At 42.4% G+C, this 144,179-nt stretch overlaps 1 protein-coding gene across 2 annotated transcripts; it reads right to left on the reverse strand.

The window, feature by feature from the left end:
- Window positions 1-6,976: 6,976 nt before the first annotated feature.
- Window positions 6,977-65,403, reverse strand: ADGRF5 (adhesion G protein-coupled receptor F5; the record flags this gene model as incomplete). Of its 2 annotated transcripts, XM_079713621.1 has the most annotated exons (21): window positions 6,977-7,056; window positions 8,896-8,980; window positions 9,592-9,651; window positions 9,738-9,779; window positions 11,039-12,424; window positions 13,991-14,170; window positions 16,436-16,644; window positions 18,412-18,564; window positions 20,316-20,528; window positions 24,181-24,390; window positions 24,543-24,662; window positions 26,499-26,669; window positions 31,957-32,160; window positions 33,148-33,369; window positions 37,130-37,272; window positions 38,131-38,189; window positions 40,272-40,381; window positions 40,513-40,689; window positions 43,236-43,406; window positions 53,334-53,388; window positions 65,290-65,403. In XM_079713621.1, 21 exons carry the CDS (start codon window positions 65,389-65,391, stop codon window positions 6,977-6,979), a joined length of 4,152 nt encoding a protein of 1,383 aa, XP_079569747.1. The 2 variants fall into 2 exon arrangements, with proteins under 2 accessions (XP_079569747.1, XP_079569746.1); XM_079713620.1 differs by lacking the exon at window positions 24,543-24,662 and having other exon boundaries at window positions 40,272-40,378; window positions 65,290-65,391.
- Between the last annotated feature and the right edge of the window lie 78,776 nt (window positions 65,404-144,179).

Genomic DNA, 144,179 nt, shown 5'->3' on the forward strand with positions numbered 1-144,179 from the left:
GCTTTCAGGCCAGCTTGGAGGGGCAGGAGTTATATGGAAGAGAAGTATTTGGGGCCTTACGAATTTATGCCCCTTCCACCTCCCAAATGTGTAAGCATCTCTGCAAAGACCATCCCGGATGATGTGGTACAGGCCTGTTTTAAATTCATTTTCCTACCCTGCTGTTCATATAGAGAAAGGAAGCAGAATAGCAGAACGCATTTATCTCTGATCTATGCTTTAAATATGTGTTTCCCGGTGTAGTAGCTTCTAGATACATGTGGCTCCTTAGCCCTGGAAATGTGCTGGGCACTTGTGGTGTAAAACACACACTAGATTGTGAACACTTAGAATTAAAAAAAAAAAAGGAATGTAAAATATCTCATTAAGAAGTTTACATAAACTACATCTTGAAATGCTAAGATTTTAGATCTGTTGGGTTAAGTCAAATGTATTACTGCAATTCATTTTATCAACTTACTTTTTGTAAAGTGGCTCCTAAAAAATGTAAAGTACACATGACTTATCGTTCTACCATACTGTGCAGCGCTCCCAGCGTTCCTGAATAGTTCAAAGACGGCTGCATTCCTTTTCACATAACGTATTCATAGGAAGCATGCTTTTCTTCCTGTTTATATGAATAGACTTCATAAAGCCAGGGGGAAAGGTCTTCAAAATACAAAACTAAACATCTTCCTTTCTGAATGATGTATACATTATCATACAAAGAAAAACATCAGGGCAGGGAATTCCCTGGCGGTCCAGTGGTTATGGCTGGACCCTAACATGTTTCCAGTGCAGGGGGCACGGGTTCCATCCCTTGTCAGGGAACTAAGATCCTGCGTGCCGTATGGTGCAGGCAAAAAATAAATGTAAAAATATCCACACACACACACACAAAGAAAAGAAAAACATCAGGGCAAAAGAGCAAAAAATTCCAGACAAAGTCCTGTGACCCATGCAAGCACGTGCTGGCAGGTTAACCCCATGAGAGAGGGATGCGTCTCCTGAGGTATGAAAACTTTTCCAGTTCCAGGCACGGGCTGCAGGTGGCAGCACTTCATTGGGGGTGGGGGGAACTTTAAGGATGAGAAGTGCCCAGCATAGGAGGAGCATTTTGACTTGGTTTTTAAGGAGTGGGAGGTCAGATGAACAAAAGCTTAGAGAACAGGCCAGCACCTGTGTGCTCAGGTCTCTGCCCTGTTGGCCTAAATGTCAAACGTACATTAGACTGAGTACATTAGAGCTCCTGGGCTCACCCTACCTGCCACACCAGACGCACACCGCGTGGGGAAGGTTGTCTGCTACGGAGTTGTGTGCCTCTTTTCATCTGGACAAATCAAGCTTTCCCACACGGCACTTTCCCTGAATTCCCACACAGCTGGAAGCCATCCCCTTGGGAAGGGTGCCTTCTGTCACATTTGCATATTCAGCAGACAGAATAACATTGACATATTTGCAGCACACAAGCCTTATCACTGATACTGCCGGAGAGACCCTTCTCAGTGTGATTACCCTTATGGACAAAGGAAAGTTTGCAGGTCACATATCTGCAGCTTAGACCTCATACAGATTCCACAGAGCAGTGCTGGGTCCTTAACCTTTTTTAAATTAGTTAATTTATTTTTGGCTGTGTTGGGTCTTCGTTGCTGTGCTTGGGCTTTCCCTAGTTGTGGCTAGCGGGGGTTACTCTTTGTTGCGGTGCGCAGGCTTCTCACTGCGGTGGCTTCTCTTGGTGTGGAGCATGGACTCTAGGCACGTGGGCTTCAGTAGTTGTGGCACACGGGCTCAGTAGTTGTGGCTCACGGGCTCTAGAGCACAGGCTCAGTAGTTGTGGCGCACAGCTTTAGTTGCTCCGTGGCATGTGGGACCTTCCCGGACCAGGGCTCGAACCCATGTCGCCTGCATTGGCAGGCGGATTCTTAACCGCTGTGCCACCAGGGAAATCCCTAAATTTGTTTTTTTTTTTTTTTGCGGTACGCGGGCCTCTCACTGTTGTGGTCTCTTCCGTTGCGGAGCACAGGCTCCGGATGCTCAGGCTCAGCGGCCATGGCTCACGGGCCCAGCCGCTCCGTGGCATATGGGATCCTCCCAGACCGGGGCACGAACCCGTATCCCCTGCATCGGCAGGCGGACTCTCAACCACTGCGCCACCAGGGAGGCCCCCTAACTTTGTTTTTTTAAACAATCTGAAGAAATAGCTTGTATCATCTTCTCCCATGCACTGTGAGCCGGACCTGTGACTCTGATGAGATGTCACTCTAATGAGTAGAGTACATCACAGGTCAAAGGTGAAGGAATTCTGCGGATATAATTAAGGTCCCTAATCACCTGGCTTTGAGTTAATCTCAAGGGAGATTATCATGGGTGGGCCAGACCTAATCAGGTGAGTCCTTTAAAAGAGGGTCTGGAGATCAGAGACTGAAGAAGTCACAGAGATTCAAAGCAGCATAGAAGCTCTTCCGTTGACTTTGAAGAAGCAAACTGCCTTATTGGGAGAAGACAACATGGCAGGGGATGGTAGGCTGCCTCCAGGAGCTAAGGACCTCAGTCCTATTAACTACAAAGAATAAAATTCTGCCAAGCAATCACTGAGCTCGGAGGAGGACCCCAGCTTTCAGCCAGGCCAACAACTTGAGTTCAGCCTGATGAGCCCCTGAGCAGAGGACCCGGTTAAGCCATGCCCAGAAACTGCGTGATAACAAATAGGTGTGGTTTTCAGCTTCTAAGTTTGCAGTAATATGTTACAAAGCAGTAGAAAACTAATAAAGGAAATACAGGACCGTGTTGCAGAAATATCTGTTGCTAACAGAACCCATGGGGCTCTGTTTTTGGCTGTCCATGAAAATTCCAACCAAGCCACATCCAAATGTCAGAACAGACATTTGTTTATTTGTTTCCCAGACAGTCAGGTCCTGAAAGCATTACTTCCAGGTCCCCTGTTTAAAGCCTCTTAAGCTTCTGGACTCCACATGCTGAGTGGGAGTGTGGATGGTGTGAGGAAAGACATCAGTTCTGTAGCCAACTGAGCTCAGCTGTGAACGTCTGACACCCCTCACCCTCGCCCCCATACCTGGAGAATAGATGTGACCATTCACTGGAGAAGATGGAATTAAATTCTGGTGGACGTGGGGAAGCCTGAAACAACAGCAGTAGCCTATTCCAAGAGCACAGACAATTTATATAAAGAAAACTTCACTCGATCTTGTTAGATTTTTATTGTTATAAGCGCAGAAAAGACACAGAGCTGTATGCTGGCATGCTATTAAGACATGGCTGAAAATCCCAAGTCATAATTTAGAAACCTGTAGCATCTCATTTCAAAGCTAACATCTTTGAAATGATGAGACACTATTTTCACTGGCATTCAAAAAACACGTGAGAGAGACAGATCCACTGAAAGCCCCTCCTTTATTTTGGACACTCAGGGAATCGGAGTTCTGTTGGCCTGGGTTATTGACTTTCTCTTAGGGATGCAGAGCCCATTTGACATCACCTTCATCTGCCACAGATGAAATGCATTCCACCTACATGGCATTTCTATGACCACACTTGTTTCCTTTTGTCTTCTCAAATGGTTGTGACTTTCTGTTCCACTTGTCTCAGAATAACTCCTTCCCCCACCTCTGTTCTTGCTGGTTGCTATAATCTTTCTGATCTCCATGCAACTTTTTTTTTCAGTCTTCCAACCTCTCTGAAGGTCCCTAGATAAAACCACAAAGGGCTATGACTTCCCACAGTGTTTCTTAATTTCTGGCCTTAGCAACCTACATCCTGAAATCCCCATGGACCTGTATTTACCTCTTTCTCCAAGTAAACAGTAAGGCACAGGGAGGAGGATGGCAGATACATGACTCATTCAAGAGATGATGTGTTACACTGGACTTAGAATATTATACTGGGCTTAGAATATTTCTGTAGTGTATATTCATTGCTCATTGGTGAATGCTCCAACCTCACAACCTCTGAAGCATTAGCACAGATCCCTTTGCAAGAAACTGACTTAATAGAACATCCCTTAATGCAAGAAGGTTTTGGTCCATGGAACCGACTTTATACACTGAGAGATTTCAGGGACGTGGGGAAGTATTGCCCTCTTTCCAAGTGAAGTTGACCCCATATCTCACTTTGTATGAAAACCAGAGCCCATGTTCTCCCTTCCCTCGGAAATCTGCTGTGAAAAGCCTTGGAATCCTTGCTGATTGAGAACTGGTGACCTTGGCGCCAAGCACAGCTCCTGCTTTCATGGAATTTACAGCTTCACGGACCACTCTTTTTTACAATTTTGAATTCTGTTGCTTATTTTAGGATCTTCTTGGCAAAGAGCAGTGGCTGAACTATGTGTCTTGCAGTTGAGCAGAAAACCAGCATTTATTGTATTTCTCCAATGTTTTGTTTGTATAGCTTTCCTGGGATTTGGATCTGGCGCTGTGACTTGAAAGGTGGGAGGTACATGCACACCTCTGTGTGTGTGTGTTGCGGGTAAGTGAACGTGCCCACCCCCCATGTTAATGAACTTGGGAAGAGAGCCAGATCCACATCCTGGGGAGCCCTGCTGAAGGTTCCTGTCATTACAGAGGTCCCCTCCACAAAGTCAAACACAATGATTCTCAAAGGATCCCTACAGAAGTGGGTGGAAGGTCAGTGTTTCTTGTCACTTTGTGGTTTTGAACATGAGACCCACAGCCTCCAGTGTGCTGTGCTTTCCTTGGCCGATCACATCAAGGTGGCCGTGCTAACATACTGTCTAACCCTGTCTCAGTCCCCGCTGATAGAACCCCAGAGACCACAGCAGCAACGCTGTTCTTGCCCTAACAGCTAAATCTAATTCAGTTCATCCTCCAACCTAACCTCTGGGTCTGTCTTCCAAGTACCAAACTCTGCCCAAAGTTGATCATTCCCTGAAAAATGTTAAGCCTGACAATCATTTCCTTTAGGGACTTTAAATAATGAACTATTCAGCTGGGATAATGACGTGACAATTTGCAGGCAAATGTGGGCGTAGATGTCTGCGTCATTTGTGAATAGGTATGAAAAAAGAGTTCATTTCCTTGAAACATTAGGACCTCTGCCTCACCTCCCCCTCTCCATAAAGAAAAGAGAGATGAAAATAGAATTTAAAATTTAAAATAAACGGGAGAGGTTTTAAAGAGTTAAAACATTTGCAGAATACTCTTTCGAAACTCAATAAATAAATGGTTGCTGAATCTCGGACTCTTTTGGCCTTTCTTCCTGGTGGTTGGACCCGTTTAAATTTGTCCTTATGAAGACCACACAACCCACATTTTCAGAGAAGCCCCACATTTTTATTCTGTTTCACTGTCTCCCTGGGATCCGACTTTGATTTGGAATGTATGGTTGTTGTGGCTACAGTACGTGGTTAACATTTTTTTAAATTAATTAATTTATTTTGGCTGCATTGGGTCTTTGTCGCTGTGTACGGGCTTTCTCTAGTTGTGGCGAGCGGGGGCTACTCTTCGTTGCGGTGCACGGGCTTCTCACTGCGGTGGCTCCTCTTGTTGTGGAGCATGGGCTCTAGGCACGCGGGCTTCAGTAGTTGTGGCACGTGGGCTCAGTAGTTGTGGCATGCGGGCTTAGTTGCTCCAAGGCATTACATGGTTAACTTTGATAAGGATGCTATTTTAATCTTTGTATTTTTATGAAATGCACACACACAAGCCAAATACACACATGCACATAATTCACAAACAATCTTCACCATCTGTTCATCAAGGTAAAGTGTCATCAGGAGCACAGACTAGACGGTTGTAAAATTTCTTTCTAAAAGATTTCCAGGTGGTTGGAATAAACACAAATTAGACAGTAGAAAACTCTTAATGTATATTGGTCTAGGAACTTAGGAACTGAAAGAATTAATACATAGAGAGCTATACAACACACCCAGGGCCCCTAAATCCACAGTAAGTACAACAATAATAATATACAATGCTGTAAGGTCATTAAAATCTATTCTATCATGCACACAAAAGTACCTGGTTAAAGCTGTTAAATATATGACAGTTGAGGGGGGTTCTGTATTTCAGTGCAATATATCACATCTGGAAATGAATGGATATAAAATATATATTTTTTGCTTTCAAAAAGTGGAACAAAGCAAAACATAAGACTTTTCTGCTAAACTATAAAAGTGTAATCAGCAGTTGGTCTACTGTGATCTAATAAGGCATGGTCATCACATTTTCTCTGTCTATTCATTCCACTTAGCTCCAACCTTAACATACAGTAGCATATATGTATGTGTTTAGCATCAGGATCATGTCTTCTTCCATGAATTTCTTGTAAATATTATCATCCACTTGAAAGCATCTTTGATATAATTTCCTCCTTAATTTTTTCATTGCTTTTGTTTTTTTTGGTCCCTCTTAACTAAGGAAATACCAGGAAGATATTGAAGTTTCTCCACGGCTAAATTTCAATTTCCATTTTGGAGTCATTTTTGAATTTTCAGTGTTGCAGCACCTGAGAAGCGATTGTATTAGGCTATTAACATGGAAATCTTAAAATGTGGTCCTTATGTTGTTCTTCTCTATTTTTTTCTTTTCCTTCTAGTTTCCTCCATCCCTCCCTTCTTTCTTCCTTCCTTCCTTCCTAGAATTCACTGAAGTATTTCCTAGGTCCTAGCCTTTTACTTATTATTTTAATCAAAGCTTATCTTTGGGCCCAGGGTGTGAAAAGTAAAAATGTCTCTGAAATTCTATTGTACAATATAGACAGAGAAGTTGGCTTGAGTTTCACTTAAATACTATACACATTCAGTATCACACAAGGGGTGGGGGTAGGGCTGCAACATAAATGTAACAATTCCTTTTAGTCTGTATTTACAAAAGAAAGCCCCTTCCCTAATGAAAAAGTCTCTTCAGTATCTGCTCCCTGAAGCCTGTGGAGAAAACATTTTATCCATGGCTTGTAAAGGATCTCTTTTTCAGAGAACGTCCACTGTTCCCCAAGAGGTTCCATGGGCTGGATTTTCCTGTTCTTAGTTGAGCAATGAATAAGCACTGGATGTGTTTTCCAGGGATGAGCTGGTTATTTCCGGGGTGGAAACATTGTATGTTCCTGAAAAACAGAACAGCAGCTCAGCTCAAGGCCAAGTCTTCATGATCACTGGGGTGTGAACCTCTGCTAATGGACCAGGGGGCGCTCTACTCCAGGAGCCAGGGAAGCTCAGGCCATGCCTGGATAGGAACACATGCCTGCCCTCCTCCCCAGACCCAGAAGTCCTGGAGAACAAACAAAGCTGTTCTCAAGCACGCGTGGCAGCCGACAAGACAAGCACTAACTATTTCACATCATACCAGCAGCCAGATTTCTACAAAAGACAGGGAGGTCGCGGCAGGGGCAGCCCTCTGCATGCCACCACATGCATTGGCCTGGGGGCATCCGTGGGAGGGAATATCCCTGGTCCCTTTGGGTTGGTGTGACTTTGGGAAGCTCTTGGGAGGGGCCTGGGGGCTGAGCTGGGGAAAGGGAGAAAAGGAAAGAAAAGAGAAAATTACAGGAGAAGAAAAGGCAGGACCGAAAAAGCAGCAGGAGTCAGAGAATGCCAACAAAAGTGCTGAGGATGAGTGTAGCAGGGCAGGTGGCCCGCGAGCTACTGCACAGGCTAGTGTCAGCAGGGGGGTGGGGACTGAACACGGGGACAGTAGGGGCTGTGTGTTGGGCAGGGGAAGCGACACAGTGCCCACCCTACCATCAGATGGGCGGACTGCCACGGCTAACAGGGTTTCCATCATTGCCTGGGGGGCCCTTTGTTGCTGCTGACAACACAAACCAAAGTTACAGTGATTATGGAACCCTCAAATAGGCCAACCTGGATCTGCATTAATGACCCCGAAAAGCTGAGTGGCAATGGCCGGGGCTCTCAGGCACCGGGACCTCGGGAACAGGACCCCAACCCTTGATCTGACTGGTTCAGAAACAATGAACACATTTTATTGACCTTACATATTGCATAATTCTGATTCTGTGGAATCGTTTCATAGAGTTTTCACTGTTCTTGCTTTAATGCAAATAGTAAACATGATCCAGGGACAGCGCTGGCCAAAGGGAATAGTTCTAACATACCCTGGAGATTTGATCATTTCACAACAGGTCCAATCAAAAGTGAAGGTCCTCCAGTTTCATGAGTAATGAATCAAAATGAAGCTCAAAACACCAAGTTCTCCGGAGTTTCAATAATTAATAGGCATTCTCAAAATTTGCTTTATATGAAAAGCCTTAGTCAGGAAGGCTTTTGATACATTTGATACATTTCTTCATTTGTGAGATTTGTTCAGTTTTGAGGAGCTGAAAGGAAGTCTGGTGCCTATTTTCCTAAGGGGAGGAGGTGGTGGTGACATGGGACAGGAGTTTCAGCTTTCCAGAATAGCTGAGACCCACTGCCCAAAGTCATTAACATTTTTTATCTTATGTCTACAAGGAGGAAATGTTCACTGCACCATGCCCCTAACAGAACAGCTAACTTGGGTGATCCCTCATATGTATGCACAGTTTTATAAATGTCGATGTGCAAAAGAAGCACACTCTAAAAAAAGAAAAGGGAAAAAAAAGGGAACTGAAACTCACAGCATGGGATCCTATGGTAGGATTCTCTAAATATATTCTTCGCTGCCCTGTAACCCATAAACATGACCTACCTATTCTTATATAACAGGAATAGAAGAGAACTCCGTGTTTGACCACGCCAGCAATTTACAGTTCCCAGTTTTTTGGTGGATACAGTTTTTATGGAGAGCTCTCCACAGGTTGAAGGCAACTGCCCTCTGTACCAACCCCTTGGTTGTTTGGGAAAATATAAGCAAGTATTTAACCTCTGCCCCAAATAAGGCCATTATGGGCCTTATTATAGGTTGACCTATAGGTCAACCCAGGAAACATCTAGAGGTCAGCACGTACCTGTTTTACCAAACAAATTGTTAAATCTTCTTGATATTGGAGAACTCATAGAAAATACAGGAGTAGATGAACCTAGGGATGTTGACTAGAAAAGAAAAAAAGAATTACAAAGCAAACGTGTTAGACCAAGGCCCAGTTTTGATCTGTAGGATGATTCGTTTGCTGCCTGCTAGTGGTCACTGATTGCATCTTTCATCTCACTTTAAGGAGAGAGCCTGGATGAGCATGAATTTCTATTTCAGACAAATTAAGCAGGGGAGCCACCTTTTGAAACACTATAACATCACCACGGGTATTACGGAAATAGCTTCCAAATACATTTTTTACTGTTTGATAGGGCTTATTATCTTCTGACATATGAAAACAAATATATCTAAGTGCAATAGTTATTTTCCAAGATGAACTACAGAAAATTCTATTCATCATTATTCTTCAAATTTTGTTCTTTATGGCCTTGAGTTTCCCCAGAAGAGTGCTTCTCATTGAAATTTGGTTTTAGCCTCCAGTTGATATTATCTGTGCTGTTTGTAACCTCTATTAAAAGATGTGGGGACAGCATCTTAATGCTAGTTCTGTTCCATGACTATGTTTAATAGGCAGAATCAGGTAAGAAGAAAACACAGTGGAATAATCTATGTTATAATTGGTAGTGGAGAGAGAGGGGTTTGTGAAAGTCTCTACAAAGGAAGTATTTACCTTTGAGTGCTGTGAAGACCATCTCGACAGTGAAAACTTATTCAGCAAGGCTTCCTGTACCTGCATCATTTAAAAGAGGCCATTGTCAACTCAACATGTCACTGCAATTTAGACTTTTCTAGGATCATGACTGTCACTGTTCTTACCTTCTGATCCCAGAGGCATCCAAAGAGTAAAATGAATAATCCCTGAAAAAAGAATTGGGAAGAAGTGCATTTTAATCATATTAATTATATTAATCATATTCTAGTCTAGCAAAATAGGAAGTATTGTTCGCCTGCCATAGAATTTGCACTATCTCTTTCCACATCTGCATTTATGGTCCAGTAGATGACAATGATGTAGTAGGTCCACACCAAGGGAACTTTGATGTTATAATGTCATAAGGGTATTTTCAATTTCCCTATTTCCCCCCAGTTGTGCGCTGGAGATCGTGCTGGCTATGTTATTAAACATACCTCTTATGTCTACAGTAGCCCTCATGTAGTTGTGATGAGAACATAGGACATGAGGTGGAATAATCAGTCCCTTCTAGTCAAGGCATAGTATAAACATCATTAGACATGAGCCTTAAGGTTTGGAGCCATGGACCCAGTAGCAGAAGTTAGGATTTGCATGGTCTTGGCATTAGCATCTAGGGCAATGTCTCGGCATCACCTCCAGATGCCCTGGGTCCTCACCAGCTCATGGGGACCTAGGCCTACCAATGATCTACTGGTTGAAGCAGAATTAAGCATCCCCTTCCTTGTGCTCCAAAGGCTTGTTGTCTGTACCTCTGCTAAAGCTCACCTAACAACGTGGCTTGTATTATAGTTACGGGCTGCTGGAGAGCAAAGAGCATGTCTTTTTCGTTTTCACATAATGGAGCAAAATGTCTACCTTACATAGAGCATTCGTTCTTTCATCCTTCAGAAACATGCTTCCTGAGAACCCACTATGCGGTACAGAGCCTTCATTTCATTTGCCAAATGTTTACTGAGCACCTAGTCTGTGCCAAGGTCTTTGCAGGCACTAGGAATGTACTGATAAATAAGACAGATGCTGCCCCTGACCTCACCAAGGCAGAGCTCATTTAATGCTTGTGGAAATTAACTGGAGAGATTGTTTGGTTTAATGGTGGTATTTTCATTTAGGAGATAGTAAACGGCATCAAGATAATGTTAGATAAATAGCAAAATCCAGTGTAGGGAAGGGACTTTCCTCCTATTTGTATTATCAGGGCATTTAGAAGAGAGGTGCATATGCAACTAAATTATAATGCAGGTGATAAGAGCCATGCGGTTCCATGGGCACAGAGGAATGTGCCCTTTCTATTTCATTGAGTTCTTGTCATTCCGTTCTTTAGGGCTAGGGCCTCCTATGAACAAAAGTCCTTCCCCGTTCCTACCCCTGTTTGTGTTTCTATCATTATAGATCCTTCCCAAGAGCGCTGCCCTGCAGAACGTACCTGGAAGGCATTGAGGAGGGTAAATACAATATGGAACACAGCATTGCTCCCCTGGAACACAGTGGCGAGACCAAAACCCCAGGTGAGCCCCAAGAGTGGTGTGAGGACCCCAATGCTCTTGGTGATCTGGAACAGGCTGCTTTTTTCCTGCTTGCTTGGCTTGTCCCCGATGGAAGGTCTCAGGATCTTGGTGATGACCACGACTGTGATGGTCACGTTGACCACCACAATGAGCAGCGCTGGGATAATGAAGGCCAGCAGGGCCTTGGTATCCTCCCAGTTGAGCCAACAGGCATTTTTCCTTGTGTAGACCTCCCAGGGCTGGGTGGCCCCCACAGTGATGACGGAGATGACCAGAGGGCAACCGTAGCCGAGAGAAAATGCAATAGCCTTCTGAATGGACTTGCTCGTGTCATGCAGGATGAAAACCAAGCGGTAGAAGAGCATGAGGCCCAGAGTCAGCATCCAGAAGAAGACGCTGAGGTAGGAGAAGTGGACGAAGAAGGTGGCAGCCACACAGGCCGCCTGGTTGAGTGGGTAGCGGTAGTTGTGGATGGCGGCGGCCACGATGAACCAGACGTCAGCGACCAGAAGGGAGGCAGCAATGTTCACGATGCAGATGTGGCGCATGGAGGAAGTCCGGTTCTTGGTGACCGATTTCCACACCACGGCTTCCACAGCGAGGCAGGCTGTCAAGCTCAAGATGGAAAAGCACAGCCCAATGTAGGAAATGATATCCAGTAGTATTTTCAGGAGAGAATCAGGGTCTGGGGAATCAGGGGACATGAGGATGGAGAATGATGTGAGGTGGTCACAGCTGCAGGACACACTGTCCTCGGTGACTTCTTTAACATAACATCCACTGCTGTCCCAACCCCCTGTGTGGTTGGCGAGGTTGAAGTTCCAGAAGACACACCTCGGTACCCCGCCCGAAGGGTTGTTGTTTTTGAAAGTCATCGAAATCCTGAATGGCGTGGTTATATTGTGGCTGACAGTGGTTGTCATTACTAAGCTGTTTGCAAAAGTCTTTCCTGGAACATCCTGGGCGAGGATGGTTTTGAGAGTTGGGAAAGCCACGGTGACGATAAATGAATCTGGTTGCAGGTGTTCCAGCTGGCATTCATTAATGGTCACATTGCCCCAGAGGTCAGAGTCTAAGAAAACAAAGCTCTGTGTGTAGGATTTGGGGTGGCCAGATTTTATGACCATGCTCTTCATCTGAACATTAGGTTGAGAGATGGTGCTATCTTCTGACCGCAAGGCTCGGGAAAATCTTTCCACTGAATCCAGTAACTGTGAGCTCTGATTGGTCTTTTGCTGTCGTGACATCATCCAGGTATTCAAAACGGGTTTGCCGAGGATGACGTTGACCGTGGAGAGGACGTGCTGTAATTGACAAGGCATGGGATCAAGCCAACCGGATGTTTTCAATCATAAGAGAGAAAAAGAGAACATCTCCCTGGAAACTAGTTCAGTGGGTACAGGGAAGGAGAAAATAGAAGAGAAAAATGCAGCATCGCAGGCTGTGGAGGACTGTGATCCACCTTCTCATGGAGGGAATTAGCAGGGGATGGGTCCTCACAACTGCGAGACTTACTAAACATTTAGCAGTCGTGACGGTGAGAACTGCCCCCACCTCTCACTAAGGTCGACTCAGCAGGCTGCCAGAGATATTTATTAATTGTTTTATCTTATTTTAAAGCTCAAGCCTGTAAAGGCTTTTGGGTGGGTGGTATCTCACCAGCAAGGGTGAGGTAGTCTCAGAAGACCCTCTCAAATGCTGAGCATCAAATACGCCATGGGAGTGTTGTTAAAGACATCTTTCTTTTTAGCTCAACATTTTGATTCTCTCTCCCATAAACTTGGAGTTGTCATTTGTGGCTTCTCTCCATGGAGAGAAGTGGCTTTTTCTCTCTGCCCTTCTTTGCCTGGTTCTGTTCTCTGAAATGATGAACCCTGCAGTTAGTTGAATGGTGGCCCTTATTTGGAGAAAACCTTATTTGGAGAAAGCATCTTTGTAGACGTAATTAAGGATCTTGAGAGAAAAATCAACCTGGATTACCTAAATGGGCCCTAAATCCAAGTATCCTTATAAGAGACAGAAGAGGAGAAGGTAAATGGAGAAGAAAAGAAGGTCATGTGAAGACAAAGTCAGAGGTTAGAATGAGGCAATTTGTTACAGCAGCCCTAGGAAATCTGTATAAGCTCCTTAGACTCCTGGTACCCAAGATGCTTGCCAGTTACCTCTGGTTGGGTTTGGCCAATGAGAAGCATCGGCAGGAGATGAGAGGGTGAGAGAAGAAAGAAGCTGAGATATATTTTTCCTGCTACCCACTGCACCTTCATTTCACTCTCAGCACACCTTTGGTGGTAGTTACATACTTCCAATACTGTAGCTCCTGCTCAGTGATCCCTCCTCCAACACTATGGGTGCACTATTTCCTCTCCTTTCCACATTAATCCTCAGGGTAGTAAGGGCTTCTAAATGTAGCTGGTCTCTGGGTGCCTTACACCTTTTTTTTTTTTAATTCCTGGTTTTACCTCTGTAAGTATCCCTTCATTAAAGTCTCTTCATGTGAACTCTGGTGGGTGAATTCTCTTTCCTCTCAGAATGCTGATTGCTTCAAAGATCATGTTTTGTGAGAGACCATTGAGAATCCCACCTTGCACATATTCTGAAAACCTTTCATTCCTAGTTTTCTTAGAAAGCAAGTAAGAATTCATTCTCTTTTAATGAAGAAACTAAAACAGACTTTCTCTGAAGAAATCTTAAGATCCCAAAATGTACACTGAAAATATTCACTGATATGCTAAAAGCCAGAGCTGGCAAAGCGTTGCTCAGGAAAAGACAGAGAAGAAGTTGCGATGGAGAGAAGTTATGTTTCTTGACCCCAAGTCCTGAGGGATGAAAAGACAAGACCCCAAACTCCTGCAAGGCTTAAGCAAACTCACCATCATCATTTCTGAATTCACTTGGGTTGGAACTGTTGAGAGCAAATCAAGGATGTTAATAATGGCTCCCAGGCTCCCAGGAAATGAGCTGACTTCAAGTTTCACCTGGTTTGTGCTAATGGAAAGGTTCTTTAGGTATGAAGGGAGCTTCTGATCCTGAGAGGGGCTCTTCATCAAAGCCTAGTAAAACAAAAGCCAACACAGAAAAAAAACAAAAAATGTGCCCATCAGTCATCAAATACTGCTGATACATCCATGACAAAAATCTCTCACATCTGAGTTTCCTTTTTGATTCCTCCATTCTCATAAGTATATCCCATAAGGTAATGTACTTATCTCTTAAACTGTGCTTGCTCTTCAGAATGGAATATTACATGAGACCTCACACATAGAAGGGGAACAGTAAGGCATACGTCAACCTGAGGACTAGTTGAAAAGGAAAAGGAAGGGAAGTAGATATGATCGCTAGAGAACTAGATTAAAGTTGCATAAAATTGTCACTTGATTGTCTGTATGAAAGCACATTTGCCACTCTGCTTTTTCTCATCACTTACCTCGCTGACCATGAGAGTGGTTTCTATCCCAAATTTCCTGGGACAGTTCTGGTTTATATCTGATGTCCCAGTGTAATTATAAATAGTGCCCTCTTTTATTTTCAAAAATGATACAAATGAACTTATTTACAAAACAGACATAGACCCATATACATAGAAATCAAACTTAACGTTACCAAAGGGGAAAGTGGGGGAGGGAAAATTAGGACAAACAAGGACCTACTGTACAGCACAGGGAGCTATACTCAATATTTTGTAATAACCTATAAGGGAAAAGAATCTGAAATATTCTTTTTTAGATTCTTTTCCCTAACACATCATTGTAAATGAACTATACTTCAATAAAACAAACACACACATACACACAAACAAAAAAAACCAAAAAGCAAAAAGTATCCTGGTTTGGATGATAAATTATATGTCACCTTATCTATAATGATCACATTTGTGTTTTCTAACTATCTGACTCCTCACTATAATTAAAGAATGAACTAAAAGTTGGTCTTCTCCTTAAAGAACTTTGATGAGTGTTCTAACCCAGGGGAGTTTCCTCCTCTGAATGCAAAAGTATTTGTTTTACTTAACAGAATTTACATTTGTGACATCACTACCAATGTCATCCTGTGTTTTAATTTCAATGTCTCTCCCATTAAATGATAAGCTCCTTAACAATGGGAACCATGTGTTGCATTTCTTTATATCCTTCTCATATCCCATAACCCCTAACATAGTCATTTAACTTCGTATGTAGTAGGTATTCAATAACATATGTTGAATGGATAAATTAGACAGAGCATGATAGGTCAGCATGCCCCCTTTCCATTGAAAGGGTATGTAGTATCTCGAATTGGGACCAGGGCCCAATGTTGAGTTCAATTTATAATTTCTATCTTCCTCAGTTGGGATAGTTTATATTCCTGATGCTTTACCCATCAAGGTCTAACTCAGATGCCAAGTTTTTCAAGCAGAATTTCTTGATTATCCTAGTCCCAATTAATACATATATAACATCTATATTCCGTATCCAATCAGAGGTCAAGTTTTGATTTGGCCTCTTTACCCTGATAGCACCTATAATAATGCTTTATACATAGTCGGTATTTTAATGAATTTGATGTGAGACAAGAGATAATTAGATAAAATGCAAACCAATATCACCCTTTTTTCTCAGTCCTTCTTCCCAGGATGTGAGGATTTGGAGCTAACCAGATGTTAGCTCCAAATATAGCTCAGGGTCTGAAGATGTTACCATGAGCTATAACCCCACTAATTGCCTCATTTATTGTAACTCATGGAATTTTAGGAGTCCTGAACTTTCAGCAACTTAAGTATGAGAGGTAATTTATATTTATTTTGATGAAGTGAAACATGTTTTTCCTACCACATGTCAGTAACCTCTATTCTAGGTAAGAGAGGTCAGCTAGGCCCTTCTATAACTATAGGTTACCTCTAAGGATTAAGGAAATCTCAGACTTGTAATAGCGTAAAGCCCAGCTATTTTTTTTGACTGATGAAACTTACTTTTTGTGTTGCTCCCCTTTCTGAAAAGATTAGCGCTATTAGCTTGATATAAAAATTCTTCAAAGCAGAGCAGTTTTTTAGAGGGGATAACACAACTTCCATCTTGGAGGTAATGGACACAAGGTATTAAGAAGTCAAGGTGAAGCTGTACAGCTGGTCCTAGGGCAGAACACGTATTTCGCTGCCTCCATATTTGGATTCAAGTGAAATATTCAGCATTTCTAGGGTTGCATCTTCTTTGGAATTAAATAAGTATAGCTTTGAGAGCAACACAAAGCAGCTGAAAGCCCATTTTCCTAAGTGCTGAGAAATAGGATCAGCTAGACACATCTCCCCACCAAGAGTTCAGAGTCAAGTGTTTAAGAATCACCTCAGCCAGCCGGAGCAGAGTATTTATTGGGGCAGAGATGCAGTCGTTTTTCTTGACCTTCCACTGGGACCCCACACATCTGTAAGTTATGGTCCCACCAATGGGACTCCCAGGGATTCTGGGAACATTAGAGAACTGGCAAAGCTTCTGGATGACTTTTCCGGGTTCCCCAACACCTATGATAGGATCTTGGCATGTGACGTTCTCCCCTGCATTGGAAAAATGGACATAAAAAGGACAATTGAAAAGAGGAGAAAAGATAGTGGAAATAGGGTCAGGCTTAGGTAGAGTTTTGATCTTTGAACTCATCTTTTTTCTTTTCAGTGACCTTTTCGGAGTTGCCCAATTTCTTTATTTTGCCCCTGATTTTCTAAAGCCCCTTAGGGCTTTCCATGCAAAGCCAATTCTAATCTGCGCTGGCTTTTTCTAACAGAATTTATTTCCTCAATGCCTCATTCCCACCTCTGACCTCCAGGAATCTTATCTCTGATGCCTGTAAAATCTAAGCCATGGAAAGTAATGAGAGCTTGATGTGTACTCATCCAGATAAAAGATAGGCAGGTTAACAAGGGTCTTAGGGACATAATGACTTAATCCAAGGGATTCTCAACTCTGGTGTATTAGAATCTTCAGAGGAGCTTGGAAAATACCAATGTCCAGGCTCACTCCAGCCCAAGTAGATCAAAACCTCTTGGGCTGGAATTTAGGCATCAGCAGTTTTTTAAGCTTCCCCAGTGATTCTAGGGTGCAGCCAAGTTTGAGAAGCACCACTTTAATCCAAGGATATAATTAGTAGGAGGAATTCCAGGCACCCATGACCTGAATATTCTGGGCAATATTCCTAAGCATTTATTCCTTCTGGTTTCCCTTAAGGATGACTTTGCTTTACCTGTACTCAAGACAGACTTGAATGGGAAAATGGCATTTATTGCAGAATCTCTAGTCTCCAAGGGACCCTGACTCTCTGATGAGCAGACCCCCTTCTCATCATCTTTTAAATTTAGCATGAATTGAGTTCTTAGCCATTGTGTAAAATCTTAGAATACTTAAGTAATGTTCCATTAGGAAAAAGAAGAGGAATCAGACTTGGTATGAAGAAAGAAGAGCAGAACAAAGGTAAGTGAATAAAACATGATGATGCCTAGGCTAAGATGGAGGGACAGTGGAGAAATGACCTTGGCTTCCCCCTGGAAGAGGTGTGCTTGGTGGGGTCCAGAGGACAGTGACCCAGAGAGATAGGGAGCTCTAAATTGCTTCCTACTTTGTTGTCTAGGGCTCAGATACCAACAGATGTTGAGAAAGACCTCAAATCCCTCAGTAAACTCAAATAAGCTTGGTAATGGAGACATGGATCCTACAGACATCACGGGTTCTATTAGAGAGAAGATTTCTGCGGGGAGGGGATTGCTTATTGTGCAAGCCCAGGAGCATCCTTTATCCACTTGCCCCTCGGTTGCTACTGAGGAGAGCTCTTCGGTATGGGTTATTACAGAGATGGCTCCACAAATCACGACCTTTTACCTTGAGAATAGTATTTAGGGGGATATTGGCTCAGTGATGACAAAGGATGGGAAAGACAGTTTCTGATTCTTTTATGTAGCCCTTTTTTACATAGTTTCTGATTCTTCTTGCGTACAGAAATATGGCTTCATCTGCAAGGTTTTCTTGATCCATTTCTCCCCACCTAATCATTAGCAGAGTTAAACCAGGCAGCCTCTTCTATCCACCCACAACTGTCTCTAGTTTAGAATCTACCACATTATATGTGATAACATTTTTAAATCACATTTCTCTCTCCCCTAGGCTTGAGGCCAAGAAACATAGTTTATTTCTTTTCAAAGCCCCATGCTTAGCTCAAGGCTTGCTACATGAAAGTGATTAACATATATTTATTGATGGATGAATGAGGGAGTGAATGAATACATGAATCCCTGCTCGTGACTATAACATTTTAAAATAATTTAAAATGCTCTCACCAGGAACCAGATTAAGCTTCATAGATGGGCTCCGGACTGAATTATTAGCGGTATTGGTAATGTGACAAAACACATCCATATTTTCTGGACAGGAAATTGAGTTTGCCACGAAATGGTGTTTGTAGCACACTTGTGTTCCATTAACTTCTTTTGCTAAGGTACAATGAAAGAATGAAGTCACAGCATTAGTATTCAAAGCACAAATTTTGTTAAAATCATCCAATGTGGATAAACTTGTCCAAACTTTTCCCAAGAATGTGCCACATTCATTTTAATGTGGTTCTCAAAATGCCTCTAGCTTAGAAGTAAGTAAGCTCACATTGGCACGTGTGCTAGCCAAAACCTTACCTCCACCATTCATGGCTCCAAATCTGTGCCTACCCAGTTCTGGACAATCAGAATGCTTTCTCAACCTCCCTCTACCTATTGAAATCCCCACCATGCTCTGTGCCTTTATCCTATCCTGCTTGTGCAGCATAGGTTTGGAGGTCATCTTTTTACAGATCTGTCTCCTCCACCAGACCCTAAGGTCTTGGAGAGAAGGTACCTGGTCTTATTTATCTTTGCATCTCCCAGTGCCTAGCTCGGTATTTGACACAAAGAAAGCAGTGAATGCGTGCGTGTTGAACACAGAATGTTAAAACCCTTAAATAGCTCGGTACCCAGATTGATTTCATATCCCCCCTACCATGCAGCCTTCTCTAAATTGTCCGGTCTTTATGGGATCCCCATTTTTCTGAACTTCCATTGTTTTTTCTATCTGTAGTGCTCATTTTGTATATTTAATGCTCTATGTATTGTCTTTTACGACATATGCCCTTCTAGATATTGATATATACGCCCCACTTCTTTCGTCTCCTTTTCATTGCCTACTGTTATGTTTTGTATTAAGCATAGGTCCCAAAGAACAGTTCTTGAAAGTATGAATGAGCTTATAAATCCCTCGTGAAGGTGTCCATGCATTCTGATTTGTGGTTGTGAGTTCATATTTGGTTGACCTTAATCTACAGGAATCCTGAGGGATCTGGATGGAGGGTACATTCTACCAGAGAGGATTTAAAATTTTTGGCCAGGTACCCCTGAGTGCTACCAATGGACTACTTTAAGTTAATTACTCCTCAGCTTGGAGTTATTGGACCACATAGGTAGTATAAATTCAAGCCCCAAATCTGAATGAAGGCAGGACAGTTATACTTCTCAGGGGAAATTGTTACCCACCCAGCACTGAAGCTCTTAACTCTGGCAGATGAATTTTGTTTTTCTAGCTTCTTCTTTTACTGAGCATGTCACTGTCTGAGGGTCCTGACATTGTGCTGATGGGGTAGGTTGCCTTAGTTACTGCATTGGGAGCAAGGCCTTTTCTTTCATACACTTCAGAGCCTTAAAATTCAAATTCAAGATTCTGAGGTTTCCGATATTGGCAGATGCCCTCAGGGAAACTCCAGCATTCGCTAAAGCATTACCTCTATTTTTCTTTTCTTCTATGTTTTTGACCCTTGGTTATTTCTCTTACTCTCGTGCCTGCTCAACTGTGCATTTAAAAGGATTTTTGCCATACTTTTATTGCATGCTGATTCATAGCATAGAGGGAGGGGTGATCAGAATATCGAGTCTACTATACTGAGCGCGTAGAAGGCTTGTGACGGTAACTTAATACTGTCTTCAACAGCTCTCACTAAAAACAGCAGGCTCCACCCTCACAGACCCTCAAGATTTTGTCACAAACCAATGAGCCACTGGTCACCTAGCAAAATAGAAGGCAATAAAGCCTCATGGGCTTCCCCCTGTTATATTATGTCTCTGAAGCAATCCCTCTGTCTCTTTACCCCTATTTTAAGAGTAAATTTTTAGACTCCCCATATATGGAATCATGTGTCCTTACAATTCAGCAGTGGGCATCTTACCAGCTGGAAAGGATGAGGAACCAGCTTGGAAAATGACCTTGTAGTCTCTGTCCTCCTCAATGCAGCACTTGATGTGACGGGAGCTTGTGCATGGAATGGCAGCTTCCAAAGGATCAACCATGATATTGAACTCTAGGGGCAGCGGGTGGACGATGACATCTTTGGCCATGACACTGTATGAATTCTTGTATCGAAATATGCAGTGATAGGTTCCTGAGTGGAAGGAAGCCAAGATGAGATGGAACAAAGTCATCGCTCCAAATAGACATTTGTTGAGAAAGTTGAGAAGAGGCTTGGCTTTCCTTGTCAAGCTGGGGCACAGGCACCGCACCCACTCCTGGGCCCTGGACTAGAAAATGCTCCATAGTTTCCCCTCCTGGGTTTGCTGTGCATTTGAAGGACTAGCTCATCACCACCTAAATATTCACTTACTTTCGAAGAAAATCAAGTGGCGTATCCAGAGTCATATAGCCTGTTGGGGGTGGAATTGAGTTTCAAATCTGGTTCACAGTACCTACTCCAAGGCTCTTTCTTTAATCCGGGTTGCGGGGAGCGCGGAATGCGAATTTTGGTGTGTGCTGGGCTGGGGAGCTCTTTGAAGAAAGTTGCCAGTGAGAGGGAGATAGAGCACTGTGGTCTCACGAGGCCCTCTCTCTCCATCTTTAAGGGAGTAGGTGCCTCTGGTCTGGGACCTCATGGCACCACTAAGGAATGTGGGGAGGGAGCGGGGAGGGAGGGAGAGAGGTTGACTGTGAGTTCTTGGGAGAGCTTGGTCTGTGGATTCTGAGATTAGATGTCTGACTCTTATCTAGAAAAGTCTAAAGAGGAGAGCGGGCTGACTTTGCAGGAGTGAAAAGAGAAGGCTGCAGCAGGAGTTGCCTGCATGCCCAGTGCTTGGTGAAGCAGAGTGGACTGTGGACAGGGCTTGAGTTGAGCTTCATGAAAGGAACTCACAATCGTCAGAGGATGAACCACCATTGGATCAGCTGTTGTCGGGACAGTGGAAGATTATAACAGCATCTACAGTTAAGTAGGACCTTTCAATGTTCCTGACATTCCTTCTCTTTGCCCCGACTCTGGAGGAGCCAGAGTAGCTGCTAGCCAGAGGGAAAACACGTAGAACGAGAACAGAGAGGAAACACTTTCTGATTCCCATTGGGAGGGAGGGGAAATTTACATTGAATATAAAATAAAAGTGTAGTTGATTTAGATAAGAATAGATGATTTTTAGCACCTGATTCTGGGACTGTTTAATAGTTCAGTGTGACCAGAACAGCCACAGCTCTTCCTAAGTTATTGGCTGATAGTAGGAAAGGGCAGTTGGGCAGAGCAACTCTCCTGTGTGAGTTCAGCACAGGAGAAAAAGACTCCCATTTCCTGATTGTATCTACCAAGTCCAGCCAGATAATAAGTAGTTATTTCTACAGTATTGCCTAGGCCTTATATGAAAAAGTAAAGAACTCACAGGATCTGGACTGATTAAGCTTATAATGAATGAAAAGCTTTAGAATAGAGTTGTTAAGAGTTGGCCTCTGTAGCAACACAGTCTCTGTTTCCCTTTGACTTTGCTGTCTACTAGATGTATAACCTCAGGTAGTTTCCTTAACCTCACTGGGCCTCAGTTTCCTCATCTGTGAAATGGAGATAATAATAGCACTCTTGATTCCTGGAGTGGAGCAAACAAAGAAGCAGTGAAGCAAAGCCCTTGTCCTATTCCTGTGTTTTCCTGGGACAGCGAAAAGAATAACAAGGACTCCTGGAGTCAGCTTTGCACCAAGGATTCTCAGTGCCAGTGGGTCATTGCCCACAACTCTAGAGCTCCTTTCCAAGATGTAACTGATGACCGGAATCAGGGCTTAGGGCAGCTTCCTAACAGCCCTTGGGCTCAGTGCCAGGATAGGACCACTCAGTTAAATCTGCAGCCTGATTTGCTCTTTACCCAGGACTCTGAAGGTAATCAAGTTATCAGGCACCAAGTCTAAATGTCTTTGTGAGGGTTTGGTTCTAGAAGTGTCTTGAAATGACATATAACAAAGTATCTTCAGGGGGTGAGTATATTGGAGTAGGGGAATGTAAGATCTCTGTTTTAGAAAGGTCATTCAGGAGAATGGTCTTGGGGGGGAGGGAGGCATGGGATGATGCTGTTACTACTGAACATTTACTTTGTGTAAATAAAGCAGGTGGTGCCGCTTGTTGAGACAGTATGATTGGCATCATGTCCCTCCCTGAGGAGGAGGTGGCTGGTGTATTCCCTGCATGAGTCTATGGTGAACACGGAGGAGGCAGGGCAGGTGCTCATCTCCCCACTGAAGAGCCTGCACAGAGCCACCTCTCTGCCCTTTCAGATGCCTGACTGGGATACTGCTTCTTACAGATGTGTGGTCTTTTCATCTCTGGCTGTAATGTTACCCACGCGACCTAAGCTGTGACCATTATTCCTGACACTTTTTTGAGTGATGAGGCAAATCTCCCAGACCCAGGTGTACAGGGGCAGGGAGGATGGAGAGAGAGGTAGAATGATTAGGTAGTTTTGTTATTTTATTTTGTGGTAACTTCACAGCATTTTAAAGTTATATACTATATGTTTAAACATCTCCCTAAAAAAGGCTGACCTATATAACAATCTAAATGGGACTGTATCATTCTTCTACTACAAGGTGGGAGAGAGTTCCCTTTGTAAAACTATGAATCCAAATAAATGACTGTTTACAAAAAACAATAAAATAATAGCACTCTCCTCTAGGTTTATGGTTTTAAATTAATTCATACACTTACGTAAAACAATATCTATCACATAGCAACAGCTCAAGAAATGTCAGCTATTATTGAAGCAATTCCTTCCAATTCCCTTTTCTTTCAAAAATTTGCATTTCCTCCCAACCTAAACAAGGTCTAGGGATAAGTAGAAAACAAAAATGTGTTTTTTCCCCCTTTGGAACCAGGCATATAAAATCTTTAGGCAGAATTTTTATACCTCAGTTGGGTGAAACACAAGAGTCTGGTAAAAATACTTTAAAAAAACAATCCTCTTAAGAGTTTGGAATTAACATATACAAATCACTAATACAGTAAGTCTCTTACATACGAACCTTTAAGCTGTGAACTTTCAAAGATGCGAACTTGCCCCTGTATGCCAGCTGTTGTGCTGTACTACTGTACTTTTCAAGGTACTGTACTGTAAGATTAAAAATGTTTTCTTTATTTTTTGTGTTTTTTATGTAGTTTTTGTGTGAAAAGTAATATAAACCTATTACAGTACAGTACTATATAACTGATTGTGTCAGTTGGGTACCTAGGCTAACTTTGTTGGACTTATGAACAAATTGGACTTACGAACGCGCTCTTGGAATGGAACTCGGTCATGTGTAGGGGACTTATTGTATATAAAATAGATGAACAGCAAGGACCTACTGTATAGCATGGGTACTATACTCAATATCTTGTAATAACGTATAATGGAAAAGAGTCTAAAAAAGTATATGTGTGTGTGTGTGTGTGTGTATAAAACTGAATCACTTTGCTGTACATTTGAAACTAACACAACATTGTAAATTAACTATGCTTCAATAAAAAAAAAATCCTCTTAACTTAATGGCAAAGCACAGACTCTAGAATCAAAGAGACTAGTTCTAATCCTGGCTCTACAGCTTAAACTGTGGAAACCTAGGCTCACTTTGCACATCTGTAAAATGGGAATAGTGACATCTTCCCCCAGAAGGCTGTTGCATTTAGTGTGAGTACATATGTCATATAGAGTGGCTGGCACAGGCATGGCCCAGGGCAGGCCCTCCATGGATGGTAATGATTACAGTGTGTTTCCAGGGGTCCAGGCATCGGGGTCCAGAGTATCTGGGCTTTCACTCACCGTTCCACTCCCTGGTGGAGGTCTTGACTGTCAGCACCGACTCTGCTCCGTTAGGATACCTCCTCGTGGTATAAAACCTTTTGTATATTTTAATTCCAGCAGAAGTGTTCCAGTACACCTCATCATAATTACTCATGTCACTGATGCACTTTATAGAAAAGCTTTGTCCCTCAGAAACAGAAATTGGGTCCGGGGTTATTTTTAGGTTGGCTAAAAGAATGCAAACAAAACAGACAAAAGAAAACCAATAACAAGTAAAATGTTTAGTCTTTCTGGTGACATCAACACCTGAGTGAAATTTCACATAGAGACAGAAAGCATGGGCTGTCCTGACTCTACTTGGGTCCATGCGGGATTGGTACCTTGCTGCTCCGGAGCTTTACTTGTTTCTAGGCTGTTCTCGGTGGTGCTCTGAACTGTACCCATTTCCATCACATGCCTTGGAAACTCGCGCACTTCCCCTTTGTGGCTGGAATTATCTCCTGATGATCAGCAGGGCAAAAGGTTGTAAACTACAGTGTCGACTTAACCCAAACTCCCCTCCAACCTTTTCCAGGCACCTCAAGGGGGACTCGATGGCTCAGTTCTTATAACCACATCATTCTCTACTCTTTGAAAATAACTTCAAAAAATACCATACTGTATATTAATTTCTTTCTTCTGTATCTCTTCTCCATAAAAATGTGAGCCCCTTAAGAGTAGGACCCTTTCATCTGAGTCTTCACATCCCCAGCATTAGCACTGGGTCCAGTACCCAGCCAATGTTTTCCAAGCAGACGAGTGGTTTTTGGAATTACATGTTAAGTACAGGGATCACAGCGTTTACTGCCCAAATAATTATACCTGGGCTGGGAAGTACAGACACCCTAATTTATGTCCCTATTTACTCCTATTTCTGAGAATTTCCTTGTAAGTTCATGAGGAACTAGTCACTGAAACAGTTAACAAGACCCTTATAAATATAAAAGCTTCTATGAACATTCTACTGGTTTTGCCTCTGGTTCTCTTTCTACTCCTCTTTGAGCATAGCTGTCATTTCAAAATGCCATTCACTCTGTCTTCTCTACGTGAACCATGTCATACCTTGAGCCCACAGATGCTGGCCAGCTTTTCCAATCAGTGTGGAATCTTACTCTTACTCATAAACAAAAGAAATCAGGGCTTTCCATAGTACCCTCCAGAAGCTGGGATTCAAATGTTCAGATGCAGCCCCAAAGTCACAGAGAAGGGATTCATATGCCCCTCATGTTGCCCTCCCTGGCTATAAGGATCTTGAGATGGTTTTCTAAGGCTGAATTGTTTCTGAAGGTGGAAAGGAATAGGGGCATGGAAGCCTCAATCTGGTTCTCTTGATTCTCAGATGAGAATCAAACTACCAGACCGGTGGTTTTCAGCGAAGACTAAGCATATCCCTGAGACAGCCAAAAGCCCACAGAATCAACACAACTCTCTGAGTTAAAACTTGCAGGGTATACCTGCTCTCATTCTAGAAAACTGCAAATACCTCAAAAGACCCTGAACTTTTCTATAGTAATACTGTTTCAGATAAATCTAATCTTGATCTTTGTAAAAGTGCTAAGTCACGATAGTAGAACATGGAAACAAGAGTAACAAGTATGTTTATCTCAGTCCTTTCTCCAAATTGTTCAGAAAGGGGAACTGAGCATTTATCTAAATATAACAGTTTGTTTTTGTAAGATGGGTGGGTAGAAAAACAGGTTTGTCTGCTCCACTTTGGCAGATAGGGATGAAGTTATAATGCTTTGTGATATGAGCAGAAGAAATGATACTTTTAAGAGGCCTAGAATTACTTAAAATATTTTTAAAAACCCACTTGTTACAACTGTAAAATAATCACAAAATACCAGACTCTTAAGTCTTCCTGCAGCATTCTCTCCGGAAAAGATGAAATGGGAGAGAAAGAGGGGGTGAAGGATGGTGGGGAGTGAGCCAGGCTATTGGAATTCAAAGGAGGGAGAATGGGATTATGGGAGGACAAAGTGGGAAATCAGAGGTGTTATCCCCATTCAGGGACTCATCTGAGTGTGAAACCCTACTTCCCATCCACTTTCTGTCTTTCTAGTACAATGCAGGCTGTTCCTTCCCTGCAACCGCTGTTTCTTACCCCTACCCTCCCTGCTTTTAAAGACTTCGTAAGAATTTAAATGGCAGAGATGGAAATCCCATTATGTGGTTGACCCCCGTCGCACTCTCACTACCATGGAAGGCCCTGCTTTACTGCTCACGGATATTCCCAGTTGATTGGCAGCCCTTAGTTTGAAGAGCAAGGCAAAAAATTCAAGCGAAAGAGTCCTTACCCACAGAGACGAATGTCACTTTTATGTCTTTACTGCCTCTGGCTCCGTGGGGGCTGATGAACTCACACGTGTAGATCACTGTCGTTCCAGACAATCTGCTCGGACACTGAGTGCCATCAGCCATGAGTGTGTATCTGCTGCAGCCAGTGTCTGTGTCTGTTTCAGGGCTTCCTGCAACAACATAAAAGAGGTTCTTTTACTGTCACAGTTGGCTGACTGTCTGAGTTGGTAGCAAAGAAGCCAAATCAGTGAAAAAGAATTCTTATTTCATTCAATTTCTTCTCTTTGAAGGGAGAGGCAGGGTGGTTTAATGGTTAGCCCTGCCGCCTCAGGATCCACGTGGCCCGGCTGCAGATTCCAACTTTACTACATACCAGTAGGGTGTTACTGGGCAAGTCACTAAACCACTCTGTGCCTCAGTTTCTCCAGATGTAACATGAGAATAAATAATAACAGCTGTGACCTGGGATTGTAGTCAGGTAAAAGGAGTTACTGTGTAAACACGTAGAACAGTGCCTGGCTGGGGCCGACCCCTAACAAAGACCCTTCGTGATGGTAGTTGGAGTGTGAAAAATAAAAAAAGAAGCCATGTGTTTGGATATGACTTCAACTGGAAGGAAACAAAATGTCAGATTATTTTGACTATTATTATTGTTGAAAGGAGGAAGAAACGGGACATGGACTCTGATATTCATCTCATTTGAGACCTGTTTTCATAACTTGTTCCTTCTTATTAGTATATATGTTTTAGTGGAAGCTTCAACGTCATGCTTTCTCAGGGTAACAGCAATTTACCCTTCAGAATAGCTGTTCACTATCTTCCTTTCAATTCCCAAGATGCTGTGCCCTCCAAGCCATCCTGCCTGTGGCTCTATAACAGCCCCTTGGCCATTTTTTCTAGTCCTGTTCCTTTACTCTCTCTCCTCCAATGCTGCCTTCTGCCATGTAGTTCTTTTTTTTTTTTTTTTTTGAAGATGTTGGGGGTAGGAGTTTATTAATTAATTTACTTATTTTTGCTGTGTTGGGTCTTTGTTTCTGTGCGAGGGCTTTCTCTAGTTGCGGCAAGCAGGTGCCACTCTCCATCACGGTGCGCGGGCCTCTCACTATCGCGGCCCCTCTTGTTGCGGAGCACAGGCTCTGGACGCGCAGGCTCAGCGGCCATGGCTCACGGGCCCAGCCGCTCCGTGGCATGTGGGATCCCCCCAGACCAGGGCTCGAACCCGTGTCCCCTGCACCAGCAGGCAGACTCTCAACCACTGCGCCACCAGGGAAGCCCCTGCCATGTACTTCTGCCAGGCATTGTTCAAACACTGGCAATCTTCCAAACATTAAAGAAAAAAAAAACCCTTCTGATGAACTCCATCCAGCCTTGGCTGGATGATCAATGATATTTAAAATATTTTGATTGATAAGTCACCAGTTTTTCTCCCCAGTCCCCAAGATGGTTGTTCAGAATACCAAACTGATTTCCCACCTTGAGTAAGTTACCCGCTAGTTCATAGGTACAAATGTCCCTTTCATCTCCAAGGCTCACCCCTCTACTTATTTTTGGAAAACCTACTCTCTCTAATTCCTCCAGGACCTCACTCCATCCTTTATCGTTCCTCTCCCTTGACTGCAGAACAATGGAAGTTACTGAATGCAGCCTATACGTTCGTGCTCTGTTTTCTGGAATAGAGCTGGTAGGCAGTTACAAGTACGCTGCTCAAGGTTAAATAATATCCAGTGAAAATTGCCCACGGTGCTGAGGATACGTAAAGGCATGGTCTGCAAAGCTTTCATCCTTACCAGAAAGCAGTTATTGTGGCAGATGCAAAGTATGCAACTCTGTTTTAAATGTTGACATTTATCTTCTTTTTTTTTCTCCTCTCAAAAGTCTCGCAAAGTGGGTACCATTGTCACTATTTAAAAGATGAAGGTCTGGGACTTCCCTGGCGATCTAGTGGTTAGGCTTCAGTGCTCTCACTGCCGCTGCCCAGGCTCAATCCCTGGTCAGGGAACTAAGATCCCGCAAGCTGTGCGGCGCAGCCAAAAAAAAAAGAAAAAAAAAGATGCAGTTCTCAGAGTCAAGATGACCCAAGTTGCTCTGCAGCAGAAACAGGGCAGAGCTGGAATGACAGCTCTTCAGGACCAGATTCTGTCTTACTGGAAAGCACGGGTTGTAAGGCTAATTTTTCTAGAGTAAAAGACTGGGCTCAAGTTCTTTTTTTTCTTTTTCCTTTTTTAAGCCCAATTTTCTGTGCATTCCTACAAGTAGAGAAATCACTATTTAAAATCAGATTTGTCAGGCTTCCCTGGTGGCGCAGTGGTTGAGAGTCCACCTGCCGATGCAGGGGACAGGGGTTCGTGCCCCGGTCCGGGAGGATCCCACATGCCGTGGAGCGGCTGGGCCCGTGAGCCATGGCCGCTGAGCCTGTGCATCCAGAGCCTGTGCTGCGCAACAGGAGGGGCCACGGCAGTGAGAGGCCCGCGTACGGCAAAAAAACAAAAACAAAAATAAATAAAATAAAATAAAATCAGATTTGTCTACGGCATCATTAGGAACACAGAGGGAGGCACAGAGGGGGAGGAGAGAGAGCAGTGGGTGAGGACGGGAACCCTTGGTGCTCTCAGGGAGATGGTGGGCAGCTCACGGAAAGCCTCAGTCTCCTCATGTGGAAAATGAGGGATGGGATGAAATCCGTGGTTCTCACAATAACATCTCCTGTGAAACTGAAGAAGATTAAATTGCCTGGAGCCCAAACGCGGAGACTGTGAACAAGTGGCTCTCAGGTGGAACCTTGACAGCTGGTCTTTTTCAAAAAACAACTGTGGACACCCTGAGGGGCAGCCAGGCTGGGACAGGCCGCCTCTGACGGGGCTGTTTGCCACTTCTAGCTGCTTCTCTAGGTCTCCCCTCAGCCCCCGAGGCAGGCCTGTTTCTAGCGGCCCTTTATAATATGACTTGAAGGCCACAAGGCCGATTTCTACTCAATAAAGAAAAAAAACAGTCTCACTTATCTCTTACTTATGCCCTCCTGGGCTACAAACATAACATTTCAGATGGCACAGAAGCATAACTAATAACGCACAATTAAAAATGTCAGTGGGGTCATTGGGAAGAAAAGACATAAGAAGGGAGACCGTGGCGTTTAAGCCTGTCTCCCCACCATGAGTCACTCAGGGAGCTGCTCCGTGTTGTCATCTACACCCTGACAGTCAGCTAAGAGAGCTGACTTTACACCCTCGTGTAAAGACTCAAATCTCTTATCAATACTCCGCGTGACCACGGGCCCAGGAAGCATGGCAGGCAGGGCAAAGGAGAAGTTGACGAACTCGTCTGGAAACTGTTTTGTCAAAGAGGGAATTAGACTGTTATTTTTTCATCATCACATAACAAGAGCTACGGTGAGAATACAAACGCTGTTGCCTTTAAATTTCCCCAAGTGGTCAGTACCTTCCCGTACAGGCAAAGCTAGCGCTAAGTACAGGTGAACTAGAAGCTGCACTAATGACTATTAGTACCTCTGTTATTACTACTAGTACTATTAATACTATTACTTCTGTTACCATTACCATTTATATCATCAACCCATGCCCCACGATTTGAAATAGGCTCAGAAAGCCCTCCCTGTTCGAAAAAGACCGCCTTCTTAAAGCTAGAAATTCTGTCACTGCAGATTACTTCCTTTCTGTCTTATCCTTTGCCAGAAGTGCTTTGAAAATCCAGTGCAACCGTTTCTGAGAAGATGTAATACATTCACTTCTGGATGCTTTGGGGTGAATTATCTAGCTAGACGGCTTTCTGCTGAGCTGGAAAAACGGGTGATAAAAGAACTGGTGGAATCTGGAGAAAGACTGCCGCAGAGAGGGGACGGCAAGGGAGGTGGAAGGAGGGCAGGGTGTTGAAAGCAGGGGCTAAATTCATCCGAGAAGAAACCCTGCCGGCCCCCGGCGGCCAGCCCTGTGGCAGGAAATCCACTGTTCTGCCGGTCGGTTCAGCCCACCCTGGGCATTACGAATGTCTGTAGCAGCGGTGGCCACAGCGAGGTTCCTGAGCATCTGCACAGCAGACTTCCTGGTTCTTTTGCCAGATGGCTAGGCTTTTCACCCCTCACAGTTGAAAGCGTCTAAGTCAGTACTCCGGGAACTGTGCAAGGTCCTTCTCCCATCTGGCAGTTCCTCCAGGATGCCTACACCTCCTCTTCCTTAAAAATTAGGGAAGTGACTAAATGGACCATATGTCAACATGTTCAACAGTTACCAGATGCTTTTCCCATTCTCTGGAGCACTTTAAGGTAGAGAACAAATGTGCTTTTCAAACTAGATGTGCTCAGAAAACGTTACATCCAAATTGATCCTTATTTTATTTATGATTTAATAATGTCTGATAGCAACGGCTTTATAAAATAAAAGCTCCACCACACTGATGTATTTCATGGGTAAAGCCACATTTTCCTTTAAGGATTTTTTACTAAAAATGTTGAGCAAATAATACTGTCATTTCTTAAGGGAAAGATTGGATCTTGTTATGTGAGGTTTCTAGGCAGAAAACAGTCTTCTGTTTCAATACAAATTCTGCCAGATCAACTCACTCTAGTGTTGGCTCACCAGGCATGTGTGATATAGTTTGACCAAGGCAAAGGCTGTGAAACAAGATGAGTCCCAATTCTTTTCTTTTCCTAATTATGACAAACTTGGATAAGTCATTTAATTTGAACCTCGATTTCCTTATTTGAAAATGGGAGGCAAAAAAATGCCAGCTTCAAACTTGTGGTCAAGTTTAAATGGGATTAAAAGTGATAACATATCTTTTAAACATTGGTTGATCATAAACTAGTATACAAAACAGAATCACCAATGTTATTTTAATTTCTTCTTCTTCTTATCATTCACCAGTATAAACTGGAAGGTGGGGAATTTCCAGTGATATCTCAGATCTGCAAACAGGATCAGAAATTGACATTGGTTGAGAGACACACAGGTTGACAGAGAAAGATATAAAACCAGAGGCATGGAATCAGATAATACAGAAAGAGACATGGTTACAAAGGCAGAGAAGTGGGAAGGACAGACGCCAAGAGGAGAGACACAGGAGTGAGACTCTCGGAGTCAGACCCCAAAGCAAAGCCAATGACCTCATCCTTGGCTCTTTGCTGAAGAGGGAAAGGAGAGGGCAGTGGGGACAAGCTTGTCTTGTCTGTAGGCAAGACACCATGGACCTACGTCATCCCATCACTCCCTCTTGGGTCTTCTCTGTCAGAATCTTGTCTACAACCCAAGCATGAAAATTGTGTTTGTATATTTTGGGAATTTTGTTTTAGAATGGCTAAGCTGGAGTTGGCATCAAACCTCATACTTTTTCAGTCTGGAAAAAAACCCAGCCACCTGACATTTGCTCTTTCACCGACCGCATCTCCCATTTTTACTTGGCCAAGAGGCAAAAACCTGTTTGCAAAAGGGCTTCTAACAGTCTCACCTGGAATGCTTATATTCCCCTCTTGCTTCCATTCCACTTGACTCCAATTCACCATCATCTCACTGCAGCAGCTCAAAGACACAGGATTGTTGTCACACATCACCTTCATGTCTTCATTTGCCAAAATCCGGATGGATGTAACATCTATTTTTTTTCTGAACCCATATTCAAAAATATCTAATGTCAGTTTGCAAATATATTCACCTGTATTGAATACACAAAGGCATTTATTATTACTATTACATATGTCTTAGAAGAATGATATTACATATTTCCTTAGAAGAATGATAGCCTCATCTCATGGGTCATGATGGAACTTCATAAAACATCACTTTCAAAAGCATCTGAGACTTGGTCTAAACAACCCTAAAGGAACATTCAGGAAGTGCAGAAGGTCAAGGCAGGTATTTCTGATGCCATAAGGTAAAAGAGAAGAGAGCTGTTCTCAGGAAAGAGCAGAAATCTGAGTCCTCACTAGTAAGAAAAAAAGTGTGGGAATGCTTCAGAGGTAGAAAGGGAAAATGGGAAAACCTTGGAGAATTAGGAGATCATGGATAATTTTGGCATCCTATTTAACTCTGGGGCAGGTCAGAGTCAACAGACATATGATAGAACCCATGTGTCTGCAGCCCAGTTTCTCATTCAGAGAAAAAGAGATGCTCCTGGTGACATCTAGGTTACGATGGGGCTATTAAATTCTAGAACGTCAGGTAAAACTTATGCTTCTGTGGTTGCTGGGGAGGGACAAGTGGGAGGGATTAAAACAGAGGACAAGAAAATGGGGAGGGGGAGAGCAGGGACCCATATGTTCACTACCTTGATTGTGGTGATAGTTGTACGGGTGTACACACATGTCAAAACTTATTAAATTATACACTTCACATATGTACAGCTTACTATATGTCAATTCTACCTCAACAAGGCTCTTCTAAATTTTTTTTTAATGTTAAAAAAAGGAGTTTACTTTTTGTCTTAGGTTCCAACTCATAAGCTTCAGTAAATGTGGAAAATTATATTTGTCTCCCAAGGATAAATTTGCTTTGCATCATGGGATTAATTTTCAGTTTTGAGAAGCTGAGCTTGGTGACTTCTTTTTGAAGAGGAAAAGGCTGTCTACACACACCACCGCGGTTTGATTCTCTCTTAGCTCTTCATTCCTCTCCTTGCCCTGGTTACTGGATGGCAACCCACCCGCGTCATCCTGAGTGATGTTGTAAATGGTGAGGCGGGACACGGAGGTCATGTTGTTGAGCACGTAGGTGTAGATGGAGAACCTGCTGCTGTTCTGGATGTCGAAGCCTGTTTCCACGTGCTGCCAGGATACGTTGGAGGACAAAACTTCGTTCTCACACGTCAGAGTTACTGTATCCCCTTCAAGGATGATTTCTGGGCTGATGGAGAACTTCGTTTCATCTGGAAACCCAAACAGAAGATATTAGGGTCCCAAAGCAAATAAATGGAATTAATGCTACTCCCTGAATGCCATCACCACTGGGGTTTTCAAGAGGTCTCCATGGTGATGAATGAGGCAACGCGTCTTCCTCACTCCACCCCTGGGCAGCTGGGATGTGAGGCCCCAGAGTGACAGTCTGCCAGCTACTAGGGACATGGTTCCCAGTTTGGGATCTTTGCACACTTAACAGTCCTCAGCGGTACTAATGGGTATCCCAAAGCTATTTTCAATATTTCAAATAATCTGTCACAGACATAGGGAACAGACTTGTGGTTGCCAAGGGGGAGGTGGGGAGGGGAGGGATGGACTGGGAGCTTGGGATTAGCAAATGCAAACTATTATATACAGGATGGATAAACATCAAGGTCTTACTGTATAGCATGGGGAGCTATATTCAATATCCTGTGATAAACCATAATGGAAAAGAATATGAAAAAGAATGTGTAATATATATGTATAACTGAACCACTTTGCTGTACAGCAGGAATTAACACAACATTGTAAATCAACTATACTTCAATAAAATTTATAAAATAAAATAAAAATGCCAAAAAATGTTTAAATAGTCTGGTAGAAAATTGCACATTTGCTTATGAAAAAGCCACCACAGCTAACCTAAACATCAAGTTTCTTTGCTACTGATTTGAAAGATATCAACTGCTTCTTACTGATAACTGATACCTCATGCTGACTGAAAGCTCTGTCCTGTGTCTTTGATGAATTAAGAGTGGGAAAATAAATTAATTTTTACAATAAAGTATGCTTGGGAAATAAGAATGTTTTTAAAGACCTAACACCCATGGGCCCATAAGAGTGGGAGCTTATTAGATACACAGGTCTGTATTTGAATCCTGGTTCTGTACCAGGCATAGCTGTGTGGCCCTAGGGAACTTGCTTACCATCTCTGAGCCTCAGCTCCCTTGTCTGGAAAATAGGGGCAGTGAGCGCTACCACGGGAGGTGACTTGGAGGAATAGTAACTATTCTTATTGTTTTCACAGTAAAATTCTGGGGAACCCTGGTATTAAGCCATCTCACAGACAGAAATGAAAACACAGTATTTGCTATTTTTGTGTGTGTTTTTATGGCTGTCCCTTGTTTACACAACGTGCAGATTTTTCCCTCTAAGCTGTGCTATGTCCTTCATGAGCTCCATGTGTTGAGAAAATCAGAGGAGCTGGGGAAGGAGGTTTGGCCACTCCTCTTTTGGATGGTTCTTTATGCTCACGCCACACCCTGTTCGTACTGTAAACATGGGACTAAAATACCATACAATTAATTTAGGGTGCTATGATGTTCTGGTCAAAATATCAAGGTATCTAAAAATTTCTTATCCCGTTTTTTAGGCTCCTGGATAAAATAAGATTTCAGAAAATTGCATTCAACTATTAGGAAGCAAGGCCATCTGTGAATATTTCATGTGGTGAACTGACCAGGAAAGCACACAAACTTACGTTACTTACTATGTGGCCTTGAGCAAATGATTTAAATCTAAGCCTCCATTTCCTCACCTGTAAAATGGTGATAATAGTATCTACCTCACAGGATGTATGAAGATGAAAAATGTGTAAGACACTGGGTTGAACATAGAAAAGATACAATAACCATGCCCCCTTTTCATCAGTACCATTGCTAATTACAATGATCAGGAAAACTGCCGGTTTTCCATGGTTATATGGAATTGATCATAAATATATTGGGAGTGATTAAAGAAAGGGGTGTTCTGGTTAAGGGACCCTGCTGATTGATCAAACATCACTAGAGGATTAATATATGGCAAAATAAAAGGGACTATTCTGAAGATTGCCATGTGCCTTTCCTGTTTCATGAAGATGGACTTAAAAATAATTTCCTGATGCCACCTCATTCATTCAGCATTTTTCTTTCTTTTTCTCTTCCTCTCCCCTGCACCCCTCACTCTTACTGCCAGATAAAATTATAATTTAAGAAAAACCCACCCAGGGACTTCCCTGGCGGTCCAGTGGTTAATACTCTGCGTTTCCAATGCAGGGGGCGTGGGTTCGATACCTGGTCGGGGAACTAGGATACCACATGCTGCGCAGCCAAAAAAAAAAAAACCTACTCAGCTACTTGACTTTTTTGGATACTTGTATTCTGGATAAACCCCACTAACCCTATGGAGAGCAGGCTGGTATTGAAGCTCCCGGGGGGTGGAGTTACATGTGACATAGTTCATGGTCATTGGTCTAAGGCTGTGCGTATCAAGGACAGAGATGAATGTAGATTCTCTTGCAAAAAGGGGCATCGAGTGTCATTCACAACAACTTCATGGCTCTTTGGAAGAAGAAGCCACAGACACTAGAGCACTTTTGTGGTTTTGGACTGACTGTCAGCCACCGGTCAGGAAAACTGCTGGATACTTATTCCTGTAAATGTCTGATTATATTCAGCACAACTGAAATTTTGGGGAAAGAGTCATCATAATTGAAGCTCATGTATGCTAGAGCTTGCTATTCTCCTGTGCCCTCAGAACCATAAAGAAAAAATTTTTTTCAGGCCAAAGCATCTGCCGGTTGGTGGGATGGCATTAGGGGTCAAGAAGGGGTTGGTGATGCTGGGATTACTTCCATGTGAGTCCACACCTGGAGGCCACTTATTTCCCTGCCTTGAATTTTTCAGTTTTCATCTATGAGGTTGCTGCCTTATTCATTCTGAATTTTTATCTTGCTGTTTTTCTCTTTCTTATGTTGTAGCACTTTCTTACCGTTGTGTATATCCCTTTCAATGTTTTATTTTTAAAAATGATCCGATGTCTAAAAATATTAGCAGCGAATGTAAAGAGAAAGAGTATGAACCTGTTGTAAGGATGGTCTGACTCCTGAGAAGGGGCACTTTTCCTTCCAGCTGTGCCTCAGACAATCCCTTCAGTGCCCTCCCCATGGTGAACTGTGTTGTTCCAAAGAGGAGTCACCTTCACTCTGGAACCACGGACCTGAGTTAGACAGAACACCTACCGGCCAGTGCTGGTCCACCAGATCTCTGCTCAGTTGGCTCCCCTTTCTATCCCCCAAGTAACAATCGTTCCACCCACCTAATTCCACAACAGAGCTCAACTCTATACCCCATTTGTAAAATGAGGGAGAACATCTACAATACCAGGACTCTTACCACCACTGCATCTGATCCAAAGCAGTGTTTCTCAAACTTTCCATGCATCAGAATCACCTGGAGGGCTTGCCGAAACACAGACTGGCCCAGGTTGGTCTGGGGTGGCCCCAAGAATTTGCTTTTCTAACAAGTGCCAAGATGATGCTGATGCTGCTGGTCTGGGGGGGTCACACTTTGAGAACTACTGCTCTAAAATAACAACAGTTCCCCTAGTCAATATCAATGCATTTCATGAATATCCCCCACTTCCACCACCACAATGTTAGTTCTACTTTTTTGGAGGTTTTGGGTCTGTTAAGTTAAAAAAAATCCATAAACCCAGATGGCTCTGTGGCCCCCTTGTAAAATCTCTCCCTCCTGGGACCCCTGCCCCCACCGCTTCCCCTGTCGCAGTGATATTAGCAGTGTAAGGAGGCTCTGAACAGGCCTAAGATGGGGAGAAGGCACCAAAACTCTATGCCAGGAACTGGAGAGTCTCTCTCCACCGACGACACTGTAATGTGATTTCCCAGGTTTAAGCATGATGATAAATGCCGTTACCATATCTAAGTAGAATCTACATATTGGAAAAATGTAGCGATGGTCTACTTACTGCTGTAAGTAACCTGGAAGGAACTGCTATCCATCTTGTAGGTCTGATTGAGGTTCTGTGTTACTTGCTCGTTTGCTTTGCGCATTAATTTAGGTGATGCTGCTGTTGTCGTGACTTCATACACCACAACCACACTTCCAGGCCTGGATGGAGACCAGTCAGTTCAGTAAAGCAGTAAGTGATCTGGAAGAGTCTAGATCCTTATGGTTTATTTGCATAAGAAAACAAAATGGCAGGACGAGCCTGGGGACTTTATCTTTAAGGGTCCACTGAAATCCAACCTGTTTCTAAGCTCTAGCTGAAAGCCTGAGGCAGGACTCGAACACTCAAATGTCTGCAGATGGGTAACATCAATGACTGGAATAGCCAGATGGGGCGGAGTGAATTGAATCCTACAAGTGGGTCAAAGGATATAAGCCACAAGGTAGAGACTGTTGTCACACAGTCTGCTGGCCCAGGTTACCAGCTATGCTGAATATCCAGTGAAGCCAAAATCCTCAACGTTTCTGTAAACATTCTTTGTTTTTTAATTGGCAGCTAACTTTTTGGAACACTGTGCAAACACACTTAGGGCTGCCCGGTGCCTAACTCCCCAGGAATGCATTCCCATGACAGTGTGCAACTCTGTGGCCATGGCTAGCTGGCTAACTTTTTTTAATAAAGGCATCATTGCATGCATGACTTTATTTCATTTTTGTATTTCTGACTTACCTAGATGGCAAACGTATCTCACATCTTTGTTTGCAAAATTCTTGCATGCATAGAATGAACACAAGTCTTTTTCTCACCTTCCTTCTAAGTAGGTACATCTCTAAGGACTGAGCTACTGTTCTCAGTGTTTCCTTTCACTTGAAGCCCTGGAAATCTGACATTGTCTTCACCTTTACCAAACTGCCCCCACTGGGCATCCCAGATGGTGACCTTCTAACGGGCTTTTGCTTTTTCACTAACGTTTTGGTATCTGCCATTGGATAAAAATGACCCAGTTATAGCATTCTTACCTGAACTCTGTCACTGTCACCAATTTGAAGCCTGGTAAAATACTGTAACCCTTCCAGAACTGGAAAATAAAGCAAGACAAGTGTCACGGATCAAGGTCCACTGAGAGACGGGTCAACAATTTGAAACAGAGTGAAAAGTGTCTATTTCTTATCACCCTGGGTAAAATGCTCTCCTGTATATTTTGTTAGCACTAGCACTGGCAGATCTTTGAAGAAGTAATTCCTATCTACCTAGGTCATTCTGGGTTCTCCAGGAAGCAAACACCAGAGTAAATGTGCAAAAAATTTACTTAGGGAAATGCCTCGGGGAAAAAAATGGGAAGGCAGTGGGGAAGGCAGGGAGAGCCATCAGACCCGAGTGAAATTGTACAGGAGGAGAAGCTGGATGAAATCATCCTAGACTGAGCCTGGGAAGGTTCAGTACAGCCTTCAAAGGAGTCCCACGTTTGCTAGACAGACCCGCCCTGCTCATTCACTAGCAGCAGGCAGCCAGCACTGCCGTGCGGCAGCAGCCGGGGCCCTCAATCAATTGCATTTCCTGTAGTTGGAAATCTTCGAGGTGCCTTCTTGCGGCTGCCACACTGCCGGATCGGATCCCTCACTTAACATATCACAGCTTTGGTTGAGACAATGTGGGTTGTTTTTGGGGTTTTTTTTGTGGTACGCGGGCCTCTCACTGTTGTGGCCCCTCCCGTTGCGGAGCACAGGCTCCGGACGCGCAGGCTCAGTGGCCATGGCTCACGGGCCCAGCCGCTCCGCGGCATGTGGGATATTCCCGGACCGGGGCACGAACCTGTGTCCCCTGCATCGGCAGGCGGACTCTCAACCACTGCGCCACCAGGGAAGCCCCGCCAATGTGGTTTTTACTTCATTTTGTTTCCCTGAATTCCAACCCCACAGGAAATTCAATTTGAATCAAGTCATATTTACAGGGCGGATGCCATGTGCAAAGTGCTGTGTTAAGTATAAGTAGCTGGATGGGTGAGATTCAAAGATTAATATGTAACTCTCCTTTTTTCCTCAAAAGTGTATAATTTAGTGTGTCATGTGTGTGCATGAGGAGGATTCTCATGCTGTGCAGAACTAGTACATGTCGGATATGCAAATCAGATATCCTACAGCTCTTCTGTATCAGAGTTTCATCATGGCGCCCATGAACAATGGTAATATTTGACTGGGTAAGCAGGAGGCTGCTCCTGGCTTGAGGCAGAGGGCTGGCTGCCCAGAGGGTTAAGAGGAGTCATTACCTCAGCCCACCTGTAACAATTTGTACCACACCAGTTGAGAAGCTCTATTCCAAATGAATTGACTCAAGCAAAGCATTTAGGTTTAGATGAATTAATCCAATGTAAAGCCCTTAGAATAGTGTCTGGCACACAGTTTACACTGAGAGAATATCCTCTTTTTTTGCATGAGTAAATTTACATGTGTGTACAGTCTTTTTAATATTCTTTTCATTACGGTTTATCACAGGATATTGAATATAGTTCCCTGTGCTGTACAGTAGGACCTTGTTTATCCATTCTATATATAATAGTTTGCATCTGCTCATCCCAAACTCCCAATCCATCCCTCCCCTTCCCCCACTCCCCCTTGGCAACCACAAGTCTGTTCTCTAGGTCTGTGAGTCTGTTTCTATTATGTGGAATCTACAATATGACACAAATGAACCTATCTACACGAGTAAATTTAAATCTGCCTTAAGTGTGAATGCCTTGGGACCTCCAGTGTAGAGTGGTGTGGAATCCTCTGTGCCAGACTTGGGGTGGTCTGCACAAAAGATGTTAGGGGTTTCACCCATGTGATGTGTGAAGATGAATAGAAATGCACCATCTGGTGCTTCTAGACCGGGTTCTTGGACCTTTTAGCAGGTTTCTGTGAGTTGATGCTGCCAAATTTTATGTGAATCAATTCTATCCTGGGAGGAAGTTCCACGTATAGGTCAAGATGGTGTCCAATCATCCCCTGAACACTGTCTGATTTGAGCGCTTCTTAATTCGTCATCCCAGAGGTATAGAAATAATTTCAACATTCACATTCATAAATTCTGACAGATTCAAGCAAACGACCCACTGTAAATGCAATAGATTCAGTTCAGCTCAGAGTTTGTTGGTCAAGAGCCTCCTGGGACCAAAACTCACCGCTGTTTCCAAGTCAGTCTTGTAGGACCTATAGAGGGCAGAGGAAGAGTTCTTGAGTTCTTCTTGAAAGCCCACATTGAGTCTGACTGACATTCGCAGGGTAATATCTGCTGAAGAATACAGGGCAATATTTTAAAAATCTCATGTCAGCATTTGAGTACACACAGGACAGAGAAGTGTTTGGCTGAGTTGATATCAAATAGCCACTCAACAAACAAACATTCAGTGAGCAGTGACTTACCTCCCTGGAGCTGGCAAAAAGGTCCCTTGGGAGGCAGTCCCTTAAGGAGACTGCAGTGATGCCCTGAAGGGGAGCCATCATGCCCTTGACAAGTGAGATTGTGGAGGCACCTTTCCTGAGGCCACTTATAGCCTTTCTCACAGGAGCACCAGATTTCATTTCCAGTAGGTCTGCAGACTGTCATCAACCAGAACAATGAGGAGAGAAAAGGTAGTTACCGCCTTTGTGTTTATAGATGTCAAGTATTTATACTTGTAGGAAACGCTAACTCCACTTCATATTGCCCTTCTGGGAAGTTCAGTAGTACTGCATGAGATTCTCATGATTGCTGTACTTGTCACCTTGCTGTTAGGCATGGCCATCTAAAAGATGACAGCTCTGACTATCCCAGGGGCTGCCTACAATGATAAAGTGCTAAACAGATTCCCGGACTAGAGGGTATGGCAGCCAGCCTCCAAGATGGCACCACCCATCCCTGCCTCACACCCTTTTATAACTCCCTCTCATGTTGTACTAGGGTTGGTCTGTGTGACCAAGAGAATATAGAAAGAAGTGGTGGTGCATCACTTCTGAGATTAGGTTATAAAAGACACTGTGGCTTCCCTCTTGGTTATGCTCTCTCTGATCACTTGCTCTGGGGGAAGCCAGCTGCATTGCATGAAGACATGTCATAGAGAGGCCCACGTAATTAGGAACTGAGGTCTCTAGCCAATAGCCAGTGAGGACCTGAGGGCTGCCAACAACAGCAGGCGTGAGCCTGAAAGTGGGTTTTCCAGGCTCAGTTGAGCCTTCAGATGATTGCAACTCTGGCTGACGGCTTGACTACCACCTCATGGGAGACCCCAGAGCCAGTGCCATCCAGCTAAGCTCTTCCTGGATTTTTGGCCCTCAGAAACTGTGTGACGTAATAAACATTTGTAGCTTTTGTTTGGTTTGTTTTGGGGTTTTTTGGGGGGCCATTCTGTGCGGCTTGTGGGATCTTTGTTTCCCAACCTGGGATCAAATCCAGGCCCTCGGCGGTGAAAGCGCAGAGTCCTAACCACTGGATCGTCAGGGAATTCCGAGGTTTTTTTTTTTTTTTGGCAGTACGCGGGCTTCTCACTGCTGTGGCCTCTCCTGTTGCGGAGCACAGGCTCCGGACGCGCAGGCTCAGCGGCCATGGCTCATGGGCCCAGCTGCTCCGCGGCATGTGGGATCTTCCCGGACCGGGGCACGAACCCATGTCCCCTGCATCGGCAGGCGGACTCTCAACCACTGCGCCACCAGGGAAGCTCCGAGTTTGTTGTTTTAAGATGCTAAGTTTGGGGGTAATTTATTACGCAGCAATAGATAGCAAATATAGAGTATAAGTAAAAATTCTAAACTTGTGCCTTTTACATGTCAAGTCAAATGTGAACAGCCCAAACAGACTCCAATCCCGTTAAAAACTGACACTGAAAAATGCTCTGAAAACAGAGGGGTTGGAATTTATGTCTAAAACTGGACTAAAGCCACACCACTGTGAGCTGTTTGTTCTGCAGGTGGGCATCTAGGCAAAGGCCCACAGAGTGACCACCCAAAGGAAAGCCATCAGATAATTGTTCCTGAAATAGGAGGGACAACCAAGTCCCCTGGAATCCTTGGACTCCGCTCCCGTCCTGTGCTCCAGCAGCGGGAGGGGGTGAAGCAGAATCAGAAGGAAAGGAGGAAGTCAAGGTTGCTAGTCAGTGTGGTGAACATTGGCCGGGGATAATTCGAAGGGAGCCAACAAGATCCCCTTTGTCAAAATCTCTCTCCCGCTGCAGTGAAAAGCATTTTTTTGGTTGTATTATTTTCGTTGTTGTTGTTTTTCATTTACTTATTTTTGAGATGGATGTGGAGGTGATATTCGCAGAACTTTTGACTCCATGTAAAATACAAATGTGCCTTAAGAGGATGGCAGAAGCGACCACCCCTGGACCACCTACCACATTTAGGGCTTGACACACATTGGTCAAAAAAATCCTCAGTTTTCGGGCTTCCCTGGTGGCGCAGTCGTTTAGAGTCCGCCTGCCGAGGCAGGGCACACGGGTTCGTGCCCTGGTCCGAGAAGATTCCACATGCCGCGGAGCAGCTGGGCCCGTGAGCCATGGCTGCTGAGTCTGCACATCCGGAGCCTGTGCTCCGCAACGGGAGAGGCCACAGCAGTGAGAGGCCCACGTACCGGAAAACAAACAAACAAACAAACAAAAAAATCTTCAGTTTTGTGTACTATGATTAAAAATGCCTTTCAGATAACTAATAAGAACGTACTAAATAGCACAGGAAACTCTATTCACTGCTTTGTAATGACTGATATGGGAATAGAATCTAAAAAAAGAGTGGATATATGTGTATGTATAACTGACTCACTTTGCTGTACAGCGGAAACTAACATTGCAAATCAGCTATACTCCAATTCAAAAAAATTGATTAATAAACATGCCTTTCTTGAAAGGATCATAAGGTAAGCTGTTGGAAGAGTGGGTGGGGGGGGCACAGGAAGAGGGGAACGGAGAAAATTTGGGGTGCTTAGATATGAGTATCATGGTCAGTAAGTCTAATCTTCCTCACCCAGCCATCCCATTACCTCCTCTCTGAGGTCAACTCTCCCCGGGCTACCCCCCTCCACACCCCACATCTCCCTCTAACAGGAAGGGGCTCAGAGCAACGTTTCTCCTGATTGGCCCAATCCTCCTATTTCAAGCAATGGGTCTTTTACTCACCTGTTGTCACCTCGATGCTCAAAATGTTGGTAGCTGGGTCAGTGTCATCCCCTTGAACAGGAAAACTGAGGCTTTTCAAGTAAGCTTTGCTAGGCCCCAGGAAGGAGGCATCTTCAAAACTGACCTCAACATCAACAGTGAACTCTTGGGCTGCAGGACTGCTCATGGCAACTGGAACTAAAGCATATGAAGGCTGTGAGAACTCACTGTGGTGGGCAGAGAGAGAACATGATGGACCTTTCAGCGCTTAAAGCCAATGACGTTTTAATTAGGTGGTTGGGTTGAACAGACGCACACTACTATATATAAGATAGATAACCAACAAGGACCTACTGTGGAGCACAGGGAACTCTGCTCAGTGTTCTGTGATAACCTATAGGGGAAAAGAATCTGAAAAAGAATAGATATATGTACATGTATAACTGAATCACTTTGCTGTACACCTGAAACTAACACAGCATTGTAAATCAACGACTCCAATATAAAATAAAAAGCAGAAGTTTCTTGGGAATCCCCTGGGGTCCAGAGGTTAGGGCTTCACGCTTCCACTGCAGGGGGCATGGGTTCGATGCCTGGTCGGGGAACTAAGATCCCGCACGCCGTGTGGTGCAGTTAAATTAATTAATTAATTAATTAAAATTTTAAAAAAAGCTAATGACGGGGACATGTGGATGCCGGACACATCAGCCTTTAAGAATTTCTAATGAACTTTTTTAGAGAAAAAGAAGTTTGTTTACTGATCACCACCAAGCCCTCCCTTCATGATTCTTCCTCTCTACAACTCTGCTATATTAGAGGAGAAAGGAAAGAGATCTAGCTTGTATCAGTGCTGTGGTCTCTGGCCATTTGAGAGCTTCACAGGCCAAGCTGAGGACTTGTCCATCCTCTCCATTCCCACAACCCCCTTGGTGTCCAAGGCCAAGGGTGACTGTGTGGAAAATGGACTCAAATGGGACACGAATAGAAGCAGGGAGACCCAGCAGGGAGGCTCGGCAACCATCTAGACAATAAAAGCCACGGTCCTGACTCACCAGCATGAGTCAGTATGTTTCTGACACCATTCAATGGTCATGCATGTGTTTTGAGAGCTGAAGGATGCACGCACGGCTTGAAGACCTCTGGGAAAAGTCATGTAGTTAATTCCCTTTGTTCTTAGCCTGTGTGCTCAGCATGGGGTCTTTGTTCTTACTCTGTATCTCTGGTGTTCAGCACATGCTAGGTACTCAACAAAAGCAAAATTGGCAAATTGGAAATTAAAAGAAAAGAGATCTTCAGCAATTCATTGTTCTTCCAAATCGTCTCAAGACTGGTTGCCTGGCTGGCATTCTAGATGAGTCTGCTTCCCAATCCAGGCAAGCCAGACAATAGATCTATTGGAATGTTCCTGCATAATTACTACTATTACATCATGTCTGGGCTGTTGGTTGTAAGTTCTCAAGGGCAGGAACTGTTTCTTTCACTTCTCATGGCCTTACCCACTCCATCTGGCATGGAGCCCAGCACATAATAAATTCATGTCCAATCAATTCTTGATAAACCTGCAATTTCTGAGTTGAGTCACAGATTCACCTTTCTGTCATGGGCAGAATCTTTGGCTCACTCTTGGTTGAAATATATAACTGGAGCAGAAGCCATGGGTGTGGTTAGTAGCTAATGAAGAACCTTCAAAAAATAGGAGAATTTTTAATACTGATGCCTTGAGAAGACAAGTTGTGGTTTATTTTATCTTGTCAGTCAAATAAGGAAGAGATTAGTGAATACTTGCAAGACTTTTACTTTAAAATATAAGTAAAATCTGGAAGTACGATACATATATATATGTATGTATATATATAAAACCATAACATTAAAATTCTATGTCTGTTTTCTAAAAAGACAAAGAATTTCCCCCATAATATCACAAGATTTGTTTTAAATATTCCAAGGATTATTTATGAGAAACACTAAAATGGAGTAAGTTTACTATGGGAAACTCCAACTGATAAATGTTTATTGTAGAAAATGGTCCACTTACAGCTGTCAACTATGTTTGTCTAGGAGTTTGGTTTTACTTATCAACCTTGTTGAGTATTTCACTTTGGCATCCTTCAACTTGCTGTAATTAACTCAAACTGTAACAAATGTCTGTACACATTTTCTTAAAATTAGGAATGCATTTTACGGTATGTTTCCTCCTTATAAAAATGTATTTACAAGTAGAACACCGTGACTTTTAAAACCCAGTGCGGAATCTCAGTTGGTCACGATATTATGGCACTGCTTGAAATTTCCTGTTTTCTTTCTGATTTGCAAACGGTTCTGTGATGCAAACAAGCTTCCTGGAAGGACTGCTAATCTTAATCTGAGTGATCCTAACCCTAGACGTAGTATGTGTCCTGCTGGGAACATTTGCAACGAGGGGGCGGCTGCATGATATTTATAAGCTCTGTTTTAGAGCACATTCTTTTTCCTGAAAAGTAATGCAGCAATGTTTATACCCTCCAGAGGATTCAGAAGCTCCAGGATCCCCTTTGCTGTGGTCAGTCTACTCTCCTCCCAGGAATGAATGTAAACAGGATTTCCTGGACGGTAGCTGCTTTTGAGATGAGTGAGGTCAGTAACAGTCGCGTATCACCCACTCCATCACCTGCATTATTGCCTCCCAGGGTCTGATCCCAGCGTGATTTCAATGCCTGCCTGAGGGTCGTTAGTATCACCCATGCCTGAGCCCACCTCTCTCTGCTCTTTACAGAAGTAATTGGAGAACGAGCATGTGCCTGAAAAGCACATGGTGCTTCCTGGATGTCATCATTCGCCGCTGAAGCCAAGGTAGTTCTTCCGCTGAGATCCTACAAGGAGCTGAGCCAAAAGCTTAAAATACCACTAAGAGGACAGTTTCTGTGACTTTAGCGAGTTCTAGTCTATGGCACTTGTGCAAATATTCATTGAAGCACCAGCCTCTAAGACCCCCTTCCCCTCAGCCACCTTTTATGTTCTTGACAACTTCTAAGGGAGTTTCAGAATAACCCTCAGCCTGAGCATCAGTTCTCCATAAAGACTGTTAAGGATGGGGAACATTTAATAGAGAAAGAAATGCCTTCTTGAAAATGGTCAATTCTTCAAAACAGGCTCAAAAACACCACAGTAACTCAGAAGGCTACAGGCTTGCCCTTGGAAATCATCTATTCCCGTGGTCCCCACTCTTGACTGATGATTATCCACACGTAGGGATTCTACACACACAGATATTGTGGAGCCTCAACCCAGGTGAGTCAAAGTAGGATCTTTATAAGTTAGTCCCAGAAATCTCTGCTTTTAGGCATGAGAAAAATGATTCTTCCAAAGAGTAAATGAGTTGCCCCAGCTTCTGCTGCTTGTTGGTGGTGTCCACGGGCCCAGAACTTGGATCTCTGGACTTCTAGAATGGGGTTCTTTTCATTACCTCACTTTGACAGTTTGACTGGTAGAATCATTTCTCCCTGAATGGTGCCATGTGTTCCTCAGGAAAAGAGAATAAAGGATATTTTGGAGGTGGGGTGGGCATGCAGTAATTAATAACTTCAAAGATAGAGATAGCTTGGCTGGACCTACCAGTGACCATTGGCTTGGCCCTGAACCCAAAGCATCATGGTGTTATGGGCAAGCAGAACACAGAAACACCACTGGGCTTCCAGTCCCTGTAATGCCCAGGGAGAGCATCTGAGTTTAAGGGAAGAAGCCCAGATGCTCAGGATTAGTATGACTTGTGTAGGGTGGGGTCAGGGGCCCAAGATTTGGGGTCGAAAGGCCACGCCCTGTCCACCTCACCTCCTCCAAACCTGAGGACTTCAGAGCTTCGGAAAGTGATGCTGGTGGGCTTGCCCCAGGCTACAAGGGACCCAGGAGGAACAGGAAGTTTCCTCCCACTCTGTGTAAGTGTGTATTTTAGAGCCCCTTCCATGCTTCTCTGCTGCCTCTGGACCACCTGATTCCAGACAGTTCAGTGTGTTCTCTTTGCCTCGGGCTCCTTCGCCCTGGTGTTGTTTGTCTGAGTTCTTCTGACTCACCGATGCCCCAGTGGAAGGTAGCACATTCCAGGGGTCATCAGTGTCACAGACGCAGGCCAATCCTGGCCTGGTAGGCACAAACCAACCAGGATTTCCCCTCTCCTTTCCCATTAATCACTGCCCGCCACACAGCACTTATCTTAAAGAGACGTTTCTGGAAAGTTGGCCACAAACTGTGACAAGCAGTTCTGGGTCTTCCTCACAGCTGTTTAAGCAAACAAGACTTTTTTTTTTTTTTTTGCAGTACGCGGGCCTCTCACTGTTGGGGCCTCTCCTGTTGCAGAGCACAGGCTCCAGATGCGCAGGCCCAGCGGCCATGGCTCACGGGCCCAGCCGCTCTGCGGCATGTGGGATCTTCCTAGACCGGGGCACGAACCCGTGTCCCCTGCATCAGCAGGCGGACTCTCAACCACTGAGCCATCAGGGAAGCCCAAACAAGACTATTTTTGCCTGGCCACTCTACTGGTAATTACAGCTTCTCAGAAGTCGGGGCCTAAGTCAATGTATAAATGAATCTGTCACCTGCAAGAGAGTGAAGGCTGCTGACATCACTCAGGAGAAATGAGGTTCGTGTAGTTTTCTCTTGACCAAAGGGGCCCAGGCATCTTTATCACTGAAGATTTGGCTCTCATTTCTCCCCCTTAGTCCTGTAGCAGGTAAATATTAAAAGCTACCTGCTCTGCTTTTTTCTTGACATGTTCTCGTAGGTACCAATTTGGCAGCATCATCTGGATCTGCTGTACCTTTGTCAGGAGAGAGTCAAAGATCCTGTTCTCCCTTTAGGTTTTGAAAGGTTTGTTCACACAGAGGAAAACTGCCAGAACCCCAGGCTATGGTCTGGGGGGCAGGCATGGATGGGGGAGAGGGAGGGCAGCACTGTGGCACAAAACAATGGGCTGTGAGGCCTGGAGAAAAGAATCAATCCTACTAGCTCATCATACACCCAAATCATCAAAGTCAGCCCCATGTACAGTGATGCTAGCACCCCTCACTCAACAAATCTGCTCCGAGAATCACAGCTGCGTAAACTTCCTCTAAATGTGGTTAGAGAGAACGCAGTTTCCTTCTGCAATATATGCATAAGAAAAAGCCCTGGACCATCAATAATCTCCTCATATTCCCTCTGCCTGGAGCTCCCTCCTCCCTCCCTTCGTCTGTCCCATTTCTGCTCCTTCTTTCATGCCTCAACCTCAATCAATTCTTTCCTGGTCACTCTCTGAGCCTATGTGTGCTCAGTGACCTGAGGACTCACAGAATCAAGGCATCGTGAAGTTGTTTGAGTATTTTCAAGATCATCTTGGGTAACCACTCATCAGATGCCGTGATGCCCCCTATAAACACTCCTGCTAGGTGCTTATTCAGATTGGCTTAAATACCTTGCATGACATGAAACTCACCTCCATATAAGATGGTCCAACCCACCTTTAGTTAGTTCTGTTAGAAACTTACATTTAGCCCAGACCTATCTCTCTGTAGCTCCTACCATTTTCTAAGCAGTAGCTTTGTCTTTTTGAGGCTCCCAATATGGGATGACTCTGCTTTTGATATTACAAACTTTGAATTTAACTTATGGTGCGTGCATATCCTATCATTAGAACCAGATTAAAAGTGGATAGCAGCAGTCAGCATGTTTTATGTTCTTTGTACCCAATAGGTGCTTAATAAATGTATACTAATTAAATATTAAAAACACTTCTTGGCTAAAAAAAAAAAAAAAAAAATCATGGCATGGAATCTCACAGGCAAGATCCAGAAAGTCATGTTGAAAACTCTGACTCTTAACTATGAGCTAGGACTTGGAGCCTAGGGAGCTGGGGTAAATGCCCTCTCACCTGGGAGGCTACTGAACCCCTGTGAGCCACGCTTTGCTCATCTGTACATTAGGAGCACTATTTTCTCTGCAGAATTTGTTGTTAAGGAGTTGGGGTATGAAGACCCCTAGCAAATTGCCTGGCATATAATAGCCATTCTGAAACAGCATGTAGAAATAATAATACTGATCATAATAAGTGTAAAGATGATCATCTATGAAGCCATCTGCTGGTAGGTCAACTAAACCTAATTCTCTTCCAATCAGGTCTCACTTTTGAGATAGGTAAGCCAAAAAAAAAAAAAAAAAACCCACCAGGCAGAGAGCACCAGCCTTCTCTTCTTACTTTGCCACCACTACTGCCTGCTCAGAGCACGAAATGCCACAAGTTATCATAAGAAAGATTAAAGCCAGGAAAATCCCCAAATCTGTTTCTCAGCCTGGAGAATGCACAGCATTTCCTGAACACAGATCAAAAAGAGACAGCACACCCGGCTGGGCTGCAGGTCTGCGGAAAGGTCAGGATTTCCGAGCTGGCAGCTGGCAACCCAATCTGGTAGGAACCTTGTTCTCACTGAATCTGTGAAGATGTAAGTGCCTCCAGCTCGGGCTTAGGACATCCTGGGTCTCCCTTTCTCCTTCCAGCCATTCCTTTTGAAACCAAAGAAGAACCAGTGGGGACTCTTCAGCCCAGGACCCAAGACACATTCCCAGTTAAGCTCAGAAATCTGACATGGGGAACTTCATAATTGATGCTGAGGACACATTTGCGTTACTTCCAACCTAAGAAGCCTCTTTTTAGAAAAAAAAAACTTTAAAATCAGTCCATCCCGGCACTTTATTTATTTTTGGCCGCACCATGCAGCATGCAGGACCTTAATTCCCCAACCAGGGATCGAACCCGTGCCCCCTGCAGTGGAAGCACAGAGCCTTAACCACTGGACCCCCAGGGAATTCCCAAGAAACTTCTGCTTTCAGTCCCCTGTGAAGATTGCCCTTAAGACTAAATTTCCTGCTGACTGTTGTACTTCCAAAATAAGATTTTCATTCCAGCTCTGGCTTCTACTTGTGGCCTCCACCTCCCCAGTCACCCGGGTCTGTGCACTCCCAAGTATCATATAGATCATCCCTCCCTGTCACCCCCATGTCAAGTCTGTCCCCAAGTCCTTTTGACCCAATTCTCCAAATGTCTCTCACAATCGTTCGCCATGTTCCTTTCCTAACATCATTCCAGGTACCAGGGCCCATGACGGTCCACACTGCTGAGCATCCTTGCTGGTCTCCCGGCACTAATCTCTTCCTCTAATTCCTTCAACCATAACCATCTGGCAAGTTTTCACTTCAGATGGCTTCCACCAATGCCTTCTCTGTGCCACCCTCTCGGCTGGTCTAGAATCCACTTCCTGGTGGAATCAGGACAGAATTCTGGAGGCTTTGACGGACGCTTATTTCCCTCTGCTCCCCAGTAGCCACTAACAAGCAGGGTCATACTCTTCTTGCCTCTGGCCTCTGAGTTTTTGGTGAAGGTTTCTCTGCTCCCACAGAGTTTTGAGATAGTTTTCCTAAAATGCTAATATTGTGGCATCCAACCTCCTGCCTTCAGTAGTTCTACAAAACCTTCTCTGTACCAGGTATATTTCAGGTTCTGTCAAATGCAATATTTTTATAAATCAGTCAATTAAATTTGTTTTTAATTTTAAAAACCATTAAAACAAAAAAAAACCTCAAATACCCCCCCAGATAACTATATTAACATTTAAAAAATAAGTACATAATATTATTTAATCCTCTCAACAACCCTGTACAGTAAAAATATATTTGTATATTTGTATGTATGTATATATATATGTGTGTGTTTGGATGTGTGTGATATATTTGTGAGACATAATATGTGGTAGAGGAAGAAGTCCATAGCTCTGAGAATAAATGTGAGTATTGATCCTACCTTTAAAGGATCAAACTTTAAAGCTCTAAAGAGTTGGTCCAGTGCCTCAAAAGGAAATTCCTTTTGAGAATTCTCTTTCTCTTGGAAACTTTGTTTGCCCCTTTCTGGCATGAAGGCTCCAGAACACAGACACTTCTGTGTGGCATCTGCTGAATGTAACCTTCCTATTGCTTGCTTTCCTAGTTTTCCTGGAGAGCGATGCTCTTAACTGCAACTTATATTCTGAGTATCTGCGGCCCAGTGCCTGGGCCTTTCCAGGACCAGTTCTTACCTCAGTGATTTTGTACAAGTACCAAGGCCAATCCTTCTTCTGCAGATGATGGGTTGAGTCATTAACACTTCCAAAATGACCCTAGAGGCCCAAACCATGTATAAAAAATGGAAAACATGTTTTCATGGTGATTTATCATCATCGTGACTGTTTTTAATGAAAGCATGTCTGGAAAAATTTTGGAATGTCAAATCCTTAGGAGTGGAAGTGGTTTCCTCTCTGAGGGCTAACCTCTCATGCTGCCACCAAGTATCACAAATAGCTAGGCCCGGAAGTGCAGAGAGATGTTACTTTTCCAGGTGTAGGGTCACCAGCTGGTTCCGAGGCAGGTGGCAGCCTGAGCCATAGAAGAAGCTGGCAGAACCTGGAGCTGGAACTTAACTCAAGTGGTTTGATTTTAAGAAGAAAAGTCTTTCAAAATATTGAGTGCGGACATCTCTGGTCCTGTTCCTGTCATGGGGGTGGGAGGGTTCAAGGGGTTGTCGGGAGCGGGGTGGGTAGAAGTGATAATGCTTGTTTTAAAGCACAGGAAGTACAAAGTACAGTCTGTGCTGTAGATCACTTTAGGGAAGGAGAGGAGGGCGAGTGAGGATCCCATAGGGATATAAAACAAGGTTAAAATAGAAAAAAAAGGGAAGGAAGGGAGGGAGAGAGGACCAATGGTATGAACTGCCGGCGAGCATTTCAAGAGCTTAATACAATATGGTTGAATTCTCATTTCACACACAGGGCAGCAGGTGGATCTTGTTATGGCCCTGTAAGGGGCTCTACGGGACGCCTTTATCCTGCCCTCGGGGCAAGCCTGCTCCCTCTGGCAGCCTAAAGTCTCTTTTAGACCACCAGACTGAATAGACCAAGTCCCAACATGCCTGGAAAAGGATTCAGTCCCAATGTTACAAGTGAAGAAGTTTCTAGATGGTTGGTCCAGCCACGAAGCCAGCAGACTCTTAGCAAAAAGGAACATATCCTCTGAACTCACACAGGGGCAGCTATGACAGAGACATGCCTTCCCTTTATTTGTTCACTCAACTGTTGGGACACTGGGCTACATGCCAGGTTGCAGAGAGGAAGAGGGTTCAAGGGAGCTCATGTCTCCTGGGAGTGGCAAACAGGAAGCAAAAGAATTACAATGCATTGGGATAAATGTTGGGCTATGAGAATGTATTGTGGGTAATGGGAACCCAGGAAAACAGCCCCTCCCTATCTGGGGAATTGATGGAAGACCTTCCAGGGCAGGAGCCTATGTGAATGAGTCCCCCAGACAATCAAAGGGGGGGGGGGGTGGGATACTGACTCTGTGAAAAGCAGCAGAAGGAGAGTGAGTGGGCAAAGCACATAGGGCCCAGTGAGCGGATAATCAGATTTTATCTCCAAAGCAATGGGTAGCCCTTGAAGGATTTTCTGCAGGGAAATGAGAAAATCAGGTTGATGCTTTTGCAAGGTTGCTGTGGTGGGAGGAGCTGGTCCTTGGAAAATGCAGCCTCCAGATGTACCCACCTGCTCAGGGTCCCACACGAGGGAGGGGACACTGACCATCACCATGCAGGTGTTCACAGCTTTCACCTGCCCCCAGCCCTCCAAATGGCAGAGCCCTGTGTTTTCCAGACAGCTTCTTGGGAATTCAGTGGGAAACTGGAGTGGCAGGCAGAAAAGGACTTGGGTCTAGCGATTCAATTGATCCACAAAATAAAGTGCTGAGCGAGAGGAGACGCAGTTAAAAGAAAAAAGAAAAAAGGCAAGGCTGCTGGGTTGAGAAGAGAGAAGTAGGCTTTTTGGTGGTGGCGGAGGGCAGCTGAAGGAAGGGGCCTCGGGGAAATCTTCAGGCTCTGAGGAGAGGTGATGGGAGAGGACACGAGCCTTGAATGTGCTGATAAGACCCTTTTAATGTCATTTGATAGAGAATGGAGTTCCTTTGCAGTTACTTCTAGAAATTGAACACTGAGGCGCTCAGAGACTGAATTATGTGGATCCCAGTGTTTCAAAAAGTAACAACAAATGTGATTTGATGGAATTTACTAGAAAAATGGCCAAGCAAAGGGTTACATACCGGCTTGTTTTTGCCTTACTGGGTCCTCCCCTGCTAGTTCATGTTCACGGAGAAGCTGAAAGAACATTTTAGAAAATAGTCAGTGAGTGTTAGAGACGTCTTTTCACAGTGGTTCTCTGTTCACATGCCCCAGGATGTTCAAGCTGAGGGTAGGGCTGCAGATGCTGGGTCAGCACCTTGTGCCCCGGGGATGGCGGGCAACCGGCGATTGAAGTGTCGGGGAAATGAAATGGATTCGTCTCTGTGGTATGATCTGGGCATCGACTTTTTATAGACCAGTCTCTAGATGCAGGAGCGGAAGAAATCAGCCTATCTGAGTTTCTCAGAGTTCCTGCAGCTTGAGGCCTGTCAAGAAATATAAATGAAGCTGTCCTCCACTGTACTGAGACTTGAACCCTGAGTCATTCGCATGACCTTTTAGACAAGTCTCACGACCTCTCCTCCACACTCAGCCTGTCCCCACCCCAATATTTCTGCAGCATTAGGGCTGTTTAGATTGTGCATGCTTAGAAATTATTTTCTCCTCCTCTGGCCCTTTTTCTCCTAGATGGTTCGATGGTTGCCTTCTGAGGCAGGGGCTTTGAGAGCCAGGTCTAGAGCCAGAATGCCTGGGTACAGGCCCTTACTAGCTACGTGACCTTGAGGAAGTTACTCGTCCTCTCCGAGCCTCAGTATTCTTTTCTGTAAAATGGAATAATAATAGTGCCAACCTCATAGAATTGTTATGAGAAATAAGCCAACCGCAACGTGGAACATAGTAAGCTCTTAATAAATGCTAGTTAGATCATATAGTACAATAACTAAGCATAAGGACTCTGCAGAAATTGAATTCAAATCCTAACTCTGCCATAAAATGGCTGTGTGACCTTGGGCAAGTTACTTAACCTCTCAGTGCCTCAGTACTCACCTAAAGTAGAGCGATAAAAATAGCTTACCTCATGAGGTTGTTGTGAGGATCAAATGATTAATCAATGTGAAACACTAGAATAGTTTTGATGACAGAGTAAGTGCTATTCTGGGACAGGGCATCATGCTGTTCTGGGGGCACCATTCACATGGACCCCCCCTATTTGCATACTGCCACTTGCTTCATCTCCATAAAGCTCATCTACTGTCATCATGTGGCTTCTTTGTCTAAGAACTGACATCGATTGGCTTTGCTGCTGAGTTCACTGCCAGCTCCGTAGCTTATAACCTTACCTTGACCTGATATGGGGCTCCTAGCTCATCCCTGCCTCCAAGTGAATTTTCCTATGATGTGTTTCCCAATCCAAACTTCCTTAAGTCTCAGTAGAAGAGCCAGATAACCCCTGCCCTCCAGGGTGTGTGCTTTACCATGAATCCCATGCACCAATGAACACCACCCGAGAGAGAGAGAGAGCTCTGCCATCTGTGGTCTCTACCATTTTTTCCTAGTTATCTCACATCATAATGATAACAAAAATAATAATTCCTAAGACTTCTTCAACACCCTGTGCCAGGCACTGTTAAGTACTTGGTGTGTGCTTATTTATTTAATCCTCATGACAATCTAAGGCGTAGATACTGTTATTATCTGCATTTCATGGATGAGAAAACACAGGCACAGAGAGGTCAAATAACTTGCCTAAGGTCACACAGCCTTGAAATGGCAGAATCAGGACTCAAACCCAGCTAGCCTGCATCCTAAGTTTGCACTTATCCACATAGGTATGGCTTCGTCTTATCAGGAGATACCCCGGAAACTGGGGGGGAACTGGGTTCCTCTCTGTGACCCAGTATCTCTTAACTAGTGCCTTTCTCTTTCTTTCTCTATTGTCTCCTCGACCCCCTCCTTCTTTTCAACGACTAGTATTCACGTCCACAGGAACTGTGGAGGGACCTAAGAGTTCACAAATATTCTTGAAGAAATGAACAGAGGAATGACGGCTGATGATTAGAATTTCCAAAGCCCAGGGTGCTGCTTCATTTGCAGTGAGATTATTTCAGGTCTACCGAAATGTGCAGAAACCAAGAAATAACAAAGTCAATGTATAGGGCTGGTTCCTGTGCGGCTTGCCCTGGAGCCTTCTCTGGCTCTGTGCCTGGGAAGAAGGAAGAGTTCTTCCGCTGCCTTGCTGCCTCCATCCTCCCTGGGGCTTGGGGGTGGGGAAGGGAAGCCACAAGGAAGCTTTCTCTGTCCACTCTTCATGGCTTGCTGCTGGGGGACTCAGCCCAGGAGAAGGTGACTACTGGTGGTCACTTTTGGGAAGCTCTCCTAAGCTGAGATTTCATTTCTCCCATTTTCCAGGGGTGCTAAAAAATTAAGGACTTGCTGCCGGCAGTTGTGGGTTAAAATCAAGGTACATTTCAATCCTCTCATGCAGAGCATTTCAAATCTTTGTGAGCATAAGGGTCACCTCCCTCCCTCCCCTAATCCGATTTAGCAGGTGTAGAATCGGGTGAAGAAAGCTGCTTTTTTAGGGGCTTTCCTGGTGGCGCAGTGGTTAAGAATCCACCTGTCAGTGCAGGGGACACAGGTTCGAGCCCTGCTCTGGGAAGATCCCACATGCCACGGAACAACGAAGCCCGTGCACCACAACTACTGAGCCCGCGTGCTACAATGACTGAAGCCCGCTCGCCTAGAGCCCGTACTCCGCAATAAGAAGTCTGCGCACCGCAACAAAGAGTAGCCCCTGCTTGCCACAACTAGAGAAAGCCCGCGAGCAGCAACGAAGACCCAACGCAGCCAAAAATAAATACATAAATTAATTAATTTTAAAAAAACTACCATACGATCCATTTGATGGATAAATGGATCAACAAAGTAGGATATACATACAATGGATCCATATTCAGACTTAAGAAAGGAAGGAAATTCTGATGCATACTACAACATAGATATATTTTTAGGACATTATTCTAAGTGAAATAAGGCAGTCGTGAAAAGACAAATACTATATGATTCCACTTGTATGAGGTACTTGGAGTAGCCAAAATCATGGAGACAGAAAGTAGAACAGTGAGTTCCAGGAACTCAGGGGTGCAGAGCTAGGGAGGTATTGTTTACTGGATACAGAGTTTCAGTTTTGCAAGATGGTTCTGCAGATTGGCTGCACGAAAATGTGAATATATTTAACACTACTAAACTATACACTTAAAAATGGTGAAGATGGTAAATTTTGTATTTACCACAGTTTTTTTTTAAAAGCTCATCACCCCATGTTGCTTTTAAAATGGTAGAAGTGGGAGCTGAGTGGCAGCTTAGGGCGGCATGAGCTGATAAGGCAGGTTCAAGGGCACCTCTCCAATGGAGGTCTTCAGCCTCTAGGTTGGATGAAGATATTATATCTTGAAGGCAGATCTAGGCGGGACAGTTGGGGCCTTTTGGCATGGTGGTGGGAGCTTTCAGGAAGACAAATTTAAAGTTCCACCAGCAGTCCTGGGAGGCCTATCCCCTGATCAGCCTGGGCCACGAGGCAGATGGAGGGGCTTTGTTAAGGATGCTGTGATGAAGGCCGAGCTGGCACAGTGGGAGGGCACTGCTGCAGCTAGGAACACTGGGAAACTCTGGAACAGAGGTAAGGCTGACCCCATTGCTGAGATCACTTCAGGCTCCGGCTTTCTCCCCACATGCTTGGGGTAAGTAGAGCTCTGTACTGACCGTGCAAACTCACAGGAAAAGTAATGTTTCCCTCCTCTATTTTTAAGTGCAAGCTGCTGCATATGATTGCATGGGCTGTATCTCGCATATCGGAGTTTGGAAGAAGACATACAAAGTATACCTCCCAAGTCATGAGAGAAATAAAAAAGACAAAACCTAGGTCCAAACAAAGAAAGACACAAAAACAGAAGAGAGGAAGGAAATGCATAAACTCATAAAAAAACATCCTGAAAGTAAGAGCAAGCATTTTAAATATGACATCAAATGTGAATAAATTATACTCCTCAAATCACAGTCATATTAAAAAAAAAGAACCTCAAACATTCCTTGTTTATAAGAGAACTAGTAAAACAAAGGAATATACTGAAAGCTAAACAAAAAATAAAGAACAAAGATCAGGCAAACACAAATAAAAAACAGAACTGACCATTGGAATATAAGACAAAGAATTAAAACTGAAAAGTATCAAGCAGGGCAAAAAGAGACAATTTATTATGGTAAAATCTACCAGTGAAGCTCTAACAATAGTGACAGACTGGATAAAGTAGCACTAAAGTATCTTTTCAAAAAGTCAGTAGAAAAAAATACTATTACAAGAAGGGAAATCATAATAGCAAACACAGATAGTGCCTTTTTTTTTTTTCTTTTTGCAGTACACAGGCCTCTCACCGTGTGGCCTCTCCCATTGCGGAGCACAGGCTCCGGACACACAGACTCCGGACGCACAGGCTCAGCAGTCATGGTTCACGGGCCTAGCCGCTCCACGGCATGTGGGATCTTCCCGGACCGGGGCACGAACCCGTGTCCCCTGCATCGGCAGGCAGACTCTCAATGACTGCACCACCAGGGAAGTCCCGATAGAGCCTTTTTAAAAATGTATCAGGCACAGGGAGTTTACTGGGTCAGTAGATGGAGGGTGGTCAGGACTCATATTTCTTTTCTTTTTTTCCGAATGACTGTTGGAGAAAATCTCATGTAACCTGTGTGAGTCAGTCGTGAGTGTTTCTGCTTCTGGAGGAATACATCTGTGACTATATTCGAGTGTATCAGATAGAGAGACCCTGCATTTTACCCTCTCCAGAGAATAAACTTCCAGACTTCTGCCCGGGTGGAGGAAGGGCAGCTTGCCCAAGTTCATGGCACGGGAGAGGGGATATAGGGACCCAACCACTTTTCACACATCCTTCAACCAGTCTCCTTATATCAGCATTCTCTTCATACTCCACTTTCAGAGGGTTTCATCAATTCTTGGACATTTTGATGAATATTAAGCTAGCTTTCTCCACTGTTGGCTTAAGATTCAACTTTCTTGAGTTTTCCAATTTGATTGACAGTTGACTATTTGTCTACTTGTCTCCAAAATTCTGTTTTATAATTTCCTTTTCTGCTCCATCATTATAATTTTACTTTTATTGATGCTGCAGTCAGATTTTAAGAGGACTGTGTTCAACATTATTTTCTTGACCAAGCATATTCCTGGCTCTGCTCACTGCTGCTGAAAAGATTTACTGCAAAAATAAAAACTATATTATCGGGACTATGGGAGGGCTCACACCAAAGAGTACTTCCCAGAAATTCTGCTGCCAGTGACGTGTCCCTGCAGGGAGCCACAGCCACCCCCCACCTCTGCAGGAGACGCGTCAACACTAGCAGCTGTGTGACTGCCTGAAACACAGATGGGAAGTAGAGCTGTGGGAAATCAGAAGAATTAAAAACTGTGTGTCTGACAGGGTCTTGGTGCTCTGGCCAGGTGTCAAGCCTGAGCCTCTGATGTGGGAGAGCCGAGTTCAGGACATTGGTCCACCAGGGACCTCCTGGCCCCATGTAATATCAATTGTCCAGAGCTCTCCCAGAGATCTCCATCTCAATGCTAAGACCCAGCTCCAATCAGCGACCAGCAAGCTCCAGTGCTGGACTCCCCATGCCAAACAACTGGCAAGACAAGAACACAACCCCACCCATTAGCAGAGAAGCTGCCTAAAATAATACTCAGTTCACAAACACCCCAAAACACACCATCAGATGTGGTCCTGCCCACCAGAAAGACAAGATCCAGCCTCATCCACTAGAACACAAGCACCAGTCCCCTCCACCAGGAAGCCTACACAAGCCACTAAACCAACCTCAGCCACTGGGGGCAGACACCAAAAACAATAGGAAATACGAACCTGCAGCCTGTGAAAAGGAGACCCCAAACACAGTAAGTTAAGCAAAATGAGAAGACATAGAAATACGCAGCAGATAAAGGAGCAAGGTAAAAACCCACCACACCAAACAAATGAAGAGGAAATAGGCAGTGTACCTGAAAAAGAATTCAGAGTAATTATAGTAAAGATGATCCAAAATCTTGGAAACAGAATGGAGAAAATACAAGAAACATTTAACAAGGACCTAGAAGAACTAAAGAGCAAACAAACAATGATGAAAAACACATTAAATGAAATTAAAAATTCTCTAGAAGGAATCAATAGCAGAATAACTGAGTCAGAAGGATGGATAAGTGACCTGGAAGATAAAATAGTGGAAATAACTACCACAGAGCAGAATAAGAAAAAAGAATGAAAAGAATTGAGACAACATTAAATGCACCGACATTCAAATTATAGGAGTCTCAGAAGAAGAAGAGAAAAAGAAAAGAACTGAGAAAATATTTGAAGAGATTATAGTTGAAAACGTCCCTAATATGGGAAAGGAAATAAGTCCAGGAAGCTCAGAGAGTCCCATACAGGATAAATCCAAGGAGAAACACTCCAAGACACATATTAATCAAACTATCAAAAATTAAATACAAGGAAAACTATTAAAAGCAGCAAGGGAAAAGCAACAAATAACGTACAAGAGAATCCCCATAAGGTTAACAGCAGATCTTTCAGCAGAAACTCTGCAAGCCAGAAGGGACTGGCAGGACATATTTAAAGTGATGAAAGGGAAGAAACTACAGCCAAGATTACTCTACCCAGCAAGGATCTCATTCAGATTTGATGGATAAATTAAAACCTTTACAGGCAAGCGAAAGCTAAGAGAATTTAGCATCACCAAACCAGCTTTACAACAAATGCTAAAGGAACTTCTCTAGGCAGGAAATACAAGAGGAGGAAAAGACCTACAATAACAAAAACAAAACAATTAAGAAAATGATAGTAGGAACATACATATCAATAATTACCTTAAATGTAAATGGATTAAATACTTCAACCAAAAGATGTGGACTGGCTGAATGGATACAAAAATAAGACCTGCATATATGCTGTCTACAAGAGACCCACTTCAGACCTAGGGACACATACAGACTGAAAGCAAGGGGACGGAAAAAGATATTCCATGCAAATGGAAATCAAAAGAAAGCTGGAGTAGCAATTTTCATGTCAGACAGAACAGACTTTAAAATAAAGACTATTACAAGAGACAAAAAGGACACTACATAAGGATCAAGGGATCAATCCAAGAAGAAGATATAACAATTGTAAATATTTATGCACCCAACATAGGAGCACCTCAATACATAAGGCACATACTAACAGCCATAAAAGGGGAAATTGACAGAAACACAAAAATAGTAGGGGACTTTAACACCCCACTTTTACCAATGGACAGATCATCCAAAATAAAAATAAATAAGGAAACACAAGCTTTAAATGACACATTAAACAAGATGGACTTAATTGATATTTATAGGACATTCCATCCAAAAACAACAGAATACACTTTCTTCTCAAGTGTTCATGGAACATTCTCCAGGATAGATCATACCTTGGGTCACAAATCAACCCTTGCTAAATTTAAGAAAATTGAAATTGTATCAAGTATCTTTTCTGACCACAACGCTATGAGACTAGATACCAATTACAGGAAAAAAGACTGTAAAAAATACAAACCCATGGAGGCTAAACAATACATTATGAAATAACCAAGAGATCAATGAAGAAATCAAAGAGGAAAACAAAACGTACCTAGAAACAAATGACAATGAAAACACGACAACCCAAAACCTATGGGATGCATCAAAAGCAGTTCTAAGAGGGAAGTTTATAGCAGTACAATCCTACCTTAAGAAACAAGAAACATCTCAAATAAACAACCTAACATTACAACTAAAGCAATCAGAGAAAAAAGAACAAGAAAAAAAAACCCCAAAGTTAGCAGAAGGAAAGAAATCATAAAGATCAGATCAGAAATAAATGAAAAAGAAATGAAGAAAACAATAGCAAAGATCAATAAAACTAAAAGCTGGTTCTTTGAGAAGATAAAGAAAATTGAAAAACCATTAGCCAGACTCATCAAGACAAAAAGGGAGGACTCAAATCAACAGAATTAGAAATGAAAAAGGAGAACTAACAACTGACACTGCAGAAATACAAAGGATCATGAGCGATTACTACAAGCAACTATATGCCAAAAAAATGGACAACCTGGAAGAAATGGACAAATTCTTAGAAAAGCAAAACCTTCCGAGACTGAACCAGGAAGAAACAGAAAATATAAACAGACCAATCACAAGAAATGAACTTGAGACTGTGATTAAAAATCTTCCAACAAACAAAAGTCCAGGACCAGATGGCTTCACAGGCAAATTCTATCAAATATTTAGAGAAGAGCAAACACCTATCCTTTTCAAACTCTTCCAAAATATAGCAGAGGGAGGAACACTCCCAAACTCATTCTACGAGGTCACTATCACCCTGATACCAAAACCAGACAAAGATGTCACAAAAAAAGAAAACCACAGGCCAATATCACTGATGAAAATAGATGCAAAAATCCTCAACAAAATACTGGCAAACAGAATCCAACAGCACATAAAAAGGATAATACACCATGATCAAGTCGGGTTTATCCCAGGAATGCAGGAATTCTTCAATATATGCAAATCAATCAATGTGATACACCATATTAACAAATTGAAGGAGAAAAACCATATGATCATCTCAATAGATGCAGAAAAAGCTTTTGACAAAATTCAACACCAATTTATGATAAAAACTCTCCAGAAAGTAGGCATAGAGGGAACTTACCTTAATATAATAAAGGCCATATATGACAAATGCACAGCCAACATCATTCTCAATGGTGAAAAACTGAAACCATTTCCACTAAGATCAGGAACAAGACAAGGTTGCCCACTCTCACCACTATTATTCAACATACTTTTGGAAGTTTTAGCTCCAGCAATCAGAGAAGGAAAAGAAATAAAAGGAATACAAATTGGAAAAGAACAAGTAAAACTGTCACTGTTTGCAGATGACATGATACTATACATAGAGAATTCTAAAGATGTTACCAGAAAACTACTAGAACTAATCAATGAATCTGGTAAAGTAGCAGGGTACAAAAGTAATGCACAGGAATCTCTTGCATTCCTATACACTAATGATGAAAAATCTGAAAGAGAAATTAAGGAAACATGTCCATTTAATATTGCAACAACAACAACAAAATACCTAGAAATAAACCTATCTAAGGAGACAAGAGACCTGTATGCAGAAAACTATAAGACACTAATGAAAGAAATTAAAGATGATAGAGGGCTTCCCTGGTGGGGCAGTGATTAGGAATCTGCCTGCCAATGCAGGGGACACAGGTTCGAGCCCTTTTCCGGGAAGATCCCACATGCCGTGGAGCAACTAAGCCTGTGTGCCACAACTACTGAGCCTGCACTCTAGAGCCCATGGACCACAACTACTGAAGCCCACGTGCCTAGAGCCTGTGCTCTGCAACAAGAGAAGCCACAGCAATGAGAAGCCCGCACACTGCAACGAAGACCCAACACACACAAAAATAGATAAATTTATAAAAATAAATAAATAAATAAATAAAGATGATAGAGACAGATGGAGAGATATACCATGTTCTTGGATTGGAAGAATCAACATTGTGAAAATGACTATACTACCCAAGCAATCTACAGATTCAAAGCAATCCCTGTCAAACTACCAATGTCATTTTTCACAGAACTAGAACAAAACATTTCACAATTTGTATGGAAACCCAAAAGACCCCGAATAGCCAAAATAATTTTGAGAAAGAAAAACAGAGCTGGAGGAATCAGGCTCCCTGAGTTCAGACTGTACTACAAAGCTACAGTAATCAAGACAGTATGGTACTGGCACAAAAACAGAAATATAGATCAATGGAACAGGATAGAAAGCCCAGAGATAAACCCACACACATATGGTCACCTTATCTTTGATAAAGGAGGCAAGAATATACAATGGAGAAAAGACAGCCTCTTCAATAAGTGGTTCTGGGAAAACTGGACAGCTACATGTAAAAGAATGAAATTAGAACACTTCCTAACACCATACACAAAAATAAACTCAAAATGGATTAAAGACCTAAATGTAAGGTCAGACACTATAAGACTCTTAGAGGAAAACATAGGCAGAACACTCTATGACATAAATCACAGCAAGATCCTTTTTGATCCACCTCCTAGAGAAATGGAAATAAAAACAAAAATAAACAAATGGGACTTAATGAAACTTAAAAGCTTTTGCACAGCAAAGGAAACCATAAATCAGACAGACGAAAAGACAACCCTCAGAATGGGAGAAAACAGTTGCAAATGAAGCAGCTGACAAAGGGTTAGTCTCCAAAATATACAAGCAGCTCATGCAGCTCTATAGCAAAAAAACAAATAACCCAATCCGAAAATGGCAGAAGACCTAAATAGACATTTCTCAAAAGAAGATAGACAGATTGCCAACAAACACACGAAAGGATGCTCAACATCACTAATCATTAGAGAAATGCAAATCAAAATTACAATGAGGTATCACCTCACACTGGTCAGAATGGCCATCATCAAAAAAATCTACAAAAAAAAAATCTACAAACAATAAATGCTGTAGAGGGTGTGGAGAAAAGAGAACTCTCTTGCACTGCTGATGGGAATGTAAATTGATACAGCCACTATGGATGTTCCTTAAAAAACTAAAAATAGAACTACCATATGACCCAGCAATCCCACTACTGGGCATATACCCTGAGAAAACCATAATTCAAAAAGAGTCATGTACCACAATGTTTGTTGCAGCACTATTTACAATAGCCAGGACATGGAGGAAACCTAAGTGTCCATCGACAGGTAAATGGATAAAGAAGATGTGGCACATATACACAATGGAATATTACTCAGCCATAGAATGAAATGAAATTGAGTTATTTATAGTGAGGTGGATGGACCTAGAGTCTGTCATACAGAGTGAAGTAAGTCAGAAAGAGAAAAACAAATACCATATACTAATACATATATATGGAATTTAAAAATAAATGGTTCTGAAGAAACTGGGGCAGGACAGGAATAAAGATGCAGACATAGAGAATAGAGTTGAGGACACAGGGAGGGGGAAGGGTAAGCTGGGATGAAGTGAGAGAGTGGCATGAATGTAAAATAGATAGCTAGCGGGAAGCAGTCGCATAGCACAGGGAGATCAGCTCGGTGCTTTTTGACCACCTAGAGGGGTGGTATAGGGAGGGGATATGGGGTATATGTGCACGTATAGCTGATTTACTTTGTTGTACGGCAGAAACTAACACAATATTGTAAAGCAATTATACTCCAATAAAGATGTGAAAAAATGTATCAGGCACAGTTCTAAGGCATCTTATAAATATTAACTAATTTAATTCTCATAGAGATCAGTAAATAAATACTCTTATTTTCATCATTTTACAGATGAGAAAACTGACACACAGAGAGAATCTCATCAGTCTCATGAGATTTCATAACCAGTAACACGCCCTGTCTCTGGTGCATGGAGTAGCCCAAGGAAAGAAGATCCCAAGGATTCCCACAAGGAACAAGGGGGTACTTATCACCCTCTTGAGTTAAGCTAAACTCCCATTAACTTCACAAAGGCAAACGACCTGGCTAATTTGTTAGCAAAAAGCTTGGATGATATCAATGGCCCTTTCAACTATATCAGTCTGTGATTATAACACAGACACAAATTAACACCTTTTGAAATGTGTTCTAGTTTGATGCTCATGTTCAAGTGAATACTTTGAGAACATAGGTCCTGCTCGGTCCTCAAAATCTGCTTTATAGGTATTGTTGTCCGTTTCACAGTGTGGAGCTTCAGGCCTAGAAGTGGCAAATGTTTAAGGAGGGAAGCCGGGAGGATGTTCCCTTGACACTACCACTGATTTCAGAGTGTGGCAAGTTGTAGCCCAGTAGATACCTTAGCATCCATTTATGTTCACCACCCCCTCCCACCATTTGTGACATTTTCTCAAAGACCTTAAACATTTGTTTAAAGCAATTTCCGTCTGTGACATTCCCAGGAAGTCAGAAAAATGTGACAGGGAAAATACAGCAGACATGGATTTACTCACCGAAGGATAAACAATAGACTCTAAATTCAAGTTCAGTGTAGCTTGGGAAGAAAACATCACAATAACCATGAAGCACAAAGTGGTTCTCCTTGGGGATTTCATGTCTTCAAGTTCGAGTTGCCTTGCCTGAAATGGAAATAGGATGGTTTAGAGATACAGTAATTCATGTATCAAACACAGAAAGCACTAGCAAACCCTATCTCAACGTTTGCACTACAAAAGGACCTTTTCAGTGAAGGGGAGAAAGGAAAGAGCATAAATACATCAACTGTAGAGAACAGTGTCTGCTCCAGACCCCGGGTGAGGGAAGGAGGATGTTGGGAAGGATGGGGGTTGGGAGGGCTGGGGATGGTACCTGCCAACAGGACAAAGATGGCAGATGTTTGGGTACCTTTCCTAGAGACATAGAGAAGGAGAGAGAGAAGGAAAGAGAAAGGAGAAAGAGGAAAGAGAGGGAAAGCAAGAAAAAGGGAAAGACTACTCAGTACAAAATACTTTTAACCGTGGGGGTCAGTACATAGCATATGAACAAAAGGATTCAGAGAACAGTACTTTCCTTTGCTATGTGCAACACAGTCTGATATTTTCAATCCTATTCTATTATCTTACACTATTTTTTTCTTTTAATTCTGGTAGTAAACCATTACATTGACTTTATGACCCACATTAATGGGCTATGACCCACTAGTATGAAAAATCCTGGACTCAGTCATAAAAATACAAGTTGTATTTTAGAGATTTTTAGAGTGTATAATATGGAATATTGATATATATCTCAATATATTGATTTTTTATAGCTATCTCTTTACAATGCTAGTAATGAAAACAAAGTTTTTCAGCGACCATATTAATCATTGTTGCATTTGAAAGTTAGAGTATCGCGTGGAATAATCCCACCTCTCATGGGTCTGAGGACCACGACAAACTACTTTGTGTAGATTCCTTTCCTTACTGACATTTTTATGTCCATGTGTTTTTGTGAAAAGAATACTTGACTAAGGAGATATGGGTTAGGATCCAGGATGACTACAAACTAATTGCATCCTTGACACTTCTCTGCATCCAGTTTGCTCATCTATGAAATGGGGATACTTAGATCTCCTCTAATTCTCTCACAGACTTCTCTGAGGCTCAGATGTGACTAAAAGCTATGCAGAGCTCCAGGGATGCTGGCTGCAATGGTTTCACCCTGACCTTAGTGGAATCCAGAGGGCCACCATCAAGGACAGCCCTTGGTCCAGGCATTGCCGGGGACACCAGGGGACCTGGCCAGGATAACACACGGAGAGATAGCCAAGACTTACATGCCAGGGAGGATTGTGTTTCAGTCACCAGCTGTCGCTGCCTCCTTTTCCTCTTCCCCAGTGGAAAAGAAGGAAGGATAAGGCCCTGGAAAACTGACCCAATTTGCAGATCTGGCAATCAAATACATTTTTAAAATTCTACAACTCAACAGCTTTTGGAAAACGCTTTGCAATTTAGGTTACAGAAATAGATATTTAAGACCAGATGCATCTACTGCAGGGAAAGCATAACCACTCATTCCTTGTTGAAGGGAGTAGGCTTTTGTGAGTGTGGAGCAGGCTGATTTAGCCTGGGGATAACAACTGTTTTGGTGATGAATCGGGTATTTTGGAGGGAATTTCATCTTTTTAGGCATTGACTTAGTGCACTGTACTGGCTGGTTCCATTTTGAGGCAGTTAATCAAGGAGACCAGAGTTAGTAACTGAATAGTTAATGAGCCTCCCTTAGTACATTCAAGCTGACTCCACATCTTTTTTTTCTTTTTTTTTGCGGTACGCAGGCCTCTCCCATTGCGGAGCACAGGCTCCGGATGCACAGGCTCAGTGGCCATGGCTCACGGGCCCAGCCGCTCCGCGGCATGTGGGATCCTCCCGGACCAGGGCACGAACCCGTGTCCCCTGCATCGGCAGGCGGACTCTCAACCACTGAGCCACCAGGGAAGCCCTGACTCCACATCTTTCTCTCGTTTCCCAATGTTGGTCTTTGTCAGAGTTAGCAAGGATTATCTTGGTCATGATAATGACCAAATAAATGGTCACAACCTAAATGGTCATGTCTGGTCCTTTTGTATAATAGCCACTGGCCAATACTGTCCACTGTCCCCATCTTCCCCCAGCCTCCCTGGACATAGTTCTTGATGAAATTGACATCCTTTTCTCTGTTGACCTATTTTGTGGCCACAAAATCAGAATTCAGTAGAAATACGGATGTAGGAAGGACTGCACTGTGGGGAGGGGATGTTCTCTGGATACAGAAGAAAGATAACAGCTACATACAGTCATCAGTTACATGGTAAGGGTGAAGGGTGGGTCCTCCACTTGAAGGAAGAAGGCCATCAGTTTGAGGGAGAGGTAGTATTAAAAATATCTGACAACCAATATGGCGCGAGCCTGGCCAATCTGAACAGTGATACCAGCTGAAGATCAGTTCAGTTTTTAGGGCTCCTGCTATGTTTGGGGAGAGCCTTCTGAAGACACACTATTCTCACCTATATCAATAACGTCTCAGTAACCGTCCAGCTGTTCTCATCAGTGAGGAAGCTAGTGGAGGCTGTTTAACTTGGCTAACGGGGAAGAGAATCCAAATCCATGCAACGAAAAGCCCAGAGTAGCACCCCATGTCAAGGCAATATATCTTCAGTAGGGCCCCTTTCATTGTAAATCCCTGAGAAGTTTATATTTATTCCAAATTCCTGGAGTAAATGGCAGACCACAGCTAAGAAACTCAGAGACAAGCAGAGGCAGAAATGGAAAGAAATATATCTGATGTCATTTCCAACTTCTTTCTCCTTTTAAATTATAAATTCTGGACACTGTCTATAAAACTCACCAACCTATATGAGCCTGCTGTTATCTTAGAAAAAGCTGGGAGATATGACCTCATGCTTAGTAGTCACCCTGGGGTGATGAGCAACTTCCTGGTTCCTCAGACTCTGTTTTCCTGTCTGTGAAGTTAGAAGAGAGGGGGAGGGAAATCAAGCACCCTGACATCATAAGCCTCATATGCCGAGAAGAAGTCGCCAGGATTCTCAGCATCGCTGCAGTTGGAGGAGGAGGGTCTGGGTTCCTTGGAGCAGTCTTTAACAACATTCTCTTTTGGAAGGATGTGCACCAGAAACATTCATTGTGAAACTGACCTGAAACACATCAGGGAACAGTTCTCCCAAATCTTCTAAACAACCAGTGCTTCAGATCAACTGGTCTCCAGGAAACCCTGCATCAGCCCTGAGCTGCCGCGATTTGATCGAGGGGGTGGGTGCAGGGGTCAAGAGACTTGTACTCCTTTTGCAAATTTAGAAGCCTGTTCTTGAAATGGCCACATCTGTGTGGTCTGATGACCCAATGTCATCATCAATTTATGATTCCAAGCTCCGTATAAATAGAGCAATCGTGAGACTCGTTCTGGGAATGATTTCCTAAGCTCTACACAGCTCTGCCCTCCTGTGCTCTCTGGTGTTCTCGGCCCCTCTCCCCTGGGGACCCCAGCCTTGATACTCTCCTTGGCTCCCCCTGGGGAGAAGGAAGGCAAGAGGTGAAAGCAAGCCCACATTTGATCAGCCTCTGCCCAGGTGCCTCGTCCTTCCTCCAGTCCAGGGCTCTGCTCCTGGCTTGGTCCCTGAGCACAGCCCCTCCTCTTAACATTGCCTGGGTACCATCACCCTGGAAGGAAGTTCCCTGGAGCATGTGAGCATCATCTGCTTAAATGGTTCTTATCCCTGGCTGCACATCAGAACAAGCACCTGGGGAATTTCTCTTTTTTTTTTTTTCCTCTTTTCATTTGTTTATTGGTTGTTTTAATATCATGCCAGACCAACTGAATTAGCATTTCTGGCAGGGTAGGGAGCTGAGCGTCTGGATCTGTCCCAGCTGTTTCTGATGCAGAGGGAGGTTTGAGGTCTGCAGGTCCACGTTTTCAGCATCCCATTGCTCTATCCACACTCCTGTCACTTTCCATCACCAGCCTATGGTCCTCTGTCTACTAAAGAAACTACATAGAAACAGAATCTTAAGGGGGATGCATTTAGGAGGCAGTCAATCAATGGTGGATGAATGATGGTTTCATGGGAGTATGGACTCACATGTGATCTACCCAATAGTTTTTGATGCAATTAAGCAGCCAAGTCTGTTATTTGAGGTTGTATTATATATCTCACATAGAATCAATCATGGTGCACAATTACGAACCAACAAACATTGAGAACTTTCTGTAGGCCTAAATTCGTGCTATGCATGCATGAATTGACATGAGTCATGGTCCTTGCCCCTAAGAAGTTCTCAATCTCATCGGGAAGGCATGCAAACAGAGACTGGAAGAAAAAAATGTAAGTTTAAAAATGCTATTTACTAAATGCCTACTAGGTACCAGGCAGAGCCCTCAGTGCAATTGATATGTTCATTCACTTAATTTGCCTCTCCCAATAAACCTGTGAGGTAGGTGTTTTAATCCTAATTCATAGATGAGAACGTGAAGGCTCTCAGAGAGGTTACCGAACTAACCCAGACCGCCCAGCTAGTAAGTAACAGAATGAGAATCGCCCCCAACTTGGCCTGTCTCCAAAGTGAGCTGCAGTGTGAAGGGATGAGATGACTGGAGGAAGTTGGACAGGGGGAAGTTGGGTGAGTTTGGGAGTGACTGAGGTCTCCAGCCAGACCCTGAAGGATGGGTAATGTTTTCAGGTAAAACAGGGCAAGAAAAGAGAATCCCAGGCAAAGGAGAGGAGCATAAGCAGAGGCCCTTGTCTCCGTTTAAAGGGAATAAAGCATCCCAAAGGGCGATGTTTAGCCGTCCCTTGAATTCCTTGTGGACGTTGCCTTGGTCAGCTTGTCCAACCACTGTGATGAAGGCTCAGCCATGGTCCCTGGGAGTGCATTGCTCTCCTGAGCAATCACCATCAACAGAGAAGGCAGAGCTGTTTTTTGCTCTGACTTGGAAAGAAAATGAATGTAATGACATTAGGGGTCCAGTGATTCTCTCCTTCCTATAATAGACTGTAGTGGAAAGAGCACTAGCTTTGATGCAAAACAGGTCTATGTTCTGATTCCAGCTCCATCACTTAGTAACTGTTGGTGAGACACTGAACCCCATGGAGCCTCAGTTTCCTGATGTGAATAATGGGGATCACAGTACCCACTTTGCAGCATTGTTGTAAAGATTAGAGATCGTGCCCACAAAGCACAAAAAAGTCTGGTCACAGCTGAATTTGTTAAGGGATGAGGTGTGTCCTCCAAAATTAATATGTTGAATTCCAACCCCCCAGCAGCTCAGAATGTGACCTTATTTGGAGACAGGGTCTTTAAAGAGGTCATTGCATCAAAATGAGGTCATATGGGTGGGGCCCTAATCCAATATGACCAGTGACCATATAAGAGGAGATTAGGACACAGACCCACGCAGAGGAATGACCACATGAAGACACCAGAGGAAGACAGCATCTACAAACCAAGGAGAGAGGCTTCTAAAGAAACCAATTCTGCCAACACCTTGATTTCAGACCTCCAAGCTCCAGAATTGTGAGAAAATAAATTTCTGTTGTTTAAGCTACCCAATCTGCAGGACTTTATTACAGTGCTCCTAGCAAACTAATACAGAATTCAATAAAAATGATACCTCTTTTTATTTTTTATCACTCAAAAAGTGTGAGTGTGGCCCTGTGGTCTGCTGCCCAGTATTTACTATTTATTCTGGGAATGTTTTTATGAAAATTGAAAAATGGATTATTGGTGTGTCTGAATAGAGCATAAAACATACACAGTTTAAAACTGAAAGACAAATGAGAAGTCATCTCTAGTTCAAGCACTCTTGCCAGCCCTCTACAAACACACACACACATGCACACACACACCCCTCTTAGTTTTTTAGATGAGAAAACTAGGGCCTGGCAAGGGCTCTGTGTCTCAAAGGCAGCTAGGGGTCGAGTCAGTCAGGACTGAAGAGCTCAACCAAGGATTCTTAAAATTCTGTCAATAGATAATAATGTTGTCCTACAGTCAGACAAGTTGTTTGTGATAGGATGGTGGAGAATAATTATCAGCAATGATGATGGTGATGATGCTGATGGTGATGATGCTGCTGATGGTGATGCTGATGGTGATAGATCCCTGTCATTTACTGGATCTGTTTCAGGCATGGTGCTAAGCTCTCTCCAAGGATTATGTCATTTAACCCTCTCCATGATCTTATGATACCACTAAATTATGCCTAATTATTCCATATTCAAAAATGGAAATGGAAGGTTAGAAGGATGAGTAGCTCACCAAGATTGCACAGTTGATATGTGGTAATGACAAAATTATAAATTTTGCAATCTATTCCATTGGGAAAAGATACCATTTGGCCTATGAGATCTTCTCAGTGGGATATCAATAAGAATAAATGAAAAACTTTCTCTATATGGACCTTAGACCAGGCAACTGAATTCTAGCCCCACTTTGGCACTGATTGGTTCGTGAACTGGGGCAAGTCACTTCACCTCTCTGAGTCTCAGTTTTCTTTTCAGCAAAGCCAGGGAGCTGATGGCCCCTGGTGATTTCAAATTTGGAGCAGAGGAATTGGCCTCTGAAGGTGCCAAAATTTCTCACAATTATTTCAAATCCATTGTAACCTCACTTAGGCTTCTGAGCCTAATCGTAACTATCTCTTGCACTTATCTCTCACATCTCTGGTTGACTACACAGTCCAGGCCTTCACTGCCCCTCACATGCACCACTGCGATGGCTGGATTCTTTTCCTCTCTGCCCATCACCTATGTAGATGCAAGATTGACCTTCTGGAAGCGCTCTTCTCATGTGTTACCTCTGTTCAGCTCCCAGCTGCCTTCGGAACAAAGGCAATGGCTTTTGCTGATGCTGAAGGCCCTCATGACCTGGAGCTGGCTTATTTAATAAGCACCTATCATATTTTCACTACTGTAGCTGGTTGCTTTTTCATAATTTAAAATAGTGCAAGAGATTTCCCAGTGTTCATGCAAAAGTAATAATATGAACATTAATCTTTGAGACTTAATCCTGGAGTGGGGAAGGGTAGTTATTATGGTCAAACTATTTTTCAGTGTTTGTAATCCTGTCATCATTTACTTGGTTTCCTGGTCTCCCTTTTTTTCCTGTCCCTTCGACTCAACATAATCACCACATATTCAAATTCTATCCACCCTTTAATGCTCAGGCAAACGACTGCCTCCTGGTTGGAGATTCCCTGCTCTGTTCAGCTATAAATGGGAGGTCAGGACTTGTGAATGTGGTGGGCACATAAAACTCAAGATATTTGGTTAAAAAGTGGAGGAGAGAGAGTAGCGATTCTTCCCATAGGTAAACTGCTTGGTTTCTGTGTCATACACAGATGGTGATGTTATATGCATGGTTTTCTTTTTAAGAAGGAAGAATTGCATTGCATGCTAGGACACTAACAGGGGAAGCCATGCATCTTACTAATCCTTGGCCTGTGTGTGACTAACTAGACAGGTATTGTAACCTTTGAAAAAGCCAATGGTATATCTTCCTATGCCCTGTTCCCTATGTTCTGGGGCACATATATCTATGTTATACTACTACTAGAGAATAATTCAAAGCAGAGTTCCTCTTGATGGCAGATGATGAATGGTAGTATGAAATTTCAGGACTTCCATTGCAAATTTGACTGAGATTATTATTCTTTGCTCAGGGTTGCAATTAAGACAGGATGTCATCAATAACCTCCCTCCTGAATTGCAGAAGTGCAGATCAAAAGTCCTCAAGGACTACTTTAAGAGCCCGCCTTCACAGGTCTGTATTTTCAAACACAGAAGTGATAAAACTTACCTTTGCTGACCTTATCTAATGAGATGATTCATCCGTCACACATGCAGAACTATAAGCTAAATATTTATTTAACACAAACACAATACCAATGAAAGAACTGCCTTGAAATTTTTTTTTTCTATTTAATTTTCCTTTGCCTTAAAATAAAGTCCTGCAGTAGCATTGTGTCAGGGTAGCTCAGTCCTATCAGATTATAGAGGAACATTTGTTTGTACACAATGGGGTCAAGTTTTCTAAAACACACTGCACATGTGTGTGGCATTGATAACCTTTTATCCTTCTTTCTTTGTCGTAAATCACTGGAGGATTTTAACCTTTGAGCAAGAGATTGCCATCTCCACGAAAACATTAAGTTCCTAACTCTGCTCTTATCTCAACCATCTTGCTACTTTCATTTACCACATGGAGGGGTTTCCCTAAGCCCTGGCAAGACAATGCATTTCCACTGCCATGGAGGGTGGCCCTGGGGTTGGCTGCCAGGCTGTATAGAGCCTCAGGGGGCTTGGGTGTTGGTCCAAACCTTTACAGTTCTGTGGTTCTACTCTTTACGAGGTGAGATTCAAAATAATACTGAGTATTCTAATAACAACAATAGTGGCCCAGTCAGAGAAAATAATACTGAGTGTTCTAATAACAACAATAGTGGCCCAGTCAGAGCAGTCCCTGGTCGCTGCAAGAGCAGAGGCCTCAGGGCCCTCATTGCCAGTTAGTGGGGAGGTCTGTACAAGGGTCCAAGGCAAGCAACTGGGTGACCGAGGCAGAGGTGGGAGGGGGCACTCCGGACACTCCAGGGGCCCCGGGGCAGCAGTTATTTATCTACCTTGTGGTTTCAGTTATTCCCACATTTTAATATTCGGCAGGGCCATCTTAGCCCTCTGTGCTGCCTCCTTTCCCAGCCCCCATTCACTCCATATCTCTGACATCAGGCCTTGGTGTCCTTAGCCAGTGACTTCACTTCTCTTAAATTTCCATTTTGTTAGACTTTAAGAATAATGTATGTATGTGTGCTACTTAAAATGAAAAAAGTATTATTTTTCCCCCCAAATACAGTACCCTGAGAAGTCATGGCCATTCCAAAATTTCCTTAATCTGGATAGTCTGACTTTAGTCCTCACCTTATTATGAAAAGTATTTTCTAAAGGGTAAGCTGGGACAAAGTGAGAGAGTGGCATGGACATATATACACTACCAAATGTAAAATAGATAGCTAGTGGGAAGTAGCTGCATAGAACAGGGAGATCAGTTCGGTGCTTTGTGACCACCCAGAGGGGTGGGATAGGGAGGGTGGGAGGGAGGGAGATGCACGAAGGAAGAGATATGGAACATATGCATATGTATAACTGATTCACTTTGTTATAAAGCAGAAACTAACACACCATTGTAAAGCAATTATACTCCAATAAAAATGTTTAAAAAAAAAAAAAAGTACTTTCTAAAGTGTGACATTCTTCACTAGTGCTCACTCTCCCTGGTTTCTTGTTGGTTTCTGACCACATGTAACACCTCCTGCTTCACAGCCCCCTCTTTTCCCCTGGGGTCTCTCCTCGCTGCAGTCTTTGCTCCTTTCTCTCCTCCTATGATTCCATTCTCCTCATCCTACACTTACTGTCTCACTGTAGGCCCTCCAACCTCCCTTGGGTCCTTGGATGATTTCCCTTGACACCCTTCCTCTTAGGGAGCTTGTCCACATCTATAGTTTTTTTTTTTTTTTTTTTTTTTTTTTTGCAGTATGTGGGCCTCTCACTGTTGTGGCCTCTCCCGTTGCGGAGCACAGGCTCCGGACGCGCAGGCTCAGTGGCCATGGCTCACGGGCCCAGCCACTCCACGGCATATGGGATCTTCCCAGACCGGGGCACGAACCCGTGTCCCCTGCATCGGCAGGCGGACTCCCAACCACTGAGCCACCAGGGAAGTCCACATCTATAGTTTTAATTATCAGTTTACATGAAAATTCCCCAAACTTTATTTCCACCTTGATCTCTTTGCTAAATATTAGGAGCATCTTTCCAACTGGACTATTTCCACCTGGGTCTAAATTCAGCTCATCCAGAAGTAATGTGTCTCTTCTCTCCTAACCCACCTCTTCCCAGGTTTGCCAGCTGCTGGCTTCATTCTTCAGTTTCACAGACTCACAACCCCACAGGTATTCCTGGTTACAAGAATCGAGGGCAGGAGTTGGGGAAGCAACTCAACCATTCGCTAAGTCCTGTAAATACCTCCACTGCCATGTTTTCTTTTCCTCAGCCTCCATATTGGAGTGGACATTACCATCTCGTCACTATCATCACCGGGATGACTGCAGCAATCTCCTGAACCCTCCCTCCTTTCCTCCGTGTCCAATATCCAATACCATCAGCTGACTCATTTGCCTAGAACACTATTTTTCATAGATTGCTACTGTACCACATTCAAGTACTCTGAACATTCTCAAATGCCCAGAGAATATTTGGGCTGATTCACCTGGCAAGCATGGTCACCGCAACCTAAGGAAAACCCAGCCCTGCTACATTTTTCTTCCATGACACTTGGATACAGAACAGGCTGACCTACTCACAAGCTTTTATTGTATCTTTTTTTGCAAAATGTGCCCTAAATATTAACAACAAATATTGGTTGAATGGATTGCTACCTCTTAGCTTCTTCTCACACTATTCTTGGCAGCTGAAATGACCCATTCCTCTCTTCTGAGATGTACTCATTATTTCAGGTCTTGCTTATTCCCTTAGTAACAACAATTGCTATCATTTATCAAGCCCTCACTATATGCTGGCATTAGATTAAGCGCTCTGCATGTACTAGGCTCATTTAATCCTTAAATCCTATATTGTTTGAAGTAGCAATATCCCCATTTTACTGATGGAGAAACTGAGACTTCAGTAAATTAAATCACACACCCCAAGTCACACAGTATGTGGCCAACTCTGTTGCCGAATCTGAGCTCTTACCCTTTATAGCACATGCTTCTTTTCTTGTCTTTTTGAGCGATACATCATTCTTTGGAATACACTGCATTTCTCTCCTCCACTACTCTGCTGGTCCTGGCATTTGGATTTTTTTGCAGCACTATTGTGGTTTTTGGAGCACAGCACAGTAATTAGGCCTCTGGACTGGTAAGTCAGACTGCCTGAGCTGGAATCCCAGCTTCACTACTTGCCAGCTTTGTGTGCCTCGGGCAACTTACTTAAAATTGTGTGTCCTTTTGTCTATAAAGTAGGTATTATAATAGTACCTGAGGTATTGGATTATTGGAATAACTATATGACTTAACAGTCTTTGTAAAGCACTGAACACAGTGCCTGGCACATAATAAGTACTCAGTAAATATTACCTGTTATTATTAAAATTCCCAAGGCCTGAGCCTTGCCTCCCATTCTGAGTATAAGCTGATTAAAGGAAAGGATCCTCTGTCTATGTAATTCTACAGCTCTTTGCACACCTATCACCGTAAACGCTTCCACTAAGCTGTGACTTTAAAGGTTTCACCTTTGTGATTATCTTTTAGGAAATAGGCAAGACTCCAGTTATTTTAACCATCATCACTAGAATCAGACAAGGTGAGTTGAAATGCTGAGCTGGTAAATAACGTGTGAATTCATAGCGCCTCCAGAGTCAACACAGATATTTAACCCAACAAGCCTTCCTGCAGCACCTACTCTGTGTTGAAACTCCCAGGACCTGAGGAAACTGAGGCTGAGAGGGCGCCCCCCCCATCCAGTTCTCCTTATAAAGGAGACAAAGATTACAGCGATGAGTGATACTAATTTGGATTATACTGAGAAATGTCGGCGAGGAAGTTTCTAGGGGCACATCTTCTGATTAAAAAACAGCTCTGGGGATTCCCTGGTGGTGCAGTGGTTAAAAATCCTCCTGCCAATGCAGGGGACACAGGTTTGATCCCTGGTCCAGGAAGATCCCACATGCCGCGGAGCAGCTAACCCCGTGAGCCACAACTGCTGAGCCCGCGTGCCACAACTACTGAAGCCCACGCACCTAGAGCCCATGCTCTGTAACAAGAGAAGCCACTGCAATGAGAAGCCCAGGCACCACCACAAAGAGTAGCACCCGCTCGCCACAACTACAGAAAAGCCCACGCGCAGCAACGAAGACCCAACGCAGCCAAAAATAAATAAGTAAATAAATAAAATCTATTTTAAAAAACAGCTCTGAATTATTGTCTATCCATCTATAGATCAATCCAGAAAGTGGTGGATCATGCAAAGCATAATTAGTATTTCTTTTTCTGGGAACTGAGACACATGTTAAAATGACATTGAGTAGAATAGATGACCTCCACCCCCGTAGTCATTTGGCGGTAGAAGAGCACGTCCTGTTTACCTAGAACATTTCATCTGATTCTGTAAACTCTGCAAGTAACTGGGAGCCAGTGAATCTGCAGGGAAGCCAGTGGGGTTGTTCTGATTTAAACTTGAAAGGCAGTGCCATTGTCTGGGGAGTAGAGATGCCTCTTCATTCTCACCTGCAGAAGTGAGAGGGGGCTGTTCCTCTCATAAATAGGAGCCGCCAGAATCCTAATATGTGATGTTCACAGCTGCTGGGATTCTGGCCCCAACTTCTCAGCTCCATGAAACGGTATCACTTCTGCTTCTCAATTTAGACTTTATCTCTTACAGTTTGGACTCAGTGGTTCTCAACCCTCACGGCATAACAGAATGACTTTGGAGGTTTAAAAATAAACGAACCAAACAAAAAACTATGCCCGAGCCCTTTCCCCAGAGATTCTGACTCAGTTATTACAGGGAAGTGTCTGGGCATCATTTTCTTTTTGTTGAGTTTCTGGGGGTGATACCAATGGGCAGCAGGCATTAGAATCTGCTAAAATCTGGACCAGGCAATAGCTTAATCTGTCTACAGACTTCCAGCACAACTGGGAATCCATGTTGCTACCAAGTTGATAGAATCTAGCCAATCACATTCATTCTCTATTCCACATGACTTTTATCCTTATGTTGGAAAGGCAGAGATCTGGGCTTCTTCTTATTTCAGTGCCCCCAAAAGATGAATTGTGAGATGCTGAGCAAACAACAAAACCTCTGAGCCTCTCATTTTTGTATTCCATAAAATGGGAACAAGCTACCTGCTTTACCTATGACATGGTGAAGGATGAGGAGGTCTCTATCAGGGGCTAGCCCTGTGCAGTAGGGTGAAAGGATTCATTGAATTACCCTGAGAAAGAGTCAAGGCAGGCAAATTTAACAGGATGGTCAAGAAAGCACAGAGAATGTCCAAAATCAGCAGGGCCAACTGGCCCTCTAGTTTGGGGTAGAGAAACCTTGGGAAGGGCAAGAAAATGCCAATAACAACTGAAAGTATTTTGTGATTATTCTTGGACTTGACATTGCTCATACAACTTCGTTCCAGATCCTCTCTCCATGACCCATACCGACTTGTTCACAGTGTTTTTTTCTTATTCACTTGTCTCATAATACTGTATGGAAGGAAAAAAAATAAAAGGCCACCTTTTTACAGAAAGCTAAAAGAAATAGAAAATGAACCCATCTGTTAAACCCAACTATTATCCATTAAATAAAAAGGGAATCTCTCCCACACTCTCCCCATTTTCCCAGAGCCAACCACTTAATCTAGCTGGCTAGCTATCATCTATCTATCTATCTATCTATCTATCTATCTATCTATCTATCCATCCATCCATCTATCCAGTTAATTTTCTTTTCTTTTATTTTCCAGAACAGAATGCTTTTGATGGCCTTCAGGAGAGAAGCCCAAACTACTAGTTGAAAAATCTAGAATTTAACCCCTGGGAAATTGTTATGAATACTATTAGTTGCCAAAGCCAAAACCAACACAAAAATAATAATGCTGAAAATGAATAAAACTCTTTCAAACTTTTCTAAATATTAAAAGAGTTGTTCACATCCCCCATGTATTATTTTTTCTTTCCAGTGAGAAGAAGGTATTGTTACGGACCAATACATGGATCTGACAATGAGAACTTCTTGTACTCCTATATGCCCTGACTTGTCCCTAAGAGCTGGAAAGACAGAAAAATAAGTCATTTAACTGGTAATATACACAGCAAACAACTGATGGGATAACTTTGGGGAGGGGAAATAACTAATGCATATCCGGTGTGCGGGGCTTGAAAAATTGTTAGACATAGTCTATTATAGTATGAATATAGTCATGCATTACTTGTGTAATTCAAAAATGAAAGGCCCCAAACATTAGCCCTTTATGAAGGGAAAAACTGAGCTGCAGTGAAGTGGTGTGGCCTGGCTTTCTACAAAGTACAAGAAAACATGGTTTAAACCCAATCCAAAAATGGGCAGAAGACCTAAATAGACATTTTTCCAAAGAAGATATACAGACTGCCAACAAACACATGAAAGGGTGCTCAACATCATTAATCATTAGAGAAATGCAAATCAAAACTACAATGAGATATCATCTCACACCGGTCAGAAGGGCCAGCATCAAAAAATCTACAAACAACAAATGCTGGAGAGGGCGTGGAGAAAAGGGAACCCTCTTGCACTGTTGGTGGGAATGTAAATTGATACAGCCACTATGGAGAACAGTATGGAGGTTCCTTAAAAAACTAAAAATAAAACTACCATATAACCCAGCAATCCCACTACTTGGCATATACCCTGAGAAAACCATAATTCAAAAAGAGTCATGTACCAAAATGTTCATTGCAGCACTATTTACAATAGCCAGGACATGGAAGCAACCTAAGTGTCCATCGACAGATGAATGGATAAAGAAGATGTGACACATATATACAATGGAATATTACTCAGCCATATAAAGAAACGAAATTGAGTTATTTGAGTGAGGTGGGTGGACCTAGAGTCTGTCATACAGAGTGAAATGTCAGAAACAGAAAAACAAATACCATATGCTAACACATATATATGGAATCTAAAAAAAAAAAGGTTCTGAAGAACCTAGGGGCAGGGTAGGAATAAACGCAGACGTAGAGAATGAACTTGAGGACACGGGGAGGGGGAGGGATAAGCTGGGACGAAGTGAGGGAGTGGCATGGACTTATATATACTACCAAATGTAAAATAGATGGCTAGTGGGAAGCAGCCGCATAGCACAGGGAGATCAGCTTGGTGCTTTGTGACCACCTAGAGGGGTGAGATAGGGAGGGTGGGAGGGAGACGCAAGAGGGAGGGGATATGGGATATATGTGCACGTATAGCTGATTCACTTTTTTGTACGGCAGAAACTAACACAACGCTGTAAAGCAATTATACTCTAATAAAGATGTTAAAAAAAATGGTTTAAGCAAACCACACATCATAGGGCATTTCCTTCCTTCTAGAACACTCGAGACAAGCCTGCCTGCTCTTGATCCCAGCACTTTTCCTGACATCCTTCCCAGCGCTGACCTGCAAACCCCTTTCCCCTCAGTCTGGGTGGGGCAGCATCTTACATTTCACATTCCCAGGACTGCCTGGGACCTGAGGATACCTGTGCCCCTCCTGCTATGCTCAGGGTAGCCACCCCTGCTGCCTGGCATGGAAACACTCACATAGCAATTCAAAAATGCTCTGGTCTTTGTGGTATTTTCTGGCTCAGGGATGGGAAAACTCATTAAAAAGAAAGGAAAAGAAAAGGAAAGCTTTTTTTATTTTAGAGGAAATCCTAAAAGCATCTCAGCTCACTGCCTGACACTCAGTCTCCCTAAACGCAGTCTCACCAACTTAACCAACAGCCTGCATGCAAACTGCCCTTGACCAGACATGCTTTGTTCTCCCAACATACATGTCACAGCTACAGAAAAGAAAATCAGGCAGAGGCTCGTAACTGAAAGATGCCTTAAAGGAGTGTCAGAGTGACCTAGCTGCCCCTGAGGTCTTGCTACAAAGGGAGACAGACCCCCATTAGGAGAAATGCCTGTTACCTGCCCAGCACCGTTGTCCCAGGCCGGCTCCTGCTCTGATCAGATGTCTAACAAACTTCCAGGTCTCCACTATGAGGCCATTCAACCCACAGCCTCATGCTCGGTGAAGGGAGAGCCAAGCAGGACTCATCGGGAGGGCTCAGGCAGGTCCGGCAGCTCCAAGCTGAGCTTAGTCTCGCTGCTGACCAGTGCCTTCCTGCCGTGGTCCTCCGAGCCTCACAGGGCCATCCCCAATGGCTAGCCGCTGTTTGGAAGCAAGAAGTGATTTCCTGGTCCTCTTCCCTGGATGGCGTATGCGATTTCCCTCACGCCCATGGGAAGTCCTTCAGGTCATTCTTATCTGGAAACCTATTCACTAAGTGGCCGGACTTGTTTGGCCAATGCCCTAGTTTTTGTTTTCCTTTCTCCAAGAAAAAGTTCAGAAAATGAAACCAGAGAGAACCCCAAATGTGTTCGAGCCCATGGCCGGTGTAGGATGCCTGGTTTAAACCTTTGAAAGATGTCCACTAAATGAGATTGTGTTTTCAGAAAGGAAATTAAAATTATCAAAGAGTTTCATTTCTAGTGGCATCAAGAAATCAGAGATTTAAAAAATCTTGAATATGAGAAGACCTAGTGAGGTTCTTTAGTCCTAGCCCTGGGCTTAAGGGAGGTTTGCACTTCAAATATGTCACATTCAGGGGCATCCAGTTCTCCCAGATTTCCAGGGAAACTCTATGAATATTTGTGCACCTAACTACAAATTCTGTAACACTTAAAATATCATCTCAATAACACTAATGTTTAAAGATAAGGAGATACATGGAAAAAGGCAGGTTGGCAGGCTGCAGTCAGGCAGTTGGGTTTAAAATGAATTAGAATCACTATGTATAAAATAGATAGCCAGTGAGAACCTACTGCATAGCACAGGGAACTCTACTCAATGCTCTGTGGTGACCTAAACGGGAAGGAAATCCAAAAAAGAAGGGATATACGTATATGTATACCTGATTCACTTTGCTGTACAGCAGAAACTAACACAACATTGCAAAGCAACTATACTCCAATAGAAATTTAAAAAAAAAAAGAATAAGGAGCAAAATAACATCCCTACAGATAAGAAAACACGGCCTAATCTTACCCACAAACAAGAACTGTGAATTTCTATTTCAAAATAAATTTAAATACATTTTTAAAAAACATAGTAATCAACCATACTTCAATTTAAAAAATAATTCTATAAAAAAAATAGGGTTTCCCTAGTGGCGCAGTGGTTGAGAGTCCGCCTGCTGATGCAGGGGACACGGGTTCGTGCCCTGGTCCGGGAAGATACCACATGCCGCGGAGCGGCTGGGCCCGTGAGCCATGGCCGCTGAGCTTGCGTGTCCGGAGCCTGTGCTCTGCAACGGGAGAGGCCACAACAGTGAGAGGCCTGCGTACCGCAAAAAAAAAATAAAAATAAAAATAAATAAATAAATAAATAAATAAATACTACCCTTGACCAATAAGTAAAGAAATAAATAAGAAGAATATTAAGACACATACACACAGAGCCAAATAGCTTAAATCATATTTTAGAATACAGTCGATCCTTGAACAATGTGTTTTTGAAGTACATGGGTCTACTTACATGCCGATTTTTTTCACTAACTACAGACAACTGTATGACTCGATCCACAGTTAGCTGGTTGACTCCTTGTATGTGGAACCAGGATATGGAGCGTTGATTGTAAAGTTATACACAGATTTTCGAGTGTGTGGGAGGTGGGTGCCCTTAACCCCTACGTTGTTCAAGGGTCAAATGTATTCCAAATTTCTTACACTAAATATTTGTGGTATTGACTTTCTCTATACGAAATGGACAAAGACATTCCAGATTCTTTTTTACACTAAAAACCTATAATATGAAATTTAAGTAGTAGAAAACACCTGAGTCTTGAAAACGCAAAGTAGCCTGGGGTTAAGCATGTGGACACCAGATCTGCCCACTAGTAGCTCCTCAGAAACTTAACAGGTTATTTCATCTTTCTGTGCCACAGTTTCCTCATCTGTAAAATCAGATTAATAATAAGACCTACCTCAGGGTTGTTGGGAAGATTAAATGAGTTCCATACATGTATAAAGGCTTATAACAGTGCCTGGCACTTAGTGAGCATGTGTGTTAGCTATTGTTATTTCTGCAGAAAAGAGGTTTTTGTTGTAATATCATGTAGGGATTTGGTACTGTCTTTGCCTTTGTTTTCTGCTGGCTTTTCCTCTGGCTCCATACAGACTGGCACTTTGAAGATGCCTCTAAAATATACCTTCTTGTGTTTGTCATGAGATGTGGTTCCTTTGGGGGTATCGAGTGGATTAGTATAGATGTAGATGAATGACACCAGCTGTGTTGGAAGGAATGAAGAAAACATAGGAGGAACCTGTACATTATCATGGGGGTGAAGGACACTAAAAGAACTTTGCAGGCTGATGGATTTGGAAAGTAATTGTAAGAGAGAACTGAATGTCTGGTGGCAGAGTTCGCCCACTCCAGGAGAGGAAAGCTTGCAGACCCTGATACTTCAAAAAAGAGTGACAACGTGGGGGACCTTGACTCAGATGCATCTTGTCTTAAAAAACACCCTGCTGTCAGTCAGCTCCTGGGTTAACGCTTCTTTGAAAGCGCTGTCTTTTCCCTGTTTGCGTTGGTTTGTGGGATGCCATCAATTCTGACATGGGACAGGGCACTGTCAAGGTGGCTGTCCTTTTGCCTCACTGAAGAGCAATTCCTCTCTCATCCATAGCCCTGTTTGTTGCTAGGAACACTCTATGCTCGTGGCGCTCACTTTACAATGAAAACAAAGACAAATAGAAAACGGGACCACCATATGGTCTTGGCTGCAACCCAGAATTCACTGCTGATGGGAAGACTGCCCTGTCGCAGCTACAGCTGCCCTGCCATTGGCTGGGACGGAGCCCTTCTCCTGAGTTCTAAGATGTTGTAGTTGGTGGCAAATTGAACCCAGACTTCAACCAGACTGCGATGGTGCAGCCTGAGTAACTAATTCACTAGTCGTGTTAATCTATGTTTGCGTTAGTATGAGGCGTCTCTTAGGGCTTGAGGGGATAACCTCATTGGAGACAGAGCTATTTGCTCAGGCAGAAATGTCAGCACCAAATAAATGTGTCTTTCCCAGCATGTTCCAGGCTGTGTCACACCTCTGCCCTTCCCCCTTCTTCATCTGGCTAACTTTTAATGTCCAGTTAAATTGCAGATGTTATTTCTTCCAAGGACCCTCCTAGCTCTCCCCGGCTGGGCCATGTGTTTCTTCTCCCTGATCCCAAACTATCAGGTATGTGTCATTCTGCAGGTACCAGACTGCACTCAAATGATCATTTTAATGCTTAATGCATTGACTGTAAATGCCTTGAGGGCCGGGCCCCGTCTTATTTATCACATGCCCAGCTCCTCACTCAGTGCTGGCATGTCCTAGCTGATCCATAAAAGCCAACAAAAGGACTACCATATGGTCCAGCAATCCCACTCCTGGGCGTATATCCAGAGACAACCATAATTTGAAAAGATACATGCACCCCAATGTTCACTGCAGCACTATTTGCAATAGCCAAGCCATGGAAGCAACCTAAATGTCCAGTGACAGAGGAACGAATAAAGAAGATGTGGTACGTATATACAATGGAATATTACTCAGCCATAAAAAAGAATGAAATGATGCCATTTGCAGCAATATGGATGGACCTAGAGGTTATCATACTAAGTGAAGTAAGTCAAAGAAAGACAAATATTATATGATATCACTCATATGTGGAATCTAATTTAAAAAATGATACAAAATGAACTTATTTACAAAACAGAAACAGACTCACAGATTTCAAAAACAAACTTATGGTTACCAAAGGGGAAATGTGGGGAGGGAGGGATAAATTAGGAGTTTGGGATTAACATATGCACACTCCTATGTATAAGATAGATAACCAACAAGGACCTACTGCATAGCACAGGGAACTCTACTCAATATTCTGTAATAACCTATATGGGAAAAGAATCTGAAAAAGAATGATACATGTATATTACAACTGAATCACTTTGCTGTACACCTGAAGCTAACTCAACTATACTCCAATAAAAATTTTTTTAAAAGGCAAACAAAAGGAAACTGCTTCATCTCATTCCATGCCTGGGTTCTCCTCTTAACACTGGCATGTCCCATGGCTCAGTCTTTGGAACTCTTCTCTGTTGACACTTATTCCCCAGGTGATCTACACCAGTTTTGTGGTTTAAATCTTTGTGCTGATGACTTCCAAACATCTACCTCAATCACAGACCTCACTCCTGCACTTCTGACCAGTACATCCAACTTCTCACTTGATAAATCCTCTTGGATCTTCAATAGGCTCTCAAACTTAACATGTCCAAAACAAAACTTCTGATCCTCCCTCCCAAGCTAGCTTTTCCAACAGTCTCTCCCATCTCAGTAAAGGGCGTCTCCATGCTTCCAGGTTAGCCAGACCAAAACTCTAAGACTCATCCTTGAGTCCTCCCATGCACGCTTTATATTTAATTTGTCAACAAATCCTGTCTACCTTCAAAATACACACGTGGTTGGGTATTTCTTACCCCTTCCACTGCTATCACTCTCATCATACCATCATTACCTCTTGCCTGGATGATCATCATTACCTCTAATTGGTCTCTGTGTAAGACTGCAGTTAAAATGGTCTTCATAAGATATAAGCTATGTAATGTCCACCTGTGCTCAGCCATGCTCTCATCTCACACAGTCAAGGTGAAAGTCTTTTCAGTGGCCTGTAAGGTCTACACCATTGGCAGCTTTGCTCCTCCCACCATATCCTCCCTTAATTCGTCTCCTTCTTTCCATGTTGCTCCAGCCATGCTGGCTTTCCTGTGAGCCAACTTGTTCCATCCCAGAGTCTTGGCACTGGCCATTCTCTCTGCCTGGATGCTTTTAGCCCAGATATCCTTGTGTCTCACTCCCTCACCTCATTCCCACCTTTGCACAAACACTGTTTCCTTAGTGAGGCCTTCCCTGACCACCATATGTCACACTTCAGTCCTCCCAACCCCCTTCCCTGATGAATTTTTTCCATATCACATATCATCTCTAATACACTATAATGTATTTATTTATTTCATTGGCTGTCTCCACCTTCTAACCCTCGACTAGGGTGTAAGCTCCCTGAGGGGAGAGATGCCTATTTGGTTCATTAAAGAAGCATATTTGAAAGTGTAACATGCAAGCAAAGGTAAGAATGCCACGATGTTAGTATATACACAGCAGAAGTACACACCAAAGTCCTTAATTATTCTACTTGTAAAACACTCACACCTCCATGTCTTGGCAGGGTAGGCCCTGTTTGTTTGTTTTTAATCCACAACCAGATGTTGGTAACGCTTTTGACCTAGTGTGACTCAGGGTCAGCTCTCCTTTGTTATTTCTATAACGAGGCCAGGAAAATTCCCCTCTGGCACAGACCTGTCCTTATGCAAGGAAGAAACCGACAGAAAATTGGGCGGTTTTATGGTATACAAAAGGTCTTATTCTTATCTTTTGTGTGTATATCTTGGCAGAGACTCTGCTAATTGGAGCTGGTCATATTTGTACTCAGCTGTGGCCTCTCAGGTTTTATTTGCACTTGCTGTTACTGGATCCATTCCACCGATAGACAGATTTATTATGCCTTCTTGGCATAAGTATCTTTCAGATACTTATATTATTTTGCTGTGGTAGATCCCAAAGCTTTCCATCTTTTGGACCAATTGGATACAGCTGACTGCCATATTCTACCCACCTTCTTATGTCTCCAGTGATGGTCCTAGCTTTGGTCAGAAATCCAAAGCACCTTCCAAGTGAAATCCTATTGTGCACCACTGCCAAGACTACCTTCCCTGCCTTTTCTTGGAAGAGGGAGAGACAGCATATGGGAAAATGGAGACAGATTCAGGACACATATCTGTAGAGGTGTCATCAACAGCCTTCTCTTGGCCTTTGTTGACCTTTTCTTATGCAGGGTTGACCATCAGTGGCCTGGTAATCATCCCTAGCCTTTAGATTCCACCTTTGGCTCTTATAGGTGACCCACTATCCCATCCATGTAGCAGGAAGTGCATACTGTTGCCCATATGTCAGCCACATGCTGCAGCCTTGATGTGCATGGATGTCAGAGTTATTGATGGACCACATGTATCATTGACTCCTTCTCCTTTATTCCCACCCCTAACTCCACGACCCTCACTTTCAGCAACATGGAGAAGAGCTAGGTATTTGAGGACATGGGCATTCCTTCTTGTCTTGGTCTGGGAAGGAAGCTATTTTGAAGGAAGCTGAATCTGGTCTCAAGTGTGCAAGTTCCTTTGTACATGAACATGGGTGGTCACTCCTCTTCTAACTTCTGCTCATTCACTGTGTGCCCTGGGTGCAGGTGCTCCGCATCGGCAGTATGATATGCCTCAGGCAGCAGTGAGGGCATCTGCTAACATCCAGCAGACCCTAGTCCCCATAAGGGCACTTTCCATCCAGATTCCCTGGCTCTTTACTGTTTTCAGGGCCTCAACACTTCCTCTGCCACCAAAACAAAAGTTCCCCCATTTTTGCCTTTGATTGGAGAGGTGATTTCCTCAGAATTTATCAAGTCAATGAGTGAATAGCCATGATGCTAAAAACACCAGACAAATATGAGCTGAAGAGTCATACATGCCAAGAGAAAAAACAGAATCACAGGATTTGAGAGTCAAGGGGACCTGGTGATCATTCATTCCAGCGACCATGCTAGAGGGATTTGAGAGGCTTCACCAAGGTCACAACACCCATTAGTGTCAGAACCAGAATTAGAATTGATATCTCCTGTCTTCCCAGGCAGGACTCTTAACATTGTGCCTCGGCGCCTGCCCCAACCCCCTCTGGATACTCAGATACCCTTTCTTCTTACCTCTAAATTAAGACAATTTCCCAGGTACAGGTAAGGGGTTGACCCCTATACCTAATGCCTAAGATACAGTGATGATTTCTGAGTAGAGAGAGACAGTATTAAACTTGTGTAAACTGTAGTCTTTTCTTTATGATGCTTGGTCCACAATTTAATTAGTGCCAGAAATGATGCTCTAAATAAATTATGCCAATGCCTATATTCTTTCAAGAAAGACTGTTAAATGACTCTTTCTATTTTATTAGGATACAGTTGAACTGAAAGTGTGGTGAAGGGCACCATAGTGGTCTGAAAAATATGGCGCCAGGTAACATCAGCAATATAGACTGTCACCTCTGTGGGAGGATTTGAGAAGCAATAGAAAAACCTATGTCCACCTGCCTCTAATTCCTAAACTTACACTTTTAGAGACAAATTGCTTTAAGTGAAGGAACAACCTCTGCTCTGACTCAAATGCCTTTGAAAGGTGGACATATTACCCATTTCCAATGAGTTGCATATAAGTATGAATTAGTTTAAGTCATCAAAGAGGCTTTAATAACAAGAAGGCAATTGGGTTAGGGGGGAGGGATACATTGAGAGGCTGGGATTGACAATACACACACTACAATATATAAAATAAATAACTAATAAGGATCAACTGCAGAGTACAGGGAACTCTGCTCAAAACTCTGTAGTGGCCTATATGGCAAAAGAATCTAAAAAAGAGTGGATATATGTATATGTATAACAGATTCACTTCACTGTACACCTGAAACTAACACAACATTGTAAATCAACTACACTCCAATAAATTTTTTTTTAAAAAGAGGTCAATGGGGTTAGAGAGAAGTGGGGGATAGTGGAAATGGGGGAGTATTTCAGAGAGCAGTTCTTATCTGTGTCTGAGAGCAGACAAACAGCTTATTTATTAAAATTATCCTGCTAATTGTTGGTGGAATTGCTACAGTCACATGGCCCGACAATCCTCTTATTTATGTTAGTTTTCTCACTCCTCAAAATCACCATTTCACATTTTCTCTTCTTTCCTCACTCTTGGCTGTAGTCTTGCCTCCTACTTCATTGAGAAAACAGAATCAATCAAATGCTCATCTTCCTATGTGCAAACTTCCCACACTCTTGCACCTGAAACGCCCTTTCTGCCCTCTGGTTTGAGAGGAGGACTCAGCCCTGCTCCTGCCGACGACCTGCCTCTTCCTCCACTTGGCTCTGGGTGCCATTTCCTCTTTCATCTTCAGCACTGGATCAGTCCCAGTAGCACACAAACATGTTCTAGAATCTCTCTTGAAAAGCCTTTGACATCTGTCTCTTTCCTCATTGACTGCAATAGTTTTCTGCTCCCCTTTACAGCAACTCTTGACCAAAGAGCTGAATACACTGACTTTGTCTCCACTTCTTCACCCCTCTTCTTTGGCTCCCAAGTCAGTCAAATCCTTCCTTCCTTCCCTAGTTCTGTACTAGCGACTCTCATGACAGTCACCATGGTTTCCACATCCCCATGGTCAATGGTCCATTTGCTGTTCTCATCCTCCTTGACCCTGCAGCACCATGTGACAGAGTTGGCTGCTCCTACCTCCTTGAAATCCCATTTTTTTCAGGCTTCTGTGGCATCCAGTCTTCTGATGTTCCTCCTACCCCACGGGTTCCTCCCACCTCTCAATCCCCTTGGTGCCCTTTCTTTCTCTACCTGCCCTCTAAATTTAGCCTGCCCCAAGCCTTGTCCATGGTCCCACCATCCTTTTCCACCTGTACTTTCTTCCAGGGTGGCCTTACCTTGTTCCACACTTGAAAAAACATTCATGGATGAGGACAAAGTAAAGATATTTCTAGACATATCAAGACTGAAAGAGTTTGTATCTCCCTGGCCCTGGATGAAGGGACTGTAGGATAAATTAAAAAAATGATTTGGGGGCATGGACCCTTTTGGCCATCTGGTGAAAACTATGATTCCTTCCCAGAATAATGCTTTTAAATGTATAGAACAAAATATATAGGATTACAAGAGAAAATAATTATATTGAAATATAGTTATCAAAATATTAAAACAATGTGATTTAGTAATATATTTACTTTTTTCTTAATTTATTCAATTAAAAAATTTAATGTGGCAGCTTTAATAATTATCACACATTTCATGTGGTGACGGGAATAAACTAGATTTTTGAGGGTCTGCAACATAGTAATGTGATACCAAAATATCTGCGATTTCTACTGGTGACAAAGTCATAGGTACTGCTAATACTGCTGTGGCTTGTTACCTAGGTTCCTAATTAAAGGAAATCCTAAATTGCAGTTAGAGGTTAGTAAAAATAAAGATATATTTTTCCCATTCAAGTTTGTGGACCCACCGCCAAATTTTATTCATGTGACGTCCATGAACTTAAGATAATGTAGTTAAGAAAGAAAAATGGACACTCAAAAACTGATCACTTAAAACCTATTTTTTAACTATTAGTTTTTTAAATTATTAGTTAAAAATGACTAATTTGGAGGTGAGATTATAATAGAAAATATGAAAATACTAAGTAGCTGTGACAAGGAACATAGTAGGTATTCAACGAATACATTTTTAATGACTGAATCAAGGGGAGATTTTGTTTTACGGCTCATCCCTTTTTCAGGGGCTACAATGTCTATACCGTCAGGAGAATCCAGTGCTTTCAAGGGCACAGTCATGGCGTGGTTTTGGCTGTTAACACACCATGCCCACCAAGACCCCCCAGTAGGGTTGCAGGAGTACCCCTACATAGATGGGGAGGTATTCCACCATCTTAGCCAAAGAGTGAAAATAACTTCTAAGGTAGAGCTAGAAATCCCCAACACATAAGAGGTGCTCAATAAATTTCCCAAGACCTACCATACAGAGGTAACACTACTAGGTCAATATCACCTTCTGGTCAACCTGCGAAGGCCATCCCTGTGCTAAAGATGGCCACGCCCCGTCCCTCAGGGACACATCCCACCTCCATCCTGAGTCCCTGCTCCATGGCTCCTGCTTCACGTCTTAACAGTGGGGTCCCTCCACCACCACTTCCCTCAGTTCTTCAGAGCCATGATGTATTCTTTTTAAAATGCTCTTTCAAGAATACATACTATGTCAGGCACAATGACAACATTTGTTTGAGAAAGAACTCGGAAAAGGTTGGGCTGATGCCTGTGTCTGTGAGCAACAATGGTTCTGAACTCCAGCCCCAAGAAGGGGCCTAAAATAAGCTCTCTGAGGAGAAGCATAAAGTTGGGAGAACTGTGGTGAGAATGGAAAATGAAGCACAAATGGAAATTAATCAACATTTCTGAAGTTCAGCTACTTGGGGAGCAGGAAGAATGTGCTTTTAAAAGCCTAGAGATGTGGAATGCTGGAAAACCAGATGGCTTGTGATTGAGCTCTGGGGAAACGAGCTATTCCATTATTAGCAAGACCTTGTTAGACCACAAGCACCACTTTTATTTTACCTGAAGTGAATCTCTTTTAAAGAAAATGGAAAGGCACACACTTTCCAGGTACTACACATAGTACTCAGTGAACTAGCTCCTGTTCAAAACAACTTGCTTGTTTTAATATTAGGAAAAGCATTAGTTGTTCACTTCGAGTGCCCTACCCATAGGTTTATGAAATTCTGTCTCCCAAAATCTAAGTTGTGCATAAGCCAGCTCTTTGGAATCTCCTTTATTCACTGGTCTGTTCCATTTCATACCATGATGGCAAACTCTTGAGACCCTGTCTGACCTTCCAGTGTGCTTGGTGATCAAGTTGGTAAACCCCAAGTTTAGTTGCCCTGCGTGCTAGCCTGTACTTTTTGAGTGTTTCAGGGACAGACAGAGTTAAGAGATGAAGGGAAAGGTGTTCACAGTGGCTGCTACAGCCCTTGGCAATGGCCCAGCACTGTGCAAACTGTCACTGTGCTGCATGGAAGTTGCCCAGCTCCCCACACTTCCACGACCTATATCCCAGAGCAATGAGTCCAGGTTTCCAAGTTCAAGACCGTTCCTAACTACATCACCACCTATAATTCAAAGTTGGCCTCTTAGGACCACTGAACTATTTTTAGACCTGATACATAGTACACAAAACATAGCTACCTATTAACAATTACATGGTGATTCCAGGACCACACCGCTTCAGTTTACCTTGTCTGACCTGGAACATTAAGAGAGGGAAAACAACATATATTGATATTTTTAGTCTTTTCCTGAATTCCTCAAATGTTCCATTTTCCATTTTACTTAGGGTCAGTGAGATCTGGACTTTGTGCTATACCCAGTGGGATATTCACACACATACCTCTTCCTGGGACTCTTTATTTGAACCAGCTGGACCCTCACTAAACAAGGGCACGCTTATGAATGAGCTCCAGCCCTTGGATCACTTACTGGTCTACGTGAGAAATGTTCCCATATCGTCCCTTCTTAAGTGCCAGAATCACCTTATACAGCAAATGCCTGATCAGGGATATTTATGTATACTAACAGGAGCAATATTTAAGTATAATTCTATGGTTGACATCATAAAATTTCCCAGGAATCACATAACGACAAAGAGTGAAAATTGGTTCCCTAAACCCATGAATACACACATGCACATGGGCACACACATGTACGTGTACACCTCCCTCTCTCTGTCTCTCTCTGTCTGTCTTTCTCTCTCTCTCTCTCTCACACACACACACACACACACACACACACTTCTCTGCATTGTAAAATCCGATTGAAGAAGGCAACAGCCTGCACTCATAATTCTGGACCATGGAAGCATCTAGTATATTTGACATCTGGACCAGATTTTTTCTTAACTCTACCCTCTTTTATATAAGAACATTATTTTCAGTAATAGTCCTTATTTTCTTGACTAATTCTTTAGATTTAAAACAACTAAAAAAGAGAAAAATTTTTCACTTAAATATTAATTTTCGGTAAAACATTGAGGTGTGAGCTAAAATGTGTAGTTGTCAAATAAAAAGAGTACACCGTGCGGGTAGCACTCTCCTTCACTGTTTTCAATTTTAAACACAAATCAAAACTCTATGAAGTCCCATAGAATGACAGAATTGAAGCAACTCTTGTTCCGTTTATTTGTCTATACAATTACTGTGCTAACGTTACTTATTTTTAGCCTACTGTTCAAATGCAGGGATATGTCATGCCCCAGGGGACAGAGTCACTTCAAGCAACCTCAGACAGTTCCAAACCATTAGGAACTTATTCTTGGAACAAGAACATCTAGTGGAATCTCTCTGTGCCAGGAGCCAGTATGTGACTGAGTTTTCTGAATCAACTTCTATGTAGAACACAATCTTTATTAAATATATGTGGAATCTAGAAAAATGATACAGATGAACTTATTTGCAAAGCAGAAATAGAGACACAGACATAGAGAACAGACATATGGATACGGGGGGCATGGGGAAGGGGGGTGGGATGAGTGGGGAGATTGGGATTGACATATATACTCTACTATGTATAGATAACTAGTGAGAACCTACTGTATAGCACAGGGAACTTTACTCAGTGCTCTGCGGTGACCTAAATGGGAAGGAAATCCAAAAAAGAGGGGATATATGTATACATATGGCTGATTCACTTTGCTGTACAGCAGAAATTAACACAACATTGTAAAGCAACTATACTCTGATAAAAATGAATGAAAAATAAGTAATACAAATATGGTAACTAGCAGCTTAGATTCTATTACTGAAACTCACCCATGACGACAGCAGTTGTTTAGAACTTAGACCAACAAAAGTTTTTTTTGGAAGATTATTTTGTCACTGACATTGTTTGGAATTGCCACTGCATGGTGATCATTAAAAAAAAAAAAAACACTTTTAGTTGGTTTTATTATTGATTTTAAGTTCTCTCCAGACAGGTACCACCTTATTGCCTACAGCCGGGGGGACATTTCCCCACCACCCACCCCCCTGCCCCAGATTCCAGAGTGTTTCTTGTAAGCTTGTCATGCAACCACAGGAGACCTTGGTGTCAAAGGGTAGCTCGTTCTCTCTCTCTCTCTTTTTTTTTTTTGCGGTACGCGGGCCTCTCACTGTTGTGGCCTCTCCCGTTGCGGAGCACAGGCTCCGGACGCGCAGGCTCAGCGGCCATGGCTCACGGGCCCAGCTGCTCCGCAGCATGTGGGATCATCCCGGACCGGGGCATGAACCCGTGTCGCCTGCATCAGCAGGCGGACTCTCAACCACTGCACCACCAGGGAAGCCCACTCGTTCTCTCTTTATCAGCCTCCTCTGTTTTAACTTGGAGCAGTCTTTTTTTTTTTTTTCCAATGGGAAACTAGCTAAATTAATTATATTGCATATACACAATAAAATACCATGAAGAAAGCAAACACATATATAGTCTTCGGTTGAACCATATACCATTCTAAGTGCTCTAGATTACATATACTATCTCACATAATTTCCCAACAATACTACTACTATCCCATTTTACATATAAGACAAGAAGTTAAGTAACATGCCCAAGATGACACATATATATATTTTTTTCTATGTCATAATATTGACATTCAGTCCAGTAATCCTCCACTGTAACAGCTTGGAGCAGTCATTTTAGCAATACAGACCCGAAGAGCGTGGAGGAAGGACTTGCCACCAGCAAATGTAAGTGGTGGAGAGCCCTTGGCAAAGGAAGACCACGTGAACCCTCAGACTCTAAAGGCATTGCCCGTCTTCTCCAAGGGAAGCTCATCTTCCCAGAGTCCCCCACCTGCTCTTCATTTCAGCTGCCTCTGGAAACATCTCCCTGACCCTGAGGAAGGAAGAACTGCACAGTCTCTTTCTCAGTGCACTTCTAAGCCACCCTAGGCCACCTGGAAAAAAAAAAAAAAGTGTGTGTGTGGTGCTGCCTGGGGGTCAGAAGGGAAACCAGCTTTTGCTCCACTTAATCCTGAAGGAAGGAAGCAGGAAGCCCTGCTTTGGGGATTGGGCAAAGCCTCCTCCAGGACGGGCTATCCTGTTCCCTCCTGACCCTCTGCAAGGATCCAGCACAGAAAACAGAGCCTCTGCCACATGCCCCACGCCTCTCCCAGGAGCAGAGACAAGAAACAATCCTTAAGGCTACTACTAAGTGTTTATATACTGCCAGGCAGTGGGTCAGTGCCCAGCTGGGCCTCACATCTCTGAAAGGGGGGGGACGATTGTCATCCCCATTTTACAGAAAGTCTGAGAGCCTCTGAGTTGGCAAAGATAGAACCAGAGCAGCCCATGTCCTAGGCCTATCTGTCCTGCCTGGGGTAGGGTTGGCTGGGGGTGATCCCTCCCATGCCTCTAGCATCTGTAGAAACCAGAGCATGAACCTTCAGACCCCTGATGTTGTGCTGTTGGATGTACAGCACTGGGGCCCATCTATTACTCTGAATCAAGTCTGGCTGCTCACTGAGTAAGACTGAGAAGTGGGCATGAAACTAACACAACATTGTAAACCAACTATACTCTAATATAAAATTTTTTAAAAACATAAAAAAAAGAAATGGGAAAAGTGAATTTCTTGATAACTTATTAGTATAATATGTGTATAATCAGATGCCGGGCATCTTCTCATTCTTACATCCAGGTCTTCCCGCTGTACCTGCCCCTCAAAATATCCCTTCGCATGAAAGCATTGCGAGCAAGGATGAATTGAGTTAATCATCATAATAGGGACGGTGGGGGGCGGGGTGTTTGCATCACACATTCTGTGGAATTCTTTCAATATGCCTCTTCTTCAAAGTCATGCATCATTCATTCCTTCACCAAATGTTGTTGAAAATCTGTGCACCAGACACTCATGGAGACCTTGGAGGTAAGCAGTAACTAACACAACTGTCCCCGAGGAGTTTCACTCCAGCTGGAGGAACGTGCTGGCTGGCCTCTCCGTTCACCTCCACCCTTCTCTGCCATGCTCTGTGCCCCGGGGGACCCACCCCACACCCTGCAGTGCTTTGTCATCTGGGAGAGTGGGAGGTGCCAACAGGAGACCGTAGGATGGGAGGAAAGGGGAACCAGGGATGTACTCCCCCCTCCTTTTGGGGCTACAGTTTGGCAATGGCCTTATTGTGTTGCTCCACCCTCAGCCATGGATTCTGGGGGACCCCCTCTCCAACATCCACAGGTCTTGCCAGGCTCCTCTGACACCCCACCCAAAACTTTTGGCCCCTTCCTGCCCTACGGGAGGTGATCAAGGGCTTCCTGGTACTGTTAGTGGCTTGTTGACAAAATGCCTTCACCTTTTCAGTTAACCTTTGAGAGTGATTTCCTTCCTGGTGTGGCCTTGACTGATTGTCAAGTAATATTGACAATAAACAAACAAATAAGTTATGTACCAGATGAGCAAAAGTGCTATGTAGAAACCTAAAGGCAGTAAGGAGTATGTGTGTGTGTTCACGTGTGTTGGTGGAGGTGGCATCACGCCCCTCTTTCTAACAAGTTACTGGAAATCCCCTTTCCAACCCTTGCCCCATCCCTCCCCAGCCTCACTAGCTCAAACCTCACGTTATTGGGTGCTCCACTGGGTCCTCAATTTTTCTTATCTGTATTAACCAGAGCAGGTCAGCCTATGACAGCGCCAGCCTTCAAATGTGTATCCCGATTTCCCAAGCAAAGTGCCCTCCACCAGTTACCATCCTAGTTCCGAGGTGATAGTACAAATTATCGACAACCAGAAATGTTTCTTATGACATGTAGTTTGTGAGTCAACATGATTTATAATTTAATTTTCTGTGTTTGGGAAGCCTGTACACTCTTCAACCATGGAAAGCCTGCAGAACAAATTCCAATACTTGCTCTGGAAACTATTTGCTAGAAAAAGGACAGCGCTCAGGGTGCCTTCAAAGTATCTTCCTCTCCTGCCCTGCCTTTCTGCTGGCCTTAGACCCTACCACCTGTTGACTGCCAAGTCACGCTCATCTATTTCTCTATTTTTTGTTATTCTCCTCCCCTGCACCTCAGATCCATGGGTGAGACCTTGGGGCCCACTGCTCTTCCCACCATATGAGGGAACCTCTTGGTGGGTACCGATCAGCACCTGGACTGGATCCCAGTGATTCTCGTGGGGAGGATGCTTAATAAGCCTACATGGTCCACTGACCAGGACTTCCTGGTCCTGCCTGAAACCTTCTCACCAGAATCTCAGGGTGGAGTCCAGAATCATTATTAACAAGCTCTCTGGGTGACTCCTGTGCAAACTAAACTCTGAGAAGTACTGTCCTAGAGACCACCCACCCTGTTCCACCACAAAGGGCTTGGCAGGGGCCTTTACCTCTCCCCCCAGTTCACCTTATTTTTCCTTTTCTTCCCCCATTTTTCAGATGACTGCAAAGCAAAAGAGACTCACTCTTCCCTCATTTAACTAGTGATTCTTTTCTATGTGTAGGAATCGTGCCATAACATGGTCAGCCGAGTGGCCAAGCTCCAGGCATTTAGATTGAACACAAGCAGGCAGGGCTAAGCTGGGGCTGGAACCCAGGTGAGTTCAAAGGTGTGGGGGAGACATCAGGAAATGTGAGAGCACTGGGCACCTGTGAACTTGGGGAGGCACAAGGTAACTAGACAACCAAACTGATGTATTTGGGGGGCTTCCACTAAAATCCCTAGGTGAAAATTAAACAAATGAGGGGCAAGAGCAAGTTAATAAACGTTTATTGTTTCTTGGACTCAATGAAAGTAGTTTTCTGCTTATTTCCTTTTCATACAATCACAGTTCATTCCGATTATTTTTAGTAACTTCCCTTTGACCTCATTGTTTCAAAACTCCAAAGTGACTTTCAGTAAAGGTTGAATTTTATTGTAAGGATATAGAATGTAGAACTCCACTAATTAATTTTCCTGGTAAACGAAGGTGAAAAATTGTGTAGTACTGAAAAATCTTAAAGCATATATTTAGCCCATTTCTTCTTTTTGAAACAGAGATAGTTAATAGAATTGATCCTACTTTGGATGAAAGAGATGCTTCCAGATATTCAGAATGGCATTTGCATTTCAATACTCCACATAGAGGAGTTTAAGATACCAGACTGGTAATAAAACCCTCAAAGGAACTTGGATTTTTATGATTTGTAGTTATTTCTGTTCCAGGGAGCATTGCTTTGATTCACCACTCATTTGTACTAAAGATTGTTAATTTGGTCACATGAATATTTTCTTCTAAATCTTTGGTGTGAGAAATTTAGTTTGTGACCATGACATTTTAAAAAATGGTAGTTTTGGGGGGCTCTGTTTTTTACAGGCAAAGGGAAACATTAAACATCCAGGATTCTTTTTCCCCATCTATCCTTTCCCTCCTTTCTTGTTCTAGGTGACTTTGGATTTCCCAGCCTCTTCCTGCCTTATCTATGAAGGAGGAAATAACAACCCTTGGGACACATGTTGGCCTTAGCCATGGCTATCCTCAAAGACACCCATATTTCTACATTCCACATCTCACATCTCTACATTCACAACCCATTCCATCAAGACTCAGATACAAGTTGTTCTAAAAACATAGAAAGACCAGTCCCTCCCACCAGGAAACTTGTACAAGCCTCTTAGATAGCCTCATCCACCAGAGGACAGACAGCAGAAGCAAGAAGAACTACAATACTGCAGCCTGTGGGACAAAAACCACATTCACAGAAAGATAGACAAGATAAAAGGCAGAGGGCTATGTACCAGATGAAGGAACAAGATTAAAACCCCAGAAAAACAACTAAATGAAGTAGAGATAGGCAAACTTCCAGAAAAAGAATTCAGAATAATGATAGTGAAGATGATCCAGGACCTTGGAAAAAGAATGGAGGCAAAGATCGAGAAGATGCAAGAAATGTTTAACAAGACCTAGAAGGATTAAAGAACAAACAAACAGAGATGAACAATACAATAACTGAAATGAAAAATACCCTAGAAGGAATCACTAGCAGAATAACTGAGGCAGAAGAACGGATAAGTGACCTGGAAGACAGAATGGTGGAATTCATTGCTGTGGAGCAGAATAAAGAAAAAGAATGAAAAGAAATGAAGACAGCCTAAGAGACCTCTGGGACAACATTAAGCTCAACAACATTCGCATTATAGGGGTCCCAGAAGGAGAAGAGAGAGAGAAAGAACCCGAGAAAATATTTGAAGAGATTATAGTCGAAAACTTCCCTAACATGGGAAAGGAAATAGCCACCCAAGCCCAGGAAGTGCAGAGAGTCCCATATAGGATAAACCCAAGGAGAAACATGCCGAGACACATATACTCAAATTGGCAAAAATTAAAGACAAAGAACAATATTAAAAGCAGCAAGGGAAAAATGACAAATAACATACAAGGAAACTCCCATAAGGTTAACAGCTGATTTCTCAGCAGAAACTCTACAAGCCAGAAGGGAGTGGCATGATGTACTTAAAATGATGAAAGGGAAGAAACTACAACCAAGATTACTCTAGCCGGCAAGGGTCTCATTCAGATTCGATGGAGAAATCAAAAGCTTTACAGACAAACAAAAGCTAAGAGAATTCAGCACCATGAAACCAGCTCTACAACAAATGCTAAAGGAACTTCTCAAAGTGGGAAACACAAGAGAAGAAAAGGACCTACAAAAATAAAACCAAAACATATTAAGAAAATGGTAATAAGAACATACATATCGATAATTACCTTAAACGTGAATGGATTAAATGCTCCAACCAAAACACACAGGCTTGCTGAATGGATACAAAAACAAGACCCATATATATGCTGTCGACAAGAGACCCACTTCAGACCTAGGGACACATACAGACAGAGTGAGGGGATGGAAAAAGAGATTCCATGCAAATGGAAATCAAAAGAAAGCTGGAGTAGCAATACTCATATCAGATAAAATAGACTTTAAAATAAAGAATGTTACAAGAAACAAAGAAAGACACTACATAATGATCAAGGGATCAATCCAAGAAGAAGATATAACAATTATAAATATATATGCACCCACATAGGAGCACCTCAATACATAAGGCAACTGCTAGCAGCTATAAAAGAGGAAATCGACAGTAACACAATAATAGTGGGGGACTTTAACACCTCACTTAAACCAATGGACAGATCATCTAAAATGAAAACAAATAAGGAAGCAGAAGGTTTAAATGACACAATAGACCAGATTGATTTAATTGATATTTATAGGAAGTCCATCCAAAAACAGCAGATTACACTTTCTTCTCAAGTGTGCATGGAACATTCTCCAGAATAGATCACATCTTGGGTCACAAATCAAGCCTCAGGAAATTTAAGAAAATTGAAATCATATCAAGCATCTTTTCTGACCACACTGCTATGAGATTAGAAACGAATTACAGGGTAAAAAACGTAAAAAAGACAAACACATGGAGGCCAAAAAATACGTTGCTAAATAACCAAGAGATCACGGAAGAAATCAAAGAGTAAATCAAAAAATACCTAAGACAAATGACAATCCAAAACGTATGGGATGCAGCAAAAGCAGTTCTAAGAGGGAAGTTTATAGCGATACAAGCCTACCTCAAGAAACAAGAAACAGCTCAAATAAACAATCTAACCTTACACCTAAAGGAACTAGAGAAAGAAGAACAAACAAAACCCAAAGTTAGCTGAAGGAAAGAAATCATAAAGATCAGAGCACAAATAAATGAAATAAAAACAAAGAAAACAATAGCAAAGACCAATAAAACTAAAAGCTGGTTCTTTGAGAAGATAAACAAAATTGATAAACCATTAGTCAGACTCATCAAGAAAAAGAGGGAGAGGACTCAAATCAATAAAATTAGAAATGAAAAAGGGGAAGTTACAACAGACACTGCAGAAATACAAAGCATCCTAAGAGACTACTACAAGCAACTCTATTCCAATAAAATAGACAACCTGGAAGAAATGGACAAATTCTTAGAAATGCACAACCTGCCAAGACTGAACCAGGAAGATATAGAAAATATAAACAGGCCAATCACAAGTAATGAAATTGAAACTGTGATTAAAAATCTTCCAACAAACAAAAGTCCAGGACCAGATGGCTTCACAGGTGAATTTTATCAAACATTTAGAGAAGAGCTAACACCCATCCTTCTCAAACTCTTCCAAAAACTTGCAGAGGAAAGAACACTCCAAAACTAATTATATGAGGCCACCATCACCCTGATACCAAAACCAGAGAAAGAGACTACAAAAAAAGAAAATCACAGACCAATATCACTGATGAATATAGATGCAAAAATCCTCAACAGAATACTAGCAAACAGAATCCAACAACACATTAAAAGGATCATACACCATGATCAAGTGGGATTTATCGCAGGGATGCAAGGATTCTTCAATATAGGCAAAACAATCAATGTGATACAGCATATTAACAAATTGAAGAATAGAAACCATATGATCATCTCAATAGATGTAGAAAAAGCTTTTGACAAAATTCAACACCTATTTATGATAAAAACTCTCCAGAAAGTAAGCATAGAGGGAACCTACCTCAACATAATAAAGGCCATATACGACAAACCCACAGCAAGCCTGATTCTCAGTGGTGAAAAACTGAAAGCATTTCCTCTAACATCAGATACAAGACAAGGATGTCCACTCTCACCACTATTATTCAACATAGTTTTGGAAGTCCTAGCCAAAGCAATCAGAGGAGAAAAAGAAATAAAAGGAATACAAATTGGAAAAGAAGAAGTAAATCTGTCACTGTTTGCAGATGACATGATACTATACGTAGAGAATCCTAAAGATCCCACCAGAAAACTACTAGAGCTAATCAACGAATTTGATAAAGTTGCAGGATACAAAATCAAGGCACAGAAATCTCTTGCATTCCTATACACTGATGATGAAAAATCTGAAAGAGGAATTAAGGAAGCACTCCCATTTACCATTGCAACAAAAAGAATAAAATACCTGGGAATAAACCTACCTAGGGAGACAAAAGACCTGTATGCAGACAACTATACGACACTGATGAAAGAAATTAAAGATGATACCAACAGATGGAGAGATATACCATGTTCTTTGATTGAAAGAATCAATATTGTGAAAATGACTATACTACCCAAAGCAATCTACACATTCAATGCAATCCCTATCAAATTACCAATGGCATTTTTTATGGAACTAAAACAAAAAATCTTAAAATTTGTATGAAGACACAAAAGACACAGAATGGCCAAAGTAGTCTTGAGGGGAAAAAAAGGAGCTGAAGGAATCAGACTCCCTGACTTCAGACTATACTACAAAGCTACAATAATCAAGACAATATGGTACTGGCACAAAAACAGAAACATAGATCAATGGAACAAGATAGAAAGCCCAGAGATAAACCCACGCACCTGTGGTCAACTAATCTATGACAAAGGAGGCAAAGATATACAATGGAGAAAAGACAGCCTCTTCAATAAGTGATGCTGGGAAAACTGCACAGGTACATGTAAAAGAATGAAATTAGAACAATACCATACACAAAAATAAACTCAAAATGGATTAGAGACCTAAATGTAAGACCGGACACTATAAAACTCTTAGAGGAAAACATAGGAAGAACATTCTTTGACATAAATCACAGCAAGATCCTTTTTGATCCACCTCCTAGAGTAATGGAAATAAAAACAAAAATAAACAAATAGGACCTAATGAAACTTCAAAGCTTTTGCACAGCAAAGGAAACTATAAACAAGACGAAAAGACAACCCTCAGAATGGGAGAAAATATTTGCAAACGAATCAACGGACAAAGGATTAATCTCCAAAATATATAAATAGCTCATGCAGCTCAATATTAAAAAAACAAACAACCCAATCCAAAAATGGGCAGAAGACCTAAATAGACATTTCTCCAAAGAAGACATACAGATGGCCGAGAAGCACATGAAAACCTGCTCAACATCACTAATTATTAGAGAAATGCAAATCAAAACTACAATGAGGTATCACCTCACACCAGTTAAATGGGCATCATCAGAAAATCTAGAAACAACAAATGCTGGAGAAAAGGGAACCCTCTTGTATGCTGGTGGGAATGTAAATTGATATAGCCACTATGGAGATCAGTATGGAGGTTCCTTACAAAACTAAAAATAGAATTACCATATGATCCAGGAATTCCACTACTGGGCATATACCTAGAGAAAACCATAATTCAAAAAGACACATGCACCCCAATGTTAAGTGCAGCACTACTTACAATAGCCAGGTCATGGAAGCAACCTAAATGCCCATCAACAGACGAATGGATAAAGAAGATGTGGTACATATATACAATGGAATATTACTCAGCCATAAAAAGGAACAAAATTGGGTCATTTGTTGAGACGTGGAAGGATCTAGAGGCTGTCATACAGAGTGAAGTAACTCAGAAAGAGAAAAACAAATATCTTATATTAACGCATATATGTGGAACCTAGAAAAATGGTACAGATGAACCAGTTTGCAGGGCAGAAGTTGAGACACAGATGTAGAGAACAAACGTATAGACACCAAGGGGGGAAAGCAATGGTGGGGTGGGATGGTGGCGTGATGAATTGGGAGATTGGGATTCACATGTATACACTGATGTGCATAAAACTGATGACTAATAAGAACCTGCTGTATAAAAAAATAAATTAAATAAAATTAAAAATTTTTTAAAAAGTAAACATCACAAGAACTTTAAGGATTACCTTTTCCTCACTTATTTATACATAAAATCTAATAAATTAATTAAAGTTATTGCTAACTTAAGGAAGTAACTATCCAGGGAATCAATAAAAATTTTTGAGTGTAGTGATTTTATTGTTTGTTTATTTGTTTTGTTTACTGTAATGCAAATGCTGTCTCTGCCTCAAGAACGTACCTAATGGCTGGGTCACTGGTGGCCAGGTAAAGCACGTGCACGGTGACTTGCTGTTCCAAGATATCGAGTTCAAATCACTAAATATTTCATATTTTAAGAGCAGCAGGCATTACTAGTATTCATTTATACAGTACACTTTTGGTCTTTCGCTATAGATAGATAGATATAGATAGATAGATGATAGATAATAGATGCATGTGTATATATATATATATATATATATATATATATATATATATGTACACACACACGTAAAAAACAAAAAACAACATAGAGAAACTCGATCAAAAGCTGCAGAGCTAAAGCCTCCAAAGGGACAAACCCTCCACCTGAGTGTTTGCCCTGGGTAGCAAGTGACGTCCTGCTTTGCAAACAAACGTTTCAAAGGGCTAATTTTTAAAATTCCAAAGAACCCTACATGTCACCATTTTTTGACCATTTACAGAGCAAAATGAACCAGAATATCAGGAATATTGGTGTTCGATTTTCTTAAGCTACAGAAATATTTAAAAGTTAAAGGAGCATTACAGCAAAGAAGATAAGAGATTTCAATCACTCTACCTCCCAGGAATTTTCATATTTTAGTGCAGCTTAAGAATCACCCAAATGCTATGGCCTAAGTTCCTGGCTTCCTGGCTTCACACTCTGAGATTCTGCTCTGTAAAATGCCAAAGACCAGCAGCCTTAGCACCGCCTGGGAACTTGCTAGAAATGCAAACTCTTTTTTTTCTTTGGCCCCACTGCTCGGCTTGTGAGATTTTAATTCCTTGACCAGGGATTAAACCCGGGCCCTTGGCAGTGAAATCATGGAGTCCTAACCACTGGACCACCAGGGAATTCCCTAGAAATGCAAATTCTTGAGCCCACTCCAGACCTCCAGAATCTAAAACTCTGGGGGTAGGATCCAGTCAGCAGTGTTTAAACAAATTCTCAGAGGTGATTCTGATGCACACAAAAGCTTACTAATCAGTGAGATATAGCATGATTATTTTTACCATGGTGGTTCTCACTTTGCAAAAGTACTGATGCCTTGTCTCCAGGTCCAGGCCAGTAGAATCAGAAGCTCTGCCTACATTTAGAGAAACACTGGCAGATAGATAGCTGCTGGATTGGTTTGTGGAAAGTCTCTCCTCTCTCTAAAATGACATACAACTATCTTCAGCTAAAACTCTGAATAATTATAGCTTCTGCCTACACACCCACCTTCACTTCTCTCCATCACTTTCTTCTCTTCCTACTCTCCCCTCTCTGTAGCCCCTCAGTGCCCTGCATGCACTGTGTCCTCCAGCCTCTGCCTAGAACTGCCACCTTGCCCTATTTTCATTGGTCTAATACCCATTGTCTTTCAAGGCCCCAGTCAAGGTCATTCCAGGCAAGAATCTGCTTTGACTCTGTCTAGTTGTGTGTACGTCTCTGCCCCTCACTTCCCTCCATCAAGGCATTTCCTGAACTGCATTAGAAAGGTTTATTTGTGAGCTCCTCCTCTATCCTATGATTCTCCTAGTCCCCACCTTCACGGCCAAGGCAAGACCTTGTTTGTCTACTGCTATGTGCTTAGCATCTAACACAGTGTAGGCTGGTGCTCCATCACTGTTTGTTAGGAATGACTCCCCAGGTGGCACATTATTAGAGGTGCTATAAAATGTTAAGAGCATGGGCTTTAGCACCAGACTACTTGGGTTCATGTCCTAGCTCTACCATTTACTAGCTATGTAAGTCTGGACAAATTACTTCATCTCTGTTCCTCAGTGGTTGGTGTTGATGAAATTTTGTTGTTATTTTTTTATTGAAGTATAGTTGATTTATGATGTGTTAATTTCTTCTGTACAGCAAAGTGATTCAGTTATACATTTATATATACATTCTTTTTTTATATTCTTTTCCATTATGGTTTATTATAGGTTATAGAATATAGTCCTCTGTGTTATACAGTGGGAGCCTGTTGTTTATTTGTTGTTATTTTTAACTTCTCTCTCTTGCTGAGAAACTACTCTGTCACAGGGTCTGTGCTGAGTGCCTTTAAAAAAAATTATGTGTGCATGGTGTCATTTAATTTTCACAACAATCAGGGAACTGGTTAGCTATTCCCACTCAAGGGAGGGAGGCTTGGAAAGGTTAACCAACTTGCCAAGCCCCGTTTAAAAAACAACGTAGATTGGAGGTCACATGGAAGAATTTGAGGCAGAATCCAAACTCCAAACCCAGCTCTTGCCTCTATACTATGTCGTGCTCTGAGATGAGCTGCCAAGATTTAAATACACAAAGAGTTAAACACACAGTGGTGTGAAGGATGGTACAAAGCAGTATAGGATTCTCTTCCAAACCTGTGGCTCAGAGAAGGGTTACAAATTCAGCAGGAAGGATGTCACAGCAAAGATGAGCCCAGATGGCAAACTCATTAACCTACCCAGTGGGATGCACCGAGGGTAAGGAGGCCCAGTGTAGACACTTTTCTAAACAGAAGCTGGCAGGCATTTCCTAAATATTGTTACTGATGGGTAATAAAATGTCCTTCCCACCCCCAGCCTCACTTCCCCCCACAGGCTTGATTTAATAGATCCAGGTAGAGCCTGGCAATTTGCATAATGACCAGTGCCCCAGTCCATTCACCTCTTGGTGATCTCTAGACCACACTTGGTCAAACGATGCTTTGTATCTCTCATATTTTACATGCCATTTTCTGTTGTTTTGTGCTAATATTTTACATGCATTATTACAAAAACCTAACATAGAGAGTTTAAAGGGATGACCTTTTTCAACATAAATAGCAATTCTCGTATTTTTCTCCTCATAGCCCCAGGGAGGATGCAGAATACTGTCACCGCCCAGGGTTGGGTGAGCCTCTGCCCTGCCTTCTGAGACCCATCCCTGCCCTACGCGCTCCCAGGAGACAGGACCCTGGGTGGATTCAGCCCTGACTCAGTGATCAGGCTGATTCTCCTGGGGTCCCCCTGGTTCTCCTTCAAACAACTCGGCAAATCAATCTCTGTGGCTTCAACGGACCTGCAGGTGCAGCTGTGGAAAGTTTACATAATGCCAGCTGCACAGTGAAGTGGTAAAACCTTGACAAAATATTAGCTCTGTTCCACCTGGCAACCCCACTTCAGGTGCACGAAAATACGGTGTCATTCATGACACATTCAGACATTTTCCCTGAGGGGAAATTTAAATTTAACATGAAATCAAGTTGTCATTCCTTTCGGCTTTTAAACAAAGATTGAACACTCAGATAGGAAGTGCTCGGAACTGTGATTTTGATTTTAAGGAAAAGTGAAATATTGTTAGTAGTCTAAATGTGAGTAATTTAACTTTAAAGATTATATTTAAATATAATTTTTATATTTTTAATTTAATTATATATTTAAATTAAAATTTACTAATACTTTTACCCTCAAACAGTAAAGATGTTATTTAAGCTCAGGGATAAGTTCACCAAAATGTCTGTTTGTTAAATGACACTTTGATGTTCCCAACTCTTTATTAAACATTTATCGAAAACCCAATGTTCCAGGTGCTGTGCTAGGGGTTAGGAATAAAAAGATCAATAAGACGGCATCTCTATGTCCTAGGAAAGAAGCGCATGGGAACAATTACTGAGAATACAAATACAAAAAGCACTATAATGAAGGACTGTGAGGGCTCCCAGAAGAGAGGTCAGATCTGCACGTGGATGGAGAGACTTGTAAAAAGGAAGTAATCTGGTGGCATTTAAAATAAGCTTTGAATAAGAACCTGCTGTATAAAAAAATAAAATAAAATAGGCTTTGGATGATCAATAGATTACTTAACAGAGAAGGGAGAAAAGAGGACTCTGGACAGAGAGATGAATTGGACAGAGAGATGAATTGCAGCAGGGTGGTGATGTAAATGGAGAAGGGAAGGTGGTCCAGATCATGGCCATCGGGAAGTGGAGGGAACAGCAGAGGAAAAGGAACCTACAAAGAAAACTGAGTAGTAGTTGGGAAGCCAGGAGACTGTGGAATTCCAGAAGGCAGGACAAGAGCAGAGAAGGTGGTAGTCCATGAGGTCACAGGCTGTAGACAATGAAATGAGAGTCTTGGCAAGACTAAGGTGCCAAGGTGCAGCTAAGGTGCCCCAGTGGGTCGGGCAGATGAGGAGACAGAACAGAATGGTTTCCTGGGTGAACGGTTGATGATGACACGAGGATGTCATCAACAGTTCTTTCATGCATTTCCTGGTGGGGAGGAAAGGAAGATGGAAGAGTAGCTGCATGGTCGGCAAAGGTTGTTTTGCCACGAGGAGGTCTTAAGCAGATTTAAATGACAGTGGAAAGAGACAATCAGAGGGGAGTGTAGTGAGGCCACTGGGAGGGTGGGAGGGGGTGAGAGCCAGCTTTGAATGCAGGGAAGGGCCGTCTCTTCCCTTGAGGCAGGAAAGGAGGAGGAAGAGATGGGTGTGGGAGGAGATACTTTCGTGGAGCTGGTGGTGAGAAGCGATTTCCTCTGAGATGGCAAAGCTGTCTCCCGAGAGTGAGGTGTGTGTGCACGTGCGTACGTGTGTGTGTCCCCCATGCGTGGGTGGGGAAATGTATCTGGGAATCATGAGCGTCTCCAGCAGCATGAGGGCTCAGGTGCCTCTTCTGATATTTCTGGACTTAGATCACACTGTTCCCTGGCTGCTTTTGTGCTCTCCCGTACAACGCATGAGTGTGTGTGTCTGGATGCAGGTATAAAAATTCAGGTGGGCTTGCACTTTCTTGCCGGCAGAACTTCTACTTTCCCTCGGTTCCTGGTGGAGCTCAGGTACGTAGCATGTGCTCCATAAAGAACTTGGTTCATGAAAGGTCTTTCCACTCATCGTGCCCCTGCTTTAGCCTGACTCCGAAGAGCAACTATCATTCTAGAGGGATCCCGCCCTGGGGACAGGGAACTGAAATTGCATCAGCATTTTTAGTACAAAAGTCTATTATGGTAAATAAAGCAGAAATTTTACCTGGTCTGAACAATGACTGGGTGTATGCTGTGATACTGAATGAGAGCTTTAAAAAAAAAAAAGTTTTATGCTTTATTGCCTATCTCCTCCACACACACACACACAAAGCCTGTTCTGCATAGGCACTTGTGGGTGCCCACACACAACCCAAGTCTGAAATCTTTCTGCTCCTTCAAAGGCTGGCAGCAGGATTTGTCTGCAGTGTGGCAGGCAGACAGGAGAAAGGGTTAAGTAAGGATCTGGAGCAATGCTTCCACTTGTCCTTTGAGGAGTAACAAAGAGAGGAAGCACAGGCTTTGTGGAAGGAAATTCCCAGGCCCCACGTGACCTGCCCTGTGAACCCCTGAGGGGTGTCTGATAATAAACACTTGCAAACAAAACAATCCATAAAGGTGTTTTTTTACTAACATTTGCGCATTTTTCACCAAAGGGCTAGAACAGCTTTTCCCGCATCTGCAGACCCCAGAGGGGGCCTGGTCATCCACCTGCTGGCAAAGCCCAACCATCTTGTCCAGGCTCAGGGCTGGCGTTTCTATGTGCAGGTCCCCTGGCCCCTGGGGTCTCTGATTGTGCAGGGGCCCCATCCTCCCAGCGGGCTGCTGGGATGCAGATGGTAGACCCCACACAGGGTGGGTATGGACCACTGTGTGCAGACCTGAGACCCACCTTTCCTCTTCCGTAGTGACCCCCAGACGCAAGCCTGAGCATTGCAACCTTGACTCAAGAATGCAGTGACCTTCCCCGGAGTGGGGAGCAGCTTGACAAAGGCATGAAACCTCTCCTAGTAAAGTGTGTCCATTAAGTAACAAATTAGGCTTCCTCCTCTGCAAGGAGGAAGAAAAAACAAACCTAACCAAAACCAAAACAAAATAGCAAACCCCCCAAACAACAACAAAACCCCCTGGAGACTTGATGGCAAATATTCTTACAAAAATTTCTTGGAAGGAGCTCAAAGCATATTAAGACCAAAATGCAAAACTTTGAGCAAAAGTCTAGTTTGGGTCAGTTTATTTGTAATTTTGCACCTTATTTCTCCCAAAACTAATAGGATGTGAGGTTTATTGCATCCATTTTGTAGATAAATAAATCAAGGATCAGAAAACAGTCTAGGATAATAGGAAAGATCTAGGTGACTCAGGTATCTTTTCGCCTCTGTGTGTGTGTGTGTGTGTGTGTGTGTGTGTGTGTTGGCGCTGCGTGTACATGCATCTATGCTTTTTAAAAACTATAATATGCTTTATTAATTGCAATCTAACCCAGAATCTTAGCATGACAACCCCGTTTCTGGGTTAGACCTGAATCCACTTCATGACAAGGGTGAGGGTTGAGTAGATCCTCAACTACAAATAGAAAGCTGAAACTTTATTTCCGAAATGCCATTACTGATCTCTGGGATATTTTTAGATGAGATAATCATACACGTCTACTCATTTGCATGTGCCCAGAGCTGCCGGACGACCTGCATGGTGACCCCAGCACCGAGGACCATGTAGACCGAGGGAACGATAAGTTCCAGATTTCATGGGGGCAGGGTTACCCGGAGCTTTGCACTCAGGCCCCCTGCTGCCCTTTGTACTGTGACAATGCGCGGAAGCACAGGCTTGTTAGAGGAAATTCCCAGGGCCTTCGTTTGGACATTAGACCGCCGCTTTGCCGTGCTGGGCCGGCATCTAAAAATAAACATGCGGGTCTGCACGGGTTTCTGTGATTTTGTCCCGCATAGTTGATTATATTTCAAGGGATTTTTTAAAATTTTGTTTTCAAGAAAGTGAGCCTGGGTAAACCTGGAGAATAAAATATATTGTAGTTTTGTTTCAATTTGACAAAATGCAGCATTTGCTGACATCCACTTCTACTGAAAGAACGACAGCTTTTTTCCCTGAGATTTCAAAACAAAGATGAAAGAAATGAAAAGCACGTGGAGATGCTGCCCAAGGAACTGCAGAAAAGATGGGAGGGTCCAAAACTGCAAGACCAGAAAGTTCTTCTGAGTCCTGGAAGGATGAAGTATTAGCAAAGCCTCTGAGGGGACCTGGAGCAGTGAGTGATCTGTGCAGGCCTCTCTCCCCCTAAGCTAAATTATCCCTTTTGTAAAAGCCTCCAGGTCCTTAGCTGGCAGAGAGGCTGTTATCATGTGGCTCATTTAGCAGAAAAGGAAAGGTGGTGGAAAACAATGGCTGATGAACTTGACTCAGAGCAGGCAGCCAGCTGCAGCCAGCTCTCCTCTCCCCCCAAAAGTCAAATACCATATTCACAGTCCCCATAATTTAGAGGATGTTAGAACCATTTATTTTGCACTTTTTAAAATTAGATTTCGGGATGGCAAAGAACACATAGACATACCGTCATGTTTTCATTTTATACATAGAGCAAAAATAAGGGACAAAGCTCGGAGTCTTGCTGTTAACTTGCTTGATCCCAGTTTGGCTGAAAGTGTACCAAAATGTGGCAGTTTTCCATCAGATAGGAATGTGATTGCAGCACAAGAAGTAACCCACGATCTAGTTAAAGAGTAACCCAAGAAGAGTGGTTTGGAGTGACCTTTTCCCATCTCATTGTTCTCGTTTCTTTTTTGCTTTTTCCTGGAAATCCAACCTCTTGACTGTTGCTGCAAAGACCCTATTTAAAAAGCATCTCAGCTGATGGGTAGGGCTAGCTAGTCAAAAGGCAGCCCCGATCACTCTGTAGTCTGATGCTTTTTTTTTTTTTTTGCAGACTTTTATTTGGTGGCTTGGGCTGGAACCCTGACATCATGAGACTCTTGGTAGCTTTGAGTGGGAAGGACCTCGAGGTCATCACCCAGGCTCCACCCAGTGTGGGCATCCCTTTGGGAACACCCTGGCCATGGTCTTCCAAGGTGCTGGAACACTGCCCAGGACAGGGTGTTCACCCTGCCACAAGGCAGCTCACCCAGTTTTAGACAATTCAGATGGTGGGTAAATCCTTCTGTACATTGAGCTACGACCTGTTACCCTGTAATTGCCCCTGACCCATCCTCTGTTGACCCCTTTTCCCACCTTGAGCAATCTTTAAATATTTGAAGGCAACCTTCATGGGCTGCAAGACTTACTTCTTACTTCAAATGTCCTCTGGTTCTTTCAACTGTTCTGCACATGACAATTTTCTCATTTTCACCATCTTGGTCAGCCTACTTTTTTCAGATCTGAGTTTTTTTTTTGTTTTTTTTTTTTGCGGTATGCGGGCCTCTCACTGTTGTGGCCTCTCCCGTTGCGGAACACAGGCTCCGGACACGCAGGCTCAGCGGCCATGGCTCACGGGCCCAGCCACTGCACGGCATGTGGGATCTTCCCGGACCAGGGCACGAACCCGCGTCCCCTACACCAGCAGGCGGACTCTCAACCACCGCGCCACCAGGGAAGCCCCTGATGTATTTTTTGAGGCAACATACTAGGTACTTAAGCTAATTAATCTTCTCTACAACCTTGCTTGGTAAATATTATCTGCATTTTCAGAAACAAATCTAAGACTTGATGAGATACAACCATTTATTGAAGGAGATGGCAGATGGAGGATTGAAAAGTGGGTCTACCTCTTTCTAGCCCACTCCATGCCTCTGATGAAAACACAAATGTTGGTCAAGTACAGGCAAGGTTGATCTCAGATACATCCCGAGATCTGCAGTTGGTCATTAGAAACCTCCCATGCAGGTGAGCCTCTTTTTTTTGTTGCTACAAGGTGTGCTTACTGATAGACATTAATGTTAACTTGAGGAGTTAGGAAATGACCATCAGAAAACACTGCCTGCTGGGAGGCAACTATACACAAGGTGGGTGTGCAGGAAATTTGGAGGCAAAGAGACACACGAGGAACAGGAAGCAAGAAGGAACTCAGAAGGTTTGGAAGGCATTTCGTTTGGAAGCTGCACACAATGATGAAGCAGGAAGAGAAGGCTCAGACAGGGAAAGGGTGAACCCTTGCGAGTGCCTGAAGAGTTTGCTGCAGCCTCAGCCTGGTGGTTGTATCTGGAGAACAAATAGGAAGTATTTGTTTCCTCCCAGCTGTGCATGCACCCCATGGGGGTGCAAAGCTCGGGGACAAAGGATACTATGCCCGGCCTCCAACCTCTGATTCTAGGTGAAATGAACACAAATTAGAAAGAACCCAAGTGTAATCAGAAAGGGAGTCCTTACAACCATGCCACAGTGGGGGTCAGGGATCCCTTCTTTGCTCTATGTCTATAAGTTTCCAGATTTTTCCTGCATGACTTGGTGGAGCCACTTCCTTCCCTTCTCCTGACTGCTTTCCAAAAGCAGAGACTGCCTGAGGATGACACTGCCTTCCTCCTCAGCTTCCCTACTTCAAACCAGCTCTCCACCCAACAACGAATACCAAGTGGATTCCTCTAAGCTGCAGGGCGCTGCTCCCTGGAAGCCATTGCCACATAGTGTTTGAGGGAAGGTGCCAAAGGACAACATGAATGTCACAGCTGAGCTCATGGGCATAGTCATGAAATGTCTCCCTTAAGGTCTCCTCTTTGCCAGTTTGACCCAGAAAACGACAGAGCCCTGCCCTTCAAATCATCACGTAACGTGACAGAAGTGAGTGCAGAGGCTCCCTGGATATTATCTTCTCTGTACACTCATGAAAGCAGGGGCCTCTTTTCCTTCTAATTCTCCATCTTGTTCACCACTTGAGAAAATCCAGGTCCAGCAAATGGATGTGGACCCACCCAGGGTCACCTGGCTAGGGAATTGCAGGTGCTGGACTAAATCAAGGTGCTGAAACACAGCCCAGCTTCCTTTCTACTAAATCACTCTGCCTTCAAGCTCCTGCTGTCTTTACTTGGATGTGCCAGCTTTGGTTAAAGGTAAGGCTTTCAGTTTTCCTTCAGACTTTATAAGGAAAAGCAAGACAGAGGATGATAAAAGGCCCATCTTCTCTTTGGGGAGCTGCATGGAGGCAGGGCTCACATTTGTCATCGTATTTGTAGCAGGTAGCACAGTAACTGGTATGGGAAAGGGGTTCAGTACCTATTTGCTGAAAAATGAGTAAGTCTCTGACTTGGAGTGGTGGCGAATGAGGGGCACTGATAGAGAAACACCTCCTGGGAGAGACTATTCACAGCAACATAAAGAAATAGATTCGAAAAGGTATGGCACATGGGCTTCCCTGATGGTGCAGTGGTTGAGAGTCCGCCTGCCGATGCAGGGGACACGGGTTCGTGCCCCGGTCCGGGAAGATCCCACATGCTGCGGAGAGGCTGGGCCCGTGAGCCATGGCTGTTGAGCCTGTGCGTCCGGAGCCTGTGCTCCGCAAGGGGAGAGGCCACAACGGTGAGAGGCCCGCGTAACGCAAAAAAAAAAAAAGAAAAGAAAAGGTATGGCACAGGGTAGGTACTCAAAATATTTGGTGAAAAAAATGAATCCAGCAAGTCTCATAAAGGAGAGTGTGGAAAAATATGATAGAGAGTGGCGATCTCCTTGGAAAACTTCAAACTACAGACCTCGATCTGGGGATGATTTGGGCCTCTTTAGACAATGCATCCATTCATTTGTTCATCCATTCATTCATTCATGAATTCAAAAACACTGAGCACAGGCTATGTACCTGGCATTGGTTCAAGTGCTATGGATTCAGAAGTCAATCTCCAGTAACTCCTCAAGGATGAAAATAATAAACCTAGCAACGATCATTTAATGTACTAAGGGCTATGGCAGAAGCACTTCGCTAAGTTGCCATAAAATAGCAGACTTGATGGGCATTTAGTTTAAGGTGGACTGCATGGGGGAGGGGGGAGGAACAATCAGGCTGCAGTGGGTAGTTGGGTGGAGAAGATGAATGAAGTTATCGGGGACAGAGAGAACAGCACACACAGACATAGGTAGGCATTAGAGCTCTCTCATATTGGGGAAATGGAAGGTATTGGGTACAGCTGGAAAGCCAGAGGGTGAGAGGTAAGGCTGGCCGGATGATAAGGACCAGACCTTGAAGGTCTTGTCTACCTTCCATAAGTTGGGGCTTCACAAACTTTAATGCATGTGAATCACCCAGGGACCTGGTTAAAATGCAGATTCAGTAAATCTGGGGAGCAGATAGAGAACCTGCATCTCTCACAAGCTGCCCAATGACGCCTGATGCAGCTGGTCCCTGGACTACCCTTTAGGAAGCAAGGCTGTAAGCAATGGGGTGCAATGGAAATATTTCACTGAAGAGAATGACATTAAGAGAATTGCATTTTCCCAAGAACCCTGTAGTGGGGTATGGAGGATGGAATGGAGGGAGACTCTGCTGGGGTAAAATACAGAAGTGGCAAGAAATTTTGAGCATCGGAACTAAATAAAGTTAGGAAAGAACAGTCAATGTTCAAATAAACAGGTGTAGACTGGTATTCTATGAAGTCGCTATAAAATATTTCTCCCAGAGGAAAGGTTGCTTGTGAGGATGAAGATGAAACAATGAAAAGCATAATAGGCAAAAAAAAGTCAAAGAAGCATGCAGTGTTATTTGAATAAGTCTAGATGCCCCTCTGGGTCTCAGTGGACACGTCATCTCTAGCCCCAGTAATGACTGAAAAAGCAGCCAGCTAAGGGGAGCAGCATCCCTGCAGACAATTATCACAACAGAGCAAATAAAATCAGCCTTCTCAGCCATCACTTGAGAGACACTTGCATCTAGTTTCAGGAAGCTTCAGGAAGAACAATTGTTTCATAGCAAATTCTGGAAAATAACATGGCAGTCCACCTGATCCTGAACACCGTGCTTGTTCATTTCTTATAACTCATAGGTACCTGAAATTAGAAACACCTATATTTATACTCCTGTCAGAAAATACCCTATCAGCCCTAAGGCATCTTTAACTGAAAGGAAAAACTCAGAAAGGAGTATTAAAAAAAAAAAAAAAAAATCAAGGGAAGGGTCTACATTGTTGAAAAGGAAAGGCAGGTGGTAAACTTTTTTTCTCATATACTGAAGCCCCCCAAATGCAACTTCTAATGGGATTTCCCTCCAAAGAAAAGAAGAATCAGCTTCGTGTTCTAGGTACTATTCTGGGTGGCATTCTGTATCCAAAGATGTACAAAAGCAAAACCCCCAAGAGTCATCTCCCCTCTCACTCTTTTTCCCCGCATTCTGTAAATGAGTAAACCTCAACCAGACACAGAGGTTGAAAACATGCAGCCAACTGGAAAAGCCATATGGACACACACTTCAGAACAGCTTGGTTCACAGTACAAGGCGAAAGAAAAGAGTGCAGGAACCTACCTTTCTCGTCTGTGCTTTGCCGCCTCCTGAAGTTTAACCCTGTACTGGAGAGCTTCCCAAGAACCTCTTTGGGGAGGTGAAACTGAAGGGCCACGCCTTCAATCACAGCCGCGGAGAGGGTGGGGTTGCCCAAGACCAAACTTCAGCTCCTTGTCTCACGGAGACCTCAGGGAGCAGAGGTGAACTGCCGTCTAGTCTCTGCTGCAGGAAGAAACTGGGTGACTCGGTGTGGCTGGAGGTGGGGGATGGAGGCTGGGGGAAGGGAAGTAATCTGGGAACCGTGTTAAATAAGAGATCCTCTCCGCATGATTTCCTGTAGTAGGTGCCTGTTGCCTCTCTCTAGGCTCCCCAGAGGAAATAAGACATTTAAACGTGTCCTTTGGCCACTAGCAAGAAGAGAATAAACATGCTAAGAATCGTGGAAATGAGAATTAGCAGGGCAGCAGGCAGGGGGCTGATGGGCCAACTAGCTTTACCTTGTACCAAGTGCTTTCTTCCTGAAGTTTCTGAAAGTGTTGAACTCTGCAAAAGTCAAGCATGTCCTCATCCTCTTCCACCGAGCTGAAGAATTTTCTGGCCACACTCCAGATGCGGTGCTGCAGCGCCGTTGGTAAGAGGCAGGCCGAACAGGCCTGAGAAGGGTCCGCTTGCCAGCAGAGGCAAAGACTCTCTCAGCTCTGTCTCTGAAAATGCTGATGACAGTCTGTGTCTAATTCTGGAACACTTCCTCAAGTCCTCGGGCCATTTTACCCTACAGTTTAAAGAATTCTCTGAAGGCAAACATCCGTAGATTGCTAGAAGCAGGACTCCCCGCTACATAATTGGTGGGGCTCCGTGCAGAATGAAAATGTGAGGTCACTCCTTCAGGAATTAAGGATTTCTAGATGACAGCAGAACCTTAAACCCAGTGCGGGCCCTTCTGAGCACACGGCTGTTTGCAGCTTATGTAGGTGGTACATCTGTGAAGCCCAATCCTGCCAACGTGTCACCGAATGCAAGTTGTGTGCCCGACGCACAGTGAGGCCAAACAAACCGAAACATCGGAGTGTGGAGAAGAGAAAGGGTTTTTTTTGAAGGGCCATGCGAGAAGAACGAGGGGCTTATGTCCCCAAAACCCCACATTTCCCGAAGGGTTTCAGCAAAGCATTTTTAAAGGCGAGATGAGGGGGGGAGGGGGAGAGGAGGGGGAGGGGAAGGGAAGGGGAGGGGGGAGGGTCGCAGGGTATGTGATCAGCTTGTGCACAATTCTCTGATGGGCCCGTGTCACAGGGGTGAACATTGTCAATCATTAGGTGCCAGAAGGTCCTGGGGGCTACATGCTCATGAGCATTAAGTAGTTAATTTCTTCCATCTGGTGGTTGTTTTTAGCATCTAAAAAACTCAGGAAATATGCATGAAATACGATTATCTGAGTACTTCAGAGAGGAGCTAAAGCAGAGGACATGGGGGAGGGGTCCGCCCTGGGATGGCCCCATAGGGCCCTGCTCGGTTCCAATAGGAAGAAGGCTGGAACTGTGGGCGTGTTGGTTTTAACAAGCTGTGTTATCAAGAGGCCTGGACTATTGCCACCTTGTTCCGAGGGGTGACAGTCAGCCTTTGAAGAGCAATGTATTCAGAAGCTGGTACAAAGAGGGGGAAAAGCTGGGTTGTGGGTGTGAGCGGGCACAGACTACAAACACATCCCTGGGTTAAATTCCCACCAGTGGTCTCCTCAGTGCTTTTGGGTCCAACCCTCACACCCATCCATTCTCTTCCCCGAAGTCAGAGCAACCTCTCAATTGCTGTCTTCATGAAATTATCACATGCTTAAACTCTTCCAGTAGCCTAAGGATACAGGCCACATGCTTGAGCATGGCTCACAGCCCCTTGAGGACCAGCACTGGCCATCCTCTTGCACCTGACCTCAAAGCCCACCTCCCCCTCTCTCTCCTCACCCGCCTTTTCCTTCTCTCCATCTCCACCTCTATCCTCTCCTGGAAATCGCTCTCTGAAGGATGCCCTCTACCAACCCCTAATCCTTTGAATCTCACATCTTCTAGAAAGTCCTTTTCTGATTCTTGGGCCCCTTCTGTGTTCTTCCGTAGCCAACCATGCTTATCTCTCCCGGAACACGCATAACTCGAAGTGGTGAAGGTCTGTTACTTGTCCACGCCTCCTGCTGGGCTATAAATTCCATAAAGTCATGGATGGTGTCTATTTCAGCATCACACCCCTAGACCTAGGACCCACGAGGGTGTTATTTGTGTAAGGTGAGCATTAGCAGGAAAAGCACTATGAATTACAGCTCTCCACTTTTTGGAAAAGGGAAAACATATGACTCAGAGGAAAACATAAGATTGTTGTTATGGTTTTACAGTTTAAACCCTGGCAGACAAAGTGGAGCGATTTCACAGGCAATACGGCAGGGCTATTATTAAAACACCACAGTTGGTCATGTGCTGTCCGTCCCTGTTCTTACAGGGACTGTATTATGAGTAGAAAATGACCTCTATTCAGAAACTGAAGCTCTGGACATGCCAAGAAGATGGAGGACTGAAGTTAAAAGAAAGGGTGAAGGAAAATGGGAAGTGGTTGGAGGTGAGAAGGGGGTGGGGGGATGCCAAATGGGAGAGAGGAAAGGAAAGAGGGAAAGAGGAGGGAAGGGAAGACGGGTGAAGATGGAGAGGTGGGAAGAAACACCGGGTCCAGCAAAGGCTGGGAAACTGGGGGGTAGAAGAACAGAGGGATGGAGGGGGGTGACTCTCCAGGTCACCGTTTCATCTAGAAGCATCTAGAAACTCCTTGTTCCCTCCATGACTCCCCAGTGCCTTTCCTGTGCTCCCTGATAAATCAAACTGGTGTTTTCTAAAACCCAAAATGCAGAAGGGGGTCAAGGATTGTGCCACAGAGCTGCTGTGATGACACAGAAATTAGCTTCTGTGTTTTGCTTGGATTTGGAAACATTTTGAAAGTCACCGAATTAGTTTTCTTTTCACGGTTGTAAATGCTTCGTGACAATGTTTCTGCTAGAATTTCCGAGCCTGTATTCGTGTGTTCTGGTCATTTGTCATAGTTCCTATGAACCAAAAGGTCACTTCATGTATGTATAAGGGCTGTGTTTAGCTGAGAGGCCTCAGCTGAGGCTGTCGGATTGGAGCACAAGCTGTAGTAGTGGAGATGCATAATCTAACATCTATAAAGATAAGGTAAAAGTGCGTTATTCTGAATATCTAGTTTTGTGCAGTTAATTGTAATTTAGTATATGCAGAGATCTATAATAAAGCAAAGATATTCCCTAAACCAATGGTTTAAATTTTCTTCATGGAGTCTCAATTTTGTTCCTACTTAATAGGCATTACTTCCACTGAAGATGGAATAATCGAGAAACATAGTGAAAGACCTTAAGGTGGAAAAAGATGACTGGGTGTCCTGTCAACAGGACGTTGAGTATCGTCTGCAGACCGTTTGTGAGGCGCTGAATCTATAGAGGTCTATACCTTTGATTACTTTGGCTATTTTATAATTCTGAAAGATGTAGAAACTGACAGAAATGCAGATGATTCTTGCCATAGAAACACAAATTACCTTTCTCCAGTAGAGATAACCGTTGATTTTTACACTGTAGAAATGACTATCCCAAACATGGCATTTTAATGCTCTATAGGCTATGAGTCAGTTTTGCATCTATGAGCCAATTCGGTTCAGCATTCCTGATTTGCCTGCACCAATATGTCTGCTCTTGAGATTTGTCTTTGAATGAGCTTTAACGTCTTACCATCCCTTCATTAATAGATGAGTTAAATAAAAACTTTGTCACATGCTCATTTTATATTTGTATGAGAGTGACGATTTCACCTTTTGATAATGATCTTTTAACAGAAGTCAGGTGATAATCAGTGAATACAGTAAGTCATGGTAGGAGTTTGCTGTAGCGGAACTCTTTTCCCTCAGGGAAAGAATGAAGTATGTTGATTACCAAAGTAAGTAGAGAAACTGCCTCAGCTGCACAGGGAGATCAGCTCGGTGCTTTGTGACCGCCTGGAAGGGTGGGATGGGGAGGGTGGGAGGGAGGGAGATGCATGAGGGAAGGGATGTGGGAACAGATGTATATGTATGACTGATTCACTTTGTTATAAAGCAGAAACTAATAAAAAAAAAAAAAAAAAAAAAAAAAACTGCCTCAGCTGAACAGTTAAGTGTGTACAGAGTTTCCGGAAGGGCAGAAGTATAGGCAAAGCCCAAAGCGGGATGTTACAAAATGTAACTGGATGTGGATTTACCAGGTAAGGAGAAAGTGCCAAAGCTGGACTCATTGAAACTAGTAGCTTGGAGGAAAGAGGACCTTGATAAACCAAGGGCACATATTTCAGGTGTTTGATAATTCTTTAAAATGTTATTTTCAGAATCTGTAACCACATAGACAGCCATCCAGAAATATCTTACTATCAATATATTTGTGTGGTTTGGTTTTTCTTTAATTTTGGTATTTGTTGTGTTTTTAATTGATGTGACTTGCAAAATACATTTTTTAATATCAAAGATGTAAAGCCATTTATCTCTAAGGAATGTTCTGGTCAATCAATCCAATCTGCTCCTTAATGCTCTTGGATCCAGATAAGCAGGTCAACATAAAGGCTTTTAGGTTTTGTTTTGTTTTTCGCTTTTGAAATTAATTTGTCATTGATTCCATTATTTTGAGGGGGAAAAAAAACATACCTAAGAGCTCAGTGTGGAAGTTTGGATGTTTTCCTGAGAAGAATGGTTCCTCATTTGGGAGGCATGGTGAGAAGTATGAACAATCATGGTAAGTAACAGAACAAGTGTGTCTGCTGGATGCCCAAAGATCACTTCCTGCAAAATGGGGCTCCTTCTGCACAAGCTCTAAGTGTCTCCTGAAAAGAGAGTCAGTACCGCCAGCTTTGGCTCCACCTACATTGGAGGTGAAATTAGTCATGTTCCATTAGCCTTATTTTCTCTTTGCCAAATACTAATATCACATGTGTCATTGAAGACAGAGCACTGAGAGGCGACTACTAAGGAGTTCTATGACTTTCATTGTGTCACTGAGAGATAAAGAGGAAACGTGTGTTCCATAGTATCAACCCTGTCAAGGAGACAACATACGCAAGAAACATCAGTAGGATTGTTCTTGGAAAATAAATGTTCGCCTTAGGTAAAACCACTGTCATATGCTTCCCTGGAAAATTAAGGTGTTAGGAAAAATTAAGGCAGAAAGAAAGAAGGAGAGAGAGAGAGAAAGGAGGGAGGGAGGGAGGGAGGGAGAACTAAGTCCAAGTATTTTGGGAAACTAGGAATTCTCATACACTGCTGTTTAGGGGGGCAATTAGGAACTCACACCGCTGAGTGCGTGTTACTTAAATCACTTGCGAGGGCAATTTGGCATATCTAGGAGAGTTCAAAATTCTGGATATATACTACTATATATCTGAGAGAAATGCTTGCCTATATATACAAGGAGAAAATACAAGAGTGTTCAATTTCATTATTATTATTAATAGTTAGAATCTGAAGAAACCTATATGTGCATCAGTAGGGAAATGGATAAAATATTTTAGTATTATTGCAGTAATAGTGAACTAGATCTATATGTGTCAACATGGATAGATAATTTTTTTAAGTGAAAAAAAAAAAAGGCCAGAATGAAAAAAGCCAGCTTCAAAAAATATATATCCAATGACATATAATGGAAAAAATGAACTATACAATCCAGGAAGAAGAAGGTATGGAATAGGACTAAGCAGACGATATAAGATTTTGCATTTTATTCTATGTCTTTGGTATTAAAAAAAGAAAAATCACAAAATATTAATAGTTCAATTCTGTTTGGCATGTAATACAGATGCTGGTTTTTCTCTATAGTTTGTCTTTATAAAAAAAAAGAAAAGTCACTAAAATATTATTTTAAAAAATAGAGACATGTTGAGTCATAGACTAGACACATTCTTTTCACATCCTCCACCTGCAACTGGGGTAGAAAAAAATTAAGGGAAAAGAACTCTGGGGGAATGAGAATTATCTCTAATCCTTGATGGAATTGCAGTACTATTCTTGGCTAGATCTCAGATTCTCTCACTTCTTCCACGTGAAACAAAACCTTGAGGGTCCTCAGGGCCCCCTTCAGGTACACAGTCACCTGCATGTTTACTGACAGCTCAGCATTGTCTACCACCTGCTCTTTGATGTAGTTCACAAGAGAACCTGTAAAACCTCCATGAATACATGTAAAAATTTCCCGAAGACAACGTACTTTAAAAATGTATGTATCCTAGGAAGTTTGAAAGAGAAACCATTTTATTTGGATGATGTAAAGAGAAACTTGTTTTTAAAAACTAAACTTAGGCATTCTGCTTCTGAGCATAAATCCTGCTTCGTTTGTTTGGTTGGTTTGGTCGATGGTGTTTTAGCAACAAACTAGTGTGGGTTGAAGAAAATTGGGGGGGGGCGTGGAGGAAGAAGCTGTGGGTTTGTGAGATGTGTCCTAAATTTCTCTAAACTCTGACTCTCCTACCTGGTAAGCAATGAGAGGTAAGTGAGTCTCAGACTCACCTCCATCCTTGCTAGTCAACATCTCCGATGTAAAAGTGAATAAACAGAGACCATGTCTCTTTAAAGATGTGAGAGGGAAATCACTCATCATCCAGGAGATATTACTGTGATGATGTTACAGCTCCTGGTGATGCAGGGCTTCCTGGGTCTCTGCACCCTAGATTGTCACCCTGAGGCATTTCCGTGCCCCATCAGCACACACAATGTGGGTCTGGGTTTAAAGCCTTCTCCCTTCTCAGGAGCTTCTGCCCCCAGTTCCCTTTCAATCTCCCTGGGTGTCGAATCCTGGTCATCACACCTGCCCCACCCCGTGCCCCTGGGCACAAATCCTTCCCCCTCCCAGTTCCCCTCCATCCCCCTCGTACTTACACATCACCACTTGCTCTTCCACTGTTCCTTGATCGCTGACATCTAGCTCATGCTTTGACTCTTTCCTCTGCAACCGTTCTCTGGGATTTCTGCATCCTCACCTTCAAGACCCTGGTCTCTCACCTCCTGGAGCTCCTCCATGCCAATGACCTGCATCCCACTTTAGCGAATTGCCATGTTCTGCCACAATGTGACCATCAGGAACTGCTCTAATCTGAAAATACATGATTCTAAGTTTGAATATTTTTGGTGGTGAACACACCCTTTGACCGCCTCTTCCTCACTTTCATGGGACATCTGCCTTCATTGAGAGGCCCAGCTGTTCCACACCTCCTTCTTTAGCTTCCAACTATTCAAGCTACAACTACCTTCCTATTAAACCAGATGCCATGCAAAGCTATTTAAATACTCTCTTTGTCAACCTTCCCTATATCTTTCCCGCTTGACAGTCCACTGTGCCACTGGCCACTCCTGGTCCTGGGGGACCTACCGATCCTCCCTGCTCTCTCTGTGACTGATGGGGAAGGCCACAAAACGTTAGTGAAGGGATATTCCCATTGCAAAATACAACTGGATCCTCATAGCTGCTTGACAAGGATGTGCAGGACCCAGTAGCCTACTTGAGCTCTTGAGAGCTGTCCTCTCACACGTCCTTTGTAACAATCCTCTTCTAGCACATTAATCTCTTCCTTTGTACTTGCTCCTTTATCCTTTTGCCTAAAAAGGTGTTCATACCTCTTACTCCAAAAACATTTCAACAACAAACTGTCTGTTAACTCCGCCTACTCTTGAATTACCATCCTATCTTTTCCCTTCCATTTTCAACCAAACTTATGGAAAAAAAAAAACAATTATTAATCACCCAGCCTCTTCCTCCTCTCTCTGAAGTGCTAGTAATCCATCCCTCTCTCTAAATCCGACTCTTAAAGTCACCAATGACTGCAGGCTAACAAGAGCTTTTCTCAAGTCTCCTGTTTCTCAACTTGAAGCTTTTAACATGTCAATCAATTCTTTCTTGAAACTCCTCTCTCATCTTCCCTGCATCTGTACCGCTCGGGGTCTCTATCCTAGGACTTCCCGTTTCTTCCCTCCTAATCTGGCTTTTCTTCATTCCTCTTTAAATGAGGGCGTTTCCCAAAATATCTCACATCCCTTGTCCTGCTTTTGGCACCACCATTCTTCTAGTTCTTCAGGTTCAGAGCTGGGGTGTGATAATTAACTTTGCTTCTGTCTTTATTTTTCCAGCCCCCCCATCCTTTCCCCAACCCCAAATCAGTTTCCAAAACCTGCTGATTATGGTTTAGACAGACAGCTCCCATATGTCTCTTTCTTTGCATATTCCCTGCCATCACTTCATGTTTTCATTTATCTCTTCCAGCCTGAATGACAAAAAAAAAAAAAAAAAAAAAAACCATCCTCAGCAGTTCCTCTCCTGGATTCCCTCCTCCCGGACACTGACACTCTGCTGTCAGGTGAATTTCCTTAAAGCAGTGCTGTGATTTTGATACTCCCTTCTCAAATATCTGTCCATGACATCTGTGTTGCATATGCACACTACCTATCAAGAGACTTTGCTCTTTGTATTGCTATTCAAAATGCTCCCAGGGGTTTCCCTGGTGGCGCAGTGGTTGAGAGTCTGCCTGCCAATGCAGGGGACACGGGTTCGTGCCCCAGTCTGGGAGGATCCCACATGCCACGGACCGCCTGGGCCCGTGAGCCATGGCCGCTGAGCCTGCGCATCCGGAGCCTGTGCTCCACAACGGGAGAGGCCACAACAGTGAGAGGCCCGTGTACCACAAAAAAAAAAAAAAAAAAAAAAAAAAAAATGCTCCCAGTCTATGCCCAGTCTGCCTTTCCAGTGTAACTTCTGCTCTTCTGTACTTAGCCTTGGCTCCAGACCCAAATGAATCTCCTTTCCTCCCTCCAACAAGCTTTGTCTTTTCCTTTCTGCAAAGAGCTGGGCTTTCAGGTGGATTCATCCTTCAGTCTCACATAAGTCCACATGCACAGCATGAAGCCTGGCTCTTCCATAAACTTTTCCCTGATAAATGATGCCAGAGGTAATCTCTCCCATCACTAAAATTCTAGAACACATATTGTTTGTACCATTTAGTAACTTTTCCCGGTCTTGTATATTATCTATTTATGATTTCATAACCCAGCTGTTCAAATAATAATAAAATTAATAATACTCCAAACCCACTGAGAGTTTACTATATGCCAAGCCCTTGACATATTAACCTATTTGATTCTCCCAACACACAATCTTTTGGTATGATTTCAGCCTTTCCTATACGATAGCAAAAGGAATGGCTGGAGTTTCCATCCCATGCGCTGTGGGAAATCCACCACCAGTCTTCCCACCCTCCATTCCTCTGGGATCCTCAAAGAAGGAGGTGGGGGAGAGAGTTGAGTTCTTGTGAGCCATCCTCACTGGAGGCTGTGCTGGAACCAGCACTAAATGGCTTGCTGCCAGCTTATAGCTCTTGGTTCCTGCCTTTGAACCCTAAATCCTTCATTTCCCCAGAGTCGCATTAGCATAAGGCTGCTGGGTGGAACAGATTTCTTGTTGACAGTCTGAGAAAAGAAAGAGTGTAATTACATCAAAACCCAGAAAACAACTTACATTGATCACTGGAATCATTGTCCTATAGTCCCTCTGCCCTACCCCACGCGGAATTTTCCTGGTTAATGTTCTCCTGAAGCCTTTATCTATCTCATATGTCTGGGCTCTTCTTCCTTCCCAGAGCCTCTGACATTTCCTTTTTCCCATCCTCTCACGGATGAATAAATTCCTAGTTCTTCTCACCCTCAAGATACAGAGTAACTCATCTCTCCTTTTGTTTTGCACTCACTCATCCGAATGCCCAGTGGGTTTCAGCTTTCACCTCCAAAATGACCCAAGTGAAGTATCTTCTAAAATAAGCTTCCATCTTTATGCTACTCCCTTAGAAGGCTGCTGTACTTTTATCAATTTAAACAGCAACATTTTATTTTTCTTCCTTACCTGTGTATATCGTATCTTCCTGGCATATGCATGGCTTATCTTTTTTTTTTTTTTTTTTTTTTTTGCGGTACGTGGGCCTCTCACTGTTGTGGCCTCTCCCGTTGCGGAGCACAGGCTCAGCGGCCATGGCTCACGGGCCCAGCCGCTCCACGGCACGTGGGATCTTCCCGGACCAGGGCACGAACCCATGTCCCCTGCATCGGCAGGCGGACTCTCAACCACTGCGCCACCAGGGAAGCCCTATTATAAGCATCTTGACTGCATCTTTTAATCAGCTTTGTACCCCTCTTTGTGCTACATACTTATTGAATAAATAAATTAATAAGAGAAAGAAAAGGCATGAGGGCAGATGGCTTTTAAGATGGATAAAGAGAAGCGACGACTGGTTTCTATCGATGGCTAAGAAAGCTTAGAAAGCCTCTTTTTCATGGTTGCAGATAACCCAAAGCTGGGAGGTAGAAAGTACACAGAAAAATTCAGCAAGGCCTTGAGAATTCTGTACTATTTCCAGAATATACTGACTCTTACTAGGGCCAAGATGACAAAAAATGTATTCTGTAAATACTGAGCATCTCAGGAAATGACATGAGGTATTCTCCCCCAACTCCTTTTCTTTCTGGAATGAGAAATGTAGGGAAAACTAAGCTGCCATCGAGGTCTCCCTGGACTAAACCCTCACACCAAGGCGTGGGCAGCCCTGGGTTGAAATCACTTCCTCTGGTTTATCGTTGTTGAAATGGCCACAAAGTTAATGATTCAGTTCATTCCCAGGGGATAACTTTCATTCTCTCTGCCTCAATAAGCTGTCATTTCTTCTCACAGAAGCAGCAGTGTTCCCAGATCTTAATTCTTCACATCAACTGGAATTTATAAAAACATGTTCTCGATTCCTCTCTGAAAATCACAAAGAATCTTCTTCATTTAATGTTTGTTCCTAATCATTCCCAGCTACCTTAGGGAGAAAACCTGCCAACAGCACCAAAGATGTGACAATTCCAGCCCAGTCTCCCTCTGAGCAGGTTTTGTTCCCAAGACTAGAGACCCAAGAACTCACAGTCTAAGCGATTAAGTAATTTCATAACCATTTCAGTTTAGAAACATTTTAACCTCAGGATGTTAATGTCATCCAGAGTCTGCATACAACTTTAATGTCATTTGGAAAAATTTACTATCTACTATTATTTCAATTGTTCCCCTCATACTTCCATATCAGATGGAAATAGGATAGAAATGAGGATAAGGCAGTTTAGAAGTCACAAACAAAGCCCTACTCCAAAACATAGTCCTTTATTTGGGAATGCAGAATGTATTTTTAACAAAAACAAAATTTCTAAAATAACAACAACAGCAACAAGAAACAATGCTATCCTTTTCTGATACCAGATACTCTACTAGGTTGAATGATATTTCACTCAATTCTGATAACAACTCTGAAAAGGGGGTATGAGGCCTTCCATCTTTGCTAGGAAACGAAAACTCAGAGAAGTTGTGTAACTTACTCATGGACCCTTAGCTGTACTTTAAAAATATAGAGTTACTTTTTGACTCTCATAGTAAGTACTGAATAAATAAATTAAGAAAAGAAAGAAATGAACCAGTGGCTTCTTGAAACCATCCATGAAGCCTATGTAATTGTCCATATGCAAAGAAAAATAAGCACAAAAATTAAGTACAATCTTAGTAATAAGATTATGCAGAAAAATCAATTATTTTGGATAAAAAAGATTTTAACATGGAAGTCTGATGTTTGAGAGAAACTGGTCTAAATAGAGGAGGGAGATGAATATTTTGGGGAGATAATTCTAGTCACTTTGAATTGTACTCAAAAATTTTGGCTTCACTTTTCTTTAATACATAAGTCCCCTACACGTGAACTAGTTCAGTTCTGAGAGCACGTTCGTAAGTCCAATTTGTTCATTAAGTCCAACAAAGTTAGCCTAGGTACCCAACTAACACAATCGGCTATATAGTACTGTACTGTAATAGGTTTATAATACTTTTTGCACAAATAATACATAAAAAACAAACAAAAACAAACACAAAAAATAAACATTTTTAATCTTACAGTACATTACCTTGAAAAGTACAGTAGTACAGTACAACAGCTGACGCTTCTTAGCGTACCAGCTACATCATATTTATGCTTGTTTCTGGACATCCTGGGCTTGAAATAAAGACTCTGTACTATTGTACTCTATACAGTACTGTACAGTAAAGTACACAAAACACAACCACTTGTAGAGGATGCAAGCACATGACCATGTACACCACACACGTGAACTAACTTATGTGATTGGACATGCGAAATGCACACTTGCATCTTTGAAAATTTGCAACTTGAAGGTTCGTATGTAGGGGACTTACTGTGCTAGTATTTCTCTTCACACTTTTATATTTATCAGCATGAGAGGTTTCCTTTTACTGTCATATGGAACAAAATGAAACATATCTAGTTACAGGTGGCAGAAATCCGGGCAGTGACTCTTCCATATTTTATATCTTATGATCCTTTGTCATTATTAGAGACTCTGGATCAAATCCTGATATCAACAAAAATCCCAGGCATCTCTCTTCCCTCAACCCAAAGAGAGAAATAAATCAGCTTTGTGGTTACTGGGGGGAGGGGGGAGAGAGGAATTGGATGCAGGCAGTCAAAAGGTACAAACTTCCAGTTATATGATAAATAAGTACTAGGGATATAATGCATAACATGATAAATATCATTAACTCTGATGTGTGGATTATATAAAATTAAGAGAGTAAATCCTAAGGGTTCTTTTCACAGGAAAACATTTTTTTTCTATTTCTTTAATTTTGTATCTTTAGGAGATGATGGATGTTCACTAAACTTGTTGTGATCATCATTTCATGATGTATGTAGGTCAAATCATTAGGCTGAACACTTTAAATGTATACAGTGCTATATGTCAACTATATTTCAGTAAAACTGGAGGAAAACAAAACAACTACTTTACAAAAAAAAAAAAAGACTCAGTGTCTGGAGAGTCACCAGAACTAAGGGAAGGTCTGGGCAAGACACTGAGAGAACAGGGACCCACACCAACCAGAGTCCCACACTCCTGGGGAAGGGTGGCCATTTGAGCTTCAAAAACCTTTACTTGCCTCACCCAATTCCATATGCAAGTGTCCTGGAGGCGTCAAAAGGAAGCTGCTGACAGCAAAGAAAGGAGAAGGACGGATTCTTCTTGGGCCCCTGGAAAAGAATTGGTAGCAAGGAAGGCAAAATAGTATTAGAAGCTGAATGGTCATGGGTGAAAAATAAGAGCCTAAGGAGTACCTAATTCACAAGTAAGTGTCAAAGATATTAGCTTATGAGGGGCTTTGCTGCCTCCCCAGCCCAACTCTCACATCTGAGGAGCATTTGTCCTGGACCATCAGCATCTGGGCTCGCAGGAATACTGGGTAAATCTAGAGAACAGAGGAGGTCAGAGAAGATATCTTGATTCTCAATGGAATGGTCAAAATCCTACCAATGGGCAAAATGGAACAGACACAGTAAAGAGAAGATAAGGAAAGAGAAAAGGTAGCTATTTCAGGTCAGATTTGGAGAAGACATTTTTGGGGAGAAGTACCGTGCATGTAGGCCTGTCCCTCCATCTAGAGAGCTGAGTAGTGGACATGTGGAGACTCACACACTCTGTGTGCCAAGATTTAAAAAATTATCAATTAAGCTAATTGTATCATGCAGCATTCCACTGTTGAAACAGATCCTGATGGAGATGTATATTAGGAGATTTATTGGAAAAATTAGTTTATGCAGTTGGGTAGGCAGGTGAGTCCAGAAGCTGTAGGGCAGGCGATCAGGAAGCATAGGCTGAACACTTGGGCACCAGCTGAAGCCCCTGCCCACAGGCAAAATTTCTTCTTGCTCAGGAAAACTCAGCTCTGCTCTTAAAGACTTTTCTACTGATAGAATCAAGTCCACCCAGATTATCTAGAATAATCTCTTTTCCTTAAAGTCAGCTCATTATAGATGTAAATCATATCTACAAGATACCTTCAGGGCAACACCTCCATCAGTATTTGATTGAATATCTGTGGACTCTAGCCTGGGCAAGTTGACACATAACACTGATCAACACACTGACAAACTGTTCAGAAATAATGCAACAACTATCTACCTTGACAAATACGCATCATGATGATAATATTAAAAATATATATTGAGCAATGGTTTTTAAATGAGTGAAAAAACAGCAAAATATCAAAGATGGTTGAAAGTTATTATTACCTATTTCTGGGTATTCTCTTTTTTTTTTTTTTTTAAATAATACACAATTTATTTTATCACTGGGTTTCACCTAATTTGGATTATGACTTTACAGGATAAAGTATTACTTCTTTTTTTTTTTTTTTTTTTTTTTTTATTAGTTTCTGCTTTATAACAAAGTGAATCAGTCATACATATACATCTGTTCCCACATCCCCTCCCTCATGCATCTCCCTCCCTCCCACCCTCCCCATCCCACCCCTCCAGGCGGTCACAAAGCACCGAGCTGATCTCCCTGTGCTCTGCGGCTGCTTCCCACTATCTATCTACCTTACGTTTGGTAGTGTATATATGTCCATGCCTCTCTTTCCCTTTGTCACAGCTTCCCCTTCCCCTTCCCCATATCCTCAAGTCCATTCTCAAGTAGGTCTGTGTCTTTATTCCCGTTTTACCCCTAGGTTCTTCATGACATTTTTTTTTTTTAAATTCCATATATATGTGTTAGCATACGGTATTTGTCTTTCTCTTTCTGACTTACTTCACTCTGTATGACAGACTCTAGGTCTATCCACCTCATTACAAATAGCTCAGTTTCGTTTCTTTTTATGGCTGAGTAATATTCCATTGTATATATGTGCCACATCTTCTTTATCCATTCATCCGATGATGGACACTTAGGTTGTTTCCAGCTCCGGGCTATTGTGAATAGAGCTGCAATGAACATTTTGGTACATGTCTCTTTTTGAATTATGGTTTTCTCAGGGTATATGCCTAGTAGTGGGATTGCTGGGTCATATGGTAGTTCTATTTTTAGTTTTTTAAGGAACCTCCATACTGTTCTCCATAGTGGCTGTACCAATTCACATTCCCACCAGCAGTGCAAGAGTGTTCCCTTTTCTCCACACCCTCTCCAGCATTTATTGTTTCTAGATTTCTTGATGATGGCCATTCTGACTGGTGTGAGATGATATCTCATTGTAGTTTTGATTTGCATTTCTCTAATGATTAATGATGTTGAGCATTCTTTCATGTGTTTGTTGGCAGTCTGTATATCTTCTTTGGAGAAATGCCTATTTAAGTCTTCTGCCCATTTTTGGATTGGGTTGTTTGTTTTTTTGCTATTGAGCTGCATGAGCTGTTTACAAATTTTGGAGATTAATCCTTTGTCAGTTGCTTCATTTGCAAATATTTTCTCCCATTCTGAGGGTTGTCTTTTGGTCTTGTTTATGGTTTCCTTTGCTGTGCAAAAGCTTTGAAGTTTCATTAGGTCCCATTTGTTTATCTTTGTTTTTATTTCCACTTCTCTAGGAGGTGGGTCCAAAAGGATCTTGCTGTGATTTATGTCATAGAGTGTTCTACCTATGTTTTCCTCTAAGAGTTTGATAGTTTCTGGCCTTACATTTAGGTCTTTAATCCATTTTGAGCTTATTTTTGTGTATGGTGTTAGGGAATGATCTAATCTCATACTTTTACATGTCCCTGTCCAGTTTTCCCAGCACCACTTATTGAAGAGGCTGTCCTTTCTCCACTGTACATTCCTGCCTCCTTTATCAAAGATAAGTTGGCCATATGTGCGTGGGTTTATCTCTGGGCTTTCTATCCTGATCCACTGATCTATCTTTCTGTTTTTATGCCAGTACCACACTGTCTTAATTACTGTAGCTTTGTAGTATAGTCTGAAGTCAGGCAGCCTGATTCCTCCAGCTCCGTTTTTCGTTCTCAAGATTGCTTTGGCTATTCGGGGTCTTTCTGGGTATTCTCTTGACCAGTCAGGGATGTTTGGATGCTTCATAAAATAAAGATATATGTAACTTTCCAATTATATATTTATTTCATAAAATCTATTTTTCTTGCCTTCTTGCCTTTTCTTGTCCACAAAATTGCAAAATATGTTGTTATCAAGATTTTGGTATGTTAATAATAATGTCACCTCACACAACTTTTCTTGAGTCATCATCAGCTCTAGGTAGTTTTATAAATTGATTTACATTTGGAAAATTTTGCTCTGTAGGGGAAGAGGCAACTAGAATTGCCAATAGATGTCTTAAAGAAATGCTTAGATTGAGAAATAATCAGGAATTTTATATATTTTGTTCAAATATTATAATAGAATCACATATGATAAATTAGCATTATAGAAAATTCTATGTTTTATCATATAAATTGCTATCATATATTGTGATTTTAACCATCTCAAGGCAAAATTTAGATCCATATGATGTTTTAAAATTGCCTTTCCTTTCAAGTTTTTCAAAGTTGGGATAGTATAAAGAAAACTGAAAATAGCACTATGTTGCTGCATTTGCCCAAACCGCTTTTTAATAGGAGCATGCCGTGATCCATAAAGACCAGGAAATCATCCTTACAGAAATACGTTTTGGGATTATTTGTACATGAATCTTCTTTATATTCATGTACACATTTTTGTTTCCTTGTTCTAATATTTTATTGGAATGTCACTTTACTTGTACAGGTTATATGCAGTTTCTTTTGATTTATAAAAATACTTTTCCCTTAAAAAAAAACTTGTAACCCTTTTAAAGTGAAATGGCCAAACTGATCTTTTCTTTTTATAAGGCTTTGCTTAAATGCTTATACCAAATAAACAAAGTTCATTCCAAATAACAAAATAACGTGGAAAGCTCACGTTCAAACTGAATTTAATTTTCTGCTGAAGACCACAGTTGGCTGTTTATTTGAAACTCTTCTGTTATTTAAGTTAACTCTGCTATACATCTGACATCTTGTCTAAATTAAATCTTACTGCTTTAACAGCATTCAGTTAACATTGCCATGACGTATTTAAGGATAGTTGCATGGCTGAATTTGACGTTGGTTTCTTCCATTTTCCCCCTTTTGGCAGATATAGAAAATAACATATATAATCTTTAAATTGGTTCATAGAACGCCGTTGTTATCCACAAGTTGAAATCTTGTCTCTTGGTAACAAATTCAAACTATGTTGAGTTCTCTTCTGGCTTAAACGTGTTTTTCCTTCATCTGAGCACAATTCTCAGCAAACTTTAAATCAATGCCTAAAATTAAAAGTTTTTTTTCAGCTTCTTATAAAAGTCAAAACTTAGCTTTACAAAGAATGTAAAAGCCAATGAAACATTTATAAATGTTCATTTCTTTATTTCTTCATCTAGTAGTTTTTAATAATTTGTATGATAAATGTACACATACAAGAAGACTTTTATTACTAATATAATCCAGTTGACCTGAGATATGTATTCTTAAAAATTTTATATATTAAGTATTCTTATTTTACTACTGTTGATTAACAATCCCTTTTACAATTTTCCATTCTAGATACTGATCATTTGTTTCATTATTTTTTTAATCTGTGTTTTTAATCTGTGTTTGGCTATTTTAGCATCAAATTTTGAAATCATTTCCGCTTAACCTAGAAATTTTCCATTGTTTTCTGTAAATATTGTCCTGTTATTGCCACAAAAACATCATTATGCTTGGATAAATATTAGACACAATATTATCCTTTTAATAATATCACCCAATGCCCAGTGGTCTATTTTAGTGATTAAAAACTATGAATTGTTTTCCAGTTATTCAGCTTTTTTTTTTCAGTTCTAATAATTGCTATTTTTCCTGTGTATATCATTTTTGTTCCTCTTATTGAGAGCGTAAGAGTTTGCAGTCACAAATATCTTCACTGGCCAAAGCTGATCTTAAAAATGGATTATAAAACTTGCACCAGTAATATCAAAACACTCTGTTTCTGAATTTAAAATAAAAACCAGTTACATAGTTAGAAGGCATAGGTTTTATTTCTTTTGTTAAAATGCCCAGAAACTTTCATACAAAGATGCCTGTGGATTTTAAAAAGAAAAATTTTAAAGAATATCTCTAATTAGGTGTTTTAGGATCCAGTCTAATATTTATATCTGTAAATAAATATGTTTGGAAGATAAGGCCATTTTGTCATACCATTCAAATTACCAAGAAGGTCTAAGATGAAAGTTATAAGCTTTTTCAGTGGTAGTTCTATTTATTTGCAAAGACCAAATTTTCTCCTTTCAAATTATTTTGTCTGCTATATTGGAATTTCAGCCTATTTCAAATGTGTTAATGAAGCCACTTCTTCCACGTTTAGCCCTTCTGATGATAGCATGGCCATTTCTCCAGTCCCTTGGGCTGGACACTCATTCCTCTCTTTCACCCCATGATCAATGGCAGTTGTTAAGCACCGACAGTCTTATCTTAACAATGTCTCTCCTATCTGTCCTCCCCTTTCGGTTTCTACTAACACTTCCCTAGTTTGGGCCATCATTACAACATGTCTAGACTTTTAAATAGGTTTCTAAGTTGGATGCTCTTCTCCTGCTCAAGTCAATCCACCCACTGGTACACATTCATTCTCCACAATCTCAGCCTGATTTTCGTTTGTGGATATCCTATGCATTCTTCAAAATTAATCTCAGTTGCTTCCTCTTCCGTGAAGCTGTAGCTGATCCTCCCAACCAGAAGATACCTCCCATTTGGAATCTCCCAGTCTCCTCTGGGAAGAACGTTCTTCTTGCTTTATTGTTGTCTGATTCCTTCTCCTATTCCCCTTATAAACTGTGAGCTTCCTGTAGTCAAAGTCTTTCTCTTATTCTTTATCTCCCCCATATCCCTAACATGATCCCATATATACAGACAGTATCACTTAAAAATTTGCTGAATTAAATAGTGTACAGGTGTTCCCCTTTCTCCACATCCTCTCCAGCATTTGTTATTTGTAGACTTTTTAATGATGGCCATTCTAACCTGTGTGAGGTGGTACCTCATTGTAGTTTTGATACAAGGGTAACAATTTAATTGCCGATTCAGAGAAAGATATCTGAGTTTTCATGGGAATGAAAACACCTGTAGAAAAAGGAATAAATACTGCTTTTCAGAGGTGGGAGACTGTGGAAAACATTTGTTTTCAAAACTTCTGTTTGAAAAATCTCAACAGGAACCATAACATCAAACAAGCGAAACTCTCTCCAAGCATGTTTTTTCCTGTTTGTTTCAATGAGAATACGCTATGATATTTTGGCTACCTGGTCTGCTTGTTTCCATGCTGAGGGACATTCTGTCCTCTGGAAGGAAAAAGGAAAGAACAAAACTTGAGCCTGGGAAAAATGGAAGTAATCTCTTTCCCTAAAGCTACTCTTTTTGCAAAACCATAAATATGACACATTATTAATGGAAGATAATTAATTCATTCTTCATAAATGTCATTCTTATTTCATCAATGTGGCTATTTTCTCCAGTGCTCTTATTTGACCCAAAAGTACAGACAACTCCTGATAAGACGTGGATTGCCTGATGAAATTAAGTCCCTCCCTCAAGAAAGCAAACATTTAGAGATTTACTAGGGCAATTCACATTGAAGGCAAATGATACATTTATTTCAACCCTTTGCTCCTATCTCTCTGAAACTTTAAGGCAAATATGTAACCACGCCATCAGGAAATATGGCTGCCATCAACACAAAATTGATTTTTCATATACAAGTCAGTCTCAGAAAGGTAAGTTATAAAAGAATAGATTCATGGGTCCACAGGGGACTTAGTAAAAATTTGAAAAGGCAAGCTATTTTTCCTTATTCTTAGTTTGAAGGGAGGGGGCTTTCAAACAACATGATTTTAGCAGTATAATTTTAAATATAAAGTGAAAATCTTAAAAGTCTGCAGTCAATTATTAGCTTGTGTGACTTACACATGACTTTATCACACAAAGTCCTGATATAATACAAAATATTTGCAGAAACAACAGTATAACATACCTGTAAAGGGCAATGGAACAAAGTGAGAGCATTACAACCTTGAACTGTTCTTCAGTCCTTGACACTTTGGGCACTACTGGTAATCTCCAGACCTGGCCTTGAGAACCCAGGGCTTAAGCCAAGCCGAGCTTTGTACATTCATCTCCAGAGTCCTTCTCTGAACTAGTGGATGCAGTGGCGATAAAGAGGAGGGGGCAGATGGGAGAAATATTTAGGATTTGCTAGTAGACTGGTTGATAGAGAGCATGGTGAGAGGTTGAAGGAGCTGAGATAACGCCCAAGGTGGCTAGAGGGACCGAGGAGATAAATGATGGGGGCATTTTCTGAGACAGGGAGTATAAGAGGAGGATCCTGTTTGGTGTTTAAGATCAGAAAGAATCATGGATGCCTGCCCTCACTACAAAAGGCTTCCTACATAGGTGGAGGCATTAGCATAGAATCTGGAAATAAGAAGAATCTGGAAATCTCCCAGTTAGATTGTAAAGCCTCCCTACACCTCAGACTCCACCTGCATCACTTCTTGTGCCCTTAGCCTAGCCACATGGGTGGTCACAACACATTTAATGATCAAAGTTAAACTGATTCAACTCTGCACCATCAGCATAGTTGGTGTGAATAGGTACATTTTAATTGAGGCTTGGAGAAGTTAAATACTTGCCCAAAGTCAGTCACACAGTTAGTAAGTGACGAAGCTAGTATATGAACCATGCTGTCACTCCTACGCAATGGGGGAACCACCAGGCTATACCACTTTCCTTTTTTTTTTTTTTTTTTTTTTTTTTTGCAGTACGCGGACCTCTCACTGTTGTGGCCTCTCCCATTGCGGAGCACAGGTTCCGGCCGCGCAGGCTCAGTGACCATGGCTCACGGGCCCAGCCGCTCCATGGCATGTGGGATCTTCCCAGACTGGGGCACGAACCCGTGTCCCCTGCATCGGCAGGCGGACTCTCAACCACTGCGCCACCAGGGAAGCCCTATACCACTTTCTTATTCCACGTCCTTGTAGTCTGAACACAGCTTCATACAGCTATCACTTCTCAAATCCTTTGAGATATAGTCAAAAAGTGAGAGAGCTGAGCATGAAAACTAGAGAGGAGACAGCCTTTTGCTGAGAGTGAGACCTTGGTTAAGGGACATACATGCTTGAAAAGAGAATATATTTCTCCCTGGTTACTTAAGGGCACAAAGTAGGCTCACTTTAGACTTGACCTTGGTTCCAAATGTAGTTCCAACTGTCTCTTCTTGGAACTCAGGGTTGCAACTTCCAGGAAGAATACAGTCTGCTGATGACATTTTCATTCTCTTGTGAGGAAATATTTAATACGTCATCCAGATGGAAAACTCACTTGAATGAGCTTTTTCTCCCCCATAATGCTAACAGTGCAAAAACAAAAGTTTAGCTATCCAAATGAAACAATGTGATAAAATACATTTTCTCCTAGTAAGTTTTGCTCAAAACATTTCTTTTGGTGAAACTAGCATTTCTCACACCAGTTAGTCTCAGGAACTCTTTACATTAAAAATTAGAGCTTTTGTTTTGTTTATGTAGTTATTGTGCAGTTGATGTTTATCAATATTAACCATATTGGGAATTAAATCAGAATTTAAAGTATATATATTTAGTAATTCATTTCATTTCTTTACAGTTATTTCAAAATATTGACTATGTGCCCCATGTTGTACAGTACATCCTTGTAGCATATTTTACACTCAATAGCTAGTACCTCCCACTCCCCCACCCCTATATTTCCCTCCCCTGAACCACTGTAGCCACTAGTTTGTTCTCTATATCGGTGAGTCTGCTTCTTTTTTGTTATATTTACTAGTTTGTTGTGTTTTTTAGATTCCGCATATAAGTGATATCACGCAGTATTTGTCTTTCTCTGTCTGACTTATTTCACTAAGTATGATGCCCTCCAAGTCCATCCACATTGCTGCAAATGGCAAAATTTTGTTCTTTTTTATGGTTGAGTAGTATTCCATTGTGTGTGTGTGTGTGTGTGTGTGTGTGTGTGTGTGTGTGTGTGTATAATACATCTTTTTTATCCCTTCATAAAGGATGGACATTCAGGTTGCTTGCATATCTTGGCAACTGTAAATAATGCTACTTGAACATTGGGGTTAGTAATTCATTTTAAATGGCAATAGTAAACCCATTACATGTTAACAAAAATTTTTGTGTGTGAAAAATAATCGTGCTTTTCAAATAACAAAACAAACTGAGTGACTAGTGTCACTCTTTTATATTTTTGCAAACCTCTTTAATGCCTTTAATAGGAGACATGGACCCTCATGTTTGCTTCTGTATTCAGTCTGTGCTGTATCACACTTCGTGCAGCCTTTAGACAGACCCACATGTGGGAAAACGAGAGTAAAAAAGGCAAGTTGTATTCTCTGTTTCTCCACCTATAGAATCTATACCTCATTTCTTCTTTCACTGAACAAATGGAATGTGTTCAAGACTGGGGCTATAGAGATGCATGAGCCATGTGGGCTCACACTCAAAACACTGGGAATCTGGTGACAGAGGAAACATATAAGGGCTATAGGACAGTGGTGTCCTCTCACCCCCTAAAACCCAAAGTGCCACAGCAAGTTCCAGTCTAGAAACTTACAAAGTCAATGAGAGGTTACTCTAGCTGGAGCCATAGAAGTAGGGCATCCACAGTAGAACTCACCTCTCTCCATAGGTCCTATACCTTCCAGGCCACAAACAGATCCCAGAGTGCAGTATTAGGATGGCGACCCAGGCATCTGCCACCTTATGGACCCAGAATCCCAATTATCTTTCTTTTCTTCTATTTACTTTGGAGTTTGACCACTTGCTCCCCTTCCAACCCTCATACTCAAAAGGCATATTTCATTGCTATTCAAGACATTAGAATAGCAGGACTGACACTTCAAGGAGGTGCTTCCAGTGACTCCAAGGTTTCCACACCTAATCTGTACTGATTTCACGGTCATTCACCTGGCACCATTTCTGGTTTTGCCATTTGTTGCAGAGCAAAACAAACAGACAAAATGAAACAAAATAAAATATAAAGCACAAGTTTATTTTCCATCAAAATACAAGATTGATTGAATGAAAAAGTAAGTTCTAAAAATATTCTTCAATATATTCAGGTATACACACACATTCACACAAAGTGGAAAATACCATAACATCTGAAAAAAGACTATAAAAATACAGAAAAAAAATGGCATATCCTACTCAGGAAATAAGATGTCACTCCCCACCCCCTCAAACACAGAATCTGCCCCAATGTCATTTGGTTTGAGGACCCATAAAAATTGTCTTTGACCCTGTCTCTAAGGACAGTCACCGCTGCTATGTGTCACATCTAAGTCAGCTGTTTTTGATGCAGCCTTAGGTATTTTCTCAATTGCTTTGTAACAGCATTGTTGTTACTAAGTTAAAAAACAATCTCCACCTTTCTGCTCTATTCAAAGGCCAAGGGCGTGGGGGAAATCTGTCTACCTACCAGCTGGGCAGTGCACACACAAACACACGCACACACAGGTCTACAGACCAAACAATCACCGAGAAGGAAATATGTTTTATTTTGCCTTGTCCAGAAGGACTTGGCAAACAATGGGGAGACCTGAGATGGGAAAATACCAAAAAGCTGCTTGAAGTGCTTATTTGTGTGTTTAAAAAAAACAGGGAGCTGTGAGTGTCTCTATATCGTGCTGTGTTGAGGTGAATATACAGTCATTGAATGAATGAGCTTTACTTTCTGCATCTCCTCCAGCCATATTTTCTCTCCCATACCCAGAGCCACTTTCTTCTTACTCCAAATTTACAAATGAATTATATAGAAGGCAAAATTGTTTTGACCAGAGTGATGCCCATTTTTCAAATTGCATGAAGAGGGAGATGCCTGTGAACAACTGCTGACTTAGTTAGGACTAGCTCATGAATTAGTAGCTTAGTATTGAGAAGATGCAGGTCAATCTTCTGGTGGTTTCTTTTCTATGTTTTCAACATCTGGATAATCAATTAAATCTCTTTTAGCTTTTATCCAATCACCTGGCTTTCCTGTAGAAAATTGTAACGTATATGTATACGTGTAGATGATTCACTTTGCTGTACAGCAGAAACTAACACAACATTGTAAAGCAACTATACTCCAATAAAAAAAATTTTTAATTTATTTTATTCAAGTATAGTTGATTTACAATGTTGTGAAAAGCTTTTTAATTTACAAATGAAAATGTATACTTCAAAGGTATGCAATTCATTTCATTTTTATTGAAGTAGAGTGGATTTACAATATTGTGCTAGTTTTACATGTACAGGAAAGTGATTCAGTCATATATGTATTTTTTTCAGATTCTTTTCCATTACTGACATGATATTGAATATAGTTCCCTGTGCTATACAGTAGGCCCTTGTTTATTTTCTATATAGTAGTGTGTATCTGTTAATCCAACACTCCTAATTTATCTCTATCCTCCTTTCCTCTTTGGTAACCATAAGTTTGTTTTCTGTGTCTGTGAATCTGTTTCTGTTTTGTAAATAAGTTCATTTGTATTATTTTTTAGATTCCACACAGAAATGATTATCATATAATAGTTGTCTTTCTCTGTCTGACTTACTTCACCCAGTAGGATAATCTCTAGGTCCATGTTGCTGCCAGTGGCATTATTTCATTCTTTTTTATGGCTGAGTAATATTCCATTGTATGTATCAAATATATGCAATTGATATTCAAATCTAACATCAATGAGTCAGCTATCATCAAAGTGTAAAGCACAGTCTTCATTGGTGAGAAATGCATAATCCAGCAGGTGAAACAAAGTTAATAGGGATAAAAAACAGCAAATGATAGAAAAACTATGCAATCAATACCTCCTGTAACATCTTGGTGGCTGCTTGAGTACGATAAGATTCAGAGGACAAGGGAGTCGATTTAGTCAGGAGCAGGCAGAAATGTTTTCAAGCAGGACGTAGGCTGCCATCTGAACCTTGAAGAACCAAGGAGGTTTGCAAAGGTGGAAGGGAGAGTGGGCGGGCTTTCTAGGTTGAATGAAACAACATGGGGAGTGGTAAGTTTTTCCTTTGGAAGTAGAGCATAAAAGTAGATGAATATCAGATTATTTATTGACAGGGCCCAAGTATTCCAAATCAATACAAAATAACCTCTCGAAAGGTAGCAGAGCCTAGGAGAGACTGACCAGACAAGCTGAAAAGTTGTAGACTTGTGATGGGTTTGTACCCACATGGATGGTGAGAGGCACATAGGAACCTCATCTCTTCATCTTGTTCACCACTGTATCCCCAATACCTAGAACAGTGTCTGGCTGATAGTAGGTGCCCAATAGATTTTTGTCAAATGGATGAATGAATCTTGGAAAGACTCAAAGTGAGACCTGGGCTCATACACTGCCAAGCAGAACCATTTCAGACCTACAGAGCTACTGTTACGTTTGTTTTCCTGAATGGATTGGTCTTCAGTGGCGTTTGCTAAGAATACAAGCCCATTTGCCCATTGGAGTAAAGGTGAAAGAACTCAAGGAATGTTCTCTTCCCTTCAAAAGTATGTGAGAGTAAATGTCCTTTTCTAAGCTGACCTGTTCCCTGCCCATGCCTGGAAGCTTGAAGTTTGACTGCTCACTCCAAAGTCTGCATGACTACTAATGTTAATAAAGGTCACACAAGTGTTCAGCCCTTTACAAACAACTCAATTATTAATTTTGCTGGAATCATCTGCACACTCTGAGGACTGAATATGTATGGTAGAGTTTATTGTGCATAATGGCTCCAAATCTAGTCAAATCCCCTGACTGAGCTTCAACTAAGAACAAAGGAAAGATCTGTCCCAAGATTTACAGGATATATTTGGAAGGAGGAAATGCTCCAACTAAGAAAACATGGCGAGTTCAGGTGCCCCTTCATAAGACAAAAATAAAAAGGAGACCATGTTTTATTCCTTCTCCTAAAACTAAGGGTAACTGTGATATTTCAGGGTTGTTGTTGTTGTTTTTCTGAAAATGGCCCTTTCCTCTCCTTTCCACCTCTTCCACCTTGATATTTTACTTCTGACAAATGGAAGAAAGTAAAGAGATTCTCCCAGTACAAATCTCTTTTTTCTTGTGTGGTCTCATAAGCTCTTCAGGAAATGAGGAAGGTCAGTGTCCTCCGTACAGTAATCCCCGGCGTCTGCACTTTGTTTTCCTTCTAGGAATATAGAACCCTTTGCAATTTCTCCACAACGTGCTCTCAGTAGCAGTAGAAATAGAAGTGATTTCTTTTTTCCCTCCTTTTTACTTTTTTTTCTCCCCCTCATGCCTCCAACATCCAATAAAGGTTTTTTTTTTTGTTTTGTTTTGCTTTGTTTTACATATTTGATTGTTTGTTGGACAGCTCTCCCCTGTCCCTATCTCTCTTGGAGATGAGGTGAGAATGAAACTGGAAGGTTTCCTAGGGGCTTCTCAATGCCTGTCTTTGACTTTTCCACTGGGGGAGAAAGAACAACAGTTAACCTTCTCATTCAAGAAATTCAGCCTGGAAGTGTGACTTCCTCAGAGTGTGTCCTCATGCTCCTAGGAGGTAATTCAAACTTTTTGACCTTCTTGTCTCTCCATTGATTGTGGACACTAAGGTTGGGGAAGTGAGGAAGGAGTTTTGATCCCTGAAATGGCTGCACAGACTGTGAAGGATGTAGGTAGACCCACCAGTAGAACCGTCAACCGCGAAGTCCATGGCCAGTATGTTAGTGGCTAAGTGATGACATTTCTTGCTGAGGCTGAATGAACAGGTTGATAGGAAGACATTAACCAAAGTAGACTAATGGGATAGGTACCAGAAGGCATCTTGGTAATGCCTCCCTCACCAGCCTTGTGGCGAGTCTTGAGTCTTGAATAGTTTTGGGAGTAGGAAGAACATGGGTTTTGAGGTGAGAGAGTCCCTGGGTTTAAATCTCACTTTGGTCACTTTCTAGGTGGACTTGGTCTCTGTTTCCTTGTCTACAGTACCGAAAGGGGAACTATAAGGAGGACCAAGTGACATTCTCTAGGTAAAGAAACTGGTATTGACAATAGTACCTGGAACACAGAAGACGTGCAATAGAAGTCTTGTTGACTCTAAAAGCACTGATTTTTTTTAATTTAAAAAGCTTTTTATTATAGAAGTTTAAAAATACATATACAAAAGTAGAGGGGATTGGATGATTCCCTTCACTTGGATCAACAAATGTCAACATTTTGACACACTTCTTTTATCTTTTTTCTTTTATGTTTTCTTGTCAAATTTAAAGCAAATCTCTGCTACCATATCATGTTATTCCTACATACTCCAGTATTAAAAGCACTGATTTTTAATAAGATGTGCTCTGAGAGGACTGGATAAGGTGGAGGTGATAACTATGAATATCACTAAGTGATGGCACAAGAAAAATGTACTTGTATCTAGGCAACTGTTCAACCAGGAGCCAGAGCCGTGTCTTAAAGTGATACATACGGACCCTAACTCCTGGTCTGCTTGCTCCCCATCCTCGCCCTGGGAATCTTGTAAGATAAATGAGCACATGTAGGAACCATACGCTCTCATGTACTGTTGTTTATCCGAAAGAAACGTTTGCAAAGGAAGAGCTGGACTTCAATAGTGAAGTCTCACCTCTTGGCAGTAGAAGCTGCTGGTCCCTGCCAAGATAATGTCAGATCTTGAACAAAATTACTCATTGCCCATTTCTGTGTCTACAGTGTATTTTTGCACATGACCATGGGGTTATTGGCTGCGCTGGAGGGAGAATCTGAGTTAACACTTTGATTTGGGGCTTTACAACACGATTGGGCTGGCAGGGAGATGGGAGAAGAAGGGCATGTGTGTGCAGAATTAACATTTCCCCACCATCAGGGCCAGCATCACAATCTTCTAAATATCTGCTATGATGACAATATCAACAACTTTGAGAAAGGTATGAATTTTTTGAGAAACTCACATGTATCCAGACCCATTTTTTTGTGAATAATTCAGTAGCCATGTAGAACAAGGCAGTTTTTATTTTGAAAATTAGGTATAACTCCAAAGCTCTAATGTTATGAGATCTGTTCCTTCTGTATTTCATACCTGGTTCAGTCTCATAGAAATTTTCCAAATCTCTTCTGTGATTTTTTTGAAGTAAACATCAAACTCGAGCCGACAAGGGAGAATACGTGCACATATAAAGTGGATTCCATTTGTGTGGAAGGATAAAGTCTTGAAAGATATAGTCCAAAAACAATGATTATTTACTGTGGGTGGCGGGGTACTGGGGAGGCAAAAGTAAAATAAGGAAATGGGTTTTTATATCCTATCTTATGTATTTTTTTATTTATAATAAAATAAAAGCTAAAAGTGATTATAGCTAACATACATTGAGCACATACTATG

The sequence above is a fragment of the Hyperoodon ampullatus genome (genome assembly GCF_949752795.1).
Source record: "Hyperoodon ampullatus genome assembly, chromosome: 10".
Lineage (NCBI taxonomy): Eukaryota > Metazoa > Chordata > Mammalia > Artiodactyla > Ziphiidae > Hyperoodon > Hyperoodon ampullatus.